Genomic DNA, 123,114 nt, shown 5'->3' on the forward strand with positions numbered 1-123,114 from the left:
GGGGGTTAATTAATTAATCATCATCATCATCATTAGAGGAGAGGGAGGGAGGGGAAGGAAAAAAGAAAGGGGGGGGGTGGGGAAAAAGAAGGCAAAAAAGGCCTCAGCCCTCCCCCCCAGCCCCCTCCCCAGCCCCACCCCAATGGAAGGGCATTGGGGGGGGGGGTGTCCCCAACCCAGGACAGCAGCAGAGCTGGGGTGTGCCCCCCCGCCCCCAAACCCCCCAACAATTGATGGGGGGGGAGAGGGATGTTTGGGGTCATTCCCTGCTGATTTGGGGTCTGGGAGGGTGTTAGGATTGGCTCGGGGGGGGGGGGAGGGGGATTGCTTTGGGGGGGGGATTATTTCTTGTGCGTGTCCCCCCCCCCCCCATGCTGCTTGTATTGATGCTGCATCCAACTGCAACCCCCCTACAGACACACCCTGGGGGGGGGGGGGACTTGTACCCCACACACCCCCTCCCCATAAATGGGGTTTGGGGGGGGGGGGGGGGGGGGGAGGAGGTTTGTGTCTTAACGCCCCCCCCCCAGCCTGGTCAATAGGGGGGGAGGGGGTGTGCGTTTTGCGCCCCCCAACCTGCTCAGTTTCTCTTTGGGGGGGGGGGGTGCAGCAAAGGGCTTTTTCTTCCCCCTCCCCACCCCAATTCTTACCCCCTTAGTGCCCCCCCCCCCGCCGCACTGCAGCTGTTTTGGGGAGAGGGTCTCAACCCCCAACCCTCACCACCCCCCCAGGCCCAGCCCCCCCCCTCCCCCAGAGGCTTATTTAATATAAAGGAAATTCTGTAGCTATTTATACTGCAAAGTTTTATTTAACTATAGAAAAATTAGGGGGGGGTCAAGGACACAGGAAATGGGGGGCGGGGGGGGGGGGGGGGACAGGGGGCTGGGGAGGGGACGCAGGAGGTGAGGAGGGGGCACCAAAAAAGCCGGGGGGGGGACACCAAGCAGCCCAAAGCTGCTTTGAGAGGGGGAGGATGGAAGATGCTCCAGGGGGAGCCTGAGCTGCTGCTGCTGCCCTGGGCTGGGCGGGGGGCGCAGAGAAGCCCCCCCGGGGGTGCTGGGGGGGAGGGGGGGACATGGAGGAAGGGGGCGGGAGCGGCGGAAGGGGGGAAGAGCCCCAGGGAGGATGCTCGCGGTGGGGCCGCTGCTGCTTTTTGCCTTCAGTTTGGGCATTTTTCTGCCTTTTTTCCCCCAGTTTGGGTTTTTTTTCCCTTTGCTTTTTGGCTTTTTCTGCCTCCTTTGGTTTCAGCCTCTTGAGTGGAGCCAGAGAGGGACTGGCGCGGGGGGGGGGGGGGGGGGGGGCAAGAATAAAGGCGATTTTGGGGTTGATTGTAGGGGATTTGGGTTGATGCTTGGTTTGGTTTGGGGTTGATTCGCTTTTCTTTTGGTTATTTTCTTTGGTTTTCATTGATTTCATTTTTTATTTCATCTTTTTAACCTTTTTTTGTTGTGTTAACATTTTTGCTTCATTTCGTGCTTCACTTTGACCGATTTTGCTTGATTTTGACTCACTTCGTATTTTATTGCGCTTGAGTTTGGGTTTATTTTCCTTTAATTTTTGTTGTTTGGGTTTTTTTTTTTTCCCCTTCATTTTTTCCCTTTTTTTCCCCTCCATTTATTTTTTCTTTTGCTTTTCTTTTCCTTCATTTTAGTTCATCTTTTCTGTTTGCTTTCTCCTGGATTTGGGTTGATTTGGCTTCCTTTTATGTTTTATTTCGGTGTTGTGTTTTTTCCCCCTCCCCACTTATTTTACACTTTGGGTTTATTTTTTTTCCTTTCACCTTCATTCTGCTTTCATTTTACTATAATTTGGCTTCCTTTTATTTTCGACATCATTTCATTTTGCCTGTTTTTTTTTTTTAATTTATTTTCTATTTTCTTTCATTTTATTTGACTTCATTTCATTGATTTATTAAATTTCATTTCATTATTTCATTTTGTTTACATTTCTTTCATTTTAGTTAATTTCTTTTTGTTTCATTTTAATTTCATTTCATTTAATTTCATTTTGTTTCATTTTTTGTTTCTTTTTTATTTCCTTTTTAAATTTCATTTTAATTTCCTTTTTAAATTTCATTTTTATTTCCTTTTTAAATTTAATTTTTATTTCATTTTTATTTCATTTTTAAATTTCATTTTTAAACTTCAATTTTATTTTTTGTATTTCATTTCATTTTTATTTTATTTCATTTTATTTCTTTTTTGTTTCATTTAATTTTTATTTACTTTTAAAATTTCATTTTTATTTATTTTTTTAAATTTAATTTTTAAATTTCATTTTTAAACTTCAATTTTATTTCATTTTTGTATTTCATTTCATTTTTAATTTCATTTTGTTTCTTTTTTGTTTCATTTAATTTTTATTTCCTTTTTAAATTTCATTTTTATTTAATTTTTAAAATTTCATTTTAAAATTTCATTTTAAACTTCAATTTTATTTCATTTTTGTATTTCATTTCATTTTTATTTAATTTAAAAATTTCATTTCATTTTTATTTCATTTTTTATTTCATTTTTTAAATTTCATTTTTAAACTTTAATTATTTCATTTTTAAATTTCATTTAATTTCATTTTTTAACTTCATTTTATTTTATTTTATTTCTTTTTCCCCCCTTTTTTTTTCTTTTTCCTTTTTCCCTTTTTTCTTATTTTTTCTTTTTTCTTATTTTTTCTTTTCCCCCTTTTTCCTTATTTTTCCTTTTTTCTTATTTTTTTCTCTTTTTTTCCTTTTTTTCTTATTTTTTCCCCCTTTTTTCCTTTTTTTTTCCCCCCCTTCTCTTTTCCTCCTCCTTTTACTACTTTTTTTTTTCTTCCCGGGGCGGTGATTTGGGTCAAGGAGGGAAAGCAAAACAACTAAAGCACAGCAAAGACATTCCATAGATTGTACCTTTGATAGCTTCTTTATAACAGTGTGGGGAGGGGAAGGGGAAGGGAAGGGGAGCGGGGGGGGCGGGGGGGGAGAGACGAGGAAAACAAAACCACAAAAATAACAAAAAAAATCTAAAATAATAAAAAAATTGCACTTTGGGGGGGGGGCTTTAAAAAAAATATAAAATACACAAAAAAGAGAAAATAAAAACTCTATATTAAAGTACAGCTGCGGCCTCGACTCTGCCTGGGGGGGGGGAAGCTGGGGGTGGATTGGAGAGGGGGAGGGGGGGGGAGAGGGAGGAGAGGGCTCAGGGGGGAGAGGGAGGAGAGGGCTTAGGGGGGAGAGGGCTCAGGGGGGAGAGGGCTCAAGGGGGAGAGGACTCAGGGGGGATAGGGAGGAGAGGGCTCAGGGGGGAGAGGGAGGAGAGGGCTCAGGGGGGAGAGGGCTCAGGGGGGAAGGAGGGGGCTCGGGGGGAAGGAGGGGGCTCGGAGGCTGCTTCAGGATGGAGTTGGGGAGGGGGCTGGGAGGTTTTTTTGGGTGGCTTTGGTGCCTTTTTGTTTCCTCTGGGGATTTTTTGGTGCTGGTTTTCGCTTTGGGTTTCGTTGGCTTTGCCCTCCCTGGGCTTTGGGGTTGGTTTTTTTTCTGGGTTTTGGTGGTGTTTGGGTTATTTTTCCCCCTTTCTGGTGGTGTTTGGGTCATTTTTTTCCCCCCTTTCTGGTGGTGGTTGGATTGGTTTGGGTTTTTTTCCCCCCCTTTTTGTTAAAGCTTCCCCTTTTCCCCCCCTTTTTTTTCCCTCTCTGTGTGTTTTATTCCCTTTTTTGGTGGTGTTTTGGTTTTCCTCCTTTTTTTTGTGTGTGTGTAATTTTTTTCCCCCCTTTTTTTTGTTGTTTGGGGTTTTTTCCCCTTTCTTTTTTTTTATGCTTCCCTAACCCCCTCCCCTCTTTTTTGGGGGCATTATATTGCCTTTTTTGGTGTTATTTTGTTTTTCCTTGGTTGTTTTTTGTTGTGGTTTTCTTCCCCCCCCTTTTCTTGTTGTGTTTTCCCCCCCTTGATTTTTGTTGTGGTTTTTTTTTTCCTTGTTGGTTTTTTTTGTTGTTGTTTTTTTTCCCCCTTTTTGTGTGTGTGTGTGGGGGGGGGGTCAGAGTGTTTCTCTTTTGTGGGGTTGTTTGGGTTTGGTGGCACAGTGGAGCTCCCTGGGCTTGGGGATGGGGGGGTGGGGGTGACAGAAGGGGGTGACCTGCAGCACCAAAGGGGAGGGGGGGGTGGGGGCACGTTCACCCCACTTTGGGGGGTGTCCAGGGCTCGACTGTTGTTTGGGGGGGGGGGGGGGGGGGGGTGTTCAGAGCCAGCTCATGCCTCAGTTTCCCCAAACGGAGCGAATCCCCCTCACAAAATAAAGGCAAAGGATGTGGGGGGGTCCCAGCACCCCGCGGGGTTCCCCTCTCCCAGTCTGCCCAGGCCCCCCCCCCGCAGGGGCAGCTCGGCTCCATTAAGCTGCTCGCAGGGGGCCGGGGGGGGGGTGGGGGGGGGGGGGGGCGGGGGCTGGGGGGGTGGAGCCCTAATCCAGTTTGGGCTCAGATTAGGGCCGGGGCAAACGGCGGCACCCAGATGGCCGCGGGTTAAGGAGCCTGCGGGGACCAAGTTTGGGGATGTGCCCCCCCAGAACCCCACTAAGGCCGGGGGGGGGGCAGGGAGGGGGAGTGTGACTCCAACTGCGACTGGGGAAACTGAGGCAGAGGTTAGGAGGGACACACAGCACCCAGGGGACCTCACAACCCCAAGCCCCCCACATCCTCCCAACACCACCATATCCCCCAGCAAGACTCAGCTTGGCCTCCAGCCCCTCCCCACATCGCTCCCACCCCTGGGACCCCCAACTAAGGCCAGGGTGAGGGGGGGCACCATCTGCAACTGGAGAAACTGAGGCAGAGGAGTAGGGGGGGGGACACACAGCACCCAGGGGACCTCACAACCCCCAACCCCCCCCAAATCCTGCTGCCACCACATCCCCCATCAAGACCCAGCTTGGCTTCCAGCCCCTTCCCCACATCTCTCCCACCCATGGGACCCCCAAGTAAGGCCAGGATGGGGGCTGGGGGCAGCATTAACAGCTGTAGAAAGAGGGGTAGGGGGCACACACACAGCACCCAGGGGACTGCACAACCCCAAGCCCCCCAGATCCTACCACATCCCCCAGCAGGACCCAGCTTGGTCTCCAACCCCCTCCCTGCACCACTCCCATCCCTGGGACCCCCCTCGATGCGTGCGTGTCGTCCCCCCCTCAACCTGTGCGTCCCCCCCAGAGGGCAGGGGCAGCGTTACCGGATTAATTTGTGTCATAAGCTTCCTAGTTCTCGGGAGCTTTGGGGTTTTATCTCCCGGGCTTTGGTGGCCGAGTCGTCGTGCTTAGCGAGACGCCCTAATGCCACTTAACACCTGGGAGCCGCGATTTTCATTAGGGGCGTCAGGGACAATTAGCGAGGAAATAATTAGGGCAAGAGCCGCTCCCTGGAAGGGTTAAGCCCCCCATATGTGCCTTGGTTTGGGGGGTAGGGAAGTGGAAGACCCTTCCTCCCTTTCCAGCCAAAAGGGTACTCCCCGTGGGTGACGGTGCTGAGGAGGGGGGCGTGGGGTGGTTGGGCACCTCCTGGGGGACCCTGGGCAGGTTGGAGTCCGGGGCGGGGGGTGGGGGGAGAGGGGAGTCCCCACTAGGGCACAGGGACAGGGGGAGCGTTGAGGGAGTTTGTTGGGAGTCCAACCTGGCATGCCAGGGGTCGTTGGTGGTTGGGGGGTACAGGCACAACCCCCTTGGCTTTGTAGGGATGAGGGCACATGGGGTGGTTGGCACCCCAGGGAGGCTGGACCCCCGGGAGGTACGAAGGGGGCTGGGGGGGAGGGTCCCCAGGGGCTTCCCCAATAGGGCATGGGGATGGGGGGGACGCTGAGGGGGTCTCTAGGAGGACGTGGGCCCCGTCCTGGCATATGAGGATTCAGTGTTGATGAAGAGGTACCCTCGATGCCTTGGCTGGGTGGGGGGCACGCAGATGGGCGAAGGTGACGTCCAGAGTGTCCCTGAGCTGGTCCTGCCTTAGACCTGCCCCAGCTATCTGGGGGTCCCCGTCCAGGCACCCCTAGGCTAGGGAAGGACTACAGGAAGGGGGGCCGGGGAAGGAGGGGGACAGGACCCCGGGGAAGGGGGACTCGTCCCCAGCCCCAGCGCGGCCGCTCGGGCAGGCAGCGGTGGGGAGCGGCGGGCAGGGTGAGGGAGGACAGTGCAGGGAGGGTGAGTGGGGGTGCAGGGGGTGCTGGGGGGCAGCAGGGGCAGCAGCAGCCGAGGCCATACAGGGCGTAGGGGTGGAAGTAGCCGACGTTCACCCTGCGAGGGGAAACAGAGCACCGGGGTGAGCCCCAAGCCCTGAATCCTCCCTCCCGAGCCCCTACCCGGGACCCCCCGGCTCCGAGCTGGCTCACCTGCGGACACGCCGCCGGGCACGCCGCCGGTGGTAGTCCCCCTTGGCAAAGTCCTCCAGGTTGGCAGGGTGGATGGCCCAGAAGTGGCCCTTGCCGTTGTCGCTGCGGCCAGCCTTGACGAAGCATTCGTTGAGGGAGAGGTTGTGGCGGACGCTGTTGCGCCAACTCTTCTCCTGCGCCCAGAGTGCCATCAGCCAGCCTGTGCCCACCGCCTGTGCCCACCCCCCGCACCCCCAGGCTGTCGGCAGGCACCAGAGTGAACAGCACCAGGACCCCCGGAGAAACCACCCCGAGGGCAGCCGGACGCCAGCACCTTGCCGGTGGGTTGTGGTCAGCAGAGTGGTGGTGAGGCAAAGCCCAGCCCTGTCTCCCCCCCGTCCCAGCACCAGCACCCCAGGCTCAGCTCCCGGTTTGCCCACCCCAAATCACAACCACCAGGGGCAAAAGCCCCCTCCCCAAGACATGTCCGGCGTGGCCTGGCAGCTCCTCACCTTGTTCTTGAAGTAGGGGTAGTTGTCCATGATCCACTGGTAGATGTCGGAGAGCAGCAGCTTCTTCTCCGGGGAGGAGAGGATGGCGGTGGAGATGAGGGCGATGTAGGACTGCGAGGGCTTCTCCCCGGGCTCCGGCGGGGGCCGGGGGGCTGCCGAGGGGCTGTGGCCAGGGGCTGTCGGGCTGCAGGGTGCCCCCTCGCCCCGCTCCGACAGCAGGGACTCGATGGTGAAGGAGGCACCGGGCTGGCGCCGGCCCCCGGTCCCTGTGTCCGCCTCGGTTCCTGTGTCCCCCATGTCCCCCGGTGCCGCCGGCAGCCGCGGCAGAGCCCTCCTGGCCCGGCCCGGTAATTAGTGCAGATTAGGGGGTTTGCTAATTGTGTTTTCACAAACGGGCTGGTGGCAAAGCAGGCTGTTTATCTGGCAAAGCCCCGGCTTTAGCGGGATTTGGGCCTCTAAGCCTCATAAATAAAATGATTAATCCGCTGGAGGTGGAGGAATTCAAAGCAGCACCGAGGTGCCCGCAGGGACGGGGCCCTTGCACCCACCTGGAGTGCACCTTGTGCCCAGCTCGAGCCCAAACTGCACCCACCTTGAGCTCACCTTGCACCTACCTTATGCTCACCTGGCACTCATCTTGTGCCAACTTGTATCCACTTTGCACTGCGAGTCCGCCTTGAGTCCACCCTGTGCCCACCTTGCACCCATCTGGTGTCCAGCTTGAGCCCACTTTGCACCCACTGTGCCCATCTTGCACCCACCTGGAGTACACCCAACTTGTGCCCACCTGGCACTCATCTTGAGCCCACCTTCCACCTACCTTGAATCTGCCTTGCACCTACCTTGAGCCCACCCTGAATCCACTTTGTGCCATGAGTTCACCATGAATCCACCTTGCACCTACCTTGTGCCCACCATGAATCCACCTTGCAACCTACCTTGTGCCCACCCTGAATCCACTTTGTGCCATGAGTTCACCATGAATCCACCTTGCAACCTACCTTGTGCCCACCCTGAATCCACTTTGTGCCATGAGTTCACCTTGAATCAACCTTGCACCTACCTTGTGCCCACCCTGAATCCACCTTGCAACCTACCTTGAGCCCACCCTGAATCCACTTTGTGCCCACCATGAGTTCACCTCGAGTCCACCCTGCACTCATCTTGAAGCCACTTTGCACCCACCTTGAGCTCCCCTGGAGTCCCCTGTGCCCCCCTCTACTCCCCTGGTACACCCCCATCCCCCCCCCCCCCCCCCCCCCAGCCCCCTTCCCTTGCCCCACGCCCAGCCCCCTGCAGGCCTCCCTGGGCTGCAGGCCTCCCACTGAATGCCAGCACAACTGAAATGTAAATCTTTCTTTTTATTTAACAAACACTATAATTTGAACTTTGCAGAATGTGTACTGAGGAAAAGAAAAATAATTTCCTTTTTTTTTGTGTGTGGTTTTTTTTTCCTTTTTTTCCTCTTTTTTTTTGTTTTTTTTCCTTTTTTATTTCCCCCTCTTCTCTTTACCAAGAAGAAAAAAAAAAAAAAAACAGAAGAAGAAGAGCAAACCACAAACAAACAAACAAACAAAAACCAAACCCCAACCAAACAAAAATATCCCCAAACCCCCACATTTCTGTACAGGAAGAGTTGGGCCAAAGCAAACTCGAACAGAGTTTTAAGAGTAGCTCAGGGGTTTGCCACACAGCAGCTTGGGCCTGGAGAGTTTAAAAGCAATTAAATTAGGATTAAAAAAAAAACAAACCAAAAACCAACACAGTAAAAGAAACCAAACCAACAAACAAACAAAACCCCCAACACCACCCCCCCAGAAAAAACCCCCCACCACCAAAAGCCCCCAAACCACCCAAAACTGGACTCTAAAGCTACTGTGCAGCCAGGGCTGCAAGCCACAGAACTCCAAACAGTCAAAAGTTGGTTTTTCCTCTCTGCTGCTTTTTGCTTTGCCTTTGAGCTCTACCACCCAAGGCTGAGTGTTGGGGTGTAGAATCCCCCCCCCCCCACACACACACCCCAGCACCACCACCAGCACCACCTTCCCACCCCCGAGTTTAACCTGAACTCAAATATTGCTTCTGCACAAAGAGGAGAAGAGAGAAGAGAAAGAAGCAGCCTGCGTGGGCCGGGCGCAGGAGCTCGGCGGCAGGAGCAGGGCTGGGCTGGGGGGGGGGGAGGGGGGCAGTGGAAGAGCTGCGGCTGTGGCCCTGCCTGCTGGGCTCCCCCTCCCACCCCCCCCCGCCCCCAGCAAGTGCCAAAGGGGGAAAGAAAAAGGGGTTTAAACCTCAGCCCCCCACCCCCCACCCTCCCCCAATATTTTGCCTTCAAGTTTTGGTTTGCCAACACAAAACACAGGTGGGCAGGGAGGGCTCAGGATGCTTCCTGTGCCAGCATCTGCAGCGTGATGCAGGGCTTGGTGCCCCCCACCCCGTGCTGGGCAGGGGCTTGGAGAGCCTAGGGGAGAGGAAACCTCCAGAGAGGGCAGGAGGAAGCTTCCTGCCCACCAGCATTTAGAGGCAAATTCTGGGCTTTTGGGGCAAGTCACAGAGAAGGATTTCAAAGGGTTCTGGGTGGACCTTGGTGGCTTTTCTGGTGGCTCTGGAGGGCAGGAGCAGTGCCTGGGAAAGGGCACTCGGTGCTGCCACTGCCACACCAGTGCCCCAGCAATGGGGACAGGAGGCAGGGGAGGCACTGGGCTCCAGCAGTGCTGGGTGACACCAGGCCTGCTGTCACCACAAGCCCCTGGGTGACATCAAGCTCAGTGACACCAAGTCCAGTGACACTACACGTGCCTTGGTGACACCAAGCCCAGTGTCACCACAATCCCCTTGGTGACACCACGTCCAGTAACACCATGAGCCCCTTGTTCAGTGTCACCATGAACCCCTTGGTGACACCGAGCTGTGGCAGCAAGTGCCCCTTGGTGTAACCAAGGCCAGTGGGTGACACTAAGCCCAGTGTGACCAGGAGCCCTTGGTGACACTGAGCCCACTGCCACCAAGTCCAATGACAGACTGAGCCTCTTTGGTGACATAAATCCCAGGGAGACCTTGAGCCCAGTGACACCACATACCCCTTGGTGACACCACATACCCCTTGGTGACACCAAGCCCAGTGTGACCAGGAGCCCTTGGTGACACTGAGCCCACTGCCACCAAATCCAAAGACAGACTGAGCCCCTTCAGTGACATAAATCCCAGGGAGACCTTGAGCCCAGTGTCACCACCAGCCCCTTGGTGACACCGAGCCCAGTGCCACCAACACCTCCTGCCCAGCACCCAGGGGGCTCAGCGCAGCGCAGGAGGCTCTGGCTGCGGCAATGTCCCCACGCTGGGCACGAGGCCACGGCTCCTGCTCCTGCCCATCCCCTGGGCACGGGGTGGGGGCAGAGGCTTGGCCCAGCTGCCATCCAAGGTTCACCCTCGGCGGGGGCTGAGAGAAGTCCAGGAGGTCCGGCGCGAGCCGGGGCCGGGAGGCGCCGCTGGGAACAGCAAAGGTAAGGACACAAAATCCTCTTCCAAGTCCGAGAGGTGACCGCGGGGAGAAGCCTTTTGCCGTGGAGAGCAGAGCTCTGGGTCTGGGACCAAAGTCTTGAACAGAGAAGTGGCAAGTCCAGAGGCTGGCACCGCGTGGTGGCTGGGGAGGGGGCTCCACGCATCCTCCCTCGGCTCTGTCCTCGGCACCCTGCCCACAGTGCCACCGGGGCCGGGCGCGCGCCGGGGTCGTGACTGAAAGAAACCTGAATTGGAGTTTACCGAGGTAGTTGGCTAGAAACTGAGATTCCCCCACCTGGCATTTCGTGGAAGGTCCAAAGCAAACCCTCCCCCCGCCCCTCCCCCTCCCCCTCCCCCGCAGCTCTCCCCTCCCTCTCTCCCTGCCCTGCTCTCCTCACATCTGCCAGGGGTCCGGCTGTCCTGCAGGGCACTGCCACCGCCTCCAGAAACAAAGCCTCAACGCAAAGGGAATGCGCAGCCCTTTCTAAGTCTTCAAAAACACCAAGTTATTGCACTTCAAAAATACAACAGGTTCGTGGTTCCAGCCCTTCCCTCCCTCCCCCCAGCCCTCCCTCCACCCCCCCATGGCTTCTGCTCAACTAAAAAACAATGCACTACGCACAACTCCTACGACACCCTCAGGGTAGCTGCAAAGCTTCGGGACGTGGCTCTTTACATGAGGTGCAGAGCTGCGGCAGCTCCTATCTAGCCCAGTGCGATGCCAATCGTACAGCCCCCGCCCCGTGCCCCCCATCCCCACCCCCTCAGCACCCCCTCGCTGTCTCTCTGCCTCTCTCTATCCTCCCTGGGTTATACAAGCCTCCCTCATCCCCCCACCCCCACCCCATTTTTCCTGCCTTGCTTTCCCACCCCCCCCAGTCCCTTCCCGCCCCCCTCCCCCCCCCCCCCGCCCCTCGTCCCCACCCCCGGACTCACACGTCCAGCAACAAGCTTGCTCTTAATTAAGGAATGGTTATTTAACAAGACAATTAAAAATGCAACACAGCTTTGGAGACGCCGGGAGGAGGGTGGGAGGGTGGCTGGCTGGGTGGTGTCCCCCTGGATCAGCTCCGCCGAGCCCCAGCGGCCTGGCTGAGGGGCAGAGCTCTGCGTTCCGGCTGCCTGCCTCCAGACACTTCCTCCTTCCTTCCTTCCTTCCTTCAGGCTCCAGTTCAGGCTCAGGCTCTGAGTTGGGGTCGTTTTCCAACCGAGAAGCAGCTCAATGGTTTGTTTGCTTGCTTTCCTTTCTCTCTGTGGTTGGGGTTGGTTTCTGGGGGTTTATTGTTGGTTGTTTGTTGTGTGTGGTTGGTTGGTTGGTTTCTGATCTTTCCTCTCTCGTTTTAACCATTAGTTTGGAACAGGAAAGTCAAAGGAGATGAGGGAGGGAAGGGAGATGAGGTGGGAGAGGACTGTTTCTCCCCTCCTCCAGTTTGATAAGCACCAGAGTATTCAAGTCTGTCCATTCTGAGATCCAGAGCTGCTTCCGCAGTCAGCAGGCAGAAACTAAACCCTTCTCGTAAGAGCAGCGTCGTTTTGGTTGGGGTCCCTCATCGTCATCATCCTCCTCCTCGTCTTCCTCCTCCTCCTCCTCCGACGAGGAGCTGTCCAGTGTTAGGTCCACGACGTCGGCGGCGGCCTTGCCGTTCTCGCCGGTGCCGTTGGCGGTGGGCAGCAGCCCGTTCACCTCCGAGGAACCTGCCGCAGGTGGGGGCAGAGAGCAGCAGTGAGGAACTCTTCCCCCCCTGCTCCACTCTGCTCAGACCACCCCTGCAGCACCGCGTCCAGATCTGGAGCCCCCAGCACAGGAGGGATCTGGAGGCGCTGGAAGGTGTCCAGAGAAGGGCCACGAGGAGGAGCAGAGGGCTGGAGCTGCTCTGCTGTGGGGACAGACTGAGGGGGTTGGGGTTGTGCAGGCTGGAGAGGAGAAGGCTCCCAGGAGACCTCATTGTGGCCTTCCAGGATCTGCAGGGGGCTCCAAGAAAGCTGGGGAGGGACTTTTGAGGGTGTCAGGGAGGATAGGACTGAGGGGATGGAGCAAAACTACAAGTGGGGAGATTGAGATTGGATGTGAGGAGGAAGCTCTTCCCCATGAGGGTGGTGAGAGCCTGGCACAGGCTGCCCAGGGAGGTGGAAGCCTCATCCCTGGAGGTGTTTGCAGCCAGGCTGGAGGTGGCTGTGAGCAACCTGCTGTGGTGTGAGGTGTCCCTGCCCATGGCAGGGGGGTTGGAACCGGCTGAGCCTTGGGGTCCCTTCCAACCCTAACAATTCTATGGTTCTAAGACCTTTGCTGCTCAGCTGAGGGATGCTCCAACACTCCTGCTCTCTACTGGCTGTGTGGGACCTGCGCTGCTTCAGCTGAAAGGACTGAAGCTTAGGGGTGCTGGTGGTGAGCAGCTGGACATGAGGCAGCTCTGTGCTCTCCAGGCCAGGGCCAGCTGAGTCCCCAGAGGTGCTGGCACCCCAGAGATGCTCACCTAGAACTAATATGGGGCACTGAGGGCTGCAGCTCCGCTCCTTCTCAGCTCTGATGGGACACCAGGAGCCATCCACCAGGTACTCGATTTCATCGGCGTCTTCACATTCTGTCAGGATCTTTGACAGGAGCCTGCAGGGGAGAAAAGATGGCACCTAGCTGAGCTTGGGGCTGTCAGCACAGTGCTCTTAGTGAGGGCCATCAGCCTGGCTCTTCACCTCGAGCAGCCCTAACTGGAGTTAGAAATGTGGCATTAGCTGGCTACCAACAGCCATCCCTCGTAGCCACGGGCGGGTTCTGGCAGTGCCAACCATCCCTGTCCCCTCTGACAACCTAAACCATCACCTAATGTTTTAATTACATGCAATTAGAAGACAGTTCTGCCTCTTCACCCAGTTTCCCAGGTCTGTGGTGCTGCTTCCAGACAGACACCTGACTGAGATCCATGCCAGGACTGCTGCAGGTATGCTGGCACCAAGGCAGCAGCAACGGACAAAGCGCTGCCAGCCCTGCCCTGGGCTGATCCCCAGCAGTGGGGACAATCCTGCCCCTCTGCTGCACTCTGCTGAGACTCTCCCTGCAGTGCTGGGGCAACTCTGGAGTCCTCAGCACAGCACAGACAGGGACCTGTTGGAGTGGGGCCAGAGGAGGCCACAGCAGTGCTGGGAGGCTGCCCAGAGAGGTTGTGGAGTCTTCTCTGGAGAGAGATTTAGATGAGACATTAGGAAGACATTCTTCCCCATGAGGGTGCTGAGGCACTGGAACAGGTGGCCCAGAGAAGCTGTGGAGGCTCCAAGCCTGGAAGTGTTCAAAGCCAGGCTGGATGGGACCTTGAGCAACCTGGGCTGGCAGGAGGTGTCCCTGGAACTGCTGTTCTGCAAGGCCTTGTTGACTTTGGGATTTGAGCATTTGCCTTCAGAACTAACAGCACAAAAAGCTTTGTGGCACAGCAGTGGGAGCAGGTTCCTGCTCTCTCCCAGCTGCAGGAGGAGCTCCTGGCATCCAGGCCTTGGAGCAACCACCAAGGCTGCAATTCCCAACAAGCTGACAAGGCCCAGAGGATCCTTTGACTCCACCAACCAAGCTGCTCCTCGGGAGCCTACGCCCTGGTTTTGACTAACAACATCCAGTGGTGACTGCCAGGTTCCCTCCAGCTCACTCTTGGGGAGGTCTGAAGACCTTCATCCAACAGAACTGGCACAGAAACCCAGCCCTGAGCACTGCACAGCAGGGACAAAGAAACCTGAGCCTTCACCAGTGATGTTCTCCTCCTCCTCCTCCAGGTCACATGCACTGCTGTCCTGCAGAGGTTCTACAGTCCAGCCCCTCACACTTTCCCCTTCAGCCTTGTTGAGACCTCCAACGAACCTGCTTTTCCTGTTGGTGCTGGCCAGAGGACAAAGCAAACAGGTTATCTAGGCTGGGGCTGCTGCAGGCTGGCTAGAAAGCCACAACTCCTGCCTCAAACCAGCACCTACCAACACTCAGCATCAGCCTGGCCCTGGGAATCCAACCCCAGGTGGAGACCTGACTGCTGCCTTCACTGCCTCGTGTGCCAAGGGGGCTGGATGCACCTCAGCAATTCCCCTAAACTCATCCTGCTTTTGAGGGAGCCTCCATCAGAGCCATGAGGGTGGAGATTGTTTTCCAGAAGCCAGGAACCATGCAGCTTGCTCCACCAGGCCTCAGGGTTGCTTGGGTGGCAGCAGTCCCAGCCCATCTAACAGGCTCCCTGTGCTTGGAGGCAACAGAGCTGCTCCCAGCAGCAAACTGTTCACACTGCTTCCCCTTACTCTTAGACAAAACCCAGGCAATTTATTGTGCTCTTCTCCAGAGATGGCTTCTGGAAGCCATACTTGTGGAGCTGAAAAGCTCTCTGGCTCGCCTCAGGTGGCCCTTGCTGCCAGCCTGCCTCATTCTGTGGTTTGTATTCAGGTGTGTGAGGAGGAGAGGGAGATCTCTGGCTTTGAGAGGAACCCTATGGGCACACAGCTGCACTTTCCAGTACCAAGCCTGACTCAGCCACATGAGCACCACCTCCAAAGTGTTCTTGTGCTGCTGAGCTGTAGCACCACAGCTCTCCTCTGGGCTTATGGTGAGCCCTCTGCACTCCCCTTTGGTGGCAAGACAGAGCAAAGCAACTGCAGTCCAGAGCTATGGGGAACACCATTCCCACAGGGACTGAAATGCAGCTGGCAAGTTGACTGCTGAGTCTGAAGCAACTTTTTTCCAGTCCACAGCCAGAGAACTCTTGGCAGAGGCCTGGGCTACACACCTCTTGCCTCACCCTTTTCCAGATGCTCTTTGGAATTTACTTTGCTTTAATTCCCTCCAACCATGGCACTGTCAAAGTGGACAGTGGGAAGAGAACATCTCCTGTGCTGAGGCACAAGGGCTGCCTCCCTGGGAACAGCCACAAGGAGGATACTTGGTGCAACTGGGGCAAAACTCCATGGGCTGCCCTTCACAAACCCTTCACTCCAGAACTGCTGTACCCTAAGCTGGTTCCCTCCCAGTACACCCAGTCTGACTGACAAGGGCACTCCTGTCCCCTCCCATGCCAAGGGTGCTGGTGACCCCCAGCAGGGAGCCCCCAGGGCCCCCTGAGCACCCCAAAGTCCTGCTGCACTGGCTCAGCTGGCCAGCAGGGATCAGACACCCCTGGGTGTTGCCAGAGGAGGCCTAGGGAGCCTGGGTGGAGCCACAAAACTTATCCAAAGCAGAGGTTGTGGAGCCTCCTCCTCCACAGACTTTCGAGACCCATCTGGACCTGTTCCTGTGTGGCCTTCCCTAGGTGATGCTGCTCTGGCAGCAGGGTTGGACTCCATGATCTTCTGAGGTCCCTTCCAACCCTTACCATGCTATGATTCTGCCCCTCTGATGGATCTGAACCTGCTGCTCTTCTCCCCTCTAGGCATGTGAAACAGAAGCAGTCCTCACTGAGGCTTCCATCTCATCCCTGACACCAAGATACTCAGAGTGCCCACAGAAACTGCACTCCAGGAGCCACCAGAGGGTACAAAAGCCACGATCTGTACCTCTGCATGGGCACCTCTGTCTTGGGAGGTAGATCATAGAATCATTAAGGTCTGAAAAACCCTCTAAGATCATCAAGTCCAACCTTCTACCCCACACCTCCACGACCACTAGACCATGTCCTGAAGTGCCATGTCAGGTGCTGGCAGACACCTCCCAGTCCCACTTGGAGCCTGCCAACAGCTGCCTGTGAGCTGAGGAGCACCTCACATGGACAAGAAAGCAGCAAAAATCACCTTACTGAGTGCCTGTCAAGTGGCTTATTCCCTCCAGCCTCATGCTGGGGTCAACCAAGGTGGCTGTTCATCAGGCTGATGAAGAGAGTGAGGCAGTAAATGCTTGACTCTCAAAGTGCTTTGGTGCCAAAATTAAGGAGGGCAGACAAGTAGGTGCTGCTCTAACACACCAAGACCTCTGCTGTGCCAGCAGAAGCAGCTTCCTGCTCTGGTTTTGAGGTGAACTTCAGTCAGCTGCACAGACCAAGAACCAAGATGCTAGAGCCAGCATGGAAAGGAAAGGGGCTGAGGCCAGAGCAGGGCATGTACTGACCCATCAATGATGAGCTGGTCATAGGGTGCAGGTTTGTCACACACAGGACACATCCATGTGGGCTTCTTCTCATTCATCTGCAGGTAGAAGACAGCATCGAAGCACTGCAGGTGCGCACAGGTCTCTGCTCGACAGGGGACCGACAGCCTCATCTTCACCAGCTGTGGGACCAAAGAGCAGGGCATCAGCAACACAAGCCCTGCTGAGCTACCACCAGCTAAGCCAAGGCAGAACCTGGCAAAGCTGCTCTGGCAGCAGAGGGCTGAAATCCTCTGCAAGGACTTACTGGGCAGATGAGAGAGACTCGGACCCCCGTGGTGGCGATCTCGCTGTCGGGATCCAGGCGCAGCTTCTCTTTGACTGCAGGAAGAGCAGAGAGCACCACGCTGAACAGCTGCAGCCCTCAGCCCTGGCCAACAGCTCAGGCCAAGCTTTGGCTGCCCAAGAGTCATTGTGCCCACAGATGACCACCTCAGCCAGCCAGGGACAGGGGCAGAAAGGTGCTGTACGGGACCAGGCTTGTTGCAACCTGCAGAGCTCAGCAGAGATGCTGCTCGGCCACCAAAAGCCTTGTGTGAGGAGGCAGGGCCTGGGCTGCAAGGCACAGGCTGCAGGGCACAGGCTGCAGGGCACAGGCTGCAGGGCAGCTGGGTATTCACTGCAGAATTCCCTACAGATCCCCCTTCCCAAGGATCCAGTCTCCCAGCACATTCTGCCTCTCACCAGGCAGGGCAAAATGAAGGAGCTGGGATGCACTTAGGTGTTGGGATGAGGGCAACCAGCTGCAGCTACTCTGGCAGTGCTCTGCCACCCTTCCACCTCTTATTTACAAACTACAGGCTGGGGGCACATGGGGGGAGGCACACTGCTGACCAGCTTCTTCCTAACTGGGAGCTCACTTTGGTCTCCCTTTGAAAGGTGTGGAGACATCTCCATGCCCAGACTCCCCACAAGGAGGGAGGGAGTGGGCAGACAGAGCTCTGGCACATGGCAAGACTCCTGGAACAAAGTCACTTTGGGCTCATCTGGTCATTAGGATGAACACAAGGGGTTCATTCCCTCCTGAGCTGAGCAGCAACAAGACAGGGTTAAATGCCACCCCCTGCCCCATGGCATTCAGAGATAGTCCCCCAGGCAGTGAGCAAACACAGGGTACAGCCAAACTGACAGGAAACCACATCTCATCGTGCCCCTGTCAAACAAAGCAGCCTCCTCTTAGTCTCACTGGGCTGTAACTCTTCTGTAACATGCTGACCAGCAACTTGATTCCAGCAGACCTCCACAGGAGCCAGAGCCAGAGGTGGCAGGGCAGGCAGCTCAGAGAGCATGCAGCCATGCAAAAGCAGCCACAAGCAGCGACCCAGCAGGTGTGTGCAAAGAGTCAGACATGAGGAAAGGTGGTAAGAGAATCCTGCCCCTGCTGCTGCAGCCTGAAAGGATGGGGTCCCCTGCATAAGAGGGACACAGAGCTGTTGGAGAGAGTCCAGAGGGGGCCACAAAGATGATCCAAGAAGTTCTTCAGTACGAGGGTGGTGAGAGTCTGGAATAGGCTGCCCGGGAAGGTAAGAAAGCTCTCTCCAGTAACAAATAATTGGAAATCCTCCAGACCCTCATGAGCTGCAGGTCAGATTCCACCATGGAAAGGTGAAGTCCCCTCATTTTCAGTAGCTTTGTGCATTTGCCTCACACCATGATTTACCTGAGCAGTCTAGGACAAGCTTCTCTTGGGGTCATCTCTTCACTGAAGCTCTGGGATCAAAGTGCTGGTGGTGGAACCCCAGCTGCCGGCCCCTGGGACTCTCAGGGGGCTGGGGCAGCAGGACATTTCCACCAGGATGTCTTGCTCCAGAAATATCCTTTGGCAATAGTGCAGGTGAAGGCTGAGGTGCTGAGGTAATGTTGGTCAGCTCCTAATGGCTCAGGTGAAGGCATGAAGCCCTGAAGTCAGGAGGACACTGGCCCTCAGTGGCACTCACCACAGTACCACCTGGGGACAAGTTCTCAGCTCTGAGGTGACTCAGAGCTGCTGCAGAGCCCAGAGAGCCAGGGGTCTGGGGCACTTTCACACGACTGACACAGGCTGCTCAGATAAAAAGTGCTTTTGTACAGCTGGAGGGAAGAGATGGCACAAGGCTTGGCAGCTGCTCCCGAGCCCGTGGCTGGCAGCCTGGCTGGGAGGGATGCTGCAGTCTGACAGGCACACGGCCCAGCTCCCCCAGCAACTCACCAAGTGCTTTGCAGAGCTCTGGATGTTTGATCCCAATGGTTTTCAACCTCTGCAGCAGCTCTGCTGAGGTCATCTGCCGCACCAAGTACAGCCCCACGGAGTAGCTCTGGGGAGAGAAAGGCAGGGAAGGGGTGAGAGGAGGCAGGGGAAGAGAAGGGAAGGGGTGAGAGGAGGCAGGGGAAGAGAAGGGAAGGGGTGAGAGGAGGCAGGGGAAGAGAAGGGAAGGGGTGAGAGGAGGCAGGGGAAGAGAAGGGAAGGGGTGAGAGGAGGCAGGGGAGGGCTGAGCAAGGCTGCTGCCAGGCAGTGCTGTGTGACCCCCGGGGCAGGTACCTTGCCGTAGTTGCCCCAGGTGACGGTGATGCGGTTGGTCGCTGCAGACAGGTACATGAGGTGGGTGAGGTTGATGGGTCGACAGGGCCTTTTGGGTTCCACTCCAGGTTTGTTTGATGGGTAGTAGCCCTAAGGCAGAAAGATGGAATTCTCTCAGATGACTGCAGGAGTCTGGATGTGGGGACATCACTAAATTCTACCTGCCCTCAGTTTCCAAGGAGGGGGATTCAAGGGAGCTCAACAGTCACAGCAAGCACAGAGCAAAAAGCATCAAGAGCAGTCTGGTAATGACACAGCTAATCACAGAAGGGTTTGGGTTGGAAGGAACCTTCAAGATCATCTAGTTCCAACCCCTCTGCCATAGGCAGGGATACCTCCCACTAGCCCAGGTTGCTCAAGCCCCCATCCAACTTCTCTGGGCAGCCTGTCCCAGTGCCTCGCACCCCCTCATGGCCATTAGAAATTTAACTTCAAACTAAGCAGTGCACTTTCCTGCTCTGGCTTCTTGTCTGCATTCATGAGGAAACTGATTTCCTTCTACACTAGCCAAGAGGCCACATCCCCCCCGGGCTGAGCTGACTTACCGGCACCGAGCAGTAACTGTGGTTCACCTTCACGGCGATGTTGGGAGGGTACTGATCCTCCTGAGGAGAGCTAGTGTCTGTGTAACAGATTCTGTGAACAAACAACACATCTCTCAACATCCCCACGCTGCTTGCATCCTGGAAGCTCTCTGCACACCACCAGCAGCCAGCCATCACCACACCAACCCATGCTCCCTCCTCTGGCCGCAGCAAAGCCAGCTCCACAGAGCTCTCCTCACACTAGAGGCAGGCTGAGGGCTGGGCAGCAGGAGCCGAACTGCTGCTGGCTGCTGCTGCAGCACTAACTCGCAGAAGCAAAGATTGTTAGGGGTTGGAAGGGACCTCCAGAGATCATCCAAGTCCAAATCCCCCTGCCAGGATCACCTAGGGCAGGCTGCACAGGAACACATCCAGGTGGGGTTTGAAAGTCTCTGGAGAAGGAGCCTCTGCAGCCTGCCTGCTGTTTGTGTTAGGTTTGTGAACAAACAACTTACTGTGAATTTCCTTTGCAGCTGTGAAGAACATGCTGAAAGTCGTTTGTTTGGGGTGGGCTTTTATTTCAGGCAGCTTATTCCCTCCCCTCCCTAACCTGCTGACACATCAGCCCCGTGCTCAGACATACCTTAGCACAACCTGAACAGACTTCACGCCGGGTTGCAACTCCCTGGGACATTAAAGCAGCAGCAGGGGAGGGGAAAAAAAAAAACCCTCTTCAGATTAATGATGTAATAAAAGTGATTCTGGAACAATGTAACACAACACACAACCCAAAAAACCCAAACCTGAACTCAGAACAACCAACACCACCCCCACCCCCCCCAGACTCAAGAGTTTTAGTCCTTTTTCCTTCTACAGAGACTTCTAAGTGATTGCAAATTCCACTCAAACTCTCCAGCCCCCTCCCTGCAAATAGCAGTGCTGCTGTCATGACATTTTTTAACCTACAGCCCTCCTCTGGCCTTTCCACACTGCAAGGTGTTGCTGACAGGTATCAATTTGCCTGGCATCCTTTTGCTGATTTACACAAAAGTGGGTTTTAAGGTCACTTCCACCTGCCAGCATCCCTTCGAGACTTCTCTTTGTTCAATTATTCACCAAAGCTGCTCGTGCAAACCAAACAGCCAAATGTTATGGCACCAGCAGAACAGCTCTTTAATATTTCTGCCTTCAGTTGTGCTGCTGCTGCTCCTAACAGGATTTCAGCTCCTGTCAGGAAGGAAAATATCCCAGGATGTGGAGCAGGAGGCTTTATAGCCAGGCACAACCCAGACTGCGATTTCTGCACAGGGCATTAAACCAGATCCCCACATTGATCTTCATTTGCCTCCCAGTGCTTCCCAGACCACTGTTAGTAGAAATGTTCTGATTTTGGGGGTGGAAGGGGGAGGGCTGCCAGCTCAGGTGGCAGACAGGAACTGGTGTGGTGGTTTTAAGCAGAATCACAGAATCATTTTGGTTGGAAAAGAGCTTTAAGATCCTCCAGCCCAATCATTCTCTAAGTCTGCCAAGGCTGGGGCTAAACCCTGGCCCTCAGCACCACACCTCAGCAGCTCTGAAACACCTCCACAGATGGGGATTCAGCCACCTGCCTGGGCAGCCTGTGCCAGGCTTTGAGAACCCTTTCAGTGAAGAAGTTTCTTCTAATGTCCAACCCAAACCTCCCCTGGGGCAACCTGAGGCTGTTTCTTCTCTTCCCATCGCTCGTTACTAGGGCGAAGAGAGCAACCCACACCTTACTCCAACTTCCTGTCAGGGATGTGTAGAGAGCAATGAGGTCTCCCCTCAGCCTGCTTTTCTCCAGGCTGCACCACCTCGGTCCCCCTCAGCTACTCCTCACCAGATCTGTTCTCCAGAGCCTTCCCTGGACACACTCCAGTACCTCAACGTCCTTCTTGCAGAGAGGGCCTCAAAACTGAAGTGGTTTGGTGGGGGGACACGTCTGGATACCACCCACAAGCAGCAAAAGGAGATGGACCTGCACTGAGTGGTGGACTGGAGACTCTCACTGAAAGCCCTGCTATGAAATATTTGTGTTTCTGACAGTGGAAGTTCTCTCACAAATCTGAATATATGGAGGAGAGAGCATGAGGAAGCAGCCAGAGCACGTGGAGGCTTTTATCACCCCTGAAGCCCTCTGTGGTTTCTCATTTTCCTTTCTGTTAAGTCTTCAAACAGCTTTCCCTGCACTGTTGACCTACTGAGATCAAAACAGCAATCAAGCACTGGACACTCAGGAAACATCTTTCTCTGACTCTCCCACAACAGAATGATTTTACTATAAGGAGAAATAATGACAGGTTTTAGGCTTAGATTTGGAGCAGCCTCTTCTGTCCCTTCCCTGCAGCAAGCACCAAGGGTCAGCAGAGGAGGAAGCCTTCCTGCCTGCACTGACAGCTCTTGGCCTTTCATTGTCTGAATCAAGAGCTGAACCATGACAGAGGTCAGGGTAAATCCCACTCAGTGCAGGATGCTTTCTGGGGTCCTGCTTAAGAAGGAAGCTGGCTTTCAGATGCAAACAGCCTCAAACACACAGCTCTTGAACTCTGGGTGCAAAGGAATAGCTGCAAATATTCACAACCCAAGCTCAACAGAGAATTTAGGGCCTCAGTGTCACAGCCCTCTTCCTGCCCAAATGTACCATTCAGAAGCAAGGTTAGAGGAACAGAAGTGAAACTTGGGGACTTGGATGGGTGAAATTGCACCTCCCATCTCCCCCCAGAGCCACCTGCCTCCTTCTGTCCTCACACAAACTGCTTCCTTGCAGAGAGAGAACACAGAGGAATTGCACAGCTGGGATTTCTGGAACAGCTTCCACACAACAAGAAGTACCTGGAGTTTCTGATCAGCTCCACTTGTCTTGGTGTTAATGCAAAAATGCAGGGACTCTCCTGGAGCTTCTCATTATTCTGTGGAACTGAGGAGGAAAAAAAAACCAAGAGATACTGTCCATCAAACTGATCATATCTGGCTCTTTGTACACTGCAAAGGCAAGGTGATTTCTCATGTCCTGAGCTGTGTTCACTTCCACGGCCCGTTTTCTCCCAAGAACTCCAACCCTCAGGTAAATCTGCTGTTGATTACAGCTCTGCTTATTTCTTGCTTGTTTCTTCTGCTTGTCAGCACAGTTAACAGCACAGGCTGGATTTAGGTTTGCTTTGGTTTTGCCTTTCCCCCCCCTCCCCTCAAATAATCCTGAGCCAACAATCCTGTGTTCACAGAACAACAAACCGTAAGAGGCATCACAGTGTGGAGATTAGAACTCAAAAGAAGCATAAGGAGTGACCTAGGCATGACATGAAAACATGACACCCCCAGAGTGAGCAGACTGTTCTGGAAAAGAAAGGAAACAACAACAAGGAGATCAGCTCAGACAATAAAAAAAGACCTCACAAAAACCCTCTGGAAGAGAGAAACCACAACTCACACACATGACCTTGAGGCTGCTGCTGCAGCCCACTTCCAGAAACACTTCACTGCAACTAGAGAAGGTTGCCCAGAGCACTGATTCCAGGGATGGGGCAGCTCCCACCTTTCTGGGCAGCCTGGGCCAGGGTCTCACCACCCTCAGTGAAATAGGTGCCTGCAGCTACTTAGTTAACTCTCTGTGCATGAGGGAAATGAGCAGCAGCAGCTCCCAGTTTCCTTTGTGTCTCGTTGCTGAAGACTACTCTCCAGGCAGGAATCACAGAATCATTTTGGTTGGAGAAGGCCTTTCAGCTCCTCCACTCCAACCATTCTCCAACTCTGCCAAGGCTGGGGCTAAGCCATGACCCTCAGCACCACAGCTCTGCAGCTTTGAAACACCTCCAGGGATGCTGATGCAACAATCTCCCTTGGGAAGCCTCTGCCAGGCTTTGAGAACCTTTTCAGTGAAGAGCTTTCATCTGATAACCAACCTAAAGCTCTCCTCAGCTGTCCCACAGAGCACTCCAACAGGACCTGGGCCCAACCTGCTCTTCCCTTCTTTGCTGAGCAGCCAGCCAGAAATGCACAGGTTTTTAAAGCTAAGTATTTAAGACAGTGGAGTTTCATCCTCTTTCCAGGGCAGAGGCCTCCACACACAGCTCAGCTCCTTGACTTGTAGAAGGGCTGCTGGCATCAATTTATTTTAACAGTTGACAATAGCAGGGAATCAATTTTGAAGACTGAGCTTGATCAGCACTCCTCAGAATGAGTCAAGACAGAGAACTTCCAAAGCCCAAGAGGACTTGGCAAATCTCATTTAAGTCTCCAGCCCAACATAATTGCAATGGATTCCTGTTTGGAGATGCCAGCTTCATCTCTGCAGCTCCTGAGCTGGCAGGACAGACCTCACCATACATTCTGATCTGGGGATTTCAGGGTTTCTCTGCAGCAAGGGCTGTTAGGTTTAGGTTTGTTTGGTTCTCTTTTAACCATAACATCCCTCACTGCTACATTTATTGGCCAAACTTGCTGGAGGGATGCATAGAATGGGTTGGATTGGAAGGGACCTTGGAAATCATCTAGCTCCAAACTCTCTGTCATAGGCAGAGACACCTTCCAGTAGCCCAATCTGCTCAAGGCCTCATCCAGCCTGGCTTTGAACATCTCCAGGGAGGGAGCATCCATGACCTTCCTGGGCAACTTGTTTCTGTATTAAATAGCACAGGAAAGAGAGGCCTTGTTGGCATCACCATGGCTGGAGATCCTGAAGGCACATCAGCTTCTGCAGGGCTGAGGAGCTTGTTTGGATCCCAACTCACACCCCCAGAACACCCCAGCTTGGGCCACAATGCAATATCCAGGTGGCTTTATTAATCCTTTGCTCCTGGAACTCCTCTGACTAGGCTGAAGGGTGTTTGTGTTCATGTGGGTCTGGGAGATGGGGCGGGGGGCAAGGTGGCTGCAATGGTATCTTAAGCCCTTAAGGAAGGGCTTAGCTTAACTCACACCATGGCCTGTGCCAGTGAGTACTGTGTGCTTTTACTGGGATTCCTTGTGGCCCAGTGCAGTGGTGTTTGCTCTGCAGGCAGGGGAAGGCAGCAGAAGGGTGGCCCTCTGCAAAGAGTCAAGCCTGACTTCAGGGGGGCTGGAGCAGCAGTTTTATTGCCTTCAGACAAGAGCAGCAACACCAACCCAGCAAGGCAGGTATTATCTGAGGGAAAGGCCAAACAAATGCTGTTTACACAGACACTGGCAGGACCTCCCAGCCTGCATGGCCTTCTACTCCCACAGCTGCACTGCAAGATCTCCTCTGGCTTGCCTCCAGCAGAAGAGCAGAGGCCTTGGTACCAGCAGTGAGTACAGGCTGTCACAGCCAACGCATGGGACAGGAAAAAAAACATCATTCAGAATCCCTTGGAGCAGACTATTACCATCAAAAACTCTCCTTGCACTGCTTCACCCCAAAAGGTGCCAGAGGATAAATAGACTGAGCAGCAAGGTGCTCAGACACAAATAATGCTGACACAAATACTCCACTTGTTAGCTACTTAAAACACAAGGCAGGGAGGACATTAGTATTCCTTCCCTCTAAAAAGCTATCTGATCAATCTTCATTTTAAGCCTTATCTACCCCAGAGAATTGCAGCAATTTCACTAAATTAGAAGAATTCTTTCATGCTGACATCCTTAGACCAAAGCAGAGAGCTGCAGCAGAAGCTGTTCTCATGCAGATAACTCAGATGCTCAACTCAATACTTGAATTGACTGCGTGTGTGCAGTTAGCAAATATGAGCTATTAGCTTGTTCACAACGGACCCAATTTATCTACTTTTAGCTGAAGCCACCTTTGTCTGCAAGCCTAACAGTAATTTGATAGTTCTTCAGGGACCCTGCTTGCCTACAGACCAAATTAGACAGCGCCCACCTCACCTTTGATCTCCAGGCAATCATCTCAAGGAGGCAGGAGAGCCTTTTCATTAAGCAAGACGCTTCCAATTGAAGTCCAGAAGACATAAATTAAGCTTCCCCTACTCCCACCATGGCCATAAGCTTCAAATGCCTCTTTTGCAGCCTAGGGAAATGGGTACTATGGCAGCAGCTGGTGTCTAAATGGATCTCAGATCTTAAATCTCCTTCAGGTACTTCCACATTATGAGTTTCTGAGGCTGACAAGGAGCTTACGTTTGGTCCAGAGGCAGAATGGGAACAAAGCACCGAGCGGTGCGGCTTCCTGATGGCAGACCTGCTCCATCTCCCTCAGAGTGCTTTGTTTCAGCCTCCTTCCACGCTAGGCAGAGCCCTGAGCAATCATCACTTCTCACACTGAACTTACTCCAGCATGTGGCTGTTGCAGGTAGCAGTGGGGAGCAGCTGATGTCACAGAGCCATTTGGGTTGGAAGAGACCTTTCGGATCGTGGTGTCCGACCATCGAGCCAGCGCTGCCCAGGCCGTGGCCCTCAGCACCACATCCACAAGGCTCTGAAACCCCTCCAGAGGTGGGGACTCCACCAGCACCCCAGGAAGCCTGAGGTGTTGAAGTAACCCCAGAGACACAAGCACTTCCTTCTTGCCATCAGCAGAAGGATCTGTAGCTGCAGCTCACCAGGTTGGGCAAATTAGCCAAGTGTCTCAAGACATCATTAGGTTCTGAGCAGCTGACTGGGACAATGGAGACTGAACATCTGTTCCCCCCCTGCTACTCCCCACCAGTCCCCCCCACCCTTTTGCAGAAACCACTCTCATCAAAAGGGAAGATGAGTCAAATATGCTGTAGGGAACAAGCTGACCCGAGGGAGGTGTCAGCTAACAGAGGTGAGATACTAAATTTAATGAGGCCTGGGCTGGGAGCTGATGCTGAAGATTTAGTGTCAACTTTTAACAAAAGCTGTTAATCACAGCGAGCAGCTCCAGGCTCTTCTCCCCTCTCTGGATGTTCCCCACCCTCCTGAAGATCTGCTTTCCTTCCTATCACCACATTTGCAGTTCTGACTAACAAATGCCCCTCCTCCATCTCGGGCTGAACCAACCCATTTCCCAAACAGCAGGTCAAGTATTTTACCTTCACCCTGGCAGTGACCCCTGGACTGTTTGAACTGTCACAGCAGTACCACATTTAATGCCTCCACATGAAAATTAAGTGGATATAAAAATCAGATAATTAATGCTTTCCCCCCCCCCCCCTTTTGTACCTGCAGAATCATTTCTTCATTTATTATTTGCCTCCTCCAGCCCACATGCAGTTTTTCAGCATTTCCATCCATCAAGCATTTTTCTCCCCCCCAGCACAGACAGAGCAGCTCCCCAGCTTTCAGGTTCCTCCAGTAGTGAAACCACTTTGAAGCACCCTGGCTTTAGGAGGCACTGTGGCTCAACACACCACAGTGTGGTATTTGCCTTCTGTACACACCACCTTCACTACCAGGGCACTGTATTTAACATCTCTGACAGCACTCCTCCACTGCTCCTAGCTGCCCCTCAAAATCTGCAGCATCAGGCACAAATAACTCTGCCAAGCACCAAAACCAAGAGCCAGGCATGGTGCCTGATGTGGGTACCATCCTCTTTCACCCAGCAGAGGCTTTAGGTCAGGTATTCAAGCACTGAATCAATTACTGGTTTGGTTGGAAAAGACCTCAGAGGTCTTCCGGTCCAAGCAGCAACCCAACCCCACCATGGCCACCAAACCATGGCCCCAAGTGCCATGGCCACAGGTTTCCTGAGCACCTCCAGGGCTGGGGACTCCACCACCTCCCTGGGCAGCCTGTTCCACTCCCTGACCACTCTTGCAGCAAAGAAATTTTCCCTAATCTCCAACCTGAACCTCCCCTGGGGCAAGCCTAGGCCATTTCCTCCTGTTCTATCACCTGATACCAGGGAGAAGAGACCAACCCTCACCAACTCCAACCTCCCTTCAGGGAGCTGTAGATAGCAATGAGGTCTCCCTTCAGCCTCCTTTTCTCCAGACTAAACACCCCCAGTTCCCTCAGCTGCTCCTCCCCAGCCCTGTTCTCCAGACCCTTCACCATCTCCTTTGCTCTTTGTTGCCAGTGTGCTGCCTTAGCAAAGGTCTAACACCAACACTGAGAGATTTTCATCAATATGCTGCCAAATGACAGCAATGGGAGACAGATGATGATTCACTGGAGGACAGATTCTGATTCACAGCAAGACTGCAATGTGCAACACAGCACCAGTTAGAACAGAGGCTATGAAACTGCAGACAAAGAAGGTGGGCTTTCCAATTACATCTCAAAGTGACCACATTCCTGTTCTGAGGCAAGAGAAAAAAAACCCAGGTATAAATATTCCCCTCAAACGTAGGGTGTAGAGAAGAAAGAGCAGGGAGTGGAGGCCATCCACCTCTATATTAAGCAGTCTGTCCTCTGTCCTATGACTTTACAAATCCCTTGATGCCTTTCTGACACTCACACTTGCTTCATTTTTGTCTCCCAAAACAAGTCCATTAGGAATGCAGCAACATAGTGAAAACTCACCCAAACACTGGTGGCTTCAACAGACCCCAAACCTTCACAACTCACTTATCTCTGCTGGCTTCAACAGAGCTCAAACCTTTAAACTCCACCTAACTGTGCTGGGTTCAAACCTTCACAACTGAACTCTGTTGGCTTCAACAGAACCCAAACCTTTAAAACCCACCTAACTGTCCTGGATTGAGCAGATCTCAACCCTTCACAACTCTGTTGGCTTTGAAAGAACCCAAACCTTTAAGCTCCACCTAACTGTGCTGGGTTCAAACCTTCACAACTCACCTAACCTTGTTGGCTTCAACAGAACTCAAACCTTTAAAACCCATCTAACTGTGCTGGGCTCAAACCTTCATAACTCCCCTATCTGTGCTGGCTTCAGCAGAGCCCAAGCCTCTAAAACCCACCTAACTGTGCTGGGTTCAGAACTCCACAACTGCCCTGTCTGTGCTGGCCTCAGCAGAGCCCAAGCCTCTAAAGCCCACCTAACTGTGCTGGGTTCAAACCTTCCTGACTCAACTCTGCTGGCCTCAGCAGAGCCCAGGCCTCTAAAACCCACCTAACAGTGCTGGGTTCAGAACTCCACAACTGCCCTGTCTGTGCTGGCCTCAGCAGAGCCCAAGTCTCTAAAGCCCACCTAACTGTGCTGGGTTCAGAACTCCACAACTGCCCTGTCTGTGCTGGCCTCAGCAGAGCCCAAGCCTCTAAAGCCCACCTAACTGTGCTGGGTTCAAACCTTCCTGACTCAACTCTGCTGGCCTCAGCAGAGCCCGAGCCTTTCGAGCCCAGCCGGGCGCGCCGCCGCCGCCACTCACCTAACTCTGTGGGCTTCAGCAGCTCATCCAAGGTGGTGTAGAAGGGAAGCTTCACCAGCCGCACCTCAGGCTTCGCAACTTTGGGTGGCAACCTCCCCAGTCCGTTAAGGTACTTCCCATAGAGCGTGGGATAGTCAATGTTTGTGGTGGAGATAGAAGTCCGAGCAACGGCGCTGCCGCGGTCGTAGGACGAGTGCAGGGAGAGGGCCTCGGGCGAGCGGTGCGGCTGCGGCTGGGGCTGGGCCGCCTCGGAGCTCTTCTTGGCGTAGCGAGTCTCATAGAGCTCCTTGATTTTCTTGAAGACTTCAGGGCTGCAGTCAAACTGCACCAACTGCAATGCTCTGGTGACTAGTTCATGTTTAAGTCCGCTTTTACTCCTGCCAACAAAACCCAGCAACATCTGAAGATCTGAGACTCGGAAACTCATCACCATGTTCTGGGGGATAAAAAACCGAAGATGTTTCTCACAGTCACAAACAAAAGAAGGCACAGTGGCAGTTTGCTCTATGCTCTAACAACTGGAAGCCAAAACACTGAAACAAACCCCTCCTAAGGCAGGCAGCAAACCTTCCAGCGGGTGTTCGCCCCGTTAGCACCTCAGAGGTTGGACTCGATGGTCTCGAAGGTTAATTCTGTTCTGTACCTTAGCTACTTCTTTGAGCAAAGGAAACACAGGAGAGCGGTGACTGAGGTATCACCCAGATCAGAGCAGTCACCAAACCAGCCCAAGGTCAGTTGAGATAAATGGCAATCCTCCTCCAGACAGGGCATCTGGAAGCAAGAGTGCCCACAAAGGCAGGGCCCACACGCGAAAGACCACAGCAGCTTCTCTACCAACCTTCCCAGGCACCTTTGGGTAAGAGAATGACTCAAAACCCTTCAACTGAAATGGTGGAGGTGAAGGGAGGAGGAAAGGGTCCAGGGCAGGCCACAAAGATGATCAGAGAGCTGGAACACCTCACCTATGGGGACAGGCTGAGGGAGCTGGGGTTCAGTCCAGAGAAGAGAAGGCTTCAGGGAGACTTTAGAGCAGCCTTCCAGTACCTGAAGGGGTTTCAGGAGAGCTGGGGAGGGACTGCACAAAAGCTTGGAGTGCCAGGATGAGGGACAAAGGTTTGAGCTAGAAGAGGGGAGACCGAGACTGGGGATGAGGAAGAAATTCTTGACAGTGAGGGTGGGGAGACACTGGCACAGGCTGCCCAGGGAGGTTGTGGATGTCCCCTCCCCAAGGCCAGGCTGGATGAGGCCTTGAGGAGCCTGGGCTGGTGGGAGGTGTCCCTGCCTATGGCAGAGGGTTGGAACTGGATGATCTCTGAGGTCCTTTCCAACCCAAGCCATTAAATCAACATGATCTGGAAGGCAGATGATAGTTCAGTGAACTGGCACCACCAGTGCTTCCATGCTGTATTTCAGAGCACCTTTATGTTAGCTCTACAGACAAAGGCCCCTCCAGAATCCTTTCTACACCTGCAAGACCTTCAAAAAACACAATGCATTTTAGACCACAGAAAAATATCAGCAGACAATTAAAGAGAATTGTTGTTCCCATGAGAACAATGCCTGCAAACCCTCTTTGGGTGCTTTGCCAAGCACTCCCCCGTGACCACAGCCAGTAGCTGCCATCGGTATCATCGATTTCAGGGCTTTGATAAGCAGTAAAACCCATCTCTGCCTTCAGAGATTGAGCCTCTGGCCGCTGGGGAAACTCAGGCAGCCTGTAGCTGTCAGCAGATGCAAAGGCCATGCTGCAACTTTCCATCAGACTAAGAACTGGAAATTATTTCTGCTAAAGCTCCTCTGGAGCCTGGCAAGATTGATGTTGCAGTTCTCTCTCACGACAAAGCCACCTCATGACTGCACCAGACAAGGTTATCACACAATGCCTCAGGTTGGAAGGGACCTCAGAGATCATCTACTGCAGCCTCCCCACCATGGGCAGGGACACCTCTCAGCTAGACTCAGCTGCTCAAGTCTTCATCCAGCCTGGCCTTGAACACTCCCCAGGAGGAGGCAACCACAGCCTGCCTTGGCAGCCTGGGCCAGGCTCTCACCACCCTCCTACTGAAGAACTTCTTCCTCAGCTCCAGTCCAACCCTGCTCTCCTTCAGCTTCAAACCATTCCCCCTTGGCCTGTCTCTAGATACCCTCAGCAAAAGTCCCTCAGCAGCCTTCCTGTAGGATTCTTTCAGCTCTTGGAAAGCAGCTCTGAGGTCCCCCTGGGGCCTTCTCTTCTCCAGGCTGCACACCCCCAGCTCCCTCAGCCTGTGCTCTGAGCAGAGCTGTTCCATCAAATGCCTGCCTTAAAAAATCTAAGCCTCCCTGACAAAACACTTGCCAGGTACCCACATGTATGCACTCAACATCCCTGCTGGTCTGTGGAAAATGGGAGATCAAGAAGAAATTCCAGTAAAACCAAACCAAAGCAGAGACCCTGCAGGTCTCTTCTCCCCAGCTCTTGTCTGGGGATTCAATCATAACAATTAAAATAAATCAATCAATCCATAAAAGCCAAATTTCTGTGGATGCTAACAGCAGCCTTGTAATTTCCTGGAATAAAGCAGCTATGGATCTCTTTATTTGCAATGAAGCCACTCCTGACTCCAGCAACATTCAAGAACTCCTTCTGCAACGTGTGGGAATGAGACTACAGAGAAAATGTCATTTTATTTTCTCCTTTCTCGTGAAAGCTGTCATTTCATCAGGAAGCCCCCAAAGATGTTACACAAACATCAGTGGCTGCAGTTAAAGCTGCTTCTTTTTGGCAGCTGTGTCCCAAAACACCTTTGATGAGAAGGGGAAAGGAAAAAAAAAAGTCAGGCAAATCTAGAGGAGAGAAAGGATGTCTCACTGCCAGGAAAACCAGGGTTGGAGAGCAAGGGAGGCATGCAGTTGGTTCACTAGGTGCCACCTGCATGATCTGGGAGAAAGATGGATGTCAGGAGCAAGTTCTGCACCATGAAGGTGGTGGAACACTGGGACAGGTTGCCCAGGGAGGTTGTTGAGGCCCCATCCCTGAGGATATTCAAGGTGAGGCTCACCAGGACTCTGGGCAACCTGATCTAGCTGAGGATGTCCCTGCTGACTGCAGGGGGGTTGGACTGGGTGACCTTTGGTGGTCCCTTCCAACCCAGACCATTCTATGAACCTAGTCTCTGTTTTCCTCAGCTACAAAATGGAGAGTGCATTGTCCCCCCTGAGCACTCTGAGGAGAAACAATATTCCAGAGAGAAAGCCATGAAGGCAGCGAGGCATGGCACCAGTGCAGCAGCAGGGCACAGCACACCGCTGGTCCTGCACTCCCAGCTCCTACACCACCCAGCACTTGGGGCTTTGGGGTGTGTAAAGTGGAGCTGGAGCTGACAGCCTCCTGCAGAGTACATTTAGAAGGACTTAAGATCCCAAAGGATGACCAGACTTGAGCAAGAAGAGTAAGCTCCAGACAAAGAAAACCACCACTGAGGCTTGGACCTGTGTGAGCAGCAGAGTGATCACATTAAGTACTGAGATCATTAATGCTAAGATCTGTTCATCCCCCTGAGGAACCCTTGTGTGAGAGGCACAGAGCCCATCAAACACCCACTATGGGGGCAACCACACCTCCCTCTGAGACCTGGGCTCAGCTCATGACTCCAAGAGGGAGCCAACAGCAAGGACAGGACAATGCCTCCTAAACCAAATCTCTTCCAAATCTTATTTTTGCAGCCATCCAGCCACATGGCCACTGCTGACCTGCTCCTGCAGGCCCTAAAGACTTTCCCTCTGTTGGCATTGCTCTGTACCAGCCTTGATGCCAGCTTCCCCATCAAACTGTGAGGTGAAGCCAGCTCAAGTGCCACCAGTGAGGGCAAGAGTGGGACATGAAGAAGCTTCAGCTCCCAGAGAGGTGCCAGCGAACCCCAAAGGGAAAAGGAGAAGCCTGCAGTGGCGCAGGGTCCCTTTGCCCCAGGTGGTCTGCAGAAGCCCATTGGAGGCACCAAGCAACTTCAGGCACTGTTGCTGGAAGATATTTCACCTCGCCCCACGGCAGAGAAGCCTCACAGGCTACTCCAGGCCTCTTCAGCACCTAGAGCAGGGGGCTCTGCCACACACAGGGCACCGCTCGCCCCATCGCCACCCCCCCAGCCACGACGAGACCGGCAAGAGCGCTGCAGCGGCTGCCCAGCCCTCCGCAGGGCCCGGCTGGACAGCTCCGCTCCGCGCCCCGCCGGCCGCGCCCCCGAACCGGGCTGGGAGCCCGGGGCAGGCCGCGGAGGGACAGCCGGGCACGACTGGGCCGGGGCTGTGCGGGGAAGGGGCGAGGGGCGCGAAGGGCAGGGGAAGGAGCTCCGGCGGGCGGCGGGGAGAAGCCACCTGCGCTAATTAATCACCGGGAATTAACTGCGGGGGAGGCCGGAGCCTGGCCCGCCGGCAGGCCCAGGGGCGTGCGGCTCCCTGGAGCTGCGAGCGGGGCCGGTCCAGGCGCGGAGTCCGGCGGGGGCTGCGACCGGGCCCGGAGGCCGGGGCGGGGCAGCCCCTGAGGTAAAATGGGGGGGGGGGGGGAGAAGGGGGGCGGTCCCGGGGCGCCGCCCCCTCAGCTCTCACCGCCGGGGCCAGGGCCGTGCCGCTCGCGGCCCCCGCGCCGCGGGCCGCCCTGCCCGGCGCTGCCCGGCGCGGCGCGGGCCCCGCCGGTGGGGCGGGGGCTCGGCTCACTCACTTTCGCCTCCACCAGCTCCGCCGCCATCTTGGCCTCCAGCGTCCACCGCGCCGGGAGCCGCCGCCGAGTCACGTGACGCCCCGCTCCGGCGGGGGAGGGGCCGCCAGAGGCGCGCACCGCCCAATCCGCGCGCACGCTCTTCCCCCCTCGAGCCGCGGCCAGGCCGCGCAGGCGCAGTGAAACCAGCCCCGCCCGGCCCCGCCCCCCCGCGGCACTTAAAGGGACAGAGCCCCCAAATCCCAGCGTGGTCAATGTTAGAAGGGACTTCTGGAGATCGCCCAGACCAATATCCTGCTCCAGCAGGGCACCCACAGCAGCTTGCTCAGGAGCACAATGCCCAGGGGGGTTGGAAGCAGAGGAGGAGACTCCACAACCTCTCTGGGCAGCCTGCTGCAGGGCTCCACCAGCCTCATACCAGAGAATTTTCTCCTCCTGTTCAGATGCAACTTCTGGCTTCCAGTTTGTGCCCATTGTCCCTTGTCCTGTTGCTGGGCACTGATGAGAAGAGTCTGGCCCCATCCTCTTGTGCCCTCCCCCACTCCCCAGGCCCTTTATCTTTTGTTGAGCATCGATCAGATCCCCTCTGGTGCAGGAGGTTATTCCTCCCCAGATGCAGGATACTACACTTGCCCTTTTTGTACTTCATAAGGTTCCATCCATCCAGCTCTCCAGCTTGTCCAGGTTGCAAACCAGGACAGGGGTTTCACTGGGGAGCAGTGGTTGTAGGGCTCTACCCCACCACATCTGGGCTGGAGACCCCTCCTGCAGTAGGCAAGAGGTTGAGAGTGAGTGGGGCAGGTGGCAGCATGGCCTCCAGAGAGTGATGCGTAGTGCTCTAAAAAAAGACAGCACGCATAGGGGTCAGGCTCAGTGGGCTTGTCCCAAGGCCCCACTCCCTTGTGCCAGCCCCTGTCGGGTCCTGAGGTGTGGCCAGGCCCTTGCTCGTCCTCCTCCACGAGGAGGGGAGCATGCTAGAGGAACCTGGCCCAGGCTGCAGGCCCTGGGAGGAGAGGGCAGAGGAGAGGCCTCCTCCACATCCCAGCTCCTGGCCAAACACCAGAGAGCTTCATTTCAGCTTGGGGTGTCTTTGGTTTCTCTCTCCTTGTCCTGAAACTGGGGAAAACCAGATCAGATTGTTCATGGTTTCACTGGGAGACGTTTGTGAAGAGCAGGCAGCTCTTGGAGGCTTTTCTGAGGAGACAATGCTCTGGGGAAATAAAACAAACCAAAACACAAAGAAATGGTGCTTTTGGATCTGTGCCTTCATCAGAAACACGCAAAGGACAGTGGTCTAATCATCCTCCTCCACGCCCTGCAGCAGCCTCTGCTTGAACTCCAACTTGTAAAACTCAGATTTTCCTGCTGGATCTCAGAGCTGCCAGACCCTGCTCAGGAGGGCTGCTGCTCCCCACCACGCATCTGCTCCAGGGGCCTTCCCCTTGGCTCTGCTCCCTGTTTGTCCCCCCATGAGTCTTTGGGGAGGAGAGGACCCTCCAATAACTCATCACTTAATAAAAATACTTTCAATGTAAGTAGAAATTATTTCCCCTAAGCCCAACCCTGTTGTCTCTGGGGTCTGTTTGCTCCATTTCTAAGCACAGCATCATCCTCTCCAGCTCCAGGCTGAGTTACCAGGATGTAACCCCAGGAGTCAGGGTAAAACACTGCACTGAGAGAGGTTTTTCCAGCACTTTCCCCTCCTTGTCATCAACCCCACAAGCTAATTAAACAAAAAGGCAATTAGCCAGTTTCCTAGGAAGGCCAATATGTTAATCAAACTCCCCAGTGTTCCCTTCCAGTCTGGCAAAAGGCAGAATTGGTGCTAAAAATTCAAACGATTGCTATGGAAACCCCAACAGCTGATAACTCATCCTGTCACACCGGGAGAGCAGGGAGCCAGATCCGTCCTGGGTGTCTCTGCACCACCCTCCTGCCACTGCCTGCCTGTAACTGGTGGAGGGAACATACAGGTTGGAGATGTGAGGAGAATTTGGCATCTGCTAGGCTTGGGTTTGTGTGATGTGAGGGGGGTGCTGTGAGCTCTTCTTGTGATCATGGACTCATAGGTTGGTTTGGGTTGGAAGAGACCTTAAAGATCATCCAGTTCCAACCCCCCCTGCCATGGGCAGGGACACCTCCACCCTCAGGTTGCTCAAGGCCTCATCGAGCCTGGCCTTGAACCCCTCCAGGGATGAAGCCTCCCTGGGCAGCCCGTGCCAGTATCTCCCCAGCCTCACTGAAAAGAATTTCCTCCTAATCTCCGCTCTAAATCTGCTCTCTTCCAGTTTAAAGCCATTCCCTCTCGTCCTATCCCCCAGCAGGTTCCCCGCGGCCGCGGTGCGGGTGGCTGCGTTCCTCCCCGCCCGCAGGGGGCGCTGCACCGATGCCGCCCCTCGGCCCGTGCATGCGCAGTGCGGGGACCCTGCAGGGCCGGGGCGGGCCGGTGAGGCTGGGCCACAGCAGTGCGCGACCGGCGGGGCGGACAGGGCCCAGCGGTAGCCGGTGCCCGGTCAGGGTTGACAGTGGGCTCTGCCCCATCGCCTTTTCCTGAGAGCCGAAAGCCTGGGCTTGCCTGCCGGTTTGGTGGGGCCGGTGGAGAGTGCCCTCATCGCTCCCGACAGCGGCGGCACCTCCGCCCCGCGGATCGGTGGCCGCAGTTGGCCGTACCGACTCCGATCTACTCCGGCCGGTTCACCTCCGAGTTATCATCAGCGGGTGGGGGAGGACTTTGACCCCGCTGCAGCCCTCACAGAGCCACAGCAGAGGCGGGCGGGGCTAGGCAGGAGCTGCCGGTCCCAGCTACCCCGTGGGCCCCGGTGCGGCTCCGGGGAGCGGCCACGTGGTGCCGCCCGGGCGGAACAAACCTCCCCAACCATAGAGCCTGCCGGCCGCTGCGCGCCAGAGCGGCACTACGGCGCAAGCGCGTTGGCTGCTGAGTGCGGAGGTCCCACCCCCAAGCCGGCGTCGACCTATAAGAAGGGGGCGGTTGACGTCAGCGTTCTCTTCCGCCCGCTCTGCGCTCGCCAGCGAGACAGGGCTGTCGCCGCCGCCATTACTGTACCCCCCCCGCCCCGGAGAATCCGCCGCCATCCGCCACCATGGTGAGATCCCGCGCCCTGCCGCCGCCCCGGGGCGCCTAGCGGGCAGCGCGCTCGCAGTGTCAGTGGGGATGAAAGGCTTAGGAGAGCCCGCGGTAACAGCGGCCTCTGGTACCGGGCTGGGCCGCTGCTGAGGGGAGAGGGGTGGGGCTGGAAAGCAGGCCGGGAGGAGGGGACAGGTCCTGGGGGTGACTCTAGGCCCCGTGGCCTTGGGGTCTGTGCTCCGCTGGTGGCGGTCCGATGGGGTCCAGCGGCGCCGCGCTCGCTCTGCGGGGAGGGGGAGCGGCGGTGATGTGGCACCGAGGCGGCGTTGACGCTGCGGCCAGGCCTTTGCAGCCGCCTTATGTAACGCTGCGGCCCAGGTGGGGGCAATCGCACCGGAGCACTGTGCTGTCAGCTCCCCGCCGCGGAGCAGCGAGCGAAGGAGAGCTCGGTGTTGGCGGGGAGGGGTGCTGTTCGGTTTCAGGAGGGGGCTGCCGCAAGGAAGCGTTGGCGCTGCCGCAGTTCCTAGGACGCTGAGGCGAAAGGAGCACACTGGGCACTTGTGCTTCGGGTCCAGACCCTTCTGCTTGTCCCGTTGCTGCCTTTGCCTTGGGTTGTTCGGTAGCACAGGTAGAACCGGTGCCGCTGTGGCCATGGCAGATATCTGTGGCGTTGCTTGTGCTCCTTTGAATTGCCGAAAGCATTCCTACATGCCCTCTGGTTTTTCTCCTTCCCTCTCCTACTTCTTTCAATATTCAAGGTGAACTTCACAGTAGACCAGATACGGGCCATCATGGACAAAAAGGCCAACATCAGAAACATGTCTGTGATTGCCCATGTGGATCATGGCAAATCGACCTTGACTGATTCTCTGGTGTGCAAAGCTGGGATCATTGCCTCTGCCCGTGCCGGCGAGACCCGCTTCACTGACACCAGGAAGGATGAGCAGGAACGGTGCATCACCATCAAATCAACGTGAGTGTCCCCTCCAGGCACCACCTGAGCGTGGGCTGAGCTGGGGGGGGGGCTTTGAGTCCTCTGAGGCTTTGATGGTGAGATGAAAGAAGACAGCATCAGGATTTTTCTAGTCTAGTTCAGAGGCTCATCTTGTACTCCTGGGGATTTGTTTAATGAAAGAGTAGGTATTGATTGGCTTCTGGTGAATCAGCCCTGGTGAGCACTGGGAAGCAGATGTGCAGCTGAAGCTTCAGCCCTGTGTTCTAGCACTGGGGCTGTTGGATGTCTGCTGGATGCTGTGCAGAGAGGCTGTCTTGGGGGCACTTCTGGTGGCTGTGTCACCAGGGATGGTTTGAGGACCCTGAGGGGCATGAAAAGCCATCAAAAATGTGTTTGGGTCTGGTGGGAAGAAAAGTCCTTGATTTATGGAGTCAAGAAGTGGATTCATCTTTGGGCACTCCATGGAGTTGGAAGAAGTGATGATTTTGGGAGGGTTTCAGCACAGTGCAGGGAGAGCAGATTTTTAGCCTCTTCTGGTTCTATCCCACACTGACTTCCTAGGGATGCTTTTTAGGAAGTCCTTCAGCCCAGGTGCAGCTTCACTGTGGGTTGAAAGCTGTTTCTCAGCGTGGCCAACATGCAGATAATGACTTGGATGTTTCTTATTTCAGAGCTATTTCCCTGTTTTATGAACTCTCTGAGAACGATTTGGCCTTCATCAAGCAGAGCAAGGATGGTTCTGGTTTCTTGATTAACCTGATTGACTCTCCTGGGCACGTGGACTTCTCATCTGAGGTCACTGCTGCTCTTCGTGTCACTGATGGTGCCCTGGTTGTTGTCGACTGTGTCTCTGGTAAGGTTTTCTCCTGCTGCTGCGTGCCACTGGAGCATGTTGGGTGCCTCTGGAGATGACTATAACCAATTCTGCTGTGTTTGGCAGGAGTCTGTGTGCAGACAGAGACTGTGCTGCGTCAGGCCATTGCTGAGAGGATCAAGCCTGTCCTGATGATGAACAAGATGGACAGAGCACTGCTGGAGCTGCAGCTGGAGCCAGAGGAGCTCTACCAGACCTTCCAGCGCATCGTGGAGAACGTGAACGTCATTATCTCCACCTATGGAGAAGGGGAGAGTGGCCCCATGGGAAATATCATGGTAAGTGGGAGGCTTCCAGTACTGTGTTCAAAAGATTCCCTTTTGGGAGGGAGCAGTTGTCTCCTTGGCTCTTTCTGATCTTGAGTGGAGAAGTGAGAGCAGAATGGTGAAGACATCCCTGCTACCCAGCATGTGCTGGTCCAGAGCTCTCACCAGCTTTCCTCCACAGCCTTCTGAAGGTTCTGGGTTTCAGCAGATAAAGGCTACCAATGCAGGAAACCATTTTGTCCTTTTGTCAAGGGTGTCCTTGTTTTGTAGAACATGTTTTTGCCCACGTTATGTCAGTGATGTTGGAGGCACCCATGCAGCATTCCTCCCCTTGTTCTCTCCTGAAATGGCATGGGGAGGCTGGGCTGTGCTTGCCAGGCCCTGCTCCCTGCTGCAGGTCTTCATGCCCTACTGATCCTCCCTGTGGTGGGCAGGAGCTTCACCTGCATGCAGATCTGTGCAGCTGCTGAGCTGTCCCTGTATGGAGCTGGATGAAAAAACTGCTCCAGTCCTGCAGGACAAAGCTAAAATGCTGGATGTGTGGCCAGGCTGTCCCCAGGCCTTGGTGATGGCTGCTGCCACAGAACTGCTTGAGGGTTGCTCAGGCCTCAAGCTCCGTTGTGTTATACTTTGTGTTGGGGTGGAGCAGGCTGACTGCTATAATGCTCAGTGGCTGGAGGAGCTGCTCCTCTGACCCAGTTCTGTTCCCTTGCAGATTGATCCTGTCCTGGGCACCGTGGGCTTTGGCTCTGGCCTGCATGGCTGGGCCTTCACGCTCAAGCAGTTTGCTGAAATGTACGTGGCGAAGTTTGCTGCCAAGGGCGATGCCCAGCTGAACCCATCCGAGCGTGCCAAGAAAGTAGAAGACATGATGAAGAAGCTGTGGGGAGACAGGTGAGGAGTCACAGCTGTTGGGTTTCATTCCAGATCAGCTCTGTGTGGCTGCAGCACTTGTAGAAGATGGGTAGGGAGAGAGGTTGTGGTTATGCTGCTTATGGACCCGTCTCGGTGACTTGGGTCATGTGCTGGCACAAGAACCACACTTCCCATGAGATTCTGGCAGAATAGGAAACACAGGGAGATGGAGGAGATGGTGAGTTGGCAGCAGGAGTTGAGTGTGTTTTGGTGATCTCTGGAAGCCTGGGAGTGGTGGGGGCAAAGGTGTGAAGATGGTTCCTGTCGGCAGCTCATTCCTTTGGCCTGAGCTGGCAGGACAAGCCACACTGAACTGAGCTGAATTCAGCAGCTGAACTGAGCATTGATCTTTGACTTGATTCTTCCTCCAGATATTTTGATCCTGCTACTGGCAAGTTCAGCAAATCTGCTACCAGCCCTGATGGAAAGAAACTGCCCAGGACTTTCTGCCAGCTCATCCTTGACCCCATCTTCAAGGTGAGTCCCTGTGTGTCCAGCCCTTGCTGGTGCTGCATGCTCTGGTTCAGTGTGTGATGATGGAAAATTTCTTCACTTTGACCTGACTTTTTTGATTGAAGAAATTTCAGTATCTGACACATCTCATTCCTTCATGGAGGTGGGGAAGGTGGTAGTGGGTCTTGTGGAGGCAGGTCTGTCTGAGCTCTGCGTGGAGTCAAGATGGGTGATGAGCAAGAACAGATGCTCTTCAGAGACACTCATGCTGCTGCTTCAAACTAGGTCACTGAAATGTTCATGGCTGCTGCTGTTGTTGCAGGTTTTTGATGCAATCATGAACTTCAGGAAGGAGGAGGCAGCTAAACTGATTGAGAAACTGGACATCAAGCTTGACAGTGAAGATAAGGACAAGGAGGGCAAACCCCTGCTGAAGGTGAGCTGGGTCTTCAGGGTCTGTGGGGATGAGATGAGTACAGCTGTGCTGCACCAGCTGTAAACTTAGTGAGCAACTACAAGCCCTGCTTGGTTAGGGTGGAGCTGGTGGAAGCTGTCTGTCATGAGCAGTTTGCCCAGGTCTGACTGCTCTGCTCTCTGCTCAGGCTGTGATGAGGCGGTGGCTGCCTGCTGGAGATGCCCTGCTGCAGATGATCACCATCCACCTGCCCTCTCCTGTCACAGCCCAGAAGTACCGCTGTGAGCTGCTCTACGAGGGACCTCCTGATGATGAGGCTGCCATAGGTATGACCAGCTGCCAGCTGCTCCAGTATGGATCAAGCTTTCCTGGTGTCACTAAATGCCAGTATGATGGGGTTGGAAAAAGATCTTTAGAGATCATCCAGGACATGGCCAAGGCTCAGGCTGATCCCATGCTCAGTTAGAACCTATCTCAGTGACAACTCTCCAGGTTGGCCAGCTTTCTGGACAAACCAACAGGCTGGGACAAGAGTGGGTCTAGGTCTTGTGTTGGGACTGGGGGGACAGAGAACATAAACCTAATGGTGCTGAGTGGAATTGATACCTCTTCCTCCTCCCAGGTATCAAGAACTGTGACCCCAAAGGGCCCCTCATGATGTACATCTCCAAAATGGTGCCAACCTCTGACAAGGGACGTTTCTATGCTTTTGGACGTGTCTTCTCTGGTCTGGTCTCCACTGGCTTGAAAGTCAGAATCATGGGACCAAACTACACCCCTGGCAAGAAGGAGGATCTGTACCTGAAGCCAATTCAAAGGTCAGTCCTGGCTGGGTTATGCTCTGTGGTTCAGGTTTGTGGTCTTGCTAATACCTGGGGTCTCTCTTCATCATCGTGGCCCTTGGCCATGGACTTCCAAGTCTGCTGCTGAGCTCCAGGATGCTGCTGGGTGGGATGTCCTCCTTCAAACTTCATTAAACCCAACTTCCTCTTCCTCCAGGACCATTCTCATGATGGGCCGCTATGTTGAACCCATTGAGGACGTGCCTTGTGGAAACATTGTTGGTCTGGTTGGTGTTGACCAGTTCCTGGTGAAGACTGGAACCATCACCACCTTTGAGCACGCTCACAACATGAGGGTCATGAAGTTCAGTGTCAGCCCTGTGGTGCGTGTGGCTGTGGAAGCCAAGAACCCAGCCGACCTGCCCAAGCTGGTGGAGGGGCTCAAACGTCTTGCCAAGTCTGACCCCATGGTGCAGGTGAGTGTCCAAAACGGTCCTGGGGATAGGGGAGGTCCTGGTCCTGCTGATGCAGGGGGCTTTAGGGTTGTACTGGGAGTGCTGGTAGAACAGTCTTGGGCTGAGTGTTGGTCCCAGCCCTTCCAGAGGGGGAGGGAATGCTGTGTTCCACCTGGTGTTGGTGCTGAGTCATCCCCAGATGAGTGGAAGGAGCGTCTAAAAGTAGCTCCATGAGTCAAAGACAAAAGTCAGAGCCAGTTGGTGGTGCTTGATGTGCGAAAGCCTCTGTTGCATTGCAGTCCAAAGCCTCACCTGCCATGTCCGTGGTCTTTCCAGTGCATCATTGAGGAGTCTGGGGAGCACATCATTGCTGGTGCTGGGGAGCTGCACTTGGAGATCTGCCTGAAGGACCTGGAGGAGGACCACGCCTGCATTCCCATTAAGGTAGAGGGGCTGCAGCAGCAAAGCTGGTGGGATCTGGTGAGCTGTGGTGGGGTTGTTGGCTCACTGCTCTTCTCTGCTGCCTGTCACCACAGAAATCTGATCCTGTCGTGTCCTATCGTGAGACAGTCAGCGAGGAGTCCAACGTGATGTGCCTTTCCAAGTCCCCCAACAAACACAACAGGCTCTACATGAAGGCCCGGCCCTTCCCAGACGGCTTGGCCGAGGACATCGACAAGGGGGAGGTCTCTGCCCGCCAGGAGCTGAAGCAGCGAGCTCGTTACCTGGCCGAGAAGTACGAGTGGGATGTGACTGAAGCCAGGAAGATCTGGTGCTTTGGTCCCGATGGCACCGGTCCCAACATCCTCACCGACATCACCAAGGGCGTGCAGTACCTCAATGAGATCAAGGACAGCGTGGTGGCTGGCTTCCAGTGGGCGACAAAGGAGGTGGGGACAGCACTGGGGGTGGCAGAGAGCTGCTGCTGCTCTGTCTTCCCAAAGAAACCTTGGGAAAACTCTCAGGATGTGACATGGTTATGGCACAGGAGAATCTTTGGGCATTGAAGGGTCCTCTGAGCCTCACCAATGATCCGGCCTTTACTTGTTAATGTGTTGAACTAGGCAGGAGATGACTCCAAAGAGCAGTTGACAGACTGAGAGTAGCAGCAGGAGAGTTTTCTTCCCTCTTCAGTTTAAGTTAGTTTCAGAAAGCGATCCCACCATGCCAGCTACTCTTTTTTGATCCCAATAATGTGAAAAAACTTCATTTCCTGCCATCCACTTGGGAAGCAGCATCATAAATGTGTGTCAGCACCAATGCTTACATGAACCCTGGAGCTGTTGCTGCTCTAAATGGTTTCTGGGCCTGAAGCTGCCTTGGTGGTGGCTCAGGAGCAGCAGCTGGGTCTTGGGCTAGGATGATCACTTGCCAAGTGGCTTCTTGGTGTGCCTGGTGGGACCTTTGTCCTTCATGCTCTAGGATCTGCTTCCAAGGCCTTTGCCATGGGACTGGAGCCTTTCTGGGTAGGGAGCAGCCACTGGCTGCAGCGTGGTGTTTGACCTCCTGCTCTGCTTTCCCAGGGAGTGCTGTGCGAGGAGAACATGCGCGCGGTGCGCTTCGACGTGCATGACGTCACCCTGCACGCCGATGCCATCCACCGTGGCGGTGGACAGATCATCCCCACAGCCAGGAGATGCCTCTACGCCTGCGTGCTCACCGCTCAGCCCCGGCTCATGGAGCCCATCTACCTGGTGGAGATCCAGGTGAGAAACATCTGCTCGGCCCAGAAGTTCCTGGGCAAAGAAAATGGTTGTGGCTGCAGTCCTGATCCCTCTTCTCTCTCTTTCAGTGTCCAGAGCAGGTGGTGGGTGGCATCTATGGTGTGCTGAACAGGAAGCGTGGCCACGTGTTTGAGGAGACCCAGGTGGCTGGCACCCCCATGTTTGTGGTCAAGGCCTACCTGCCTGTCAACGAGTCCTTTGGTGAGTGTGCTGGGCCTGGGCTGCAGCAGCTCCTGGAGCCTGAGCCCAGCCCTGGGGAGGGAGCTGGTCTTGCTGGCCAACTGTCTGATTGCCGTGATTGTAGAACCACTGAAGTTGGGAAAGACTCTTAAGATCCAACTGGTAACCCACCACTAAACCATGTCCCTCAGCACCACACCTCTGTAGCTTTGAAGCCCCTCCAGGGATGAGGATTCCACTGCCCTGTTCTAGGCCTTGGCAACTCTTTTGGGGAAGAACTTGTTCCTCTTGTCCAACCTAAACCTCCCCTGGTGCAACTTGAGACCATTTCCTCTTTCTTCTTTGATAGAAGGGATCATCTCAGAATGGTTTAGGTTGGAAGGGACCTTTCAAAGCTCATCTAGTCAAATCTCTGCAGACAGCAGGGACATCTGCAACTAGAGAGGTTGCTCAACCCCAATCTGACCTGGAATGGTTCCAGGGCTTGGGGCATCTCCCGCCTCTCTGAACAACCTAGGCCAGGGTCTCATCACCATCAGCATAAAATCTTCCTCTTTCAGTTTCAAACCATCCCCTCTTGTCACAACAGGCCCTGCTCAAAAGTTTATCCCCAGCTTTCTGAAAGGCCACCAGAAGGTATTTTGGGCCTTGTCTGCCACACAGTGGTACAAAAAGCAATTTTTCCATAGAGTCAAAACAAATCTCTCATGGCACTGAAGACTCAAAGACTGACCAAAGGCAACTCACCAAGGGAGGATTAGCCTCCATCTCCCGCAGCCTTCTCCCATCATCTTTCATGGCATCTCCAAGTTGGACTCCTCTGTTCTAGGTGACAACTTGGGATTGTTCTTCCTCCTCATTCCCATCTCCTCTTCCTCACAGGTTTCACAGCAGATCTGAGGTCCAACACAGGTGGTCAGGCCTTCCCCCAGTGCGTCTTTGACCACTGGCAGATCCTGCCTGGAGATCCCTTTGACAGCGCCAGCCGACCCTGCCAGGTGGTGGCTGAGACCCGCAAGCGTAAAGGCCTCAAAGAAGGAATCCCTGCCCTGGACAACTTCCTGGACAAACTCTAATCAATCTCGTTGGACTCTTTAGGGGGGGAGAAAGAGAGGGGAGTGTGTGAAGAAACAAAATCAAATTAATTAGTGCTGATGCCCGTGCCAGGGGCTAGGCGCCTGTGACCATCTCTGCATCGGTAATTGGTTTCATAGCGATTCGAAGACTTTAAAATGAGGAAAGAGAATACCCCAGAAAAACAAAGCCTTATAGGTTTTCTGTGTTGCACATGACTCATCTTTGCCATTGTAACTAAAACATTTCCACTAGATTTGCCCAATTCTGTATTTATTTGACTCGGAGGAGGGGAGAAAAAAAAAAGGGTTTGAGGGGGAGGTCCTCCCTCACAAAATGGGGAGGGGGGGGGCAGGTAAAATCGCTTCAAACTGAGGTAAAAAGGGCAGGGTTCCCTGCTCTACGGTGTGACTGTCGTGCCCATCGCCGCCTGTATTAGTGCCACTGGAATTAATAAAACTCGAATAATGGTGAAATTTAGCTCTTTTGGGGGTGTTTTTACGCGAAGGGGCGGGAGGCGCTGTGAGGTGGGGGGGAGCTACGGCAGCGCGCCCAGCCCCACGCCGGAGCCTCTGACCCGCCTTTAGGCGGCTGGGCGGGACCGTGTGGGTGGAGCCAATCATGGCGGACCTACCTCTGGGTGGAGCCAATCGCGGTTGAGCCGAAGCTGGGTGGAGCCAATGGCGGAGCTCGGTGGGCGGAGCCGGCAGCAGTGCTGGAATGCGGCGGTGGCGGCGACGCGGGCGGCTGCGGCCCAGGTGGGGCCTGAGGGGAGAGATGTGGGAAGGGGAGTTGGTGGGGGCACGGATGGAGAGGGGAGTTTTGGGGTGAGAAAAGGGGCTTAAGAGGGGGGTTGTGAGAGGGGACAGGGGACTTTTAAGTGGGGGGAAGTGAGGAAGGGGTGAGGCCTGCGGGAGTAGGGAGGAGATGGGGTAGGAAGGGGAGGAGGGTATCTGGAGGGCTGTGAAATTGGGGTTTGAGGGGCTGCGGGGGTTGGGGTGGGGTATGGTGGCCGTAAGGGATTGGGGGGCTTGGGAAACTGGGGGTTGTGGGGTAGGGTGGGGATGGGGAGGATTCAAATGGGAGGGCTGTGGGGTTTTGGGGTGCAATGGGTGGGGGGTCTGTGTGTAGGGTTTGTGTGATAGGGAGAGGCTGTGGGGGATTGGAGAACCTATGGGGGTGGAGGTTTTGGGGGCAAAGAGAGGATAACACAGTTTAGGATGTGGGGGCTGTGGGGCAGGAAAGAGCTATGGGGGACGGATGGGGCTCTGGACCAGGGGTTATGAGGCAGGGGGAGCTGTGGGGACTCAGGATAGGGAGGTGTGGGAGCTGTGAGGCAGGGAGTGACAGTGGGGAATTGGGGGGCTATGGGAACAGTGCTGGGTAGGGCCAGAGTGAGGGTAATGAGGTGCCACTGGCTGTGCTGGGGGGTTCCTCAGCTACAGGTGTGTGTCTCTGGCTGTTGTGACAGAGACCATGTGGCTCACAGCCATGGTGCCCACACAGCCATGGCCTCTGTTCCCTCTTCTCTCCCCCCAGGACATCCCTGTAGGGCTGGGCTGAGCAGGGGATTCCCACAGGCTTTGGAGCATGATGAAACCGGGGGGGACATCCTTGGGATGGATCTATGGCTTAGCATGGGGCTGCACTGCTGGGGGAGAGCAAACTGAGGGGCAGGGTCCTGCCACAATAGATCTGTTGCTGGTGGTGTGGTGCTGCTGGAGCATAACCCCCCTTTTCCTGGTGCTGCAGGTGCTGATCTCCAGCTGCTCCCCAGTACTGTCCTCCTCCACTCACAGGGTCAGCTTTGGCTCCCTGGGGGCCCTGCAGCCATGTCCACCTTCCGGCAGGAGAGCGTGGAGGACTTCTATGAGATGGGTGAAGAGCTGGGCAGGTGAGTGACATCCTCCCATGTTCTGGGATGGGAGGTGGGGGTTCCATGGCTGCACCCCCTGCACAAGCACCAGGCTGGGATCTTCACCCTGCTAGTGCTATACACTTGTGCTATCCCCATACTGGTGACACCCCCAGTGCCACCTGCAAGCTGGGGGCTGTGCTGGGAGCCAGGCACCTCTGGCAGCTTGATGTTAAACCAAAAAGATGCACATCAGCACTCAACTCTCTTCCATCTGGGCATTCCCAGCAGCTCCCTGCAGAGCTCCCAGCCCCTCTGGGTTCGGCCAGGGCTGCTGGGCCTCTGCTGGCAGCTTCCGGCCCTGCTCTGCGCCTGCGGGACCCATCTGGGGTGAATCACTGCATGCAGATGGGGTTTGATCATCGGGAGGCCAAGGCGGGGTGTGTGGGCTGGGTTTGAATCCTCCAGCACTGCCTCAGCCATGCCGTGGTCTGCCCGGGCCCAGGGCTCCCCTGGGGAGGTCCTTGGGGAAAATGCTTGCACCGCAGAAATGTTCTGGGTGGGTTTAGGGTTTGCTTCTAAAAGGGGGAGTGAGCTTCCAGGGGCCTCCTTTAGGGGCTGCAGTGGAGCTGTAGTCCAGTGTGAGCTGTGGGGAGAGGTTCCACCTGGGCAAGACTGGTCTGTGCCCCAGGGGGGGCTGTGAGTGGCCCTGGCCACGACCCAGCGCCGTGCCTCTTGGGTCCTGCGTGCGCGCTGACGGAGGCCGGTGGCCGGGCCACACGTCACTGCCTGCCACAGCCATGACCAATGGCCAGGCCAGCCAGCAGGGGAGGGAGCAGCCCGGGGGTGTGGGATGGATCCGCCCTCGGCAGGAAGGTGTCGAGGGGCCTTGGGCATCCTGTGGCTGTGTGGGGCTTGGCGTCAGGGTCCTGCCATAGCAGCGGTGCCAGTGTGAGCGGGACCCAGCTCCTCAAAGCACTCATTGGTGCCCTGAGCTCTGCCTCCCCCCAAGCCTCTGATTCCCAAGTGTAGTTTGAGCTGCTGCTTGATCTAATTCCAGGCATTTCTCCCGATCCCGCTGGTTTCCCGTTGGATATTCATGGCATCCTAGAGCCACTGGGCTCTTGGAATAACCCTGGGGGCTTCTGGCTTGAACTAGGGGCTGATGGGCACCTCCCAGCCACCCTGGATGGTCCCAACAGCACTCAAGCAGCCCAGGGAGAGGCTGCTGCATCCCTGGGAAGAATTTCCTTCCTCCACCCCATGTTTGCACACCTGCACCAGGTGTGCAAATCCCAGCAACGTGCCAGGAGGACCCCAATTCCCCATAGACCCCAGGAAAACCTTGTGACTCTCATTCTCCTGCCAGGCTGGCACATGTGCTGCAGTAGATCCTCTCTTTGCCTCTGTAAGGGTCACAGGGCACTGGAACAGGCTCCCCACAGGACGTTGTCTCCTCTGGAGACTTTCAGGCCCTGCCTGGATGCATTCATGTGTGACCTGTGCTGGATTCTATGGCCTTGCTCTGGCAGGGGGATTGGACTGGGAGATGCTGGTCTTCCAGCATCTGAAGGGGGACTACAAGGAAGTGGGTGAGGGACATTTAAGGGTGTCAGATAATGATAGGACTAGGGGGAATGGAACAAAGCTAGAAATGGGTAGATTCAGATTGGATGTTAGGAAGAAGCTCTGCCCCATGAGGGTGGTGAGAGACTGGCAGAGGTTGCTCAGGGAGGTGGTGGAAGCCTCATGCCTGGAGGTGTTTGCAGCCAGGCTGGCTGTGGCTGTGAGCAACCTGCTGCGGTGTGAGGTGTCCCTGCCCATGGCAGGGGGTTGGAACCGGCTGAGCCTTGGGGTCCCTTCCAGCCCTGAGAGTTCTGTGATTCCACGATCTCCAGGGCTCCCTTGCACCCCTAACGCGCTGTGCTCCTGCTCCCGCAGCGGGCAGTTCGCCATCGTGCGGAAGTGCCGGGAGCGGAAGACAGGCCTGGAGTACGCGGCCAAGTTCATCAAGAAGCGGCGCCTGTCGTCCAGCCGCCGCGGCGTCAGCCGCGAGGAGATCGAGCGGGAGGTGGACATCCTGCGGGAGATCCAGCACCCCAACATCATCACCCTGCACGACATCTTCGAGAACAAGACGGACGTGGTGCTGATCCTGGAGCTGGTCTCGGGCGGGGAGCTCTTCGACTTCCTGGCTGAGAAGGAGTCGCTGACGGAGGAGGAGGCCACCCAGTTCCTCAAGCAGATCCTGGACGGGGTGCACTACCTGCACTCCAAGCGCATCGCCCACTTCGACTTGAAGGTGAGGGAGGGATTGAGACGGGAGACGAGGAAGACAGTCTTGACAGTGAGGGTGGGGAGATACTGGAACAGGCTGCCCAGGGAGGCTGTGGCTGCCTCCTCCCTGGGGGTGTTCAAGGTCAGGTTGGATGAGGCCTTGAGCAGCCTGGGCTGGTGGGAGGTGTCCCTGCCCATGGCAGGGGGGTTGCAGCTGGATGATCTTTAAGGTCCCTTTTAAATCCAGTCTGTGAGTAAAACAGTTGGGTATGGGTTGGCCCTGCTGGCAGCAAAATACTTCAAGGAATTACAACAGGTTAGACTTCTAAAACTTCCAAGAGGAGGTGACCGAGATCTGGGCTCTATCCCTGCTTGAGGCATGTGTTTTCTCATCTGGGGAGACGAGGGCAGGGGCAAGCATGTGGGGTCACCACCATCTCCTGTCCTCCCACAGCCAGAGAACATCATGCTGCTGGACAAGAACGTGCCAAACCCTCGCATCAAGCTCATCGACTTCGGGATCGCCCACAAGATTGAAGCAGGGAATGAATTCAAGAACATATTTGGGACCCCAGAGTTTGTAGGTGAGAGCCTGTGGGGCTCCTCTGGGCTCTGAGAGCTTTGGAGAGATTCTCAGCACCCTGGTGCTGCAGGCTGGGCAGCTGGGGGATGTAGCCATGGGGACAGGCTGCTTTTCCCCAGAACAAACATTTTTTTCTTCCCTCTTTCCTTCTGAAGCCCCAGAAATTGTCAACTACGAACCCCTGGGGCTGGAGGCTGATATGTGGTGAGTGAGTCCCTCCCTCAAACTCCTTCCGGTGGCACCAGTGGCTGGTCCCAGTGGCTGGTCCCAGTGGCACCAGTGGCTGGTCGCCTGGCTGGGCTTGCACTGCCCATCTCCCCTCGTGCTGAAAGCTCTAAGAGAGGGCACCAACAGCACTCCACAGGGCTTCAGCCTCCTCTTTCTCTTCCAGGAGCATCGGGGTCATCACTTACATCCTGTGAGTATCAGGGGGGGCTGGGGGTGACAGGCACAGCAGGGGGTGTGTGTCCCCTTCTTTTGGAGGGGTCACAGCCTGCTCTCTCTGCAGGCTGAGCGGAGCCTCTCCCTTCCTGGGGGAAACGAAGCAGGAGACCCTGACCAACATATCTGCTGTCAACTATGACTTTGATGAGGAGTACTTCAGCAACACCAGCGAGCTGGCCAAGGACTTCATCCGCCGCCTGCTCGTCAAGGACCCCAAGTGAGACACTGGGAGTGGAGCTGGGGACAGCCCCTGGAGAGGGGACACTCCCTGCTGCCCAACCCTGCATGCACAGGCGGCTCCCACCTCTCCTGCCTGTGCTTGGCTTTAGCCTTGAGGCTTTAGCACATCATCCCTGTTTATAAATCCCCTTTATCCCTCTGTTGCCTACCTGCTGCTTGTAGGATTTGGGAACCAGAGTCTCCTTACCCCTGGGGTGAATTCTGGGGTCACCCTGAAGGTGCAGCAGGGAGGGAAAGGGGTTTGGAAGGGATCGTGGGCTGGCCAGAGCACCCAGGAGCCTGGGGTGGTGCTGCATGGTCAGTCATTGATTAGGAGGTTCCTGTGGGCTCTTGTCTGTGTATTTGCTCTTGAGGGGCTGGCTGGGGCCCTTGGGAGCTGGATGTGGCCCTGCTCTGGGGCACCACCAAGTACAGTGGGTTTGTGTGGGCTCATCTGTGCTGCAAGGGTGATGTGATCTGAGCTGCTTCTCCAGGATCTGACCAGGGAAAGAGGCAGCAGAGCCTCTGCCCCTCAACTGCAGCCTTGCTGTCATTGCAGGAAGCGAATGACCATCGCCCAGAGCCTGGAGCACCCTTGGATTAAGGTGAGAAGTTAAAGAATTGGAACTTTTTGTGGTGTCCAAGAGGTTGGGGGTGAACCTCCGCTGCTCTTTCCCTCTCAGCTGGGGCTGCCTTGCTGCCAGGGGTGGGCTCTGGGTGGATGCTCAGGTCCCAGAGTGCTGGCTGTGGCCCCACGCCTGTGGCTGTGCCTCTGCTCAGGTGATCAAGAGGAGGAACGTCCGTAACGAGGACAGCTGCAAGAAGCCGGAGCGGCGCCGGCTGAAGACCACGCGCCTGAAGGAGTACACCATCAAGTCCCACTCCAGCATGCCGCCCAACAACACCTACATCAACTTCGAGCGCTTCTCCAAGGTCATGGAGGAGGTGGCTGCAGCTGAGGAGAGCCTCCGAGAGCTGGAGAGGAACAAGAAGTCCTTCCAGGAGGACATCGAGGCCCTGCTGTCCATCTACGAGGAGAAGGAGTCGTGGTACAAGGAGGAGAATGAAAGCATCAGCCAAGACCTGCGGCAGATCCGGCAGGAGCTGCAGAAGACCGAGGCCTTGAAGAAGCAGGCGCAGGAGGAGACCAGAAGCGTGGTGCAGGTGGCCAACGGCCTCAAGAGGCGTTACAGGAAGCTGGAGAACCACTACGAGGCCCTGGCCAAGCAGGTGGCCTCGGAGATGAAGTTCGTGCAGGAGCTGGTGTGGTCCATCGAGAGGGAGAAGCTGCAGAGCAGCGAGGGGGACGGCAGCATCCGCTAGCGCCGCCGCCTGCCCTCGGCCTCGGCTTGGCTTGTCCTGCCTGGAGGCGCCTTGGTGGCTCTGCCCCTTGCTCACCCGAGGAGCTGGGCCACCAACAGCCTTCTGCAGATGTGCCCAGGCTCTGCTGGGCTCTCTGGGGGCTGGTGGCTCCCTGGAGACCACCACCTCAGGGGGCTCGGGCTGTGCCGGCCTGGGATTCGGCTTCCTGCGTGCGGCTCTTGCTTGGCTTCTTGTCCCCCTGCTCCCCACCCCAGCTGCTCTCCCCATTACTGAGATGGGGCCTGGGGACCAATTCTCCCCACCCCATCCTGGGCCCTGGCTCTTGGAGCTGCTGCAGCACCCTGCCTTGAGCAGGGAGGGTCTTGGTGGGGAGACCCCTCCTCTAAACCCTGCCACACGCCAGCCATCACTGAGGACCAATTCCTGTGTGGCCCAAGGTGCCTCAGCCCCATGGGTGACCCTGGCCGCCCCCCACTCCTCCCTGGGGTGTCACAGCCCCCCCAGGCCTCGGTCCCACTGGGCACTCCCTCCTTTCAACAAAATAAACAAAATAAAGGTAAAAGTTTCCCTGCAGCTGTGGCTCCTGCTGGGGAGGGAGGGGGACAAGGACACACTGGGCGGGTGACAGCTCCTCTGCTGTGCCCCCACATGAAATTTGTGCTCTCATCCCAAAGAGGTTTCCTTAATTTTGGGGGAAAAAGGCTTTTATCCTTGCCTTATCAGCCCCAGCACTGGTGGGTGAGCTCCCTGAGGTCTTGGAGGGGCTTTAGGGATGGGTTGTAGGATGCACCAAGTCTAGGGGAGCCCCCAGCCCCTCCTGCCTTGGCCTCTGAGGGAGGTCGAGGGCTGGTCCTGAGAATTTGAGGCTCAGATAGGGCCATGGGGCCCCAGGGAAGCCCTTGGGTGTGAGGAGGGTCCCAGGGTTGCTGTGGGGTCCCGTTGCTTTTCCCCCTTTTGCAGGGCACCAGCAAGGTCCTGTTGCCATAGAAACGTGGAAAGGTTTGGCTTGGAAGGGACCTTTAAAAGTCATCGAGTCCAACCTCTCTCCCCATTTCCCATGGGAGCAGAGTGGATAAGGAATTAGCTCCAACATTCTCAGGGCCAGGAAGGGCTGATGGGCTTTGGTACCACTGGTGAGCGTGGCAGAGCAGCTGGTGGCCAGGGCTGGGGGGCTGGCGGAGGCTGGACCCTCTCCCCTCACCTCTGGCCTCCAGTGGACAAGGACAAGAGGGGACAGGGTCCTAAATCACCACCTTCTGCGGGGCACAGATGAGAACCTGGGGCTGGGTTACCACTGGGAGCCCCAGGGAGCTTTCTGGCTGCCCATGGCTGTGGTGCCAGAGCCAAGTGGAACCTGATCAGGGGAACCACCAGCCCAAGCCCAGCGGTGCCCACGGCCCCTGGGCTCTGCCAGCAGCCCATGGCAGGGACTTTGCCTCGGGCTGAGCTCCGTGCTGAGGGGATTTGCTCAATTTAGGATGTGTGTTGTCACTCCAGCTCTGCCCCCCCAGCTCCCTGGGGTCTGGGTTGGCAGCCAAGCGGGCACAGCCTGGGCGGAAGGGACGTGCCACGTGTCCCCCTCCCTGGGAGCCCTGCCTGCTGCCTGCTGACGTCCCACAGGGTGTAGGTTTCATGCCACCCCTCGGGGCATGTGGGCCTGGGGGTAATTTTAGGCTGCTCTGTTTTCCAGGCCAAGACACTTGGCATCCTGGGGTGAGGACATGACCAGCAGGCTGCTGGCAGCAGCCCAGGGCAGAGCAGGATCCGTTGCACGGCCCAGGCGTGCCGGACAGGAATCTGGTCATGGTAGGGGGCACTGAGGGCTGGCTAGAGAGGGGGCTTGGGGCCATCATCCCCCCTCCAAGCTGGGGGCTGGGAGGGGAGGCTTTGGGGTTTAGCTGGAATCCTGGGCATTTGATCTGCTGTGCTGGAGCTGCTTCATCAGCAGGGCTGGCGTGGGGAAGGATGCATGGAAATCCTATAGCCACAGCAGGGCAAAGGCCACTCAGAGCTGAGGCTCCCCAGCTGCTCCTCGTGCCACAGGTTCCTGTTTCAAAGCTCTTGGGAGTCTCCAGCCATTCACCCCAGCTGTCTCCTCCCCAGCACTACGCTGCTCCAGAGCAGGTGGGAGCAGACCTCATTTGAGGGAGTTTGAAGTTGCAGAGGTGCAATGAGTGCAGTGGGGCTGCCTGAGGGTGGTAAGACACTGGAATGGGTTAACCACAAAGGCTGTGGGTGCCTCATCCCTGGAAGTGTTTAAGACCAGGCTGGATGAGGCTTTCAGCAACCTGGTCTGGTGGGAGGTGTAAACAGCAATGAGGTGGACTCCACTCAGCCTCCTCTTCTCCAAACACCCCCAGGTCCCTCAGCTGCTCATCCCCAGCCCTGTTCTCCAGACCCTTCCCCAGCTTTGTTGCCCTCCTCTGGATCTGCTGAAGCCCCTCAATGTCCTTCTTGAAGCGAGGGCCCCAAAGCTGAGCCCAGATTCAAGGTGTGGCCTCAGCAGTGTTGAGCTCACACTGCTGGAGCTCTGCTGACACAACCACTGCAAGAACAGGAGTGGTGCTGGGAGTTGAGTGCTGCTCCCAGGAGCTTCAGGGAGGTGACAGCACTGGGATGTTGTGCCTTATTCCCCTCTTTGGAGCCAACACCCCCCTGGGGTGGGGGTTTCTATTCTCTGTGGGCAGAGAGCATCCCACTGCCTTTTTTAGGCTCTGCTCTTTGCTTCCTCAGGGCTGGCTGGAAGAGAGCACAGTGGCATTGTCCTTATATGTCCCCATGAAGGGACAAGGGTCCTGCTCTGCTTATCAGGTGAGGGCTGAACTTCTCTGCTAGCACAGGGAAAACCCTGATGGAAATGACACATCAAGTCCTGCCAGGGCTGGGGTTTGTGCCAGGGAGCAGAGCTGCAGCCAATGTGTGGACATGCTCCACATAAAGACATCAAAGGCAGGGCTGCAGAATGCTGAGGGGCCTGGAGCAGCTCTGTGAAGAGCAAAAGCTGAGAGCCTGGAGAAGAGCAGCCCCAGAGCAGCAATGCTCAGCAAGAGCTAAAGGGTGGAGGGCAAGAGGCAGGGGTCCAGACGCTTGTCAGTAATGCCCAGGACAGCACAAGGATATTGGGCACAAACTGGAACCCAGGAGGTTCCACCTGAACAGGAGAAACTTTGGTGTGAGGCTGCTGGAGGCCTGGAGCAGGCTGCCAAAAAAGGTGGTGGTTACAAAGCATCTGAATGTGTTTGTGTGACCTTCTTTAGGTGACCCTGATGATCTCCAGAGGTCTCCTCCAACCCCCACCCTCATGGGACTCTGCACAAGGGATGGGTGAAGGCTCACAGCAGCCTGGTCCTGCCTGGAGTGCTCCTCAACTTTGCTTCAGAGGAGCTCCCAGCCCTAGGACACTGTAATTAGAGTGCTGTGGGGCTCCCCAGGCACACCCCGGGGTGGCACAGCAGGAAATGTGCCTTTTATAGCTGGGGAGGTGTGGGTGGTGCCATTGGCCTCACGTCTGGCTGTGACATCCCTGCTCCAGCCACACAACTGGAAAATTCCACTGCCTTGGTGCTTCACCAAACTCCTCAAAACACCCCCAGAACAGGTTTGGGGTGACATAAATTGGTTTGGAAGGGACCTTCAAGCTCAGCCAGTTCCAACCCCCTGCCACGGGCAGGGACAGCTCCCACCACCTCAGGCTGCTCAGGGCCTCATCCAGCTTGACCTCCAGGGAGGGGGCAGCCACCTCTCTGGGCAGCCTGTGCCAGTGTCTCCCCACCCTCACTGTCAAGAATTTCTTCCTCATCTCCAGTCTCAAACTCCCCTCTTCCAGCTCAAAAATGTTCCACTCATCCTGGCACTCCCAGCCCTTATCAAAAGTCCCTTCCCAGCTCTCCTGGAGCCCCTTCAGGTACTGAAATGCAGCGCTAAGGCCTCCCTGGAGCCTTCTCTTCTCCAGGCTGAACAGCCCCAACTGTGGCAGCTGCTTTTCTGGAGCCATGTTTCTAATTAAGGCCTGCCCCAAACCCCTTCCCCAGCGAGCTGTGCTGACACCACAGCCAGGTTATTTTGGTGCCCCAAAGCTCCCCACACTCACCCCACGTGAGAGGCTTTGTGCTTCGCTGTGGGTGACCTGTGGGAGCGTGGTGTGCCCCATGTGCTTGGGGACATCACTTTAATGGCACTTCCTATCTTTAGCTGGGGTTGACAGCTCTCAGCACTCACCTATCTCACCACAGCCTTTTGGCTCCCTTCCTTACCAGGCACAGGACACACTGTGGAGGGTTTATTATTAGCTTGGGGCCAGCCACCGGCTGAGGACAATGCTGCAGGCCAGGGCTTCACTCTGGTCACGTTTGGAGACAAGCAGGACGAGAGGCAACCTCCTGATGGATCTGAAAGGTCTCTTCCAACCCAACCCATTCTACCAGTTCTTATTTTCACCAGATATTAAAACAGGAGCCCCCCAGAAAAGGCTTTTAAGCTGAGCTTTACTGAGTTGATGTTACAAACAAGCCATGAGATGAAGCCTTCCCATCTGCAGAGGGCAGGAATCAGTTTGCCCAAAGCAACTCTACTTATTCCATTAAAAAAAAAAACCCAACAAAAAAAGGCATTTTCAGCTTCTCTTTAAGGCAGTGGAATAGAAAATAAGATAAAAAAACCCCAAAGCAGTCCTGTCCATCCCAGCTGTCAATAAGTTATCTTCATATTTGTCTCTTTTTTTCAATTATATACAAAAAAACCTCTCTTGCCAAAGGGCAGTGCAAGAAGAGGTGACACAAATAAAGCCTCCCTCTGACTTCCAAGTACTATTTACATCGTTCTGTACACAGCTCTCTCAGGTCTTCCAGGCCCTGGAAAGCAAAAAGGGAGAGATGAGTGCCCCAAGCATGAGGGCAGGTGGGCTCCAACCCTCAGCCCCTCACCTTTATCCCCCCCCAGCCCAAGAAGCAGGAACATTCTTACCTAGGAGCAGTTTAAGAGCTTGTTGTGGATATCTTCAAAGACTTGATTGTAAAGTTCATCCCTGGACTTGAGTCCATCTAAATAAACTGAGGGAAAGAGACAGAATCAGGCTGCAGGTTCTGAGCAGAATTTCTGCAGGTAGAGATTCAAGGACTCATCACATGGGTTGGAAGGGACCTTGAAGATCATCCAGTTCCAACCCCCTGCCACAGGCAGGGACACCTCCACTAGAGCAGGTTGCTCAGGGCCTCACCCAGCCCAGCTCTGATCACTTCCAGCCTTGGAGCCTCCACAACTTCTGAGCAACCTGTTCCAGTGCCTTAGCAACCCTCCTGGGGAAGAGTTTCTTCCTAATTTCTGATCTCAATCCAGCCTCTTCCAGTCTGAGGCCATCACCCCTCCATGACTTTGTAAAGTCCCTCTCCAGCCACCCCACAGCTTGCACAGAGCACAGGGAAGCCACCTCAGCTGTGAGCTGCACCCCTCTGGGTGTGAAGCAGGCCAGGAGTCCAAATGCATGGTGCCCATTGCATCATCACACTCAGAGCTGCCTGGCATTAAATCCCTGACTTCCCTAACACCCCCCCTGCCATCCCCAGGGAGGTGTTTTGGGGGACTTACCAACATCCACCCCACTGTCCTCCATTTCCTTCCTGTGCTTCAGGTACATCGGCCAGACGTGGCCATCGAAGAGCCCTGGTGGGTCAGGGACGGTGTAGTTCCTGGTACTGCAACAGAGGGGAGAGGAACCTCAGGACTATGGCACCACACAGCCTCTCCTGCACTGCTGCACTTCACCTGACAGCTGCTCCCCGACAGCTGGAGTTCAGAAACAGCCCAATTTCCCACCAGGATTTGTCTAGGGTTTGCAAGAAGTTCCTTTAAGCACCCAAGGTGACTGCAGAAGCTCCAGGGAGGGCAAAGCAAACAGGATCTGAGAGCTTACTGCTGCTCATGGAGGAATCATGCAGGTGCTGATCCCCATAACTGCCAGGGATAAAGGCTCAGAAAACACCACCTGAAAGACCTTCTCCACTTCTACTACCCATTTGCTGCTGTATTTCCAACTGGTGGCACCAATATATCCCAGTAACAGTGACATAAAAGCAGCCTGGAGAGCTCTGGTACTGGGGAGAGCCTTTCCTGGAAGGAAGGATGAGACTTCCACCAGAGAATCTCCTCACCTCCTCCTCCTCTTGCACTCATCATAGGGAACTGCCAGGTAGTAGCGGATGTCAAACAGCTCTATCAGTGGTCTAGGGGAGAGGAGAAAGAATTTAGTCCATTTTTACATCATTTCTACTATTTCTTTTCTGGCAGTGTTAATTCACCCCAAAAAAGCTACAGAAGTATCTTTTAGCCTCTTGTATCTGTCTCTATTGCAGACAACAAAAGCTAAGTGGTTTCTTGAAGACACAGCTCCTGCTCAGCAGGCAGCTCCAAACCATGGAGAATGCTGGCTGCTGGAGCTCACCATGGTGCTCTTCCCACCCAAATCCCTCTGGGTGAAATGCTCCTTCCAGACCAAAGGAAAGGTCCTGTTAAGGACTGGGCCCTTCAGAGGGATTTGTGACCTTCAGGAGAGACACCAAGCATGAGCTCCCCAGGACCAGGCCAGGAGCACCCAGCAGTGTGCCAGCTCCATCTCCAGTTGGCCAATCTTGGTCTGGCAGGTCCCAGGTGGCTGCTTGGAACTCTCCCTTCAGTTTGGGAAGCTGGAATGGTGCAGCTCAAACCATTCCAGCTCTGCCAAGTGGCCTCCTTCTCTTCCAAGAGTTTTGTAAACAAAATTGCACTTTGGAGCCCAAGGAAGAAAGAAAAAAAATCCCTTCTGCTTGTTTCTTTTCTAGCAGTTTCCTGAAGTTTATATATTTAACTGTTGGAACTTTTCTCTCTTCAGTGCCAGGCTGGGCTCCCAATCTTCCTGCCAAGAATTCCTTGCCCTTATGTATGGATGAAAAAGAAAAGGGTTGATCTTTGCTCCAGTGCCCAACTAACCACCAGGCTCAGTTTCCTCAGTGCTGGGGCAGCACGTGTGCCATGGGCTCACGTGGATCACACAAGGACAAACTACTCCTAAAGCCCAGCAGAGAGCCAGGCAGGGTGGATTAACAACTTGCTCTCATCAACAGCCTTTTGCAGGTCAAGGCTTGGGCACCATGGAGCTGGCCAGAAGGACTTCTGCACCTTTACTGCTGCCTCAGTATTTGCAAGACTTGGTCTAAGGTTTCCCTGTGCCCTAAACAAGAGCTTCCTACATTGCCCTAAGACAGTCCTGTGTGCACCTCACCTTTCCCAGCATTTACTGGCAAGGTTGAAGCCTAGAATGGCTGAAGTTGGAAGGGACCTTAGACATCATCTACTCCAACCTCCCTGCCATGAATTCTTACATGTAATAGCTCAGGACAGGGTGGATGTGTTAGTAAAGAGGAGATTTCAGCCCTGGCACTGGGGATCTGGTGTCACAGAACCCCAGCATGGTGAGGGTTGGAAAGGACCTAGAGGGACCACCCTGTGCAACCCCCCTGGTCAAGCAGGGCCACCCACAGCAGCTTGCCCAGGATCCCAGTGCCCAGGTGGGTTTGGAATCTCTGCAGAGAAGGCAGACTCCACACCCTCTCTGGGCAGCCTGCCCCAGCACCCTCACAGCAAAGAGGTTTCCCCTGGCAAAGCACAAATCCTTCCCCACACCTTACTTGTAATTATAGAGCAGGAAGCCTTCAATGACCAGCACATGGATATCCTTGGAGGCTGGCTCTTCAGGGCCAGGCGTGACGCTCACCCCGTGGCAGCGAGCAAACTTCACCGGGTTCTCCATCCAGGCACGCACAGTGCTCACCATTGCCTCCATATCCAAGGAATCCAACACTAGTCAGGAGAAAGGGGAAAGGATGGGAGGGTACAAACAGGGGTGGGGGGGGGAAGACAATCAAATGCCATGAAGCACACATCAAGCTTTAGAAGAAAAGCAAAACTAATAAAGCATAGAATCAACTTGAACATTAAAAGCAAAACAAAATTAGGTAAAATGTTACAGTTAAAGCTTGTTTAATTAGAAGAAAAAACAACAACAATAACAAAGAAAATAAACAAAGAAATACTTAGGAAAAAAATAAAGTAATATACATTACTGCATCCTATAGGGAACACTGCTCTTACCATCCCACTGCTTAAAGCCGTCTTCCCCGACTTCTATTTGATCTTGTGGCTGAAATATAGTGAGCAATAAAACATTGCTGCAAACTCAGCGTCTCCAGCTCCCTACCACCTGGCCTCTACTGCAACAGACAACAAAGTGTTCACCTCAGACAGTTCACAGACCCTCTGTGCACGACAACAGGCACACAACAGAACAGACTTCACCGTTACAGAACCCCTCTTCGGACCACAGCAAAGAATCCAGCCCCAGGGATTTGCACGTTTAGGACTTTCTTTTTGTGGCTATGCAAAGTGTTCACTTCAGTTACAGACCCCTCTTTGGGCACCAGGAAAGAATCCAAGCCCAAGGGTTTGATGTTGAGGTTTTTCTGTGGCTATGCAAAGCGTTCACTTCAGTTACAGACCCCTCATTGGACAATAGCAAAGAATCCAAGCCCAAGGGTTTGATGTTGAGGTTTTTCTGTGGCTATGCAAAGCGTTCAGTTACAGACCCCTCACTGGACAACAGCAAAGAATCCAACCCCCCAGAATTTGATGTTTAGGTTTTCTTGTGGCTATGCAAAGTGTTTATTTCAATTACAAACCCTTCTTTGGGCCACAGCAAAGAATCCAACCCCAGGAACTTGGATGTTTAGGGTTTTTTTGTGGTGATGCAAAGTGTTTATTTCATTACAGACCCCTCATTGGGCAACTGCAAAGACTCCAACCCCAAGGGTTTGATGTTTAGGATTTTTTGTGGCTATGCAAAGTGTTTATTTCAGTTACAGACCCCTCACTGGACAACAGCAAAGAATCCAACCCCAGGAATTTGATGTTTAGGCTTTTTTTGTGGCTATGCAAAGCGTTCGCTACTACAGAGCCTTCTTTGGGCCACAGCAAAGAATCCAACCCTTAGAATTTGGGCAAGTGAGGGTTTTTTGAGGCTCTGTCAAGCCACTCTGGATAAATAGCAAGGGTTTGATATGCTGTTGGTAGGCAAAAATATTAGAGGCTCCTGGTTAGGAGTCAACATAAAGAGCTTAGGAATATTTGCATTTCAAGTAGCAGCTAAAATGTGCAGCTTCAAGGAGAGGGATTTCAGGTCCTAAAGGCTCTAATGAGTCACCACAGCATGACTTGGGTCTCTTGTTATGGCTTTACTTGCAGCAGCATTTGCCAGCTGAACACACCAGAGAGAAGATATGGATGAAGTCAAACCATTCCTCCCCTAAGGGCTCAGGTCTGACCAATTTGTGCAGGAGGCTTCTGGCAAAGCTCTTCCCAATGAATGTCTCCCTCTGCTTCGAGCACCACTTGCAAGGGCAGGGCAAACCAACCCTGTGCTGCTGGAGCACCTCATGTGTTAGGGGACAAGATGCCACTACAAGTATGTCACCACATCTCTCGGACTTCCACCTACAGTGGGGTCCATGTCTGTTGGAATTCCTCTCATTGTTGCAGCCTGGGGGGTTTGCTGAAGGTGGCTCTGATGTGAACCTTTCCCCTGCTGCACTCCCAGGCTGGGGGCAGGAGAACACAAACCCTCTGTGCTCACCTTTGAGCTGGGTTTCTGATGTGGAGCTGTCAAAGCTCTCCAATACAACTGTTTGTATTGAAATCAAGCTAGGGGTGCTTTAAACCCTCAAGTAGGTTTGGAGGAGCCACATTGTCAGGTACACAAAACAAAGAGGAAAACCCAGCAAGGAGAAAACAACTGGTGCACAGTACAGTAAATAAACTTTAACTTTAGGCCAAACTGCTGACTTAAGTTAGGATCTGGAACTAAAGGAAGCTTTTGCTGCAAGCCCTTCTGTGCCAAGCTCCACTTCTGCAGAAGCTGGCAGACACTGGAGTGTGTCAAGGTCAGCAGCTCCTTATCTGTCCAAATTGATTTACAGAAATATATATATAAGGAAAAAAGAATGATCAGAAACTGTCCTGCTCTTAACTGGCAAAACTTACCTGGAAAGCTTGCACAAGAGTATAAGACTTACAGGGGGACCTACAACTGCTGTCACTGCATGCAGTTAATGTCCTCAAGAAAGGAGGAGCTTGGCTTACCTTGAAGAAGTCATCCTGGTGGACCACACAGCAGTTAGGCAGTGCCTTGATGATTCTGTTGGTCAAGGTGGTTTTACCACCATTGGTGACACTGCACAGGGAGGAGACAGAGATGTTAGAGCTATGTTTTAGAACTGTTTCAGCTTGAAGAGACCCTGAGGATCATCCAGTCCAGGTCTTAGCTCAGCACTGCCAGGTCACCTCTAAACCGTGGCCCTCAGCACCACATCTCCAGGGATTTGAAACCCCTCCAGAGACAGGGACTCCACCACTGCCCTGGGCACCCTGGCCCAGGGCCTGACAACCCTCAAGGGGAAGAAATCAAACCTCATGAGCAACCTAAACCTCCCCTGGGGCAGCTTGAGGCCATTTCCTCTTATCCTGTCACTTGTTCCTTGGGAGAAAAGCCCAACCCCCACCTGGCTCCAGCCTCCTTTCAGGGAGTTGGAGAGAGCAAAGAAGTTTCACTTCAGCCTCCCTTTCTCCAGGCTGCACCACCCCAGTTCCTTCAGCTGACCCTCACCAGACCCTTCCCCACCTTTTTGGCCTTCTCTGGACCTGCTCCAGCTCCTCAATGTCCTTCTTGGAGTCAGGGATGCAAAACTGAGCTCAGGATTTGAACTGTGGCCTTACCAGTGGCCAGTGCATGAGGACAATCCCTAGTCCTGCTGGCCTGGGACAATCCCTAGTCTTGCTGGCCTGGGACAATCCCTAGTCTTGCTGATCCAGCCCAGGCTGCCGGTAGCCTTCTTGGCCACGTGGGCACAGCCTGGCTCGCTTCCAGCTGCTGTCACCCAGCACCCCCCGGGTCCTTTCCTGCCGGGCACTTCCCAGCCCCAGTCCGGAGCCTTTCACGGGGCCGTTGCGACCCAATTGCGGTGCCGCGGTGCCAGCGCCGAGCCCCAGTCTCCTCCCCGGGACGCCGCGACCGAACCGAGCCGCGGCGGCTCCCCGCGCCCAGCCCGTTCGAATTCCCCGCCACTCCACGCGCTCACCGCCCATTGGCTGCGCCCGCCCGCCCCGCCCCCGCCTCGCCGGTCACTGGCTGCGGCCGGCCCGCGCGCGGGACCGCTCGCGCCGCTCCCAACGGCCGCGCTCGGCGCGCGCGCGGGAGGCCGCACCGTTATCTGCGGCACCGGGCGGGGGGGGGGGGGGCAGCGCTCGGTGTCCTGCCTTGGCTCCCCGGGGAACCCCCGGGCTGGAAGACGTTGCCCGGCGGCGAGCGGGCGGCCGCCAGCCTAGGTCTCCAGCGACTCCTCAGCGGCGTTCGCTGCCCTGGAACGGCCTCGCTCGCTGCCAGTTCGGCTGTGCAGCTTTGGAAGCCGCCCCCCTCCCCGCCCACCCCCCCCCAAAAAAAGTGCTCTTAAAAATACCTTGAATGAATTAAGAACGGAGGGAAGCGTGCTCCGAGTTATGACTCAGCCCGCTTTGTAACGGCAAAGCCCCTTGGCATACAAAGGGGCTCGGATAACCCTCTCCGAGGCAGGGCGAGCGCTCAAAACCTCTCCGTGCTCCTTGCCCAAGGTTTGATGCAGAAGCGAAGCCCTGAACCCCCTGGCACCATCTCCCACCATTCCACGCTGGAAGTCCACCTCTTTGCCCGAGTGTCAGCGCCACCAACCCCGCAGCATCAGCGGGGCTGTCCCCAGCCGCCTTGCCCCGGCCCAGCGCACAATAAACCATCAGCCTTTTATTCAAGGCAATGAAAGCTTTTTGTGCAGCTCCCCACCCCTCGCCCACCCCCGTCGGATCTGACGCAGGATTCTTGTCCTCTTTGCCTTTCAGAGCAGCGTTTAGAAGCCCTAAGTTACCGGCTGAAAAGAACTATTTTAAGGTTCGAGCCGCGCCGCTTCAGCTGACCTACAAAATTAATTTAGAATGATGCTGGGGGAGGACTAAAAAAAAGGGGGGGGGGGGGGGGGGGGGGGAATACTGTGCAGCCCAAGCGAAGAGTCAGCAAATCGCCGTCATTTTTATAAGCCTTTAAAAAAAAAAAAAAGCTATTTCCTAACCCAGATCCAGCATCTCCCAGCCTTAAATCATCTCACAGAATGAAACGAGAAGAAGAAGAAAAAAACAAAAAAGAGAGAAAAAGCAGAATATAGAGAAAACGCCACCAAAAACTCACCCTCCGATGCCTATGATGTATTTCATCTCTGCCAAGCTGCCTCCTTAGCGGGAATGTGGTGGTGGTGGTGGCGGGAGGGGGGCGGGGGGCGGAAAAAATAATTAAAGAGGCTAAAGGAACTTCCTGCAGCACAAAGCAGCTCCTTCCTCCTCTTCCCCCCACCGGAGCCTTCCTCCCTCGCTCCGTTTCATTGAAGGAAAAAGGCGGCTTTGGCCCCAATTTATAGGGTGCCTCCCGCCCTCCCCGCCCGCCTCTCCCCGCCCCGCTCGCCGCTGGCCGAGCCTGTGACCATCATGAGCCTTCGATGTCACCTTTCGGGGAGGCTTTACCAAGTCCCCCCCCGTCGGGCGCGGGGGTCATGCGCGCTGCCTTGCACCTGTCCCGGACCCCCCTGCCCTTGCCGGCTTGGCTATAAATAGCTTTTTTTGGCAAGCGATTCCTTTGCCTAACTTAGTAATGGGGTAGGTGGAAATGTCAGCATCCCTTTGGATAATCCCTTGGGGAGTTCTGGGGTGTGAGGAGGGAATTTGGTTTCGAGTTGGTTTGGGGTTTTTTTCCCCCTTGAAGTCTAAATCTTTTTGCCTTCCTCTTTGCTTTTCTCTATTCCTGTTTGATAAGGGCAAAAATAACAATATTAATAATATTATTATATTAATGGTATGAGCATTTAGCGTTAATATCATTAATAATATATTAAATATATGATAGATATTCTATGATATTAATAGCAATAATATAATGGCACAATTAGGATAAGGGTGATGGAATCATTATAATAATGGTAATAAAAAGGGTAACAGCAACAATAATAACGTTATAATAATTTATGATGTTATAATAACATAGAATAATTTATAATGTCCAATATATCAGAATATAACGGTATGTAAAATAATAACAACAGTACTACAAGCCATGCTAATAATAAAATGTAATAAAATTACTATTAGTGTGCAAGAGGGGATTGGATGTGGCACTGGGAGCCATGGTTTAGTAGTCAGGAGGTCTTGGGTGACAGGTTGGACTTGATGATCTTTGAGGTCTCTTCCAACCCTATTGATTCTATCATTCTGTTATTATTATTATTATTATTATTATCATTATTATTATTATTACTATTACTATTACTACTATTATTACTATTATCATTATTATTATTATTACTATTACTATTACTACTATTATTACTATTATTACTATTGCCTAAGATTTTATGAATTGATATTAGGAAGAAATCCTTTCCAGTCAGGCTGGTGTGAGACTCCAGCACAGGCTGCCCAGGGAGGCTGTGGCTGCCTCCTCCCTGGAGGTGTTCAAGGCCAGGCTGGATGAGACCTTGAGCAACCTGGGTTGGTGGGAGGTGTCCCTGCCCATGGCAGGGGGTTGGAACTGGCTGATCTCGAAGGTCCCTTCCAACCCATTCCCTGAGGCTGTGAATCCAAGGCTTTAGGAGCTATGTGGGCAGGGTGTTCCCTGAGCCATGCACTGCGTTAGGGGAGCCTCCAGAACATTTAATTCTGGCATCCTCTGGCTTAATCGCCTCTCACTTGTTAATATCCTCCCCTATTCATGGGCCACTTCTCCTCAAATTGCATAATTGTTTGACATCATCAGCTTTGATTCAGAAAAACTTGCTCATCAGCTGTACTTCACTGGATTTTTTTTCCCCCCCTCTGCTTCTATTTCAGGCCTGAAGAAGGAATTGGTGACCTAAAATCGTGTTTGTCTCACCCCAGCTACATCTGGCGATGGAATTAAGGATGAGGCTTTGCCCAAACAAGGCTGCTTTAGGCTCTCCAGCCCTAAGGGCTTTGATCCTGGCCAGCAAATGAGAACATTTTTTAACCATCAGAGGTGTGAGATCCTGCAAGTCTTGCAGTGAAGATATTAAAGGAAAGGAAAGAAATTAGAGGCTGGTAAATTCCTGAGTGAGCTTACAGCAGATGGTCTTCTCCTGCCTGTGATGCTGCTTTAATGCTGTGTGTTTAATAAACAGACCTCAGCCACTCTTGCCACTCTAATCATTATTTATGGTCAACATGAGGACACTGTTTGATTGCTCCTGCAGACATCCCTTGCAAATTGTCCTCTTCTTATCGTTCCCAAGGTAAAACATTGGCTCCAGAGAAATCTGGAGCTGGAATTCCTGCGTGTGAGCAAGCCAGGGCTCGGGGGGAGTCAGATCTCCAGCAGCTGCCCCTTGCTTTGAGCACACAGTTGCAGTGGGAGCCACCAGGCCAGGCTGCCAGCTGGGTTAAATTGCTGTTGTGCACCGAGGTGGGGCAGGGCTAATTTGCACCAACTGAAAACCTGACCTAAGATTAGCTCTTGGCTCAGATTTTCGTGCCCTTGGTTGCATTTCTCTCCTGACTGTGAGCTAAGAAGATGTCTTGGTGAAGAGAGCAAGCTGTGTGTCCCTGCAGGGTTTGTTTTACCACATCAGCCTCATGTGCCAGGCCAAAACTGGGAGGCTTGGGAATTGTGTTGAAGTTTAGAAGGGGCACTGGTGTCAGTCCCCTCTGCCCCAGTTCTCTGATCCAAGCATTTCTGGAACGTGCCACCCTCGAGGTGAGGGCAGATTGTGTTCTGCCCTGTGGGATTCACTGACGTGGATGTGAAACCCAGGCTGGAGCTTTGCACTGGAAAAGAGAGGATTTGGCCTAAGATGTGGCAAAAGAAACAATGTAGAATGGTTTGGGTTGGAAGGGACCTCCAAAGCTCATCCAGTTCAACCCAATGCAGTCAGCAGGGACGTCCTCCACCAGAGCCTTGATCAAGCCTGGCCATGAATAGTTCCAGGGATGGGGCCTCAGTCACCTGCCTGAGCAACCTGTTGCAGGGTTCCACCACCCTCCTGGTGCACAACTTGTTCCTCACATCCAATCTAAGTCTGCTCTGCTCTCATTTCAAACCATTGCCCCTGGTCCTGTCCCTGCAGGCCTTTGCCAACAGTCCCTCTGCAGCCTTCTTGTAGCCCCCTTCAGGTATGGAAGGCAGCACTAAGGTCTCCCTGGAGCCTTCTCCTTGGGCTTTTGTCTGGTTTGGGTTATCTAAGGGCTTTGTTTGTTGTGGTTTTGCTTGGTTTGGGTTTTTTTTATGTATGTGTGCTTGGGGGCTGGCTTTTGGGTTTGTTTGTTTGAATACCGTTTGGTTTGGGGTTTTTTGTTTGCTTGGGTTTATTTTTTGTTAGCTTGGGGCTTTTGTTCCTCTGCTTGAGTTTTTGTTTCTTTGCTTGGTTGTTGTTGGTTCTTTTCATCTGTCAGTTGCAAACCTCCTTCACACAACCCTCAGCTGCAAAGCTCCTTTCCAAGCCTGCTCTCCACAGCCCCTCGGCGCTCCTGAGCCTGTAGCTGACTTTTCCCATGTCTAAGCTCCTCGAGTTGATTTTTCACCACCCCTTATTCACACTCAGGCACCAAACACGCAGTGAAATCATCTTCACTCACATAGCTCAGATGCTCAGATGCCTGCGTGGTCTCAGTGCTGCTGTCCCCTCGGGTGCTGGCGTGTGGCTGCTGCTGCCTGTGCTGGCAGACCTCTGACATTTCAGCTCTGTGCTTCCATCAGAGCAACAAACAACCAAAAAAGCCCTGCTCCTACACAGACCTGTCCAGAGGAGTGGTGACAGTGACACTGAGCAGCTCCCCCAAAGCTTCCCCAACCTGTGAGGAGCTCTCTGTGCAAAGAGCAGCTGCTCATAAATGCTTTTTTTAGCCACATTTCTCAGTCAGTTATGTGTTGGACATCTGAAACTTCCTCTTTTTTTGGGCTTTGTTTGTCCTGCAGCCGCTTTATCTGCTTGGCTCTGCTACTACCAATCTCCTTTCAGGGTGTGCTTCAGTCCCAGAGGGAAAAGAAAACATTCCCTCTCTTGGCATTCTTTTCTAGTGTCCTGATGTTTCCCAAAAGCTGAAGAATTCGTTTTCTTCCCTACTGCTAAATTGGGCAGAAGCCAGTTTGATAGTCACAGAGCCATCACAGTATCACTTCCCCAGGGCAGCCTGGACTCTGGGTGTGCTCATTGACCTTTCTGCTGCAGAATGTGACTCACTTCTTCTGAAGCCTTCATTCAGGATTTCAATCCTTCCCCAATCACAAGACATTGTTTATGGGCTGAGCAAGGTTAGGCCAAGGTTCCTTCCTCTGGGGGCCTGCAGGAGGGACAGAAACACTGCCTGGTGGAAGAATGGCTGAAGGGATCAAGTCCATAGGTTGGACTTGGTGATCTCTGAGGTCTTTTCCAACCTCACTGGTTCTATGATTCTATGAATGAGAGTCGTTTTCACTTGGGAGTTTTGAAGTCAGGGCTTTGGTTTATGCTCTCCAGATTGCTGCCTTAGTTGGGTTGTTCAGAGAGGTTTTCTCCAAGGCTTGGGAGGATGCTGCTGATGTCCTGACAGTGCAGCAGCTCTCACACCCCTCTGGAGGAAGGCAGGTTTCATGTTAACCAAAACCAAGGGAGAGGACCCCCAGGACCTGTTGGGCAAGGTCCACAGGAGGCCATAAAGATGATCCAGGGGCTGGAGCACCTCCCCTGTGTCACCTTTCTCATGAAGACAGGCTGAAAGATTTGGGCAGCTCAGCTTGGAGAATAGAAGGCTCCAGGGAGACCTTAGAGCTGCCCTTCAGTGTCTGAAGGGGACCTACAGGAAGGCTGGGGAGGGACTGCTCAGAAGGGTCTGTGGGGATAGGACGAGGGGCAGTGGTTTGGAACTGGAGCAGGGGAGTAGTGCAGCAGTAGTGCACTATGCTCACTCTGCTTTTGCTACAGCCCAGGACACAGCTGCCTGCTGGGCTGCCAGCAACCACTGCTGGCTCCTGGTGAAGGTCTGTGTGTAGTTATAAATGAGCTGATCAATAGCAACGAATTAGAAGCCTTGAAGAAAGCAACAGAATCTCAGATTTTAACACTCTTGGTTTCTATTCTAGGAGAGAGAATGTCTCAGCTTGCTCCCCCTCAGCTGAATCTTTCTTGGCCAGTGCTGGTGGGATGAGAGGAGGGGATGAAAGCAAGACTAGGAGGTTAGTTTGGAAAATGAGGGAGGATGGAGAGGGAAGGAAGCAGGAAATGAGTGCTCAAGCCTCTCACAGCAAGGAGGCAAGGGAGAAGCTGAGCTCCAAGATGTGCTGCTGCTATGGGATGATTCATTCCGTGCTCCAAAACACTCTGACAGCTCTTCAGGTGTGTTTGACAGACTCTTCAAAACCAGTCTGAACATACAGACAACAAAGGGAAGCTTTTCTTTTCTTGCTGGTGGAAGCTCATCCCTGCCCCTGCTGCTTCCATTGGTGGGGCTAAGGCAGCTCCAGGGTTTGAGGTTTCCCTCTGCTCTGCTCCTTGCTGCCCTGGTGTCTGTGAAATTCCCAGCTGATCAGGAGGAGAAATTTCTGTGCTGTGAGGGTGCTGGAGCCCTGGAGCAGGCTGCCCAGAGAAGTTGTGGAGTCTCCTTCTGTGGAGAGCTTCCAACCTCACCTGGATGCATTCCTGTGTCACCTTCTTTAGGTGATCCTTCTTTGGCAGGGGGTTGGACTCAACAGTCTCCATTCCAGCCTCTATCATCCTATGATTCTGAACATGTTAGCAACATTTCCCACCCCCTACCCATCTTTTTGTTCCCTTCCAGGTACAAACCTTATTCTTGCAGCTCACATTTGGCCATTGCTAACTTTCAGCAGGAGGCTGAGCTTTCCCTTGTGGCTCTGATGGGACTAACAGAAAGTCCAACCAATCGAAGCTGGATTGGAACGGGAACGTTTTGGCTTTCCCTCCTGCTTCAAATCTCTTCTCCAAACTCAGCTCTTCAGCTGGGATCTCCTTGTTAATCTCCAGCTCGCTGTCACTCAGGGAAGCAGCCTGCTTTTGATCGCATTTGGCTGCTAAACAAAAGGTCAAGTACACAAAGAGCCTCAAACCTCCTGAGAGGTTAACCCAAGGTGACAGATTGAGTGATCAAAGTGCTGAACCCCCACCTCGTGTGCTAAAAAGAAGAGAAAGTGCTCTTGGTGTCTCTCTTGGTTTTTTTCTCTGCCATTATCACTTCATTTTCCTCCCGGAGGCTGTGATTCACCGAACTGGCAGTTGAGAGGAGCAGGAGTAGTGTGAAGCTGGGTATTTAGTTCCAGCTGTTACCGGGGGAGAGAGACCTCCCCAGAGTGATTCATCCCCCCTGAGACACGTGGAATCATCACTTCTCATGCAGGCAGAACCTGCAGCTCGGTTCGAACCCCGTGGCTCATTCCTGGGTTGATGCAATGAGCTGGGATCAGTCTCACTCCTGGGGCTGTTTGGAGAAGGTTCTTGTTCTAAGCTGGGAATCTTGGGTCCTCTCAGCTGTGATCAGCGGTGATGGAGACCACCTCGGAGCAGTCTATGCTGCGATGAGCTTCTCGTGGTTAATTACAGCACAGCCAGGGGCCTCAGCCAGCCTCAGCAGGATAACAGTCACCTAATGCAGGGGTGGGGGAAGAGGTTTTCACTCGGGGGGACAGTGACTGAAGAGGTTTCTGTGCAGAGAAAGAGTGGGAAACCGCTTCTCATTCTGACTGCAGAAGATTCAGAGCCTCAGACAGCCTGACCTGCAATGGTGCCAGGGATGGGGCAGCTCCCACCTCTCTGGGCAACCCAGGACAGGGTCTCACCACCCTGTGTCAAAAATCTCTCCAGTCTGAATCTCCCTCTTTTAGTCTCAATCCCTCCCACCTTGTCCTGTCCCAACAGGCCCTGCTCAAAACTCTGTCCTCAGCTTTCTTCTCTGCCGCTTTAAGCTCTGAGAGGCCACCAGGAGGTCTCCCAGAAGCCTTCTCCTCTCCAGGCTGACCAAGCCCAACTCTCTCAGCCTGGCCTGACAGCAGAGGGCTTCCAGCCCTGCCAGCATTGCTGTTGCCTCCCCTAGCCCAGCTCCAGCAGGTCCCTGTCTGTGCTGAGGACTCCAGAGCTGCCCCAGCACTGCAGGGGTAGAATCCCCTCCCTGCCCCTGCTGCCAGGGATCAACCCAGGAGAAGATTTCTTTACAGGATTCTGGGTTTTTTGGTTTCCCCCCTCAGTGCTTCTTTCTTTGCTAGAGCAGAGAGTTGTGCTGCAGAGCTCTGACAGAGCCCCTTCCAGGGGGCACTCAGCTCTTAAAGGCTGCGAAGTGAAAACGATGAACTCGCAGGCAGGCGATGGGAGAACACCCTGCTGCTCATGGAAAACTACAGCGAAGGGCAAGGCAAGGCTGTGTTTGCTTTTGAGGAAGGACATCTCCTGCCTGGGAACCTCTTTTGCTTTGCTAGGCTCACAGCTAATCCCAGTTCTCCTGGCCTGCTGCAGCCACAACAGGCTGAGCTTTTGAACTTTTATCTGCGGGGCTGGTCGCATTCTTTGTGCTCCGAGCTGGGCTTTGGCTCCCCTCAGCTCCACTTTGGGCAGCAGCGATTCAGGTCCCTGCTGCCAGCGGGGGCGAGGCCACTTGAAATGCTTTTAGCATCCATTCATTTGGAAGCTAAAAAGGTTTGCCTGCATCAGAGGTGCTGCCAAGAGCAACTCACTGTTAGCACTGCCTGGGTGCCACTCTCACACCCCTGGGGCCAGGGCTTGCTGGGGTGGTGCTGTCCTCACACATTTAATAGTTGTGGGATGGAGTTGATGTTTCTAATGTTGTTTATTTTCATATTCATTTGCAATTCCTTCCACAAACTTCTACATAGAAATGTAACAAAAAGTCAGAGAGGATAAGCAGGGAAAGAAATGTGGTTGGTATTAAGATAGAGTCATAAAATCCCAGAGTTGTTGTGGTTGGAAGAGACCTTCCAGCTCCTCCAGTCCAGCCCTTAGCCCAGCTCTGCCAGGGCACCACCAAACCATGGCCCCCAGCACCACATCTCCATGGCTTTGAAAGCCTTCCAGGGATGGAAACTCCACCACTGCCCTGAGCAGCCTGGGCCAGGCCTTGACAAACCTTTTGGGGTAGAAATTGTTCCTCATGGCCAACCTAAACCTCCCCTGGTACAACTTGAAGCCATTTCCTCTAGTCCCAGCTGTTGCTCCTTGGGAGAAGTGGCCAACTCCACTTGGCTCCAGCCTCCTGTCAGGGAGCTGTAGAGAGACAGAAGGTCTCCTCTGAACCTCCTTTTCTCCAGGCTAAACAACCCCTTCTGGGGGACCTCAGAGCTGTCTTCCAGTACCTGAAGGGATCCTACAGGAAGGATGCAGAGGAACTTTTGCTGAGACAGGACAAGGGGGAATGGTTTGAAGCTGAGGCAGAGCAGGGTTAGACTGGAGCTGAGGAAGAAGTTCTGCAGTCTGAGAGTGGTGAGACTCTGGCACAGGCTGCCCAGGGAGGCTGTGGCTGCCTCCTCCCTGGAGGTGCTCAAGGCCAGGCTGGATGAGGCCTTGAGCAGCTGAGTCTGGGTGAGAGGTCTCCCAGCCCATGGCAGAGAGGTTGGAGCAGACGATCTCTGAGCTCCCTTCCAACCTGAGCCATTCTATGAATGAATCCAACCTGAGGACTCTATGAGAAGCTGCTGACAAAAGGAGGGAGCTGCAGTTGCCTGCAAGGATTAGTCTCATTTTAATAGAATATCCACAGATTCTGATGGAATAATACAAAGCAAAAAAGAACACAGACTTCACAGCAACCTAAGGGCTTCTAGCATCAACCACCTATTACAAACACTTGAGAGAAACGACAGCTCACACAGCTGGACCTGGAGGGTTGGGCACCAAGGAGCCACCACAAAGGGGCAACCTCCCCATCCCCCCCCAGAAGTGAGCTGGATGATGTCCTGTGGTGGTGGTGGTGACTCTTTGAAGTTCACTTCACCAGCAGCATGCTGTGCAGGAAAAGATGGAAATACAAAAGTGAAACCCTGCTTTGGGTGTCTGTAGTGATTTAGCCTGGATGCTTCAGCTGCTCTCAGGCCACTCTCAGCTTATTGCCAGCAGCTCTTGCTTGATTTCACCCCCAGGGGAGGTGAAACAGAGGAAGTGCTGCTTATAAGTCCCTTTTCCATTGAGGTTTCCTCCTTATTGCCACCAGCATGCCACCAACCCTTGCTTGAGTTCATCCCCAGGTGATGTGAAACAGAGGAAGTGCTGCTTAGAAAACCTTTTCCCTTTAGGCTTCCTCCTGCATGTCTGTAAGCAAGGAATCTTTGGGAAAAAAGGAGAAAGAGATGGAAAAGCTGCCATGAGGTATGCTCTAAATATCCACTCACATCTAGACAGGGCTGTACAGGGGGAAGTGTGGTCATCAGCCAACAGCAGCAGCTCAGTTTGGTTTCCTGTTGTCTTCCTTGGGAATCAGAATGGGAGTGACCGAGCAGAGCCGAATCTGGGTGGCTCCTGGATGTGTCCAACCAGTTTGCACTGGAGAATTCTGAGAGCTGCTGCGTGGTGCAGCTCCAGAGGCTGGGTTGAATCCTCTCAAAGAGGTGGAAAAGTGTTTCCTGGTCTGTCACCTACTGCTTAGGAAGGGGATCTGATTTTTCAGCTTGTAGGGTGCTGCTGGGTGAGAGATTCAGCCACTGGTGGGAGAGATTCTGTGTTGAAAAGAGAGAACCACATCCAGCTGTCCAGCCAGGAGCAGGAAACCTGTGCATGATGGCCAGGGGGGGGTTGGAAGCTCTTCACAGAAGGAGGCTCCACAACCTCTCTGGGCAGCCTGCTCCAGGCCTCCAGCAGCCTCACACCAGAGTTTTTTCCTCCTGCTCAGCTGCAACCTCCTGGCTTCCAGTTTGTGCCTCTTGTGCTGTCCCTGGGCACCACTGAGCAGGGCCTGGCCCCAGCCTCCTGCTCCCCCCCCCCCAGCTCCTTTAGCTCTTGCTGAGCATTGCTCAGCTCCCCCCTGGGGCTGCTCTGCTCCAGGCTCTCAGCCTTTGCTCCTCAGAGATGCTCCAAGTCCCTCAGCACCTCTGTAGCCTCTGCTGGACTCTCTCAGGCAGCTCTCTGTCATCTTCAGCCCTGCTCAGTCCATCAGATTTCTGAAAGTGCTGCCCCAGTGTCTTTTCTTGGCCAAAACCCACAGCAGCCTCACAACCAAACCTCACCTTCCTCTGGCACATTACTGCTGAGGCTCCAGGAGCAAACTCCTCCTTCAGGGCCCCAAACCAGCCCCAGCTGAGGTTTCTTATCCTCCATGTGTCCCAGGGCAGCACTGTTTCAGTGTCCCACTCTTTTCCAGGATGCTGGGAACATTTTCCCTTGAAGTGTCCTTTGAAAACCTTCTTCAGCAGTCTGTCAATTTTTGTTCATGATACAACTGCAAAGGTCCCTTTCAGTGTCCAGCTCTGCTGCATTCTTCTGTGGGAAGGACAGCAGGGGGATTATTCCCTCCCCCCACTTTGCATCCAAATGAATCAAAACAGCCTCAAAAGAAGGAAGGGAGCTCCAGGTTGAAGTGCTATCCACAGGGGACGGTGACCTCACCTCCTCTGACCACCACAGGCAGACCTGTGTCTGTTCCTAGACTGAGAGCAAAGGCATTCAATCAGCAGAGTCCTCATTTCAGTGGCTTTGTCTGGTCCAGCCCAGCTGTGAGGGAGGACCCCCCAGAGCTGCAGCTTTGGGGGTGTTTGGAAACCTCTAACTGCTGCTTCTGCCCTACACAGATGGCTGCTGCCTGCTTGGGAAGCCTGGGACAGGATGGCTTTGGTTGGGGAGGGGTTATTGGCATCAATCCCAAGCTCTGAACCCCCTGAAGTGTTTTTTCCTCTCCACACCTCGCAGCTCAGAATTCCCTTGGCTGCTAATTGGCTCTTGAGGACGTTTCTAGAGAGCTTGGTGCTTGCTTGGTGCTCTTTGAGGTGCTGGTGAGACAGAGGGGGAAGGTTTTTCCCACCTTCAGCTCCTAGGGTCGCTGCTTTGGGTGCAGTGCTCTGCTTGTCATGCAAAGGTCTGTGTGGTAAACACACCTGTGATGGAAGTGTGTGAGAAGAAAGCTTTAGCAAATGGGAAGGAAGGTTAGAAAGCACTTTCTGTTCATGGGGAGACCCTGGAGCAGGCTGCCCAGGGAGGCTGTGGCTGCCTCCTGCCTGGAGCTGTTCAAGGCCAGGCTGGATGAGACCTTGAGCAACCTGGGCTGGTGGGAGGTGTCCCTGCTCATGGCAGGGGGTTGGAACTGGCTGATCTTGAAGGTCCTTTCCAACCCAGCCCATTCCATGAAGTTATGAATTCATTGCTCCTTTGTAGCAGTTGGGAAGAGAAAGATCTCTGCAGCAGCTTTCTCCACTGAAAGCTAAAGAGAGAAGAAGCTTCAGGGGTCCAAAAGAGACATCCCTGTCTTGAGGAGAACTTGGCCAGGATTGTTATCCTGCAGGGGATTATGGAGCAGAGTGAGGTGTTGGCACTTTCACCCAGCCATGGGTTAGGGTCACCAGGCTCGAAGTAGTCCTGGAGTGGTGAGATCCATCCGTGGGAAATGCTTCCTCTGCAGCCAGCTGTGGAGGTTGCTCTGCTGCGTCTCAGGCAGTTTGTGGCTCTGCTGGCACCAGCAGCTTCCAACTGGTTGTGGCCAGAGAGCAGTTACTTAAATTTTCTCCCCTCCTTTGCTCACAGAATCCTCATGATTGCACATTTCAGGAGCCTTCAGGATCACTTCTCCACCTCTTGGCTAACTGAGAAGCTGAAGCCAACCACAGCATCTTGCCTCCACGGCTGCAGCATTCCCTCCCTGGGCTTTCCCAGGCAGGTGTGTTTGGAGGTGAGACCCAGGGGCAGCAAGGAGGACACTTCAACCCTTTAGCAGCTTGTCTCCACTGCAGGAAGTTTTAGGAGGGAGAGATTGTCCAGTGCCACGAAATCCATACAAAGCCAAGGAGTGAGAAGCTTTCTGACCATGAGGCTCCTTCCTCTCTGCTGTGTGGGTGTTGGCTTGAGGAGATGCTCACAAGAAGGTGTTGTGGAGGCTGCCCTGGCAGTCTGGGTCTCTCTTTGAGAGTTATCTCAGTGCCTTGCAAACCAGGAGTGAACAGAGAAGGGTTAAATGTGGCATTTACTGGCAGGAACGGTTGGGTGTGAGTTCATAACTGGAACTGGCAAGAGATTAACTGAGGTGGTCGAGGCTGGAAGAGGTGCCCAGACCTGTGGGCACTTGGTATGTCCAGGAAGGACAGCTACTGGCTGTAGAAAGGAGGCAGCTGCTCTCTTTTCATTGCCTGGAGGAGTCATTCCCTGGGGCAGTGGCTGGGGTGGAGGAGGAATCTGGGTGTGCAGACCTCATTGCGGCCTTCAGTATCTGGAGGGGGCTACAAGAAAGCTGGGGAGGGACTTTTGAGGGTGTCAGGGAGTGATAGGACTGGGGGGGATGGAGCAGAACTAGAAGTGGGGAGATTCAGATTGGATGTTAGGAGGAAGATCCTCACCATGAGGGTGGTGAGAGCCTGGCACAGGTTGCCCAGGGAGGTGGTGGAAGCCTCATCCCTGGAGGTGTTTGCAGCCAGGCTGGATGTGGCTCTGAGCAACCTGCTGCAGCGTGAGGTGTCCCTGCCCATGGCAGGGAGGGGAGTTGGAACTGGCTGAACCTTGAGGTCCCTTCCAGCCCTGACAGATCTATGATTCTAAGTAAAACATCTCAGTGCTGGCCAGCAGCAAGTCAGGGGAAGGGCTTCTAATGGAAACTAAATAAACCTCATCTCTCCTCCTGGGCTGGTGGCTAATGGACTACAGGATGCTCTTGCTGGGAGGAGATGTGGTTCTTTCTCTGCTCAGTAGCTCTCCACAAACCTTTGTTGCTGGAACCTCTCCTGGAAAGTGCTTTTCTTGGCTTGGTTTGGTTTGTGGCTTGGGGGGGGGGGGGGGGGGGTTGGGGGTTGGCTTGTTGCATTTTCTTTTCATTTTTTTTTTGTCCCCAAAGTAAAAATGGTTTCCCAAACTTGGAAGGACTTTTGGGGGCAGGGGAGGCAGGCTCCATGGTCTTGCAGAACTCAGAATTAGATGGTGACAAAGTCTTCTGCCAGAAGGTCAGGTAGGTGGATGAGTGCCAGGCTGCAGCATTCTTCTACTCCATTCATTTCCACTCTGCTTCGATTCATGACATGCTGGGAAGGAGCAGAAAGAGCTATTTTTAGACAGCAAATGGTAGTAAAAGAAAACCCCAACAAGGGATTGCTCCTACTGTCTCCAACACACACAAATCTGAGGGTGTTTGGGTACAACTCTCCATGAACGTGTAGCAGAGCCAAAGACAACACCAGTCAGAGCTCTAAGGACCTTTCTGCTTTGCTGAGGACTTTTCCTGAGGGCACAGGACCATGGAAAAGTCCCTGCCTGGTGCTGGAAGGTGGCTCTGCACCCATGGGCACACCTGGAACGGGCTGAGGAGCAGCTCCTCTGCAGCATCCCCAGGGCAGCTGAGGCTGTGGCCAGTCCATGCTCTGGGACAAGCTCCGGGGGGAATCCCAGAATCCCAGCGTGGGAGGGGTTGGAAGGGACCTTTGGAGCTCATCCAGTCCACCCCCCCCTGCCAAGGCAGGGGCACCTAGGGGAGGTCACACAGGAATGCAGCCAGGTGGGTTGGGAATGTCTCCCCCACCTCTCTGGGCAGCCTGCCCCAGGGCATCAGCACCCTTCAATTAAAGAAGTTCCTCCTCATGTTTAGATGGAGCCTCTGGTGGTCCAGTTTGTGCCAGTCACCCCTTGTCCTGCCACTGGGTGCCACTGAACAAAGCCTGGCCCTATCCTCCTGCCACTCACCCCCCCTGAATTATTGATCAGCATTGATGAGATTCCCTCCCCCCCCAGCTGCTCTTTTCCAGACTAAAAAGACTCAACAGCTTCCTGGGGCTGTTGCCCCTTGCTGCAAAGTGCCTCTTTTGTGCCTGGGCAGTGGCTCAGGGCTGAAGCCCAGCCTTGCCTTGCCTCCTTTACCAACTCCATGAAATCTGTCAGACAGAGAGACACAAACGGGAGAGGGAGGTACAGCTCAGACCTGGTCTCTTGATCCTCTGCTGGGGGCACAGAACTGCAGGGAGAGAAGCAGCACAACAAAAAGTCAATCTCCACCACTGACTCAGCACCTTCCCTTTAGGACCCTGAGCTCCCTCCCCCCTTTTGTCTCTCAGAAGAGTTCAGGCTCTTTCCAATGGACTTTGGCAATTCTGATCAAAGCTCCTTTTGCTCCGGGAAGAGCAGGACCAGGAGCAGGCACTGGACCTCCTCAGGAGCTAGTTAGAATGAAAAAAAAAAGAAGAGAGAGGCTAAGAGCACTCTGAAGTGGAGCCAAACCCAGGCCAAATTAGCCTGGCACAGGGTTTTGATGCTGTCTTCCAAAGCTCCCTAGAATTTTCCTTCCCCTCTCATGTTACAGCCTCATGTCCTGCCCTTACGCACAGCCAGGATGTGCCTGGCAGCAGGATTTGGCCTCCTGCATTGCACCATCCTCCAAATGCTAAGGCTGAATGTCAGCAGAAACGTTCCCTGGTGCCTCTGGCTCTGCTCCATGGCCAGACAGGTTCCCTGGCTTTGCAGAGGTAAAAAGCAGCACCAGGGATCCGTGCGGAGAGGTGAAGGTCAGTGAGGTCCCAGAAGTGGTGGCAGAGGGAGAGGGGAGAGAGGCTTTAGGCACCTCAGAAATCTCCTGTTGGGTCCTGAGGGTGCAGAGCCTGATTCCCCAGGAGCTGCCAAGCAATAGCACTGTGGAATCATTTTGCTTGGAAGAGACCTTGAAGATCATCAAGTCCAACCCCAGCACTGCCAGGGCACCACCAGACCACAGCCCTCAGCACCACAGCTCCATGGCTTTGAAACCCCTCCAGGGATGGAGACCCCACCACTGCCCTGGGCAGCCTGGGCCAGGGCTTGGCAACCCTTTGGGGGGAGAAATTCTTCCTCATGTCCAATTTAAACCTCCCCTGGGGCAACTTGAAGCCATTTCCTCTTGTCCTGTCAAAGCTGAATGTGCTCAGCTCCAGACAGAGCAGCAAGAGGCCATGACTCCAGGTAGGTTGTTCTCCTTCCCAAGGATTGTTTAAGGAACCAAAGGATCAGTAGAGAGCAGTGGTTACCTTTCCTTCTCAGCCATGTCTTGTTTCTCTTCTGCCCTGTAAACACAAACCACCTTTGAAATCCCTCATCTGGAGTCCAGCAGGGTGAAGGAGCAGAGTGCCTAAAGCCTTCCTGGGGAGACATCTGGAGCTCAGAGAGGGATTCCAGGTCTGCTTCTTGCCCCTGTGCTATGCAGCCTTGCTCTCAGGATGCCACTGCTGGCCCTGGAGGGATGGAGCTTGGGCTGGACAGCTCCCAGCTAATGCTGAACAGAATCAGAATGCATTGGGTTGGAAGGGACCCTGGAAGGTCATCTTGTCCAAGCCCCCTGCAGTCAGCAGGGACACCTCCAGCTCGAGCAGAATTGCCTGGTTATAACACAAGCAATGATGGGAGAGAGCAAGAACATGCCCAGAAAATGAACCCATCCTCCACCTGCCCCCAGCTGAATCCTACCTTTCTTTCCTGGCCTTGATCCTCTCTTCTTCATATCTGTGACAAACAGGAAACATTCTTTCAGTGTTGCCCACCCAGAACCGTTCTCTTTTCACAGAATCCCCAAACCCCAGCATGGAGAGGTGGGAAGGGACCTCTGGAACTCATCCAGTCCAACCCTCCCTGCTCCAGCAGGGCTCCCACAGCAGCTTGCCCAGGAGCACAGTGCCCAGGGAGGGGTTTGGAAGCTCTGCACAGAAGGAGACTCCACAACCTCTCTGGGCAGCCTGCTCCAGCACCCTCACACCAAAGAATTGTCTCCTCCTGCTCAGATGGAACCTCCTGGCTCCCACTTTGTGCCCCTTGCTCTAGTTCTGTTTGCTCTGAAGGTGACAGAAACCAGAAAGCAGAGCAGTGAGCAGGCTCCAGTTTGGCACCAGTGTGTGACTGGGACAAGGTCTGCCCCAGGCTCTGCATTTCCAGTGTGTGGGTTCATAGAATCAATAAGGTTGGAAAAGACCTCAAAGATCATCAAGTCCAAGCTGTCACCCAACACCTCCTGACAACCAAACCATGGCTCCAAGGGTCACATCCAATCCCCTCTTGAACACCTCCAGGGATGGGGACTCCACCACCTCCCTGGGCAGCACATTCCAGTGGCCAACAACTCTCTCTGGGAAGAGCTTTCTCCTCACCTCCAGCCTAAACCTCCCCTGGCACAGCTTGAGACTGTGTCCTCTTGTTCTGGTGCTGGTTGCCTGGGAGAAGAGACCAACCCCCACCTGGCTACAACCTCCCTTCAGGGAGTTGTAAAGAGCAAGAAGGTCTCCCCTGAGCCTCCTCTTCTGCAGGCTAAGCAACCCCCAGCTCCCTCAGCCTCTCCTCCCAGGGCTGTGCTCCAGACCCCTCCCCAGCCTCCTTGCCCTTCTCTGGACACCTTCAAGTCTCTCAATGTCCTTCTTAAATTGAGAGGCCCAGAACTGGACTGGTTCTGACTCCACAGCAGATCCTGCTGCAGGGGGCTTTGTCCTGTGCCTCCTCAGAGCTGGGGGTGCCCTGGGGTGGCCCTGGGATACTCACTGTAGGACACAGTCTGGGATCTGTACATGCTCCATGGGGATGAGCTGCTCCAGTTCCTCCAGGCTGTGAACGTATTGGATCTTGTTGATAAACTTCACACTGGCAGAGAGGGGAAGAGGAAGTGCCTGAGGGCTTGGCTGGATGTTCTCTCCTTAGGCAGTCAGAGTTTTCCTGGGGGAAGCTGGGAGTGCTGCATTGCTGCATCCCCTGCAGGCTGAGTGTGTCCATCCCCTGCCTGGGGCTAGCAGGCTGCTGACTGCCAGTGGTGGTGAGATGCCACCTGGCTTTGCACTGCCCCCCACCTCAGTATCTGTAGGAGGGAGAGGGGACCTCCATTCCTGCCCTCCCCAGGGGATCTTTGTGCACTGTCCACTGGGACAAGCTTTGATCTGGATCCAGGCCACTACAGCAGACTCAGAGTGGTTTGAGTTGGGAGAGACCTTAAAGATCACCTCCCACCAGCACAGGTAGCTCAAGGTCTCATCCAGCCTGGCCTTCAACACCTCCAGGGAGGAGGCAGCCACAGCCTCCCTGGGCAGCCTGTGCCAGTGTCTCCCTACCCTCACTCTCAAGAATTTCTTCCTCATCTCCAGTCTTGGTCTCCCTTCTCCCAGCTCCAAGCCATTGTCCCTTGTCCTGTCACTCCCAGCCCTTGTCACAAGTCCCTCCCCAGTTCTTCTGGAGTCCCTTCAGCTAGTGGAAGGCTGCTCTGAGGTCTCCCTGGAGCCTTCTCCAGGCTGCACAGCCCCACCTCTCCCAGCCTGTCCCCACAGCAGAGGGTCTTCAGCCCTTTGATCATCCTCTGGACCTGCTCCAGCCATCTCGAGTGGCAGTCCCACCTTGGTTGCTCCTGATTAAAGGTGAGTTGAAGATCTGATTCATGAGTCTGAACTTGCCCTCTAAAGGCAGCTGAGCTTGGGAGGCTCTGGCAGGTACCTGATGAAGGGTCTGGAGATGGCCAGCACGGTCCGGATGAACCAGGATGGGTGCACAATGATCAAGGCTTTCAGGTTCTTCCTCAGCCTGTGGAGAAGCCATGGGGTGGAAAATCAGCTTCCAAGAACCTGCTCTTAACCCCCTGGAATATGTTAGGTCAGCACTAAACCATGGCCTTCAGCACCACAGTTCCACATAGCTTTGAAACTCCTCCAGGGATGGAGACTCCACCACCGCCCTGGGCAGCCTGGGCCAGGGCTTGACAACCCTTCTGGGGAAGGAATTGTTCCTCATGTCCAACCTAAACCTCCCCTGGGGCAACTTGAGGCCATTTCCTGTCACTTGTTCCTTGGGAGAAGAGCCCAACCCCCACCAGGCTCCAGCCTCCTCTCAGGGAGCTGTAGAGAGCAGTGAGGTCTCCTCTCAGCCTCCTCTTCTCCAGGCTGAACATCCCCAGCTCCCTCAGGACTTGTGCTCCTCACAGGACCCTTCCCAGGAGCACTGCTCTGATCTCTGTGAAGCTGCTCGGGGAGGGAAGGGGAAGCAGAGTGATGAAGGGAGCCTGGAGGAGTCAGAATGCTGCGGCAGAGGAAGGGATTCCAGAGCGCAGGGAGTGAGGAAGGCTTGGAAGAGATGGAAGCAGGGGACTGGGGAGAACGAAGAGGCAACACCAAGAGGACTCTCACCTCCTGTCTATCATCTGGTAGCACTTCTTGAGCCAGCCCAGGCCTGGCATCCTCCTGCGGGGCGTCGCTCCGTTCAGGTACACGATCATGTAGTCCTCAGCCACCAGCAGCTCCAGGCTGCTGATCACATATCTGTTGGGTGGTGAGGGACATGAGACTCAAAAAAGGACCCTTGGCATTCCTTCAGCTGCCTGTGTGCCATCCCCCAAGGACTGCAGACCCCTTCTTTTAGAGCTTGGAAGAGGTTTTGGATTCCCCTGGCACCCCGGGGTGATTCTTAGGGGCTGTTGGAGGTCGTCAGCAGAGTGCCTGCGCTGCTGGACATCCCTGCTCTGTTCCTCTGCCCAGCAGCAGCAGCTCCCAGCTGCTCAGCATTGCATGCATATGCTCTGGCCTGGCTGGGAGTCCATCACTGGCATCATTAACACTGAGGCTTTGAGTGCTTTGACTCGCTGGACTTGGACACAAACGCCGTGGGCAGCGTCGCGCCCGGCCTGCAGCTGCACTCGGGGTGTGTTTGGCCTGGATTCAAACTCCTTCCAGCAATGAGCACATGGAAAATGATTCCCCAGCGCCCCAGTTACCTTCCCTGCCCTCTCCTCCCTCACAGACCTTGAGCAGCCACTTACAGGAAGAGGTTCTCCATGATGTAGTGGTAATCAGCCAGGTTGCTGTCCGGGAGATAGCAGGCAGCAAAGACAATGATGGCATTGAGCCCTTCTCCATAGTACCCTGGCAGAGACAGACAGAGGCAGCATCAGGGACCCTTTCCAGGGGGAGATGCCAGAGCTGGAGGGACAATAGCAGTGAAGATACAGCTGAGCACCTGCTCTAGCTGCAAATGTCCCTGCTGACTGCAGCAGGCTTGGACGAGATGACCTTTAAAGGTCCCTTCCAACCCCTTCCCTGAGTCTGTACATTGCTGAGCGTGGAGCTGGGCTGGCTGTGTGCCTCTCTTCAGCTCTGGCTAAGTTCTTGTCTCTCTTCCATGATCACATTTGCCTCTGATCCTCACTCTGGCTGTCACAATGCACTTTGGAGCTCAGGGAAGGGATCTGTGCGTGCCCAAGCACAGGGCTGGGAGCTTTGCCCTGGGGGTGCTGCTTGGCTTTGCTCAGCTTGAGCAATGGGCACTCTGTGGACGTGGTGGCCTTCAGCTGTGCCTCAGGGACAGCTCAGGGCTCAGCTATGGAGGGATTAAGCTCCTGCAGTCCCCTCATGGCTGGTTGTGCTGCCTGTACCCAGGGCTGGGCCAGGCTATATTCAGCCTTGCTCAGAGCCAGCTTTGTCCCTGCTCTGCTTGGTTGGTGTCTAGCATGGGCTGGGTGCTTTCCATAGAGTCACTGCGTGGTCTGGGTTCAGGGCATCTGTAAGGCTCATCCAGTCCAAGCCCCTGCAGTCAGCAGGGGCATCTGCAACCAGAGCAGGCTGCTCAGAGCCACAAACCATCTCCCACCTCTCTGGGCAGCCTGGACCAGGGTCTCACCACCCTGCGTGTAGGAAAATTCTTCCTTCTCTCAGGTGTGAATCTCCCTCTCTTAGTTCCAAAGCATCCCCCCCTTGTCTTGTCCCAACAGGCCCTGCTCCCCAGTCTGTCCCCAGCTTTCTTACAGTCCCCTTTCAGCCCTGCAAAGCCACCGGGAGGGCTCTCTTTGGGGCTTGTCTGCCACACAGTGGCACCAAATGAGCAGCGATTTGCCCTCAAAGGGTCGGAACAGCCACTCAGGGCAGCTCCTCCAGCTTGACAAAGAGGGAGCAAAGGCAAGGCAGGAAGGCAGGAGGAGGGTCCCTGTGGCTCACCTCCGTGTGTCACCACTCTCATGTAGGGTTTGATCATCTGCAGGTCGATGCGGTGCTCCTGCTCGCCGATGATCACAGTCCTCCAGAGCCTCCCGTTGGCAGCGCTCCCATCCTCGGCCCCACCGTCCCCAAACAGGTCTGCACTGTCCCCAGGCATGTTCTTGGCTGTGGCTACAGGAGTGTCATCTGCAGAAAGGGACAACCAGGCTGGGGAGAGGCCCTGCAGGAGCTCTGGTGTGCAGGGAGAGGCAGCAGCAACCCCAGGCTGAGGAGGAGCCATCTCCTCTGCAGCTTAGACTCATGGAATCCTGGAATGGTTTGGGTTGGAGAAGCCCTCTGGGATCACCCAGTCCAACCAGCAACCCAACCCCACCATGGCCACCAAACCATGGCCCCAGGTGCCATGGCCACAGGTTTCTTGAACCCCTCCAGGGCTGGGGACTCCACCTGGGCAGCCTGTGCCAATCCCTGACCACTCTTGCAGGAAAGGCATTTTTCCTCCTCTCCAACCTCACCCTCCCCTGGCACAATTTGAGGTTATTTCCTCTCCTTCTATCACCTGAGCCAAGGGGGAAGAGACCAAAACCCCACCTGACTGCAGCCTCCTCTCAGGGAGCTGCAGAGAGCAATGAGGTCTCCCTCAGCCTTCTCCTCTCCAGGCTGAACACCCCCAGTTCCCACAGCTGCTTCTCCCCCAGCTCTGTTCCCCAGACCCTTCCCCAGCCCTTCTTGGACCTGCTCCAGCCTCTCAATGTCCTTCTTGGAGTGAGGGCCCCAAAACTGAGCCCAGGATTGGAGGTGTGGCTTCACCAGGGCCAGGCAGAAGGGGACAATCACATCCCAAGACCTGCTGCCCACAGGTCACCTGGTGTTCCCAGGCAGCTTTTTTAGCCCTTGTCCAAGCCTGTCTCCTATCTCCAGCTGCTTTTGGTGAGGCTCAAACCCACCCCTACCCCTGCAGACCTTCACCCCTACCCCTGCAGACCTTCACCCCCACCTGGCCTTTTACCTTCCCATTCCAGTTCGTTCCCATTCCCCAGAAATTCCAGGGAATCTGTCTCATCAGGAGTTTCAATGTCATCCACATTGATGTCCAGGTCATCTGGGGTGTCCAAGAAGTCATCAGAGAGGATGGAGCCTTCACTCTGGTCCAGGGAGATGTTGATTTCAGGTGCCACAAGGGTCTTCCTCTTGCGGTGAGCCCCATTAAAGTTTAATGTGTTTGGGGGAGCTGGAGTGAAAGAGGTAAAGAGCTGAGAGGTTGTCCTCACCCTGCACCCTTAGAGCAAGGCCTGGGGCTTCCTTTAGGGAGCTTGGGAGCTAAGGGTGGTGGCTCATAGCTGGGGGGTCCTGGCTGCCTGCAGGTGTGGCAGTGCCCACACTGCTGAGACATCTCTTTCCTCCCCCAGCCCCTCAGGATGGCTCAGCAGATACAAATCTCTGCTGATTTCCTCTGCCTCCTGGGGGTTGTACTCCAAGGGAAGTGGCTCTCACTCTGACTAGGAGCTGGTTTGCCCCTGAGCTCCTGACAAGGCAAGGTGGTACTCACAGGATGTGTTTTCATCTTCTGTAGGGCTGCCCAGGGACTCCATCCCTGTCTCTTCTGGGAGAGGTCTGCAGGCAAAGACAGAGGGAAAAGACAGGAGGTAAGGCAGGGGAGAAGCTGTTTAGGAGAAGTCACTCTGGGGCAGGCAGTGGGCAGGGACAAACCTGGGGCACTCTGTGTGCTCTGCTCTGGAGTCATGGAACCAGACAAGTGCTGAGGTTGGAAGTGACCTCGGAGACCATCACCCAGAGCTCCCAATCCCAGCACTGCTGCTGAGCCACTGCCCCTAAACCACAGCCCTCAGCACCACCTCCATGTGGCTGTGAAACACACCCAGGGAGCTCTAGGGCTCCTCAAGGGGACCAGGGAACACAGAACCATTTTGGTTGGAAAAGACCTTCAAGATCATCCAGTCCAAGCCTTACCCCAGCACTGCCAGGGCCCCACTGAGCCCTCAGCACCACATCTCCAAGGCTTTGAAACCCCCCCAGGGATGGAGACTCCGCCACTGCCCTGGGCAGCCTGCACAGCACCTTCTGGAGCTGGAACTTTGCTGCCTGTGCTCCTGCTCCCTGCAGAGTGCAGGCCCTGAGCTCAGCAGGCTGTGCAGACCCTCTGAGCCTGGCTCTTCCTAAGCCTGGTAGGGGAGGCTTTGATGCTGGCAGCAGCTGAGCTGCTGGGGGATGCTGAGCCCAGGACCACTTTGCCCTCTGCCAGTGGTTTTGTAACCTGCAGCTGCTTTCTGCCACAGGGAGCAGAATGTGACCCAGCCCAGCTCCCCCTCTAAGACAAGGATCAGACCTTGGGTGGGATCCCAGAGCTGCCATCCCACCTTCCCCTCACCCCCAGCCCCAACTTTGACAAAAGCTGATGGTGGCTCCCAAACCACCCTGGGCTGAGATCCAGGCACCAGCCCCCAGGTGCACATTCTGGAGCCAAAGGCTTCCTCACTGCTCCCATCCTGGGGCTGCAGGGCTGAGGTCAGGGCTTGCAGCCTCTCCTGCTTGGCTCCTGCAAGCAAACCATTCCATGATGCTCTGAAAATGCTGAGTGCTGGCACAGCCCAGGGGTGAGCTGGGGTGAACTGGGGGTGGGGAAGCCCCCAGTTCTAAGGCAGAGGTGTAAGGATGAGGACAGGGCCGGTGCTCAGCAGCTGCTGGCCCTGCTGCCCGGTGATGCCAGGGAGGAAGGTGATGGGGAGGAGGCATGCAGGAGGACACAGCCTAGCTCTGCCCTGCAGAGGCTCCTCTCTGTGCTGCCATGACACCAGAGCCACCAGCCAAATTAAACCCTATAAATATTTAGATCCAGGGATAATCCTCTCCTGCCTGCTTGTTGTATATTCATGAGAGCTGGAGACCTGATCAAAGGCAACCTGCTCTCACCGGCAGCACCCAGACCCTGGGGGCTGCCACCGCACTCCTGAGCAGCCAGGACAATCCCTCTGGCCCCCTCCAGCCTCTCCTCCTCCCTTCTGCTCCTGTCTCCTGCCTGGTTGTTTATCTGCCTGTGAGCTGGCGCCTGGCACAACTTGGTGATACAGCATCAAAAGGGGGAGGGGGGAAGGGGAGGTGGCCCAGCTGTACCCAAGTACGTGCTGCAGGGAGGCAAGGCAGGGAGGCAAGGCAGGGAGGCAAGGCAGGGAGGCAAGGCAGGGAGGCAAGGCAGGGAGGCAAGGCAGGGAGGCAAGGCAGGGAGGCAAGGCAGGGAGGCAAGGCAGGGAGGCAAGGCAGCTCCCCGATGCTGGGATTCGGCTCAGAAGAGCAACGACCAATCCAGCGGAGGAGAAAAGGCCTTTCTTACCTTCCCGAAGGATGCTCGGCTCACTCCCTCCCAGCCTTGCCTGCGAATCTTCCTCCCCGCGGGCAGGCAGCCAGCCCCAGCCGCTGAGTGCTCTGCACCCAGCAGCTTCGCTAGAGGCTGAGTGCCACCATTTTGCTCTCTGCTGCCATCCTGCTGCCCAATTCCCCCTCCCGGGCACCTCCTCCCCGGGTTCCGAGCAGCCCCTGACCCGACGGCTGGCTGGGTGATGGAGTGAGCATGCTCCCGCCCCGCGCAGCATCATCATCATCATCATCGCAGGGCAGCACTTGCACGGCCAGCTGAGACAGACTGGCAGCAGGAGGCTCAACCATTGGGGAGCAGCAGGAGCCGGAGGGGGACGGAACACACAAACCCTTTCCTTGCCCCTTTGCACCTTTTGAGGAGCTGCTTCTGCCCGTCGGCAGCTGGGGGGAGGGTGGGACCGTGGCTGCCATGAGCAGCTGCATCCAGCTTGCTCAGAGCTTTGCCTGGGCTTTGGGGTTTATTTCTCGTCCCTTTTCCTTGCTGTTGTTTGTTGGTGGCAAGATTGGTTAATCACAGCTCAGCAAAAAATAGCTATGCAGCAAATCAGCTGCTGGAGAGCTGCTGTCCCACATGCAGCAGCTCCTGCCCTATTATTGTAATGCTTCTAGGAGGAAAGGGGGAGGAAGTGTCTTGGAAATGATTATTGATTTATTTTTAATGCCTGGTTAAACCCAGGCAGTGCTCTCTGAGTGCCTGCTTGGGGCTGTGTTTCACTTGCATCATTCCTGATCTAATCCCTCTCCCAGCAGGCTGAGGAGCTCTGGTCTCATCCCTGTCACTGCCCTGCCACCCTGCCAGCCTCCTCCTGGCCTTGCTTTGCCCCTGGGAGGAGGTGCTGGGGGCTCTGCAGAAGAAATGCCCCCGGGAGGCTTGCCTGGGGCTGGGGTGAGTTTGCTGCTTGCAGGGCAAGCGTGAAACAGAGCCTGGCACCTCCTGCTCCCAGGTGATGGTGTGGGGCAGAGCAGCCCAGGTGGGAGACAGCTTTGTGTCCATGTTCCCTAGGGAACCTTGGGCCAGTGCTTCCCTTCCCACACCTTCTCCTCCCTTCCCATACCTTCTCCTCCCTTCCCATACCTTCTCCTCCCTTCCCCTTGCCACACCTTCCCTTCTTTCCCTACCTCTCCACCTCCTTGCTGCCCTTTCTACTCCACAAGCAGCTTGTCAGCACAGTGCTGTGAGGGAGCCTCAGGCTGGCAGAGGTCCAGCAGCCCAGAGCTCTGCTCTCAAAGCCAAGGGAAAAATCCCATCCTAGAAGGCTGGGCTGAGCCCAGCTGTGGGGCCAGCGGAAGGCCAGGCTGGGTGCTGTGCCAGCAGTGGGGCTGGCACAGAGGTGCTCAGATCAGGCCTGCAGCTGGAGCTGGGTGAACAGAGAGGGGCTGAGCTCGGAGCCCAGCAGAACAGGGCAGCACTGTCTGTGAAGACAGAGGCTGTGTGGGCTGCCCAGGGGGGGCACAGCTGCAGCTGGCACACGGAGAGACAGCCCTGAAAAGACCCTCAAGAGCCCAGAGCCCAGCTGCAGCAGGGCTGGCTGCTGGCCGTGCTCCAGCAAGCTTTGGCCTTGGGGTGGGGATGAGGCTGGCTGCAGCCTTTGGGTGGCTGCAGGGGATTGCTTTAGCATGCTGTGGGGTTAGTAAAGTGATTGTAAAGGTGAGAGCTCCACTTTGGCACCCTCTTCCCTCCCTCCCTCCCTTTTCATCCATTCATCCATCCATCCACGCTAATCCCCCTGTCCTCTGCCCCCAGCTCCTCACCCTCTCCTTGCCATGCTCACAGAAGGGTGCCACAAGCCTCCCCCCAAAAAATCTTGAAGCATTCTGAGCAGCCTTGCTGCAAACTCTCTGTTCTCCTGCCCAATGCCCTGCTGGAGTTAAGATTCCTGCTGGCCCTGGGGCTGGGCAGGAGGGAGCTGCATGCTCCATGCCCTGCTGGTGGAAATGCAGGAGGAAATGAATTTCTCCCTGTTCTTTGTTTGTTTTTCTCAGGGAACAAACCTGGGGAAGTCCTCATCTTGCCACTCTTCCTTCACATCCACGTTCTCCATCCTCAAAGTGGCTTCTGTGGTCCCCATGGTGCTGGGAGAAGGGTTGGCTGCACGGTGGTTCCCTCAAGGAAGGGCTGAGGCTGGAAGGTGGAGAGGTTGGCATTGAGCATGGTGACTGAGGAGCATGAATCTCACCCACAGCCTGCAGGGCAGGGGTGCTGCCAGCAGGCTCCACAGAGGAGCAGCCTCAGAGCTGCCCAGGGGCTTTGTGGCTACCTGACAAGTGCTGGACAAGAGAGGGAAGGAGAAGTTGGCCCTGATCAGAGCAACAGGTCTGTCCCTGCTCTGTTGAGGCCCCAGTGCTTCTCCTTGAGGATCAGCACCCTCTGGGATGATGGCCACCTGGTTTTTCCCTTGTTCCTTGTCTTCCAATGCTCATCTCAACCTCACCAAGCACTTCTGCTGAGGGGAATGAGGTGTGGCTGAAAGGGGAGGGAAGAGCAAGCTCCCCCCAGGCTGCTCTCAGGCTGCTCTGGCAGTGGCATCAGTTTCCCCTTTGCTGGCCTGGCAAAATGCAGAGAAATTCCTGACTGCTGCTGGCCTCTGCCCCAACCCTGTGCTTGTCCCTGCCCCCCAGAAGGGAACAGAGGAGAGCAAAGAAGCCCTCACAGGGATGTGGAACATCCTTCCACACCCCTGAAGAATCCTCACCTCTGCCTTGCTCCCAGGTAAACCAAAGCAGATGCCAAAAAGCTGGAGCAGCTCCAGCAGAGCCAAGGTGCTGCTCCCAGCCTGGGCTCTCTCCTGCACTGCTGTGAGCAGTGCTGTCAGCTCAGTCCCTGCTTTCACTCCCACTGACACCCCAGCAGCAGAAGGGGCCCTCAGGGCTTTCACTGGAAGGTTCCTGCACTGCCAGCCAGCCAGGATCAGACCTTTGTGCTCATTTCCCAGGGCCTGCACCTGCAGCTGAGGGCTCAGGACCAGCCCCTGCAGGACCAGCTCTGGTTGGAGGGAGCAGATACTTTGCTCTTAGCTGAACACTGCTGCAGCTGAGCCTGGAGGGGGCAAGGTCAAGCCACATCTTGGATAGCATCTGCTCAAGTGCAGTCAGCTCCTGGGCTGGGCTGGATGCATTAACCCAGCCACTGCTTAAAAACCACAGAGATGTGGTGCTGAGGGCCATGATTTAGCACCAGATGTGGTAGAGTTAGAGAATGGTTGGAGTGGATGAGCTCAAAGGGCTTTTCCAGCCCAAATGATTCAATAAATGTCCTTCCTGAGCTCAGCCTTCACACTGTGACTGTGCCCAGGCACTGGATGGGGACTATTTCATGTTAGGAGCAGCTGATTTCAGGCTGCTTCTGCCTGTCCTTGGTGTCAGGGCAATCAGCACCTGGCAGAGCCTGATCCTGATCCCAGGGCGTTCTCTGCTCCCTTTGGAGGCTGCTCCTCACAGAGGTGATGGCCTGGAGGGAGAGCAATCTGTGTGCATCTGTTCTGAAGGAATGGAGCTATGGAGAGGCCTGAGTCAACCCAGCATCTGTCCTTATTCCAGGTGCTGGCAGAGACAGGGATGAGAGCAAGGAGCTGGCTGGGAGCACTGCAGGGCTCTCTCCCTGCCTGGTGTCTCTCATCCTCCCCCCGGGCACACACAGGATGCCTTCTCCCCTCACCCCCACGCCTGGCTGCCCGCGATGCCCACGCCAGGGTCACACACGGCTCCATTTTTGATTCCCCTGCATGCAGGCAAAGGAGACACCTCGGGGCCGCCACAGACCCCCCCCTTCCCCCTCCTCCCCGCCGCTGTCATCTGCTCGCTGCTCTCCCTGAAGGCATCATGGAGGGAGGCAGTGGAAAAGCAAAGCAGCGAAGCAAACCGCGGGCTGGAGCCTGACGCCTGTCATTCCCAAGGCCTGCCCGGCAGGATGGAAGCTCAGCCGCTGCTGTACTCACCGAGGCTGCCGGCTAGCGAGGAACAAAGCAGATGCTGCCTGGATCCCAGCCCAGCATCCCTCCGGCTGGAGAAGGGCTGCTCAGGAGCTCCAGCGCCGGGACGCAGGGGCAGACGTCTGCGGCTGCCTCAGCAGAGGGCTGCGGGGATGCATCTAGCTCGGCATTCCTCAAAGCATTCCTTGCTGTGGCAGCTGGATTTTGGGGCGGGATGGGGGGGTGGGAATCGAGGGCAGTTATTTGTATTCCATGGCTGCTGCTTCCTCCTCCCCCTCCCAAGGTACTTTATTATTATTATTACTATTAATATTATTATTTGCTGCTTGCAGCTGGCTAAGCCTCAGCTGCCCTAAGGCAGCTAATTGCACTGCTTTTGTGTGTGAGGAGGGTGAGGGTGGTGGAGATGGTGATGGGAGGGTGTGTGTGTGTGTGTGCTATGGAGGATGGGTGGAGAAAGGAGCTGGAAGCATCCTCCTTTCGGTGTCACCTCTCCTCCAATTGGCTGCGAGGTACCAAAGCTCTCCCTGCACTCTTCCTCCGGATGAGTGATGCTGGCAGGGGCTGGGCACAGCGGCTGCCGTCAGTGGGAGCCGGGGATGCTCATCAGCCAGCAGGATCTGCTGCTGGAGGAGGTGTGGGAGATGGGGAGGGGTGGGTGGGAAGGGGAGGGCTTCTTTGTACAGTGCATCACTCACTGAGGAAGGAAAAAGGTGGCCTCAGCGAGCGGTGGGCTGCAGGATTTGGGGATAGGCTGAGAGAGTTGGGGCTGTTCAGCCTGGAGAAGGCTCCAGGGAGAGCTTAGAGCAGCCTTCCAGTACCTGAAAGGGGCTCCAGGAGAGCTGGGGAGGGACTTTTCACAAGGGCTGGGAGTGCCAGGATGAAGGACGATGGCTTTGAGCTGGGAGAGGGGAGACTGAGACTGGAGATGAAGAAGAAATTCTTGAGAGTGAGGGTGGGGAGACTCTGGCCCAGGCTGCCCAGGGAGGTGGCTGAATCCCCATCCCTGGAGGGGTTTCAGAGCTGCAGAGCTGTGGTGCTGAGGGCCATGGTTCAGCCCCAGCCTGGGCAGAGCTAGAGAATGATTGGACTGGATGCTCCTAAAGGTCTTTCCGACAGAAACGTTCCTGCGGTTGGCTGTTTTGCAGGCGGCTGCAGCCGACAGAGCAGGACGGCAGATGTGTGAGTACCACAGCCTGTGAATGCCATCTACTGGCTGCCATCCCAGCCCTTGGAGCCCGAGGATTTTCTTTTTCAGCCTGCTCTCGGAGGTATTTCATTGAGCACATGCTGATGGGCTGAGCTGGCCCAGCGCTGCCTGCCAGGACAAATGGTCATGTTGGGAATCCATTTTCCGTACAACTGCTGGGATGTAGAAAGGCAGCACTGCACCAGGCTGGTTTTCCAGCACCACAGTTCCTCTGGGAATTCTCCTGTGCTGAACCCAGCCACTTTGGAGGAGGTAATAACAGGAGAAGGGTTGAATCATAGAACCATGCTGAGGTTGGAAGAGAGCTTCGAGATCATCAGGTCCAGCTGCTCACCTGGAGCTCACCATCTCAACACTGCAGCTAAGCCTCTGCCACTGCACAACGACCCTCAGCACCACACCCACACAGGGATGAGTCCCCAGCCCTGGAGGTGTTCAAGAGACCTGTGGCCACGGCACTTGCGGCCGTGGTTTAGAGGCCATGGTGGTGTTGGGTTGCTGGTTGGACCGGGTGGGCTCAGAGGCCTCCTCCAGCCGAAACAGTTCCGTGGTTCTGTGTTTGCTCTCCTACCTGCATGAGGAAGGAGGGAGCGACTTGTTCCAGGCGCTGATGCTCCCACCGCACGCCGCTGCTCCTTGCGCGCTGGTGGCAGTGGAACGCACGAAGCTGTTCCGCGGCCTGCCACAGGAGGGCGCTGAGCGCCCCCGGCCTGGACCATCGCTGCCGGCAGGGCTGGGAGATGCAGGCAGTGAGCTGTAGATGTCACTTTGCACCAGCAGATAGCAGGGGCTGGCGCCCGAAAGCGCCAGAGAATCACGGAATTGTTTGGACTGGAGAAGACCTCTAAGATGCCCGAGTCCAGCCATCAACCACCGCGGCCGCCAAACCCTGTCCCCAAGCGCCATGGCCACGCTTCCCCCGAGGGGAAAGCAGAAACGAGACCCCTTGGCCTCAGCTGATCTTTAGGGCTGGGCTGAAAGGCTGATGGTGCCCAGCAGACGCTGGGTGCTGGTGGTGACCTGTTTCAAGCCAAGCTGCCAGTGGGCTCAAGCTCCTGGAGCTATCAAGGGATGGCCAGGAGAGGAATGGATGCCTTGCTGAGGGTGATGCTCCAGCACGGTGGTGACCTCTTTCAAGTCAAGCTTCAAGAGGAGGCCAGAAGATGAATGGGTCCCTTATTGAGTGTGATGCTCCAGCACAAGCTCAGCCTCTTCCTAAACCTCAGAGAGCCCTCACTGAACAGAACATTTTGAACACCCAGCTCTGGGAGAAGCTTTTTAGAGCCCACATCTGAGCAGGCCGTGGAGGATCCACACAGGAGGTGTAAGGGCTGAGTAAATCTGGCTTGCACAGACGAGCTGCTCACAGGATGGCTTCCCCTGAGTGTCTGTGGTTTTCTCCTCTACTAGTCTGGATTTCCCCTCTCAGGTCAAGCAGAGGTTGCAGGTTTTCTCCTCACTGGTGAGGGGAAGAAATGAGCCTTTTAGTTTAAACATTCAACTGCAAAACACAATCCCAGCTGCTGGAGCTTGGAATTACCACCAAGCTCTGCTGCAGCTCTTGGGCTTGGCAGGGCTGGGGGTGCCACAGCTTGAGGTGGTGTAACGGCTGCTGGGTTCCCTGGGAATCCCCACGGAGGAGGCTGCAGAGCCTGGATGCTTCCTTCTGGAGCTGGGGATAAAAGCACAGAGTGAGGCTGGGAGGTGCCTCTGATCCAACCCCTGCTCAAAACAGGAGCAGCCAGAGGGGGTTCAGTGAAGGTCAGTGGCAGCCTGGCAGGGCATGAAGAAGTGGCCAGCAGGTCAAGGGAGGTTCTCCTCCCCCTCTACTCTGACCTAGGGAGGCCACCTCTGGACTGGGACTGCAAAAGAAATTGGGAACCACTGGAGAGAGTCCAGTGGAGGCTACAAAGCTGCTGAGGGGCCTGGAGCAGCTCTGGGAGCAGCAAAGGCTGAGAGCCCTGGGGCTGAGAGCCTGGAGCAGAGCAGCCCCGGAGGGGAGCTGAGCAATGCTCAGCAAGAGCTAAAGGAGCTGTGGGAGGCAAGAGGCTGGGGCCAGGCTCTGCTCAGTGGTGCCCAGGGACAGGGCAAGGGGCACAAAATGGAAGCCAGGAGGTTCCATCTGACCAGGAGGAGAAACTTCTTTGATGTGAGGCTGCCCAGAGAGGTTGTGGAGTCTCTTTCTCTGCAGAGCTTCCAACCCCCCCTGGCCCTTGTGCTCCTGGGCAAGCTGCTGTGGGTACCCTGCTGGTGCAGGAGGGTGGAGTGGATGAGCTCCAGAGGTCCCTTCCAAGCCTCACCCTGCTGGGATTCTGCTTGAGTTGTTCAGGGCTGTGTGCAATCAGGTTTTGATTATCTCCAAGGATGGAGCCTCCCCAACCTGCTCCTGCTTTTGACCACCCTTACAGTTAACAACAAAGCCAGAAAGTCAAATGTCTCCTCTGTTCTGAGGGAATTCCTCTCATGGTCCTTGCCCCTTTGCTGGGCACCACTGGGAAGAGTCTGGCTCCAATCATGTTAAGCCAGCCTGGCTGAAATTAAGATGAAACATTTGTTTGCAGGGGGAAAATAAAAGTTATTTTGGTTCCTTTGAAATTCTTTACAGCTCCAACCAGAGTTTGAAGCAGGCTGGGGGGGGGGGGGGGAAGAGGGAGAGGGGAAGGGGGGGGGGGGGGGGGAAAGCATTTTAGGGATGAAAACCTTCAGGCTTTGTTTAAGATAGGCTTGGAAATGAAATGCTTGCACTTTTTTATTGCACTGTGACAGTCTCCATTGGAGATCTGCCTGCCTTTAATTAAAGAGAGGGGACCACAAAGTGCCTTCCAACATGCACTTGAGAAAGAAGAGAATCAGTTTTGGTTTGGGGGGGAGAACAAAATGTTTGCATTGTCTCCACTTCAGGGAGACACAACCCCAAGTGAAAACAAACAGAACCCCACCAGCCCCCAGGACACCCAAGCCAAGGTTTGGCTGTGACCAGAAGGAAGATTTCACTCGGGGCTGACCTAAAGAGAAAATGTTTTCCACTTCCTCCTTTTTGAATGGGAGCTCTAGGGGGGCAGAGCAGCTCCTTGTGGGGGTCTGGGGCTCCACCTCTGGCAACACAAGGAGGGGATGCTGGCATCTGGGTGGGGGGGGTGCTTTGAAACGTGGGATGGGGTCAGACTCATTCCTGGTTCACAGATTCACTCATTCGTGGAATGGGTTGAGTTGGAAGGGAGCTTCAGGGTCATCCAGTTCCAACCCAGCTCTGCCACCTCCCACTGGAGCTGGCCACAGGTTCCTCCCACGGAGGCAGCAGAGCACAGCCTGGGCTGTGTGGGACTGGGGTAGTGCACGTCTGCTGCGAGCAGGCTGCCAGGTCCTGGAGCCCTGAGGACCCAGCTGGAAGGAGCTGCTGTGTGGGCAGAGGCAGCTGTCAGGAATGCATGGCCCAAACCCAGCACCACAGCCTCTTGCTGGCTGGCTCTTGTCACTTGATGTGGCTCTTGAACCTCTCCAGAGAGGCTCAGAGGCCAATCCAGCAGAGGAGAGGTGGGGAGAGCTGTCCCAGCTCTGTGTGGTGGCTTTCTTACCCCAATCTGCTAGGTTGAAAAGAAAAGGAAAGGAAAAGAAAAGGTGTTTTCCTTCCTCAGGAGGAGCTCTGCACATCTAAACCACCAAGCCAAGCATCCTGTGGTTGCTCACTGACCTGGTTGGCAGGTCTGCAGGCTGGGAGGGTGGCTCGTGGTCCTTGCACAGAAGCCAAGAGCCTCTCTGCTGGAGCAGCCATCTGCTCCAGAGAGGCACTGCTGGGTCCTGCCCCCTCCAGGTTCCCCTGGGAAGCAGCACAGCCCAAAGGAGGTTGGGATGCTCGGGGCAGTGGAGCAGGCTTAGGGCTGCAGCTGTCTGCAAGGGAACTGGCATGTGTGTGCCTGGAGCTCAATGCCTGAGTGATCCACGAGGTCCCTGGGGTGCAGACCCTCATCAGCCCTCTCTAAACACTTGTCACCTCTGCCTGGGCTTTGTGAGACAAATTCAGCTGTGATGGAGATGGAGCCTTGGGGATTGGGGACCTTGACTGACAGGTTGGGTTAAACTTCAGGACAGGCTGAGGGCTTGTGGCTACCTCCCAAGAAGCTCTTCAGGGCCAGCAACCCCCAGCCCAATCTTCCCTTCCCAGGCTCTACATGAGGGTAAGAGGGTCCTGGGGCTCTTCAGCCTGCAAAAGAGCACTCTAAGGGGGGATCTTCTCAATAAGATCTGCTCATAAATATCTCAAGGGTGGAGGTCATGAGGCTCTGGCTGGGCTCTCTTCAGTGGTGGCCAGGGACAGGACAAGGGGCAATGGGTACAGAACAGGAGAGGTTTCTCTTCAACTTAAGGAGAAACTTCTTTGGTGTGAGGCTGCTGGAGGCCTGCAGCAGGCTGCCCAGAGAGGTTGTGAAGTCTCCTCCTCTGTAGAGCTTTCAACCCCCCCTTGGCATTGTGCTCCTGGGCAAGCTGCTGTGGGTGTCCTGCTTTAGCAGGGGGGTTGGACTGGATGATGTCCAGAGGTCTCTTCCAACCCCTACCATGCTGGGATTCTCTCATTCTAAAGCCTCATTACCTGCAGTCCCATGATGGCCTCAGTGGTGTATGGAGAGCCCTGGCCACCTCCTCCAACCTTCTGCTCCAGGGAAATGTGTTTTGGGGTAGGAAAGAGATGCCAGAGAAGGAAGGCAGTGGGAGGGGATCCATTTCATCTCCCACTTTAGACTGGAAGCCTTAGATCAAGCCCATGGATGAAAGCATCTGGGAGAGATTATGGCCCTGCCATGGGGACTGCTGTTTATGCCAGATGCAATGGCTCATGGTGAGAGGGCATCAGGTGGCCTGACCTGCTCCAAGGGGCTTGTTTACATCTCATAAACAGGAACAGTTCACCCACACCTTCCTCCCTGCAGACCCTCCCTCCCCTGACTGCCTCTTGGACTTCCCTGGGTACAAACCCAGGCAGTGCTGTCCAGAGACCTGCTGCTTCTTGGGGTTTGTGCTGAGCTGGGGCTGGCCCTGGGGAGCAGATTTAGTGTCCCAGGTAGCCCTGCTGGAACACATCCTGGTCCTTGGCAAGTTCACCCTTGCTTGCTGAGGACTTTCTTTGTTCAAGTGCAGAGTTTGGAAGGTGCTCATTGGTTTATCTTCTTTAGGTTCTTCTTCTTTAGGTCTTTCTTCTTCCTTAGGGTGAGTCCAGCTCTTGGGGCCTTTGTTCATAGCCCAGCATCTGGCTGGCAAGAGAGGCAGGGTCTGATGGTCTCACAAAGCTTGCATGGTCTGAAGAACAGGGGATGTGGTGCTGCCCAACCTCACCTACAGGCAGGGGAGTCCTCCAGAGCTGCTCTGCAGATGAACTGGAAGCCAAACCTGTCTCCAGCCCAGCACTGGATGAGGAGAGAGGCCAGATTCTGCTCAGGTGCAGAGGGGAAAAGAGAGGTGGATGGCTGAGACCAACCCTTCCTCCATCCCCACCCACTCCCTCTTCTTGACTCAGTGCCTGGTACTCATTTTCCCTCCAACCCTTCCCTTGCACTCAATCTCTGAGCTTCCCTCTCCCTGCAGTTCCCTTTCTCCTCTGCTTCTGCCCATCCTTTGCTCCCCTGCATCCTCCTCTCAGCTTCCTCCTGCCCCATTCTCATCCTCTCTGTGAAACAGCTTCCAGCAAGCCTACCAAACCCAACCCCTGCAGCTTGCCAGCTCCTGGAGTCGTCCAGGAGGGGAAATTGAAGCAAATGGTCCATGAAAAATCAGCACCAGCCCAGAGTGCAGCTTGCTGTGGCTGCTGAGGAGCTCACACCTACAAGGAGAGGTCCAGGAAGGTTTTTTCCCCCTCTGCTTTAGAACTTCAGGTTGGGTTTTTTGTTTGGTTTGGTTTCTTTTTGTCCTGCATGAAGTTCCACAGTCAGAATCACTCAGCAGCAGAGGGATGTCATGGATCAGAGACAAGGAAAAGAGATCCTGCCTTTTGGGGAGGACAGAAGATGACTCCAAGGGGAGGGATTCCTGCAGAGCTTTATAATCTGCTTAGCAGCAGCTCTCACCTCTCGAAGAAGCTGCCAGTGATGGATTTGCAGGGTGAGCTCCACAGCACCTGCCCAGCCCTTGGATCTGCCTCCACTTCAAAGCTCTCCCTCCCCAGCTGCCTCACACCCAGCAGGGCCAGCAGGGTGGGGCAGAGGTGGCCTTGCTTTTCATCTTGCTGCAGTCCATCAACACCAACCACATCCCCACCTGGGGGCTGTGGGGGTTAGCAGTAAGATAAACTCTGCAGTGCCTCATCCTGGGAGGTTCAGCTGTGGAGCAGGAGGGAGCTGTCTGCTGTGCACTTACCCTTTGGGGGACCTGGCTCTGCTCTAGCTCGGTGTTAAGCCAGGTTTAGCTGGGCTTCTCCTGGTACCCAGTGCCACAGGCTTGTTTTATTGTGGGCTGATTCCATCCTGCCAACAGTTGGCCTTAGTTTTGCTGACTTTTTTTGGCCCTTTCTGAAAAGGAACTGGTGAGAGTGAAGGCTTTTGGGTAGGGGGGAACCAAAGGATTCACCCTGGCTGGAGTGATGTGGTCATGGCCCAGTCCTGACTTGCCCAGGACAGGGTTTATGGAGAAACCATTGATGCTGTGTGGCTTTTGGAGGCTTGAGATTGGCACAATGTGACTTGATTGCCTACCCTGGGAGAGGAGCTGGAAGGGGAGAGGAGCTGGAAGGGGAGAGGCTCTGGGTGTTTCCCAGGTCTGTGCTTGATCACTTGGGAAGGGCTTGGATGCCTAATCCTGGTGAGGAGCTGCTGCTGCTGTGAACTACTTGAAACCACCTGGAGCAAAGCGAATCCTTCCCTCCCAGAGATGGTTCAGCTCCTGCTGTCTTCAGACAGAGCCCCATCCAGGAGGTGCTTTTGCTCTTGTGTTTTACTATCCAGTAATAAACATTTATTGGTGCTGCTCTTCACAAGTGAGAGCCTCAGCACAGCAAGTGGTGACAGGAGCAGGATAAACTCTGCTGCCAGTTCGTGCCCTGAGCAGTGGAGGATGTTCCTTCCTTGCTTGGGGGTTCTCAGGCTGTTAACAGCTGACACCCAGGCACAGGCTGCCCAGAGACACAGCCTCTGCCCTTGACATTGATGTGTGAAGGGTTAATAAAGGGCTTTGCTCTGTCTCCACCTTCACATCTGCTGATTAATTCCAGCCAGGTGTCTAACGGTTCAGGTCTTAAAACAACAACTGCTGAAGTGTCTGGGAACACTTAGTTAGGCTTCACTCTGCAATTCCAAGTATGGATAAATATTTGCACCTCCGTGGCTGTAGGACACCTTTGAGATATGAAGGCAATTACAGGAGGAGGAGGAGGAGGAGTTCTTGAGGAGGGCAAACCGACTGAGTTCCTGGGGAGCAGCCCTGCTGCAGAGGCAGGCAGGACTCCTGGGCTCTTTTGGCAGCTCCTTCTGGGTGGTCTCGGGGAAGGTCATGGGGGGCAGCTGGCTTTGGGTGCTGGAGGGGCTGCTGTCCCCCAGCACCTCTTGGGGAGTTCAAACATGCTCCTGTTTTAGGCTTTAGGGTTTGTAGGCCGTGGTGGCCCCCAGGGATGCATTTTGCATGGGAGAGCGAGGAGGAGACATGCAGGCTCCAGGAGCCTGAGCAAAGCCTCTTTCCCCTCAGTACCCTGAGGGAAGGCTCTGCATGGCTCAGCGACCCTGGCAAACACCTCTGCTGCTGCTGCTGCTGAGGTCCTGCCTCCAGCTGGTTTCATGGCTGCAGGCTTCTGCCTCTTTCTGATGAAGAAATGAATGGTTTTCAGCTGCACCTTTCGGGGGGTTACAGCCCCACGAGTCTTCATCTCTGCCTTTCAGCAGGCAGCTGTCCTGTGATGTGTGCAAGGATGACAGAAAATGCAGGGTCAGCCTTCTGGTGAGGGCAGCTGGGCTTGTCTGTGCCTCCCTGCACACCTGGGCACTCCAGTAAGTAAGTTCATAGAGTCACAAAGGTTGGAAATGACCTCCAAGATCATCGAGCCCAACCATCAACCCAGCCCCACCATGGCCATCAAACCATGGCCCCAAGTGCCATGGCCACACCTTTCTTGAACACCTCCAGGGCTGGGGATTCCACCACCTCCCTGGGCAGCCTGTGCCAGAGTCTCACCACCCTTGTACTGAAGAACTTCTTCCTCAGCTCCAGTCCAGCCCTGCTCTCCCTAATGGCTGCAAACCATTCCCCCTTGTCCTGTCTCTAGACACCCTCAGGAAAAGTCTCTCTACAGCCTTCTCGTAGGATCCCTTCAGGTATTGGAAGGCAGCTTGAAGGTCCCCCAGAGTCTTGTCCTCTCTCCTCTCTCCTCTCTCCTCTCTCCTCTCTCCTCTCTCCTCTCTCCTCTCTCCTCTCTCCTCTCTCCTCTCTCCTCTCTCCTCTCTCCTCTCTCCTCTCTCCTCTCTCCTCTCTCCTCTCTCCTCTCTCCTCTCTCCTCTCTCCTCTCTCCTCCTCTTCTTCTCTTCTTCTCTCTTCTCCCTCTTCTCCTTCTTTCTCCTCTCTGCTCCTTCTCTGCCCTTTCTCTTCTTTTTTCTCTTCCTCTTCTCCAGGCAGAACAACCCCAACTCCCTTAGTCTATCCTCACAGGAGAGGTGCTCCAGCCCTTGGAGCATCTTTCTGGCTCTCCTCTGGCCTCCCTCCAAGGCTTTTTGAAGCGATCTCTTCCCTCCCGTGCGTGGTGAAGTCGCTCTGCACCTCTCTGTCCGTACCTCTGGGGGAGCCTGTGGTGTATTACAGCTACTGCAATAACTTCAGAGGCATTTCCACAGCCAAGTGATCATAATAATGCTCATAAAGTACACTCCAGCGTGAGGCAGCTATGAATTATCCAACTTAAGGTGGAAAAAGAATATAAAAGCAAAGAAGAAAAGGACCTGGGCTGAGTTAATAGCTCTGGAAGAAGCATAAATTTGGAGGGACTCATATTGCAGAGGCTGATTTTGTGTGTGCAATAAAAGGAACATTTATGGCTCTGCTGTGTCAATTTGGGTTGGGTGTTTGGGGGTTGGCTTTTTTTTTTGAAGCAAAGACCTTTGAAATAAGTTATAACTTTCCTCCTCTCAGTTTAATATTGCTTTAAAGAGAACCAGCAGACACTTGGGTGCTGTGCACAAGGGCAAGGGAGGAACGAGCTGGGAGTGCAGCTGAGAGCATCTTAAGGGCTGGAGAACCTCCACTATGTGGACAGGCTGGGAGGGTTGAGGCTGTTCAGCCTGGAGAAGGCTCCAGGGAGAGCTTAGAGCAGCCTTCCAGTACTTGAAGGGGGCTCCAGGAGAGCTGGGAAGGGACTTTTGATAAGGGCTGGGAGTGGCAAGATGAGGAGCAATGGATTTGAGCTGGGAGAGGGGAGAGTGAGACTGGAGAGGAGGAAGAAATTCTTCAGAGTGAGGTCTGCCCAGGGAGGCTGTGGATGTTCCCTCCCTGGAGGGGTTCAAGGCCAGGTTGGATGAAGCCTTGAGCAGCCTGGGCTGGTGGGAGGTGTCCCTGCCCATGGCAGGGGGTTGGAGCTTCAAGGTTCCTTCCAACCTAAACCATTCTATGAATCTATGACTCTTGACCCTGGCCATGGCCTGAAGCAGGTGAGGAGGGTGAGCAGGGGATGCTTTGGGCCCCTAAGAGAAATGCTCAGCCCCAGGTTGGCTTCCTCCAAGCCCTCTCTGGGCTTTGTTGGCCACATGTCTCCGTTCAGTGCTCTGGCAATAAATCTCTGATCCCAAATCCCTGGTTAGTAATCGTCTTGTCTGGAGGCGTTTCTGGACGCTGTTCACAGGCTGTGAGGAGGCAGAGGGCTGCCAGACTTCTCTTCCCTCATTTCTCAACCTGAGGGTGATGCTTTTACAGGAAAATGAAGGGGAGGGAGCCTGAGGGTACCGAGGAGCAGACGTCCCAGCCCATGGATGGTTAATGCCAGGCCTGGATCAGAGACAAGGCAGGTTCTGCCCTGCAGCACACTGGGAAGAAAGCATTCACCACATCCTTGGGAGGTGAAGCACTGACACCTCTGATCACCTCCTGCCTGAGGAATCAAAATTGTTTTGGTTGGAAAAGGCCTTCGAGGTCTTCCAGCCCAACCACTCTCCAACTCTGCCAAGGCTGGGACTAAACCATGGCCCTCAGCACCGCAGCTCTGCAGCTTTGCAGCACCTCCAGGGATGGGGATGCAACCAGCAGCCTGTGAGAACCCTTTCAGTGAAGAAGCTCCTTCCAAAGTCCAACCTGAACCTCCCCTTGGGACAACTTGAGGTCATTTCATTCTAAGAGGAAGAGGAATGGGATAGTGGAGCTGGTCTGGGATGTGGCTCAATGGGATGCCATAGGCTGCAGGATGGCTGAGACCACCTTGTCCCATGCACCTTCTCTGTGTCCCTGGAGCTGGGGAAGCCTGGAGCTGCTGGGAAAGCCTCTGACTCAAGCAGCAGGAATGCAGACAGCATCACTCCCTGGGGCTTTTGTCTTCCTCCTTCGCTGCACTACACATCGGGATCAGGCAGAGCGACCTGCAGCAAAGCCCCAGCTCGTAAATCCTGGCTGCTGCCAGGCCCCGCAGGGTTTTCTTCCCTCTGTCAAACGGAGTAATCAAATCCCCTCCAACACGTTTTTAATTGGGGAGCTGCAGGCTGTGATGTTCCCTCGGGGACATCTGCCCTGTGCTTGCACAGGCAGCAGGGAGATGCCAGAACCCTCCCCGGGGCCAGCGCCGCGGCGCAGCAGCAGCCAGGGATTCTGCAGCCTGGAAGCACTTAGGGCTTGGGTGGCTGCTGGAGCTGTGGCACCCACATGGGAACAAGCTGGGGAGGTGCCTGCCAAGTGCTGGGGTCCTGGTTGTGCTCCTCAGGGCTGGGGCCAGGGGAGGTGGTGATTGCTCAGTGACTGCCTGGCAGCTGTGGGGCGGTGGGAAGCTGCTCCCCCTTGCCCTGCTGAAGCAGCACATGGAGCGGGGGCAAAGTAACCATGGGATGGGTTTGGGTGGAAAAGACCTTCAAGATCGTCCTGCCCAACCCTTCTCTAACTCTACCAAGGCTGGGACTAAACCATGGCCCTCAGCACCACAGCTCTGCCCCTTTGAAACTCCTCCAGGGACAGGGATGCAATCACCTCCTTGTGCAGCCTGCTGCAGTCTTTAGGAACCCTTCCAGGGAAGAAGTTTCTCCAACCTGAGCCTCCCCTGGTGCAACTTGAGGCCATTTCCTGTCCTCTGGAGGTGCCTTCTAACCTCCTACCATGCTGTGATTCTGTGATTCCCTCCTGGGAGTCAGAAAGATTCTTCACTGCAGCCCTGGCAGAGCTGACTGCCAAGGGTGTCCCTCCTGAGCTCCCGGGAGGCTGCCAGAGGGATGCTGGGTTGGGACTGTTCTGCATTCAGGGAGCTCTTCCATGGGAAATGCACATTCCCACAGTGTTTCTGGTGCATCCAGGATGCAAAGAAGACTAAATTGAAGGGTGACTGGTGACTAAAGGATCATTTTCTGCTCGATGCTGGCTGGAATCTGATCTGTAACGGGGCCGTGGCTGTTTGGGGTGAGGTGTTGAGCCCAAGGCTCTCTGCTCAGCCCCTGCCTGGGTGGAAAGTTCACTTCTCAGACCTGTAAATCTGAACAGCTCAGGAGGCAGCTGGGGTCTAATCCAAAACAGTAGGAGAGTGTGAAATCTCCTCCTGGAGGCCTTTCCTGCTGTGCTGGATGCAGCTCTGAGGCACTTTGCACGGGGCAAGGCTGCAGGCAGTGGATGGGGAGCTGGGGTCCCACGTCCTGAGGGACTGGGGGGTGGTGAGTGGTTCCCTTCTGCCACTGCCAGGCAGGACACTGGGCACCAGAGGGACTCATGGCTCCTAACACCCCTGGCCAGTGCTAGAGGCAGGTGGGGTTTGGTGGAACTAAACAGCTGTCCAAGCCCTAGGCTGAGCTTTAAGAAGACCCTTATAAAAGTCTCCTGGTTTGCAAGACTTGAGTTGGATGCTCTCCATGAAATCCAGGGCAGGTGATGGCTCTGGGAATCAAGTTAGACGAGCAATCAGATCACCTTAAAACCTGGCTGGGACCTGGTGCCATGAAACAGATCAAACCTTGCCCTGAAGTTGGGCTGAAGCAAAGCTGGGCAACATCCCCCAAGCCCACTGTGCTCATTCTTGGCTTTGTTAAGGTGAGAGTGTTGCTGGGGTGACTCGTGGAGGTTTCTGCAGCCCTGCAGAGCTCATGATGATCATAGAATCACAGAACTGTTAGGGTTGGAAGGGACCTCAAGGCTCAGCCAGTTCCAACCCCCCTGCCATGGGCAGGGACACCTCACACTGGATCAGGTCGCTCACAGCCACATCCAGCCTGGCCTTAAAAGCCTCCAGGGATGAGGCTTCCATCACCTCCCTGGGCAGCCTGTGCCAGTCTCTCACCACCCTCCTGGGGAAGAACTTCTTCCTGACATCCAATCTCAATCTCCCCACTTCTACTTTTTTTCCACTCCCTCTAGTCCTGTCACTCCCTGACACCCTCGAAAGTCCCTCCCCAGCTTTCTTATGCTGGCTGGAGATGCGGCCACAGGAACAGGAGGCAGCTTTAAGAGGTGAAGCAGCATCTGTGGCCACGGGCTGGTGATGCTTCCTCCATGAGGGGAGCCCAAAGAAGCAGCAGGACTGTTCCTGGCTTGCCGGTGGAGCAAGCTTAGCTTGGAGGACTTTTTAACCTTAAACCAGACATCTTCAGGTCTGGGCTAAATTATGGCTCCAGAGGCCATCATTGCCTCATAAAAGGAGCAGGTAATTGGAAGGCTTTTTGAACCACTGCCCAGATGAAGTTTGTCTAAAGGAGAAACCTCTGTGAGCGTTCCTGGGCGCGCGGAGGGAAGCAGGGCTGGAATGCTTTGATTTATGAGCGGGGCTGGGGATGCCCAGGAATGAGCAGGCCCTTGGACAGCTTACACAGGGAGAGCAGGAGGCTTAAAAGACCTGCTGAAATGCTTTGTGGTCAGAGGATTTCGCTGCTCTCCCGATTCATCTCCCACTATCAAACGCAGCACAAATTCCTTCCTGATGACACAGGAGGCAGAGCCTTACCCGAGAAGCCAGCTGATGGGTTCAGGGCGAGAGGGATGCAGCAGAAGGTCCTTTGGTGTGTTTTTAAGGGAGGACTGGAGTGCCTTTGGCTGCTGGTGTGACTCATGGAGCTTTCTGCAGCCTGCAGAGCTCAGGATGCTGTTTGTATGCTGGCTGGAGATGTGCCCATGGAACCAGGGAACTGGCAGAGCTCAGGAGCTCAGGTACCACTGCACATCCCTTGAGCTTTCTGCAGCCTGCAGAGCTCAGGATGCTGTTTGTATGCTGGCTGCAGATGTGGCCATGGAACCAGGGAACCACTTGAGCTCAGGAGCTCAGGTACCACTGCACATCCCTTGAGCTTTCTGCAGCCTGCAGAGCTCAGGATGCTGTTTGTATGCTGGCTGCAGATGTGGCCATGGAACCAGGGAACTGGCAGAGCTCAGGTACCACTGCACATCCCTTTCCCATGGATGACCCCAGCTGGGAGCAGGAGATCCTCCCCACAGCTTTTTGGAGAGCCATGTCCTAACCTGGCTCTGGTCTCCCACCCCTCCTGCCCTCCCTGCTAGGAAGAGGTTTGTCAGGACCCTCCTGAGGACAAACCTCAGCCTTTAGTGCTGGCTGTTGGCTTCCATGTTTTGAAGGGCTATGAAATACTTCCACTAAAATCCCTTTGGGATGGAGGACCCCAAAACAACCCCAACAAAGCACTGTGGTGCCCCCTCCCTCCCCTCCATGGTGCTGGGGAAGGGCTTCCCAGCTCCCTGTGCTGTTGAACTGGTAGAGCTCAGGTACCACTGCACATCCATCTCCCAAGGGAGAGTCCAGCTTGGAGCAGGAGATCCTCCCCACAGCGTCCTGGAGAGCCATGCCCTGGCCTGGCTCTGCTCTCCCACCCTTCCTGCCCTCCCTTGCCATGGAGAGGGGATCCTCCTGAGGACAAATTCCATCCTGGAGTGCTGGCTGCTGGCTTCCAATGTTGCAAGGTCATGAAACACTTCCACTGAAATCCCTTTGGGATGGGGAGCACCCCACCCCCTCCCAAAATAACCTCAACCAACCCATCGCAATCCACCACCCCTTCATGGTGCTGGGCAAGAACTTTGCAGCAGGATGAGTTCTCCAGGCTGTGATTTAGGACCTGTCTGCCTGGGAAGCTCTGGCTGAGCCAAGCAAGAGCACAGATCCTGCTCTCCCATCCTTACTCTGCAACCCAGCTGCTGGTTTCTGCTTAATCCCTCTCCAAACAGATAGGTTTAAAGCAGGAAGGTTTGGGTTTGTGCCAGCCCCGCGCAAGAAGATGTCCTGAATCCTATCTGCAGGCAGACAGACTCTTGGGAGGCTTGGAAAACACCAAGCACCTTCTTGGCAGAGGCACAGGGAATAAGAGGGAGGTTAGGGGGGTAAAAAAAGGTAAGTAATAATTAATTGGCCTTTCCTCCTAGGAGAGAGGGGTCCTGGCCCTGCTCATTCCCAGCAGCCTGGGGGAAAAGGGTTTGCAGACGAATTGGGGGCAGGGGGGAAAGGGGGAAAATAAATTCTCAATATTTAGCTTGATGAAATAAGGGAGAAAGGGGAAAAAAAAAAAAAGAAGAAGAAATAAATCCTCAATATTTAGCTGGATGAAGGGAAAAAAAAATTTCCTTAATATTTAGCTTAAGGAAGTGAAAGAAAAAAAACCTCAGTGTTTAGCTTGATGAAGGAAGGAAGGGGGGGAAAAATCCTCAATATTTAGCTTGATGAAGGAAGGAAGGGAGAAAAAAATCCTCAATATTTAGCTTGATGAAGTAAAGGGAAAAAAAATCTGAATATTTAGCTTGATGAAGGAAGGGAGGAAAGAAAAAATCCTCAGTACTTAGCTTGATGAAGTAAGGGGGAAACCAAAATCCTCAACATTTAGCTTGATGAAGTAAGGGAGGGAAAAAATAATCCTCAATGCTTAGCTTGATGAAGTAAAGGAAAGAAAAAAAATCTGAGTATTTAGCTTGATGAGGTAAGGGAGGGAAAAAAAAAGTCCTCAACATTTAGCTTGATGAAGTAAGGGAGGAAAAAAATAATCCTCAATGTTTAGCTTGATGAAGTAAAGGAAAAAAAAATTCTGGATGAGTGAAGCAAGGGAGGAAAAAATTCCTCAGTACTTAGCTTGAGGAAGGAAGGCAAAAACCCCAAAAGGAAAGGAAGTGGCAGCAGGAGCTGGGGGCAAATGCTGTGGTGGGCACAAGCCTCTGCCCTGCCTGGCAGCTCCTCCTGGCTGCCCTCAATCCAGTTGTGATTTCTTCTTGTTCTGCACAAATCAGCTCCCAAAGGAGCCTGTGAGGCGGTGGCAGCAGCTTTAGGGAACGCCAGAAGCATCCCAAAACATCAGCAGGATGAGTGTGTGATGGAGCAAGAGGAAGCCACAGAATCACAGAGGTGTTGTGCTTGCAAAAGACCTGTAAGGTCATCCAGGCAAACCAGCCTCTAACTCTGCCAAGGCTGGGGCTGAACCACGGCCCTCAGCACCACAGCTCTGCCTCTTTGAAACCCCTCCAGGGATGGGGATTCAGCCACCCCCCTGGGCAGCCTGGGCCAGTGGTGGAGAACCCTTCCAGTGAAGAAGTTTCTTCTAATGTCCAACCTAAGCCATCCTTGGTGCAACTTGAGGCTGTTTGCTCTTGTCCTAGCACTTGTTTCTTGGGAGGAGACCAACCCCACCAGGCTCCAGCCTCCTCTCAGGCAGCTGTAGAGAGCAATGAGGTCTCCCTCAACCTCCTCTTCTCCAGGCTGAACAACCCCAGCTCCCTCAGCTGCTCCTCCCCAGCCCTGCTCTCCAGACCCTGGCCTGGGCTGCTGCCATCTGGCACCAGAGAATCATTTTGGTTGGAGAAGACCTCTAAGACCATTGAGTCCAACCATCAACCTAACACCACCACAGCCATTAAACCATGTTCCTGCTGCAGACCCTTGGTGGCATAGGAAGGGAGATGGCATAGGAAGAGAGGTTGCATAGGAAGGGAGATGGCATAGGAAGGGAGGCACTGAGTGTAGCTAGCAGGGCTGCAGAGCATCCCCCATGGGACCCCTCACCCCGTGCCACCTACCCTGGGGAGGACAGCCAGGCAGGATGCTGGCAGACAGCTTGGTGGTCCAACATGGGAAGCGTGGGAGGCTGCTCACGTCAGCTGGAGAGCAGGGAAGCCTCTGCCAGAGCCTCCCCAGGGCTAGCCCAGGGCTGCTTTTCCTGGCAGATGTTTGACACCACGCAGAGAGGACGCTGGTGGCTCCAGCATTTCCATCGCTCAGACCCAACACAGGCACCAAAAAAACAAAAAGAAGATAAGGCAACAATAATTCCAAGGCAAGCTCTCCTCTTAAAAGCAGTAAATAACCTTCAGCAGATGCTGGCTTGCTCCTAATCCAATTATCTATCAGCAGGCCTACGCAGTGCTGGGAGGAGAAACACCAACCCCATCCTGCTGGGGTAGGGCTCCAGCTTCTTCCAGAGCTTTTGGGTTCCCACCCTGCCCCTAATCCAGCAGAGTTCTCCAGAAAGATGATGCCCATGGGTGGCACAGCAACATAGGTGAGCGCCCTGCCCAAGGGCACACTCTGCAGCCTGAGGCATTGGTTCCCACCTGCATCATTCACCTTCTGCGTCATCCAAAGCACTTGGGAGGTGTAAATGTGCTCTGAAATACCAGCCCCTGGATCCCTCTTTGCCAAGGCTGCCATGGTGCTGGCTGAAGTTTTGTTCTTGGCTCTCTCTTCCCCGTGGCTGCTTCTTGCTGTGTGACCTAATCCAGGTGGTCCTGCCCTGGCAGGGGGCTCGGTCCCTTCCAGCCCCCAACGTTCTGTGATCCTTGAGAGCTTCTTGAGTTCTATGGGGTTAGGCTCTTGGGGGAAAGCCTCCTTCAGGCCAGCACCCTCATTTTACAGCCACCTTCCCTGTACCCAGAGCTTAGCATTCCATTGGGGATGTGACTCGTGGGATGACAAAGCCTTTGGTGCACCCCACAGGCAAAGCCAGCTGGTCCCCCTCTGCCCAAGGAGGAGAAACCTCTGGGGAGGTGGCTGAGCAGAATGAGCTTGGCTCTCCTGGCAGCTCGGGCAGGCACCCATGCCCCAGGGAGGTGGTTGAATCCCCACCCCTGGAGGTGTTTCAAAGCCGCAGAGCTGTGGTGCTGAGGGATGTGGCTTAGCTCCTGACTTGGTAGCGTTAGATAACGACTGGACTCGATGGCCTTAAAGGTCTTTTCCAACCAAAAGTGTTCTGTGTGGAGCTGCTGTGGGAGGCTGGGATGGGCTCGGGCAGGAGCTTCCCCCCAGCAGCTGGTGGCCGCTCTTGGGTGTCAGGTGGCGGCGGCTGGAGGGGAGGAGGATGCTGCTGATGGGAGGCGAGTGGCCGCTCGCCCTCCCGGCGGTGGAAGCGGGGCTGGAGAGGAGCCCCGGCCGGAGGGAAGTGTTGGCAACCAGGCGCTAATTCTCTTCTCATAAACAAAGCCGCGGAGATAAAAGCGGCGGCCGGGGCCGGGGCCGCCTCCGCCCTCCGGCACAGCCCCTCCGCACCCGGCCCTGCATCTGGAGCTCATTGCGGGCCGGCTGCTGGGAGGATGGGAAGCAGCTGAGCCTCTCTCCATGCTGCTGCCAGGTCTGAGCATGGTCCTGGGGAGGGAGAGTGCAAACGGGGCCCCGCTGGGGCTTTGGGGTTGGGTTCACATCAAGGGTGGCACCTGAGAAAGGCAGAGGGGGTTGGTGTTTGTGCTGAAGGGTGGGGGGCAAGAGGATGGTGCCAGGCTCCGCTCAGCGGTGCCCAAAGGGCAACAGGCACAAAGTGGAACCCAGGAGGTTCCATCTGAACAGGAGGAGAGAATTCTTTGGTGTGAGGCTGCTGGAGGCCTGGAGCAGGCTGCCCAGAGAGGTTGTGGAGTCTCCTTCCCTGCAGGGCTTCCAACTCCTCCTGGGCAAGCTGCTGTGGGTGCCCTGCTGGAGCAGGGGGTGGTGGACTGGGTGAGCTCCAGAGGTCCCTTTCAACCCCTACCACGCTGGCATCCTGTGAACCAGTAAGCAGAAAGGTGAGGTGGCCACCATGGGTTCAGCTTCAGGTTTCCTCCACCAACAGTGGCCAAAAGCTGGGCCAAAAAATGTGCTGCTTGTGAGACCTTCTGTGTGTGTCCCCTCAAGTCCATCCTATCCCTGGCACAAACCTGGGGTGGGCACCACGAGCAGGGTGTTGCCCTCAGGCTCTGCAAAGGGATGATGGTCTTGGGAGCAGGCACCTTGAGCTTCAGCTTTGGGAAGCTGCTCTTAGGCAGGTCAGCTCTGACCCATTTTGCAGCCAAAGGTCACTGCAGATGGATTTCTCAACAGAGAACTATTTTAGCAGGCTGAGAAGGGGGGGGTTTGGGGAAGGCAACCAAAGTCCTGTGATCACAACAGAAACATTTGCACTTTCCATTTGCAAGAGGCACAGTTTCCAGTTTGGGCTTGGAAGTGACTTCTGTTTAGAAACTCGAGGGCAGCAGAGTCCAATGCAGAAAAAACCCCAACCCAAAACAACCCCGAAACAACCCAAAAACCCACGAAGCAGCACAACAGCCCAGTTTGCTGTGGCCCCAAAGGAAGCATCTTGAGATAAAGGAAACCAATGGGCCCCAGCTGAGATCTCAGGAAGTGGGATGGACACCTCGGCTGATCCTCGGCTCTACCAAAGCCTTCCCAGAGCAGCTCCTGATGGATCCTGCTGTTTTGCAGCAAGGTTTTGGGTGCTCAGCCCGTGGTGCTCACCTGGAGTTACCCTCAGCTTGTCAGCCCTGTTGTAGAGCAATGTTTTCATGCAGGCTGCACAGAGCAGATGGCAGCTGGGAGCTGTCCCAGCTCCCCAGATTGCTCCCCTTCCACCGGGGCTTGCTCTGAGCTTTGCCTGACAAGCCCTTGCTGGGTGCTGGTTTTCATTAGCTGGGGGTGGGTGGTTCTCTGCCTCCTTGGCTCTTCCAGGGCTGTCCCATCCTTTGGGAAGCTTCAGGGAAACAATTGGAGTCAAGTGTGCTCAGGGAGCTCTGCAGTGGTCTCCTCTGCAGGAGCCCAGGGCTGTGCTCTTTGGAATCTGAGCCCCATGCTCCTTCGCCTGCACCTTGGCTGGTCTGGATTTCCTCTGAAGCCAGAGGTGTGTTCCTAGCAGGATCTTCATCACAAGTTCCTTAGCTCCATTGCCACCTCCTTGTCTCTGACATTTTCTCCTCCTAGACCCTCCCCTTGCTGTGCTCAGGGGGTCACTGCCCCAATCTGCTTTCTTCTGGCAACCAAAGCGTGCAGCTGGAGACCTGGAGTCGGCTGCTGGCTGCTGCCTCTGGGGTGCTGCTGCTGCTCAGCCGTTCCAAAGGATGCTTTGTGAGGGTGTGACCAGTGTCTGGTAAGACCAAACCTTCCTTTCCTCTCTTTTGGGTTATGCAGGGAGCTGAGAGTTGACTTTGCAGCCCCCCGAGACACCGAGGTCCTGCCCATGCAGTGGCGATGCCTGAGGCACCAGGCAGGAGCTGGTGGGAGATGCAAATGATGTGGTGGAGGAGATGGCACGTGGCTGCTGGAGGCAAGTCAAGTCCTGTCCACTCCTCAGACCAACTCTGCATCCACACATCAGCCCATGTCAGGTCCCACATTCAAACCTCAGCTTCATCAAACCCTAAGGGAGTGACCACGTTTCTGGCTCCTGCTCTCCTGCCAAATGATTTCACCCTTTGGCCATTTTTATTGCTTCTAGTTCTGGTGTCCCCAGCTGGAGAAGGACACAGAGCTGTTGGAGTGAGGCCAGAGGAGGCCAAAAAGATGAGCCAAGAGCTGGAGCAGCTCTGCTGTGAGCACAGGCTGAGGGAGCTGGGGCTGTGCAGCCTGGAGAAGAGGAGGCTCCAGGGGGATCTCAGAGCAGCCTGCCAGTAGCTGAAGGGATCCTGCAGGAAGGCTGCACCTCTTCATCAAGGTGTCTGGAGACAAGACAAGGGGGAAAGGTTTGAAGCTGAGGCAGAGCAGGGTTAGAGTGGAGCTGAGGAAGAAGTTCCTCAGTGTGAGGGTGGTGAGACTCTGGCACAGGCTGCCAGGGAGGCTGTGGCTGCCTCCTGCCTGGGGGTGTTCAAGGCCAGGCTGCATGAGGTCTTGAGCAGCTGAATCTAGTTGAGAGCTGTCCCTGCCCATGGCAGGGGGTTTGGAGCAGATGATCTCTGAGATCTCTTCCACCCTGAACCATTCTCTGATTTGTGATTTGTGGAGACCCCCAGCAGACAGCTGACAAATGATCCTTAATCCACCTGACCTGTTAAATCTCTGGGTAATCCCTCCCTGATGCTGCTCCCCTCCAGCAGACCTGCTTGGTGCCATCAATCAGCTGCTCTGGCTCCTGGCTGCCTCCTGGGCTGTGTCTGTGTCCAGGGACCCCCTCTCATTTATAAAACTTGGGGACCTCCCACAGCCTCCCATCCCCTGTGACCCCAGGAAGGGGGTCAGAGCACTGAGTAAACTGGTGGAGAGGGGAGGTCCTAATATTTATATGGAAAGCCATTAGCAGACAATATCTTATCTACCTCCTGGCTTGAAGTGAAGGCTTGGGGTGATGGCAGGGCCATGGGTGGTGTTGGGGCTGCCTCTGGAACGCCCCAACCTGCTGTGTTTTGCCACCTGTGCTCATGGCTGGGCTCTCAATGGAGTGGGATGAGAGCAGTGGGTGCAGAAGGGGAAACAAAGACCTTAGATCCTCATCTGCTCAGCTTTAAAGCCAAAATGAAAGCTCCCAAATCTACCTTGATGGCTCCTGGGCTGCTGTGGTTTTTAGCCAGCTGGTCCCTGTGTGGCTGACATCCTTCCAGGCCCAGCTGGAGGATGGAGTGATCCTCCCTGGGCTTAAAAAATAGCAACCTATGACAAAGCTTTGTCTTGTGACCTCCCCTGAGCCTTCTCCAGATGTTGAGCAGAGCTTTGAACACAGAGGTGGTCAAATCTGCTCTCTTTTTTTTGTTTTCCTCCAGTGGATGAAAACAAAAAGGAAGAAGTGAAGCTGGAGGTGAAGATACAGCAGTGGTGAGATTCCTGCAGGGCTTCCCCCAGGAGAGGAGGATTGGTGACTCCCTGGGAGGGACACAGGGGACCAGCAGGGATTTGGGTGCTGGGAGGGCAAAATATCAGCCAGCAGCACTGTCCCTGACTGCATTCCTTTAGGGAAGGTGGCAAAACCCAGAGCAGAAGCAGACTGAAGAGTGAGGCTGTGGAGTTCCAAGCTCACTGAGGCCTTCTTCCCAACATCTTCATCAGGAAGAGCTTTCTGCTCCCAGGCTGTGTGCAGCTGTGGACACACCTTGCAAGTCCATATCCTCATAGGAGTCCAGGTTGGGCTGGGAATGGGAAGAGAAGCCTGGACATGATGAAATGGTTGGCAGCAGTGAAGCTGTTGGCAGGGGGCAGCTGGCTGACCTCCAGGGGAGCATCCAGCACATAGAACCTGGGCACTTTGTAAATGCTGGGCAAAAGGTGGGGGCAAAGGTAGGGCTGAAGCAGCTGCTGGGACTCCCTGAGCCCTAACAAATCTCACAGTGATTATCCCTTCACTCAAAAGCCATCAGGGAGAGATCCAGGCACAGCCTGGAAAGGTCTTCAAGGGAGGGTTGAGCACTGACCTCACCACCTAGTCCTGCGAAGCTGAGGAAAGCAAAGAGCCAAGAGGCTGACTTGCTCCATCCTTCCTCTCTCCTCCAGCCCAGCAAGGGATGAAAGGGATGTTACTAAACCAGAAAGCTGCCTGTTGGCAGCCTTCAGATCAGAATGAGCCCTTCTGAAAACCAGGCCCTTCCTCACCCCACCCCCCAGAGATGTTTCAGTGTTCCTGTGTAGCTTTTTTTATGCTCTGAGCATCTGGGGCTGTCTGCTTGGGTTGGCTGTGGGAGAAGGATTTGAGAGGTCTTCCCAATTGCAGCTGCTGCAATTCTACCCTGATGCCACCACTGAATCCCAGCAGGGTGAGGGCTGGAAAGGACCTCTGGAGCTCATCCAGTTCAAGCCCCTTCCAAAGCAGGGCACCCACAGCAGCCTGCCCAGGAGCACAGTGCCCAGGGGGGGTTGGAAGCTCTGCAGAGAAGGAGACTCCACAACCTCTCTGGGCAGCCTGCTCCAGGCCTCCAGCAGCCTCACTCCAAAGAAGTTTCTCCTCCTGTTCAGATGGAACCTCCTGGGGTCCACTTTGTGCCCCCTGCCCCTTGTCCTGTCCCTGGGCACTACTGAGCAGAGTCTGGCCCCAGCCTCTTGCCCCCCACCCTTTATCCCTTCCTGAGCATTGCTCAGCTCCACTCTGGGGCTGCTCTTCCCCAGGCTCTCAGCCCCAGGGCTCTCAGCCTTTGCTCCTCCCAGAGCTGCTCCAGGCCCCTCAGCAGCTTTGCAGCCTCCCTTGTGCTCTCTCCAGCAGTTTCCTGTCTCTCCTGAGCTGGGGGAGCTCAGAACAGGAGCTGGGCAGCCCACTGCAGATGAGGCCACTCTAGAGCAGAGTAAAGGGGGAGGAGAAGCTCCCTGGCCCTGCTGGCCACACTTCACCACCCCTCACGGTTACTAAGTTCTAAGAAATGTAGGATCTTGGCTCTTGACCTGGGACAGACACTTGATGATTCCAAGGAAGAGGCAGGATGGGGACAGCTGGGGGTGGAGGGAGGAGCAGCACTCCATGTGCTGGGCTGCTGTTGAGTCTGGGGTGGAGGAGGAAACTGTCACCAGGAATAGAGACTTCTGCTCAACTCCCAGCTGCCCTGGGGCATGCTGGAGACACAGAACAGCTCTGATCCCCAAAGCTGATGGGGGAGGGGGGGCAGGAAACAATAACTGTGCTTGGTGACCTCTTTGAAGGCTTCTGCTGCTCACCTCCTAGCATCCCTCAGTGAGCCACCTCTGCCCCACTGGCAGGGGGAGGGAATTCAGCCCTCCCCAGGGTGAGAGCTCAGCACCTGAACCTCCTTGTTGGGTAAGTGAGGGCAGCAACCAGGAAGCTTCTCCCAAACACAGCATTATTTGTGTTCAGATGTGGGCATTACTGCACCTATTAATCACACATCAGCAAACCTTTGTGTCAGCTGCATCTGATTACCTGAACAGCCTCTTTGTTCTGTCCCTCCTGCAGCCTCACATCACCCTCTGGACTAAGCCACTCACAACAGCTCTCAAGGCACAGCTTTGGGATTCCTGTCTGTGGCTTCCCCACTCCTGCTCCTTTGTTTCACTTGCAGTCATTGCCCCTCCTGAGGTTAGCTTCCTCGTGGTCCTGGTTTCCAGGGCTTCCAAAGCCTTGACTTGTGCACCTGCCTGAAGCCTCCCATCTGGTGCTGCAGGTTCCTTCAACTCAGGGCTTCCCATGGTGGTGGGAAACTAATTTTTCTTTCTCCTCCACAGCCTTGAGTAAAATTTGATGTGGGAACGCAGAGCCTCCTCTTAGGCTGCTGGCTGCAGAGCTCATGGACCCTCAGCAAGAGAGCTGCCTGAGGTCTGAACTTCAGGACTGCTCCTACACTTGTAGAATGACCCACAGAAGTATTTTGGTTGCAAAAGACCCTGAAGATCATCAACTCCAACCTTTAACCCAGCACTGACAAGTCACCACCAAATGATGTTCCTCAGCACCACGTCTCTGTGGCTTTAAAGCCCCTCCAGGCATGGGGACTCCACCACTGCTGACTCCAGGGCTTCACAACCCTTTTGGGGAAGGAATTGTTCCTCATGCCCAACCTCAGCCTCCTCCAGTGCAGCTTGAGGCCATTTCCTCTTATCCCAATGCTTGATCTTTGGGAGAAGAGACCACCTCCCACTTGGCTCCAACCTCCTTTCAGGGATCTGTAGAGAGCCAGAAGGGTCTCCCCTCAGCCTCCTTTTCTCCAGGCTTGGAGTCTGTTCTCTTGAGGCTGCCCCAGCATGGCTAAGCCACCTTCATGCTAGAGAAATCCTCTTGCCACATGCAGACTACCTGCAGGGAATGTCTCCTTGCCTTGGGTACCTCCCAAACTGCACCTGGGTCACATTTGGCAGAGCTTCATCTGGACCATGCCAGAGCTGGGCCGTGGACTGCTCCAAATTGCAGCCTCCAGGTGCCCTCCTATTGTGGAATTACAGGTGGAGGTGTAGCCTGTGCCATGGAGGAAGGGCAAGGAGCTGCAGTTTCTCACATGTGGAATTCCTTGGCAGAACACTTGAGTGCTTGGTACCTAATGAGTTGCAGGTGAGGAGCTGTCAGACCTCAGGCTGCCTGCCTGGCTCATCTGGGCTGAGGAAACCAGGAGCTGTGGTCCCCATCCCTCATGACAAGGTATATTTTTACCTCTCACCTGTGCTGGAGTGCTCCCAGGTCTGCAGGAGGCCCCTGGACACACTTCAGGTGACCTCCAGCTCTATCCTGGGGAACACAAAGCAGCTACTAGAAAGCCTGTTGAATCCTCCACCCTGTGTTGCCTGTTTGCTACCTCCTCAATCCCTGGAGGAAAACCTCTGTCTGTGCACTCAATTCCAGCCCCAGCAAACCTGTCCTTAGAGCCGAATCTACTGAAGCCTGCTAATGACTCTTAATGGCTTCTGGAGATCCCAGCCAAGTGCAGCCAAGCTTGGTGCAAGAGCAATTCAGGTCCTAGCAAACAAACCACCTCTGCATGTCCACAGACTGTGGGGTGCAAGGAGCATTCACCTGGCCTGGGGACACTCCAGGGCATGGTCTGTGGTGCTGGCCACAGCAGAGGGCCCCCAGGCAGGCTTGCTCAAGCCTTTCACAGGATGTTAGGGGTTGGAAGTGACCTCTGGAGATCCTCCAGTCCAACCCCCCGCTGCCAGAGCAGGAGCAGAGAATCCAGCACAGGGCACACAGGAACACATCCAGATGGGAACTGAAAGTCTCCAGAGCAGGAGGCTCCACAACCTCCCTGGGCAGCCTGCTCCAGGGCTCTGTGAGCCTCACAGTGCAGAAGTTCCTCCTCATGCTGAGGTGGAGCCTCCTGTGCTGGAGTTTCTATCCACTGCCCCTTGTCCTACCACAGGGTGTGACTGAGCAGAGCCTGTCCCTGTCGCCTCCCTCTCAGTCTTCCCCAGCCTGAGCACCCCCAGGGCTCTCAGCCTCTCCTCGCAGGGCAGTGCCCCAGTCCCTTCAGCATCCTCGTGGCCCTCTGTTGGGCTCTCTCCTGCAGACCCCTGTCCCTTTGGAACCGGGGAGCCCCAGCCCGGACTCGGCATTGCAGGTGAGGGCGGCTGGGAAGCTGCTGGTGATGGCTGAAGGCACCAGCCCCAGGATGTGCTTTGCCTGGAGAGGGGACAAGAAGGTGTGGCCTAGCGTGGGGATGGACACAGCTGTGCCACAAGCCCTGTGGGGCTGACAGGGTCGCTTGCAGACCCGGTGCCTGTCCTCTCCCTGCAGTGCTGTCCTCCAGCAGCACAAGGTGCAGGAGCCAGCAGCCGAGAGGCAGACCCCGCGGGCTGGGGCCGGTGGAGGAAGCAGCCCAGGGCATGCGCAGGGTGTTTGCAGCTCTAACCACAAGCGGTGTCAGGGCTGCTTGATCTGACCCTCCCTTTATTTGTCAAAGAGGAATCTACCCCGGGCTTTGCTGCAGCTTTCCTCACTGGGTGACAGGTTTCTGGTGGCAGGAGCTGGCATGCGCAGCGCAGGGCTCGGAGGAACACCTGGAACTCGCTGCCACCTCTCCCTGGCACCACACTCCTCTTCCTCCTCCTCCTTTCCTGGTTATCCTCCACTTCAGTCTTCACCTTCACCAAACAGCTTCTCACCAGGGCCCAGGCTGGAGGTGAGTTGCCACAGTCCTGGGTTTTTTTTTGTGGTTCTTTTCTTTTTCCAATAGCTGTTGGGAGAGGAACTTGACTTGGGCTGTGAGGAAGAGGAGGGATGGGGAGCTGAGGATTCTCTCTTTCAGCTCTGCTTGCCCCGGGGGTTTGCTTCCCTCTCTGTTTTCACTCCATGCCTGTCAGTAGTGGAGGTACCTCTGGCAGGCAGGGTCAGAAGGTGGCAGGGGCTGTACCCACCATCTGCTGCTGCAAATCCTCTTCTTGTAGGGCACCCTGCTTCTGGCAGGGGGGTTGGACTGGATGATCTCTGGAGGTCCCTTCCATCCCCTAACACTCTGGGATTCTGGGATCCTCCAGCTACCTGTAGGATCTTGGGGAAGTGCAGGCTGGTGCTCTCGGAATTTCCTTCTCTTTAGGGCAAATAAGAGGCAGAGAACAAGGATTGAACCAAGGCTGCCCTGTCAGGCAGCCCTGAGTGCTGTGGAAGCAGCAAGACCTGGGCTTTGGGGCACAGACATCACCCCCAGGCTCTCAGAGGCCACAGCAAGTGGGTCACACAGAATCCCAGAGCGGTAGAGGTTGGAAGGGACCTTTAGAGATCACTGAGTCCAACCCCCCCCTGCCAGAGCTGGGCCACCTGGAGCAGGTCACACAGGAATGCAGCCAGGTGGGGTTTGAAGGTCTTCAGAGAGGGAGACTCCACAGCCTCTCTGGGCTGCCTTCCCCAGGGCTCCAGCAGCCGCACATGGGGCAGTGAAAGAAAAGGGAAGTAGCAAACCTCAGAGGCCATGGCTATTGTCTGGTCCTGAGGAGTTAGCCCTCAAGGGGGGGGGGGGTGGGGGTGGTACTATGGCAGAGTGCTCAAAGTCCAGGAGGTGGTGGTGGCCATCCAGGAACTGGCTGCCCTGAGCAGGATGCAGGAAATGGAAGGCAAATGAGGCTGTCATTGATCAGGAGAGATCAGCTGGCTGGGAGTGGGCACTGGGGTCAGGAAAGATGGCACCAGCCTGCACAGCAGCCCTGCTGAAGGGAAGCTCTCAGACATCTCCAGCCCTGTCTGTCACCTTGGTGTGACCCTGACCTCAAAACCCAGTTTGTGACTCATGGGGCTGTGAGTCCTTCTGGTTTGTCTTGCCTTTTTTGGGGATCCCCTGGGCGCCTTCTCCTCTCTGTGCCCACCCCTGTGTTCTTCTGACACTGACATGCAGTTCTGATTCTCCACAGCCATGCTGCAGCCCCGTGCAGCACCTCAGGCTTGCCCAGGGCTCCTGCCCTGCCGGGCTGGCCTTGGGTGCTGGGGGTCATCTCTGCACATGACAGGATTTGTGCTGGGGGACCCTTTGGGGGCTTTCTTGAAGAGGCATTTGGGCATATTTTGACTTCTCTGTACCCCTGGTGGTGCCCACTCCAGACGTGGTAAGGTGGAGGACTGCAGCCTGGCCATTGTATACCTGTGTTTTTGTGAGGAGGAGATGTGGAGTGATGGTGCCCAGCCAGCCATGGAGCTGGGTGATGTCCCAAAGCTTGGGGCAGCTCCTGGCCACAGAGCAGTGGTGCCCATCCTAACATGGCTGCCAGAACAAAATGGCAGCCCCATGCAGGTAGTCAGAAGGCCTCCTCCTGCCTGTGGGAGGTCATCCCCAGAGCCCTGTGAGTACCTGCCTGCCACACTCTGTACCACAGCCACCTTCCTGTGGGCTTCCAAGCTGGAGCAGAGGAGGTCCCAAGTAAACAGAAGGCAAAACAACTTTTTCACTGTGAGGGTGACAGAGCCCTGGAGCAGGCTGCCCAGGGAGGTTGTGGAGCCTCCTTCACTGCAGGCTTTCCAGACCCACCTGGGTGGGTTCCTGTGGGATGTGCTCTAGCAGGGGTAAGGGTTGGTCTGGCTGATCTTTGGGGGTCCCTCCCGACCCCTACCTCTCTGTGACTCTCTGCACCTTGTCCCCTCTGTGCTGGTTGCAGATCCATCCATGGAGCCTGTGGAAGGGAAGAAGTTCTCCAAGAAGCTCATCGCCCTGCCCCTCGGCCTCATCCTCGGCTTCTGTCTCTTTCTTTACCTTCATCAGCTCAAGACTCCCTGGCTGGAGAAGCACACCCCCAGACCCCCCCCGCCACCGGCCCCCGCCAAGAAGAGCAGCCCCCCGCCGCCGCTGCCAGCACGGGAGGACCCCAGGCTGACCATCCTGCTGTGGCAGTGGCCCTTCGGGCAGCACTTTGACTTCCTGAACTGCTCTGAGCACTACAGCACCCCTGACTGCCACTTCACTGTGAACCGCAGCTGGTCCCAGAAGGCCCACGCCGTGGTGATCCACCACAGGGACGTGTGCTGGGACCCCCAGAAGCTGACCCAGATCCCCAGGCTCCAGTCCCAGCGCTGGATCTGGTTCAACCTGGAGTCCCCCAGCCACTCCCCAAACTTACGTGCCATGAACAACCTCTTCAACCTGACCATGTCCTACAGGAAGGACTCGGACATCTTCACTCCTTATGGGGAGCTGCAGCTCCTGGGCGAGCCCCAGCCCTTCAGCATCCCCACCAAGACCAAGCTGGTGGCCTGGGTGGTCAGCAACTGGGTCGAGAGCTCCCGCCGAGTAAGGTACTACAGGGAGCTGAAGGATCACATCAAAGTGGACATCTACGGGAGCCATCACCTGCCCCTGCCTCATGACCAGCTCCTCACCACCCTGGCCCAGTACAAGTTCTACCTGGCCTTCGAGAACTCCCAGCACGAGGACTACATCACGGAGAAGCTCTGGCGGAATGCCCTGTCCTCCGGCACCGTCCCCGTGGTGCTGGGACCCTCCCGAGAGAACTACGAACGCTTCCTGCCCCCCGACTCCTTCATCCACATCAATGACTTTGCCACTGCCAAGGAGCTGGCACACTACCTGCAGGAGCTGAGCGAGGACGCCGAGAGGTACCAGAGCTACTTCCAGTGGCGCAGGTGGCTGAAGCCCAACGCTGCGTTCAACTGGGCTATCGACCTGTGCAGAGCCTGCCGCTTCCTGCACACGACACAGAGCAGGTACCAGGTGGTGCCTGATCTGTCCCAGTGGTTTGTGTAGCTGCTGTTTGCTCAGCCCTCTGATGCAACCTTTTCTTTCTTTCTTTGTCTTTGCTGGCCTCACAAGAAGGTGGAACTCAATAGCAAAGGGAGGAACAAGAGGAGCCTCCCAGCCAGCAAGGACAAGGAAGCAGTTTGGTGCTTTTGTGTCTTTGTCTTGCTGGGGAACCAGCAGTGCCAGCCTGGTTTTGCTGTTGACTGATTCAGTTACCTGGGTTTGTTGACTGCAGCTTGGACTTCAGAGCTCACCCTCAACGTCTGCAAAGGATTCAAGGTCATCTCCACAGATGGAGAGCTGAAGCAAGCCCTCAAGAGGACAACGAGTAACAGAAATAGCTGCCATAAATCCCTGCCCTGGGGACTTTACCCCAAAGGTACAAAGGTTGACCGTGCCCACGAGGCTGCCAGCTGGTGCAGGAAGAAGTGGCCGTGCCCCACAGCCCTGGGCCTGCCTTTGTTTTACCGCAGGCTCTCCTTGACTGTCCCTGGGGTGCTGCCTTGGGATGCTAAATGGTCCTAAAAGCAACTCAATTTCTTTCCCAAGGATGGGCTGGGGACAGTGTGGGTTTGAGGAGGGGGCTGACGGCAGAGGACCTGCAGGTGAGTTGTGGGGTGCCAAGGATGCCCCGAAAGGACTGGAAGTTGCGGTGCTTGCAGCATCTGGTGGCAAGGAGAGGGTCAGGACCAGCACACGATGAGTTCCCTCCTCCTCTGTGCCTCCACCTTGCAGCTTCTGCCATCAGCTGATGGCTCCAGGCCGAGTGTTTAAAACCCAGTGAAAAATCGGCCTGCCCTGAGCCTCCTGCTGCCATTCCTGCCCCAGCCCTGGAAACTGTTTTCCATTTCAAGTTGCTTGGGGCCAGCAGACAGAGCTGTGCCCTTCCCAACTCCCTGCCAATATCTCTGGCATTTCCATTCGTATCCCTGAGTGCTGCTGGTCTCTGAGCTGAGCTTCCCAAAGGTCTGTCCTGACCTCAAGGCATTTCCATGAGGAGCATCAGCTCGGGGTCCAGCAGTGCTCACAGAGGTGCAGTTGTTTTCCACAGCAGCAGCAGTAGTCAGCAAACTTTTCCAGAGGTTTCTCTCTGCAGCTCCTCCTTGCAGCCACTCTGGGATGGTGTTTGCTGGGATCCCACTGGGCACCGAATAAACTTCTTAATAAACAGGCAGTGCAGTTCCGGCCTGGGGCTCTTTCCTTCGAGGGATCACTCGGGGCAGGTCGTGCAGGAGCACAGCCAGATGGGTCTTGAAAGCCTCCAGAGAAGGAGGCTCCACAGCCTCTCTGGGCAGCCTGCTCCAGGGCTCAGCACCCTCACACCAAAGGAGTTTCTTATGTTGAGGTGGAGGTTCCTGGGGTCCACTTTGTACCCATTGCCCTTTGTCCTGTCACTGGACACCACCAGACAGAGCATGGGAGCTTCATCTTGACACCCACCCCTCAGACACTTAACAGACATCCGTCACATCCTCTCTCTCTCTCTCATCTCTCTCATTTTTTTCATTTCTCTTTGTTTTCTTTCTCATTTTTCTTTCTTGTTTTTTTTTTCTTCCCCCCCTTTTTTCCCTCATTTTTTTTCTCTCATTCTTCCCCCCCATCCTCCTCCTTTTCCCCCCCCCATCCTCCTCCTTTTCCCTCCCCCCCCCATCCTCCTCCTTTTCCCTCCCCCCCCATCCTCCTCCTTTTCCCTCCCCCCCCATCCTCCTCCTTTTCCCTTCCCTCCCATCCTCCTCCTTTTCCCTCCCCCCCCATCCTCCTCCTTTTCCCTCCCCCCCCCCATCCTCCTCCTTTTCCCTCCTCCCTCTCTTTTTTTCTCCTCTCTCTTTCCTTATTTCTTCCTCGTTCTTTGGCTGGGGGCAAGGGGCAGGCTGGCAGCAGGCTCAGAGCTCTCCTGAGTGCCTGCAGCACACACACACACTTGCAGGCACGCTTGCACACACACACACACACACAGAGCCAAGATTTATGAGCCTCCAAAGATGCTTCATAAAATATTTACAGAGTGGAGCTTCGAGCCTGAATGTTTGACTCGGCCACGAGCCGGCCACGGCTGTCAGGCCCCTGGGTGGCATCGGGGTGGGGAGGGGGAAGGAACATAAACAGACCTTTTTTTCCATTCCCCCAAACCCACTATAAACCTTTGTGTGGTTCAAAAGCAGTTGAGCTGCTTCTGCTTTGTTTTGTTCTTGCCTTCCCCC

At 55.0% G+C, this 123,114-nt stretch overlaps 7 protein-coding genes and 1 non-coding gene across 10 annotated transcripts; 4 read left to right on the forward strand and 4 right to left on the reverse strand.

The window, feature by feature from the left end:
* Nucleotides 1-5,919: 5,919 nt before the first annotated feature.
* Nucleotides 5,920-7,167, reverse strand: LOC128898771 (forkhead box protein L2-like). Of its 2 annotated transcripts, none has more exons than XM_054175350.1 (3): nt 6,835-7,167; nt 6,344-6,456; nt 5,920-6,248 (listed from the first exon to the last, which is right to left on the reverse strand). In XM_054175350.1, the coding sequence occupies exons 1-3, from the start codon at nt 7,129-7,131 to the stop codon at nt 6,020-6,022; spliced, it is 639 nt and encodes a 212-aa protein (XP_054031325.1). In that variant the 5' UTR covers nt 7,132-7,167; the 3' UTR covers nt 5,920-6,019. The 2 variants fall into 2 exon arrangements, with proteins under 2 accessions (XP_054031325.1, XP_054031324.1); XM_054175349.1 differs by having other exon boundaries at nt 6,344-6,516.
* Nucleotides 7,168-11,263: 4,096 nt separating this feature from the next.
* PIAS4 (protein inhibitor of activated STAT 4) lies at nt 11,264-33,490 on the reverse strand. Its single transcript, XM_054175321.1, has 11 exons — nt 33,431-33,490; nt 28,738-29,173; nt 22,361-22,445; nt 20,154-20,195; nt 19,532-19,622; nt 18,948-19,076; nt 18,618-18,723; nt 16,677-16,750; nt 16,391-16,551; nt 12,807-12,937; nt 11,264-12,027 (listed from the first exon to the last, which is right to left on the reverse strand). The coding sequence occupies exons 1-11, from the start codon at nt 33,455-33,457 to the stop codon at nt 11,822-11,824; spliced, it is 1,488 nt and encodes a 495-aa protein (XP_054031296.1). The 5' UTR covers nt 33,458-33,490; the 3' UTR covers nt 11,264-11,821.
* A 2,917-nt stretch (nt 33,491-36,407) lies between these two features.
* EEF2 (eukaryotic translation elongation factor 2) lies at nt 36,408-44,897 on the forward strand. Its single transcript, XM_054175036.1, has 15 exons — nt 36,408-36,531; nt 37,271-37,485; nt 38,139-38,320; nt 38,408-38,619; nt 39,323-39,501; nt 39,894-39,999; nt 40,298-40,411; nt 40,578-40,716; nt 41,013-41,208; nt 41,390-41,648; nt 41,964-42,071; nt 42,164-42,517; nt 43,151-43,333; nt 43,420-43,552; nt 44,414-44,897. The coding sequence occupies exons 1-15, from the start codon at nt 36,529-36,531 to the stop codon at nt 44,605-44,607; spliced, it is 2,577 nt and encodes an 858-aa protein (XP_054031011.1). The 5' UTR covers nt 36,408-36,528; the 3' UTR covers nt 44,608-44,897.
* On the forward strand, nt 40,052-40,118 carry LOC128898794 (small nucleolar RNA SNORD37). Its single transcript, XR_008462977.1, has one exon. It is a non-coding gene; the product is annotated as a small nucleolar RNA SNORD37 (small nucleolar RNA).
* Nucleotides 44,898-45,282: 385 nt separating the features above from the next.
* On the forward strand, nt 45,283-51,581 carry DAPK3 (death associated protein kinase 3). The gene is made up of 9 exons (XM_054175305.1): nt 45,283-45,363; nt 46,358-46,499; nt 48,402-48,762; nt 49,192-49,321; nt 49,476-49,524; nt 49,712-49,738; nt 49,829-49,981; nt 50,543-50,588; nt 50,764-51,581. Exons 2-9 carry the CDS (start codon nt 46,438-46,440, stop codon nt 51,304-51,306), a joined length of 1,371 nt encoding a protein of 456 aa, XP_054031280.1. The 5' UTR covers nt 45,283-45,363; nt 46,358-46,437; the 3' UTR covers nt 51,307-51,581.
* Nucleotides 51,582-55,907: 4,326 nt separating this feature from the next.
* NMRK2 (nicotinamide riboside kinase 2) lies at nt 55,908-63,660 on the reverse strand. The gene is made up of 8 exons (XM_054175335.1): nt 63,596-63,660; nt 61,468-61,558; nt 59,428-59,476; nt 58,965-59,136; nt 57,453-57,524; nt 56,890-56,996; nt 56,269-56,354; nt 55,908-56,156 (listed from the first exon to the last, which is right to left on the reverse strand). The coding sequence occupies exons 1-7, from the start codon at nt 63,619-63,621 to the stop codon at nt 56,269-56,271; spliced, it is 603 nt and encodes a 200-aa protein (XP_054031310.1). The 5' UTR covers nt 63,622-63,660; the 3' UTR covers nt 55,908-56,156.
* A 14,754-nt stretch (nt 63,661-78,414) lies between these two features.
* Nucleotides 78,415-91,242, reverse strand: ATCAY (ATCAY kinesin light chain interacting caytaxin). Of its 2 annotated transcripts, XM_054175234.1 has the most exons (11): nt 90,820-91,242; nt 88,877-89,006; nt 85,041-85,105; nt 84,501-84,722; nt 83,492-83,677; nt 82,321-82,423; nt 81,692-81,823; nt 81,006-81,092; nt 80,070-80,168; nt 79,011-79,046; nt 78,416-78,610 (listed from the first exon to the last, which is right to left on the reverse strand). In XM_054175234.1, exons 2-11 carry the CDS (start codon nt 88,951-88,953, stop codon nt 78,571-78,573), a joined length of 1,047 nt encoding a protein of 348 aa, XP_054031209.1. In that variant the 5' UTR covers nt 88,954-89,006; nt 90,820-91,242; the 3' UTR covers nt 78,416-78,570. The 2 variants fall into 2 exon arrangements, with proteins under 2 accessions (XP_054031210.1, XP_054031209.1); XM_054175235.1 differs by lacking the exons at nt 88,877-89,006; nt 90,820-91,242 and adding an exon at nt 86,841-87,049 and having other exon boundaries at nt 78,415-78,610.
* Nucleotides 91,243-92,504: 1,262 nt separating this feature from the next.
* Nucleotides 92,505-120,919, forward strand: LOC104303242 (4-galactosyl-N-acetylglucosaminide 3-alpha-L-fucosyltransferase FUT6-like). The gene is made up of 3 exons (XM_054175434.1): nt 92,505-92,772; nt 117,245-117,295; nt 119,817-120,919. The coding sequence occupies exons 1-3, from the start codon at nt 92,505-92,507 to the stop codon at nt 120,917-120,919; spliced, it is 1,422 nt and encodes a 473-aa protein (XP_054031409.1).
* The last annotated feature ends 2,195 nt before the right edge of the window (nt 120,920-123,114 follow it).

This window comes from Dryobates pubescens, chromosome 31, assembly GCF_014839835.1.
Source record: "Dryobates pubescens isolate bDryPub1 chromosome 31, bDryPub1.pri, whole genome shotgun sequence".
In the NCBI taxonomy this organism is placed as follows: domain Eukaryota; kingdom Metazoa; phylum Chordata; class Aves; order Piciformes; family Picidae; genus Dryobates; species Dryobates pubescens.

Coding starts and splice junctions, on each gene's coding strand:
- LOC128898771 (XM_054175349.1), bottom strand. CDS start 7,131: ATGGGGGACACAGGAACCGAGGCGGACACAGGGACCGGGGGCCGGCGC. Junction 6,517..6,834: donor ACCCCTACTTCAAGAACAAG/GTGAGGAGCTGC, acceptor CTCTGGGCGCAG/GAGAAGAGTTGGCGCAACAG. Junction 6,249..6,343: donor GCCCGGCGGCGTGTCCGCAG/GTGAGCCAGCTC, acceptor TTCCCCTCGCAG/GGTGAACGTCGGCTACTTCC.
- PIAS4 (XM_054175321.1), bottom strand. CDS start 33,457: ATGGCGGCGGAGCTGGTGGAGGCGAAA. Junction 19,077..19,531: donor ACAGTTACTGCTCGGTGCCG/GTAAGTCAGCTC, acceptor TTTCTGCCTTAG/GGCTACTACCCATCAAACAA. Junction 16,552..16,676: donor GAGTCTCTCTCATCTGCCCA/GTAAGTCCTTGC, acceptor TTGGTCCCACAG/CTGGTGAAGATGAGGCTGTC.
- EEF2 (XM_054175036.1), top strand. Junction 42,072..42,163: donor ACGCCTGCATTCCCATTAAG/GTAGAGGGGCTG, acceptor CTGTCACCACAG/AAATCTGATCCTGTCGTGTC. Junction 43,334..43,419: donor TCTACCTGGTGGAGATCCAG/GTGAGAAACATC, acceptor TCTCTCTTTCAG/TGTCCAGAGCAGGTGGTGGG.
- DAPK3 (XM_054175305.1), top strand. CDS start 46,438: ATGTCCACCTTCCGGCAGGAGAGCGTGGAGGACTTCTATGAGATGGGT. Junction 49,982..50,542: donor CTGCTCGTCAAGGACCCCAA/GTGAGACACTGG, acceptor CTGTCATTGCAG/GAAGCGAATGACCATCGCCC. Junction 50,589..50,763: donor TGGAGCACCCTTGGATTAAG/GTGAGAAGTTAA, acceptor GCCTCTGCTCAG/GTGATCAAGAGGAGGAACGT.
- NMRK2 (XM_054175335.1), bottom strand. CDS start 63,621: ATGAAATACATCATAGGCATCGGAGG. Junction 59,137..59,427: donor CGGCTTTAAGCAGTGGGATG/GTAAGAGCAGTG, acceptor TCTCCTGACTAG/TGTTGGATTCCTTGGATATG. Junction 56,355..56,889: donor GGACAGTGGGGTGGATGTTG/GTAAGTCCCCCA, acceptor TCTTTCCCTCAG/TTTATTTAGATGGACTCAAG.
- ATCAY (XM_054175234.1), bottom strand. CDS start 88,953: ATGGGGACCACAGAAGCCACTTTGAGGATGGAGAACGTGGATGTGAAG. Junction 83,678..84,500: donor GAACGAACTGGAATGGGAAG/GTAAAAGGCCAG, acceptor CCCTTTCTGCAG/ATGACACTCCTGTAGCCACA. Junction 80,169..81,005: donor ATCTCCAGACCCTTCATCAG/GTACCTGCCAGA, acceptor CCTCTCTGCCAG/TGTGAAGTTTATCAACAAGA.
- LOC104303242 (XM_054175434.1), top strand. CDS start 92,505: ATGGTGGTGTTGGGTTGCTGGTTGGACCGGGTGGGCTCAGAGGCCTCC. Junction 92,773..117,244: donor AGGGCTGGGAGATGCAGGCA/GTGAGCTGTAGA, acceptor TCTCTCCTGCAG/ACCCCTGTCCCTTTGGAACC. Junction 117,296..119,816: donor GCCCGGACTCGGCATTGCAG/GTGAGGGCGGCT, acceptor TGCTGGTTGCAG/ATCCATCCATGGAGCCTGTG.